At 38.8% G+C, this 144,179-nt stretch overlaps 5 protein-coding genes across 6 annotated transcripts; 2 read left to right on the top strand and 3 right to left on the bottom strand.

Moving 5' to 3' along the window:
* The first annotated feature begins 871 nt into the window (after positions 1-871).
* On the top strand, positions 872-16,311 carry arg1 (arginase 1). Its single transcript, XM_061926697.2, has 8 exons — positions 872-1,020; positions 1,106-1,178; positions 9,670-9,844; positions 11,810-11,969; positions 12,039-12,133; positions 15,604-15,708; positions 15,777-15,913; positions 15,975-16,311. Exons 1-8 carry the CDS (start codon positions 904-906, stop codon positions 16,142-16,144), a joined length of 1,032 nt encoding a protein of 343 aa, XP_061782681.1. The 5' UTR covers positions 872-903; the 3' UTR covers positions 16,145-16,311.
* Positions 16,312-23,031: 6,720 nt separating this feature from the next.
* LOC133574474 (prolyl 4-hydroxylase subunit alpha-1-like) lies at positions 23,032-60,655 on the bottom strand. 2 transcript variants are annotated; one of them, XM_061926631.2, is made up of 14 exons: positions 60,364-60,655; positions 60,195-60,291; positions 49,072-49,223; positions 44,903-45,040; positions 44,582-44,827; positions 43,062-43,231; positions 41,843-42,019; positions 39,308-39,378; positions 34,662-34,761; positions 28,505-28,558; positions 28,361-28,426; positions 28,213-28,281; positions 23,375-23,471; positions 23,032-23,307 (listed from the first exon to the last, which is right to left on the bottom strand). In XM_061926631.2, exons 1-14 carry the CDS (start codon positions 60,446-60,448, stop codon positions 23,249-23,251), a joined length of 1,581 nt encoding a protein of 526 aa, XP_061782615.1. In that variant the 5' UTR covers positions 60,449-60,655; the 3' UTR covers positions 23,032-23,248. The 2 variants fall into 2 exon arrangements, with proteins under 2 accessions (XP_061782615.1, XP_061782616.1); XM_061926632.2 differs by lacking the exon at positions 28,505-28,558.
* Positions 60,656-71,355: 10,700 nt separating this feature from the next.
* Positions 71,356-94,706, bottom strand: cox11 (cytochrome c oxidase assembly homolog 11 (yeast)). Its single transcript, XM_061926968.1, has 5 exons — positions 94,500-94,706; positions 83,132-83,463; positions 77,255-77,410; positions 77,063-77,188; positions 71,356-71,584 (listed from the first exon to the last, which is right to left on the bottom strand). The coding sequence occupies exons 2-5, from the start codon at positions 83,432-83,434 to the stop codon at positions 71,393-71,395; spliced, it is 777 nt and encodes a 258-aa protein (XP_061782952.1). The 5' UTR covers positions 83,435-83,463; positions 94,500-94,706; the 3' UTR covers positions 71,356-71,392.
* Positions 94,707-97,594: 2,888 nt separating this feature from the next.
* LOC133574708 (chromobox protein homolog 2-like) lies at positions 97,595-115,217 on the top strand. The gene is made up of 5 exons (XM_061926934.1): positions 97,595-97,807; positions 97,908-97,951; positions 101,818-101,883; positions 101,958-102,027; positions 113,556-115,217. The coding sequence occupies exons 1-5, from the start codon at positions 97,742-97,744 to the stop codon at positions 114,855-114,857; spliced, it is 1,548 nt and encodes a 515-aa protein (XP_061782918.1). The 5' UTR covers positions 97,595-97,741; the 3' UTR covers positions 114,858-115,217.
* Positions 115,218-133,223: 18,006 nt separating this feature from the next.
* On the bottom strand, positions 133,224-134,543 carry nog3 (noggin 3). Its single transcript, XM_061926680.2, has one exon. It carries the CDS (start codon positions 134,541-134,543, stop codon positions 133,908-133,910), a length of 636 nt encoding a protein of 211 aa, XP_061782664.1. The 3' UTR covers positions 133,224-133,907.
* Positions 134,544-144,179: the final 9,636 nt, after the last annotated feature.

Genomic DNA, 144,179 nt, shown 5'->3' with positions numbered 1-144,179 from the left:
ACATGTTTGTACTTGTAGTAATTCATTGGCTATTATCATAGATCGTCTATAGCCACATGTTTGTACTTGTAGTAATTCATTGACATTTGTCATAGATCGTCTATAGTCACATGTTTGTACTTGTAGTAATTCATTGGCATTTATCATAGATCGTCTATAGTCACATGTTTGTACTTGTAGTAATTCATTGGCTATTATCATAGATCGTCTATAGTCACACGTTTGTACTTGTAGTAATTCATTGACATTTATCATAGATCGTCTATAGTCACACGTTTGTACTTGTAGTAATTCATTGACATTTATCATAGATCGTCTATAGTCACATGTTTGTACTTGTAGTAATTCATTGACATTCATCATAGATCGTCTATAGTCACATTTGTACTTGTAGTAATTCATTGACATTCATCATAGATCGTCTATAGTCACATGTTTGTACTTGTAGTAATTCATTGACTTTTATCATAGATCGTCTATAGTCACATGTTTGTACTTGTAGTAATTCATTGACATTCATCATAGATCGTCTATAGTCACATTTGTACTTGTAGTAATTCATTGACATTTATCATAGATCGTCTATAGTAACAGTCACATGTTTTTGCTTACTCTAATTCCTTCACACATACACGCTGCAAAGATCGTCTATAGTCTACTCAAGTGTTTTCTTGACATGCATCATAGATCGTCTATAGTTACATGTACATTCATCAAAGATCGTGGATGAAATGTGTTTAAATGCGCGCTTTCTCCTTAAAAAATAAATAAATGCAAGTCTCTGTTTTCTCAATGATTAACGCTGCGTGACGTCACTGCTCGGGCGGTGACGTCACATGTCTTTAAAGCCCTGGCGGGTCGCGGCGGTGAGGACACTATACTGCAGGTCGCGCGCTCGTCAGCATGCAGCGCGCGCGGACGACAACGCTGCGGCAGCTCGTGCGCCTTCATCATCATCATCATCATCATGGGGACGCGCGCTCGGCGGGAATCATCGGCGCGCCTTTCTCCAAGGGACAGGTGAGGACACGCATGCGCAGCGATATTTGGCGCCAGCTGCTTGGCTTCTGTTGATGTGTGCGTGTGCGTGTGCGTGTGCGTGCAGCCGCGGGCCGGCGTGGACAGAGGACCGGATGTGATCCGCGCCGCGGGACTGGTGCGCAGGCTGCAGGCGCAAGGTGACGTCACCGCCGCGACGCACTTCATTAGGTACACCGTGTAATGAGACGTATAGTGTCCACTTCATTAGGTACACCGTGTAATGAGACGTGTAGTGTCCACTTCATTAGGTACACCGTGTAATGAGACGTGTAGTGTCCACTTCATTAGGTACACCGTGTAATGACACGTATAGTGTCCACTTCATTAGGTACACCGTGTAATGAGACGTGTAGTGTCCACTTCATTAGGTACACCGTGTAATGAGACGTATAGTGTCCACTTCATTAGGTACACCGTGTAATGAGACGTATAGTGGCCACTTCATTAGGTACACCGTGTAATGAGACGTATGGTGTCCACTTCATTAGGTACACCGTGTAATGAGACGTGTAGTGTCCACTTCATTAGGTACACCGTGTAATGAGACGTGTAGTGTCCACTTCATTAGGTACACCGTGTAATGAGACGTGTAGTGTCCACTTCATTAGGTACACCGTGTAATGAGACGTGTAGTGTCCACTTCATTAGGTACACCGTGTAATGACACGTATAGTGTCCACTTCATTAGGTACACCGTGTAATGAGACGTGTAGTGTCCACTTCATTAGGTACACCGTGTAATGAGACGTATAGTGTCCACTTCATTAGGTACACCGTGTAATGAGACGTATAGTGGCCACTTCATTAGGTACACCGTGTAATGAGACGTATGGTGTCCACTTCATTAGGTACACCGTGTAATGAGACGTATAGTGTCCACTTCATTAGGTACACCGTGTAATGAGACGTGTAGTGGCCACTTCATTAGGTACACCGTGTAATGAGACGTGTAGTGTCCACTTCATTAGGTACACCGTGTAATGACACGTATAGTGTCCACTTCATTAGGTACACCGTGTAATGAGACGTGTAGTGTCCACTTCATTAGGTACACCGTGTAATGAGACGTATAGTGTCCACTTCATTAGGTACACCGTGTAATGAGACGTGTAGTGTCCACTTCATTAGGTACACCGTGTAATGAGACGTATAGTGTCCACTTCATTAGGTACACCGTGTAATGACACGTATAGTGTCCACTTCATTAGGTACACCGTGTAATGAGACGTGTAGTGTCCACTTCATTAGGTACACCGTGTAATGAGACGTGTAGTGTCCACTTCATTAGGTACACCGTGTAATGAGACGTATAGTGGCCACTTCATTAGGTACACCGTGTAATGAGACGTATGGTGTCCACTTCATTAGGTACACCGTGTAATGAGACGTATAGTGTCCACTTCATTAGGTACACCGTGTAATGAGACGTGTAGTGGCCACTTCATTAGGTACACCGTGTAATGAGACGTATAGTGGCCACTTCATTAGGTACACCGTGTAATGAGACGTATGGTGTCCACTTCATTAGGTACACCGTGTAATGAGACGTGTAGTGTCCACTTCATTAGGTACACCGTGTAATGAGACGTGTAGTGGCCACTTCATTAGGTACACCGTGTAATGAGACGTATAGTGGCCACTTCATTAGGTACACCGTGTAATGAGACGTATAGTGTCCACTTCATTAGGTACACCGTGTAATGAGACGTGTAGTGTCCACTTCATTAGGTACACCGTGTAATGAGACGTGTAGTGTCCACTTCATTAGGTACACCGTGTAATGAGACGTATAGTGTCCACTTCATTAGGTACACCGTGTAATGAGACGTATAGTGTCCACTTCATTAGGTACACCGTGTAATGAGACGTATAGTGTCCACTTCATTAGGTACACCGTGTAATGAGACGTATAGTGTCCACTTCATTAGGTACACCGTGTAATGAGACGTGTAGTGTCCACTTCATTAGGTACACCGTGTAATGAGACGTGTAGTGTCCACTTCATTAGGTACACCGTGTAATGAGACGTATGGTGTCCACTTCATTAGGTACACCGTGTAATGAGACGTGTAGTGTCCACTTCATTAGGTACACCGTGTAATGACACGTATAGTGTCCACTTCATTAGGTACACCGTGTAATGAGACGTATAGTGGCCACTTCATTAGGTACACCGTGTAATGAGACGTATGGTGTCCACTTCATTAGGTACACCGTGTAATGAGACGTATAGTGTCCACTTCATTAGGTACACCGTGTAATGAGACGTATAGTGTCCACTTCATTAGGTACACCGTGTAATGACACGTATAGTGTCCACTTCATTAGGTACACCGTGTAATGAGACGTATAGTGGCCACTTCATTAGGTACACCGTGTAATGAGACGTATAGTGTCCACTTCATTAGGTACACCGTGTAATGACACGTATAGTGTCCACTTCATTAGGTACACCGTGTAATGAGACGTATAGTGGCCACTTCATTAGGTACACCGTGTAATGAGACGTATAGTGGCCACTTCATTAGGTACACCGTGTAATGAGACGTATAGTGTCCACTTCATTAGGTACACCGTGTAATGAGACGTATAGTGTCCACTTCATTAGGTACACCGTGTAATGAGACGTATAGTGGCCACTTCATTAGGTACACCGTGTAATGAGACGTATAGTGGCCACTTCATTAGGTACACCGTGTAATGAGACGTATAGTGTCCACTTCATTAGGTACACCGTGTAATGAGACGTATAGTGTCCACTTCATTAGGTACACCGTGTAATGAGACGTATAGTGGCCACTTCATTAGGTACACCGTGTAATGAGACGTATAGTGTCCACTTCATTAGGTACACCGTGTAATGAGACGTATAGTGTCCACTTCATTAGGTACACCGTGTAATGAGACGTATAGTGGCCACTTCATTAGGTACACCGTGTAATGAGACGTATAGTGTCCACTTCATTAGGTACACCGTGTAATGAGACGTATAGTGTCCACTTCATTAGGTACACCGTGTAATGAGACGTATAGTGGCCACTTCATTAGGTACACCGTGTAATGAGACGTATGGTGTCCACTTCATTAGGTACACCGTGTAATGAGACGTGTAGTGTCCACTTCATTAGGTACACCGTGTAATGAGACGTGTAGTGTCCACTTCATTAGGTACACCGTGTAATGAGACGTGTAGTGTCCACTTCATTAGGTACACCGTGTAATGAGACGTGTAGTGTCCACTTCATTAGGTACACCGTGTAATGACACGTATAGTGTCCACTTCATTAGGTACACCGTGTAATGAGACGTGTAGTGTCCACTTCATTAGGTACACCGTGTAATGAGACGTATAGTGTCCACTTCATTAGGTACACCGTGTAATGAGACGTATAGTGGCCACTTCATTAGGTACACCGTGTAATGAGACGTATGGTGTCCACTTCATTAGGTACACCGTGTAATGAGACGTATAGTGTCCACTTCATTAGGTACACCGTGTAATGAGACGTGTAGTGGCCACTTCATTAGGTACACCGTGTAATGAGACGTGTAGTGTCCACTTCATTAGGTACACCGTGTAATGACACGTATAGTGTCCACTTCATTAGGTACACCGTGTAATGAGACGTGTAGTGTCCACTTCATTAGGTACACCGTGTAATGAGACGTGTAGTGTCCACTTCATTAGGTACACCGTGTAATGAGACGTATAGTGTCCACTTCATTAGGTACACCGTGTAATGACACGTATAGTGTCCACTTCATTAGGTACACCGTGTAATGAGACGTGTAGTGTCCACTTCATTAGGTACACCGTGTAATGAGACGTGTAGTGTCCACTTCATTAGGTACACCGTGTAATGAGACGTATAGTGGCCACTTCATTAGGTACACCGTGTAATGAGACGTATGGTGTCCACTTCATTAGGTACACCGTGTAATGAGACGTATAGTGTCCACTTCATTAGGTACACCGTGTAATGAGACGTGTAGTGGCCACTTCATTAGGTACACCGTGTAATGAGACGTATAGTGGCCACTTCATTAGGTACACCGTGTAATGAGACGTATGGTGTCCACTTCATTAGGTACACCGTGTAATGAGACGTGTAGTGTCCACTTCATTAGGTACACCGTGTAATGAGACGTGTAGTGGCCACTTCATTAGGTACACCGTGTAATGAGACGTATAGTGGCCACTTCATTAGGTACACCGTGTAATGAGACGTATAGTGTCCACTTCATTAGGTACACCGTGTAATGAGACGTGTAGTGTCCACTTCATTAGGTACACCGTGTAATGAGACGTGTAGTGTCCACTTCATTAGGTACACCGTGTAATGAGACGTATAGTGTCCACTTCATTAGGTACACCGTGTAATGAGACGTGTAGTGTCCACTTCATTAGGTACACCGTGTAATGACACGTATAGTGTCCACTTCATTAGGTACACCGTGTAATGAGACGTATAGTGGCCACTTCATTAGGTACACCGTGTAATGAGACGTATGGTGTCCACTTCATTAGGTACACCGTGTAATGAGACGTATAGTGTCCACTTCATTAGGTACACCGTGTAATGAGACGTATAGTGTCCACTTCATTAGGTACACCGTGTAATGACACGTATAGTGTCCACTTCATTAGGTACACCGTGTAATGAGACGTATAGTGGCCACTTCATTAGGTACACCGTGTAATGAGACGTATAGTGTCCACTTCATTAGGTACACCGTGTAATGACACGTATAGTGTCCACTTCATTAGGTACACCGTGTAATGAGACGTATAGTGTCCACTTCATTAGGTACACCGTGTAATGAGACGTATAGTGTCCACTTCATTAGGTACACCGTGTAATGAGACGTATAGTGTCCACTTCATTAGGTACACCGTGTAATGAGACGTATAGTGTCCACTTCATTAGGTACACCGTGTAATGAGACGTATAGTGGCCACTTCATTAGGTACACCGTGTAATGAGACGTATAGTGGCCACTTCATTAGGTACACCGTGTAATGAGACGTATAGTGTCCACTTCATTAGGTACACCGTGTAATGAGACGTATAGTGTCCACTTCATTAGGTACACCGTGTAATGAGACGTATAGTGGCCACTTCATTAGGTACACCGTGTAATGAGACGTATGGTGTCCACTTCATTAGGTACACCGTGTAATGAGACGTATAGTGTCCACTTCATTAGGTACACCGTGTAATGAGACGTATAGTGGCCACTTCATTAGGTACACCGTGTAATGAGACGTATAGTGGCCACTTCATTAGGTACACCGTGTAATGAGACGTATAGTGTCCACTTCATTAGGTACACCGTGTAATGAGACGTATAGTGTCCACTTCATTAGGTACACCGTGTAATGAGACGTGTAGTGTCCACTTCATTAGGTACAAGTGGACACTACATTACACGGTGTACCTAATGAAGTGGACACTACATTACACGGTGTACCTAATGAGGTGGACATTATATTTCTATAAATCTAGCATTTTGACTTGTATAGATTCTTCATTCATCACTCCAAACAACGTTTGTAAGTTTTACAATATAACTAAAACAATCCTTACTTCGGGTGCACAGACAAATCAATTCACATTGAGTTTTATGTTACCTGATTTTAAAGATTAAACATTTTCGAAAAAATGTTTTTTTTTTCTCATAAGAATCAATTTGAAGAACATTTTTGGCTCTCTCTATGCAACTAGAGGAACTTGTAACCTGTTTTGAAAAAGTTGTATTATAATTATTATACCATATAATAATATAAAAGTTGTATTATAATTATTATTATACCATATAATAATATAAAAGTTGTATTATAATTATTATTATACAATATAATAATATAAAAGTTGTATTATAATTAATATTATACCATATAATAATATAAAAGTTGTATTATAATTATTATTATACCATATAATATAAAAGTTGTATTATAATTATTATTATACCATATAATAATATAAAAGTTGTATTATAATTATTATTCCATATAATAATATAAAAGTTGTATTATAATTATTATACCATATAATAATATAAAAGTTGAATTATAATTATTATTATACCATGTAATAATATAAAAGTTGTATTATAATTATTATTATACCATATAATATAAAAGTTGTATTATAATTATTATTATACCATATCATAATATAAAAGTTGTATTATAATTATTATTATACCATGTAATAATATAAAAGTTGTATTATAATTATTATTATACCATGTAATAATATAAAAGTTGTATTATAATTATTATACCATATAATATAAAAGTTGTATTATAATTATTATTATACCATATAATAATATAAAAGTTGTATTATAATTATTATTATACCATATCATAATATAAAAGTTGTATTATAATTATTATACCATATAATAATATAAAAGTTGTATTATAATTATTATTATACCATATCATAATATAAAAGTTGTATTATAATTATTATTATACCATGTAATAATATAAAAGTTGTATTATAATTATTATTATACCATATAATAATATAAAAGTTGTATTATAATTATTATTATACCATATAATATAAAAGTTGTACTATAATTATTATTATACCATATCATAATATAAAAGTTGTATTATAATTATTATTATACCATGTAATAATATAAAAGTTGTATTATAATTATTATTATACAATATAATAATATAAAAGTTGTATTATAATTATTATTATACCATATAATAATATAAAAGTTGTATTATAATTATTATTAGACCATATAATAATATAAAAGTTGTATTATAATTATTATTATACAATATAATATAAAAGTTGTATTATAATTATTATTAGACCATATAATAATATAAAAGTTGTATTATAATTATTATTATACAATATAATATAAAAGTTGTATTATAATTATTATTATACCATATAATAATATAAAAGTTGTATTATAATTATTATTAGACCATATAATAATATAAAAGTTGTATTATAATTATTATTATACCATATAATAATATAAAAGTTGTATTATAATTATTATTAGACTATATAATACATTGTGAGAATTGGTTTGAATCAAGAATCAATTCAGCATGAAATCGTCACTCCAGGAACCAGATTGAATGGTTAGCTACACAAAGATTCACCCTAGGCACACAATGATTAACACACACACACACACACACACACACACACGTATGTGAACAAGGTCATTGACCCTGCGCAACTGAAAAGTCCCAAAAAGTGTTTGTCCTGGTGTATTTAGTGACCCAGCAAGTGAGAGTCCAGCACACAGAGCAGCAGGCTGATGATTGCACACAAATAATAACACGTCTGTTGGAAATACACTGGGAACTTATTTTAATATATTTAAACAGTCCTGCACTGTGTTTACCTGTGTGTGATATCATGTGCGATACAAGCGGTCCTGTAGCTTGTTTACTTGTGTGTGATACAGGCAGTCCTGCAGAATGTTTACTTGTGTGTGATATCATGTGCGATACAGGCAGTCCTGCATTGTGTTTACTTGTGTGTGATATCATGTGTGATACAGGCAGTCCTGCAGAGTGTTCATTTGTGTGATATCATGTGCGATACAGGCAGTCATGCAGAGTGTTCACTGTGTGTGATACAGGCAGTCCTGCAGAGTGTTTACTTGTGTGTGATATCATGTGTGATACAAGCAGTCCTGCAGAGTGTTTACTTGTGTGTGTGATATCATGTGCGATACAAGAAGTCCTGCAGAGTGTTCACTTGAGTGTGATACAAGCAGTCCTGCAGTGTTCACTTGTGTGATATCATGTGTGATACAGGCAGTCCTGCATTGTTTACTTGTGTGTGATATCATGTGCGATACAAGCAGTCCTGTGTAGAGTGTTTACTTGTGTGTGATATCATGTGTGATACAGGCAGTCCTGCAGTGTGTTTACTTGTGAGTGATATCATGTGCGATACAAGCGGTCCTGTAGCTTGTTTACTTGTGTGTGTGATATCATGTGCGATACAAGCGGTCCTGTAGCTTGTTTACTTGTGTGTGATACAGGCAGTCCTGCAGTGTTTAATTGTGTGTGATATCATGTGTGATAGAGGCAGTCCTGCAGTGTTCACTTGTGTGATATCATGTGCGATACAGGCAGTCCTGCAGAGTGTTCACTTGTGTGTGATATTATGTGCGATACAAGAAGCCCTGCAGAGTGTTCACTTGTGTGTGATATCATGTGTGATACAGGCAGTCCTGCAGAATGTTCACTTGTGTGATATCATGTGTGATACAGGCAGTCCTGCAGTGTTCACTTGTGTGTGATATCATGTGTGATACAGGCAGTCCTGCATTGTGTTTACTTGTGTGTGATATCATGTGTGATACAGGCAGTCCTGCAGAATGTTCACTTGTGTGATATCATGTGTGATACAGGCAGTCCTGCAGTGTTCACTTGTGTGTGATATCATGTGTGATACAGGCAGTCCTGCATTGTGTTTACTTGTGTGTGATATCATGTGTGATACAAGCAGTCCTGCATTGTGTTTACTTGTGTGTGATATCATGTGCGATACAAGCAGTCCTGCAGAGTGTTTGTGTGTGATATCATGTGCTTAAGAGTGATACTTGTGTCCGCAGGCTGCGTGGTGAAGGATTATGGCAACGTGGACTTTGAGGAGGTGGTGTTGGATGAGATGGTGGGTCGTGTGAGAAGCGTGAGAGCTGTGGGCAGCGCCAACCAGAGGCTGTCGGAGGCGGTGCAGGCGGTGAAGAGAGACGGGCACACGTCTGTGATGCTGGGGGGGGACCACAGGTGAGGGAACAAGTAAGGTAGGGCTACTAAAGGGGCGGAGCTAGAGCCAGTGCCGTGTGGTGATTGGTGCACAGCAAACAATGATCCACTTCATGGTTCGTCTTGATTACCATGACAATGTATGGACATGGAGTTGGGTCTTGTCGCCATGGCGACGTCCAGTCAAGTTGACTGACCTGCACCTGTCAATCATCCTCTTACACATAAAAGGGGGCGGGGCTCTTGCAAACACTATATAGGCTTTCATGTCAAGTCGGTAAAAGTTTGACAAGTGAAACAGAATAAATGTGTCAGGAAATACGACTTTGTCACTTTTGATGCAATACCAATGATGGAGCTGATACCAATATTGATCAGATACAATATCAGTAATGATCATACATAGTTATTTTGTAGTAGTATGGAATGTTAGACAAACACAACAAAGGTAGTTATGAAAAACACTAAATTATTTATTATTAACTATCTGGAATGGACTTATGCTGTCTTAAAGTTGAAGTGGAGTGGTATTTTTATTTTTGGGCCACAGTAATTGCATCATGCTGCGGACACGTTTGTTACTGGATGCTTTCTTATACTACTTTGTACGTGTAAGTAATATGCAACTATAATTATTTGATACTTGTTTATATCACACGTTGCAATATTGTTCATGTCTAGCTTGTGTGCTATTGTGTGCTTAGCTGTTGTGTAGCAGCTTATAACTTAGCATGTTTACATTTTGTAAAAGACTTTAGCAAACTAGATGAAATTGTGTTTGTTGGAGGACATTTAGATGTCTATTATTATTTTCATTTAGATGAAAGTAAAATTAACTTTGATGTTAACTGTCTGTCCAGCTTTGCACAAGTAAACACTCTGCAGGACTGCCTGTATCGCACATGATATCACACACACAAGTAAACACTCTGCAGGACTGCCTGTATCGCACATGATATCACACACACAAGTAAACACTCTGCAGGACTGCTTGTATCGCACATGATATCACACACACAAGTAAACATGCCGCAGGACTGCTTGTATCGCACATGATATCACACACAAGTAAACACTCAGCAGGACTGCCTGTATCACACATGATATCCCACACAAGTAAACCCTCTGCAGGACTGCTTGTATCGCACATGATATCACACAAAAGTTAACACACTACAGGACTGCTTGTATTGCACATGATATCACACACGAATATACTCTCTGTAGGACTGCTTGTATCGCACATGATATCACACACAAGTAAACACGCTGCAGAATTGCTAGTATTGCACATATCACACACAAGTAAACATGCTGCAGGACTGCTTGTATCGCACATGATGTCACACGCAAGTAAGCACAATGCAGGACTGCTTGTATCGCACATGATATCACACACACACAAGTAAACATGCTGCAGGACTGCTTTTATCGCACACTAGTAAACACAATGCAGGACTGCTTGTATCGCACATGATATCACACACAAGTAAACATGCTGCAGGACTGCTTGTATCGCACATGATGTCACACGCAAGTAAACACAATGCAGGACTGCTTGTATCGCACATGATATCACACACAAGTAAACATGCTGCAGGATTGCTTGTATCGCACATGATCTCGCACACCAGTAAATAAGCTACAGGACTGTTTGTATCGCACATGATATCACACACAAGTAAACTGCTTAAATCACACATGACATGACACCCAAGTAAACATGCTGCAGGACTGCTTGTATCGCACATGATATCACACATTTTCCATGCAAGGTCATATCATCCAATGCTTGGTGTTTCCTTCAAATATGAAAGCAGAACTCCCAAGATGCTTATGAAGTCTTTCTAAGTGTCTCATGTACTTGTGGCGTTCCAAACTGATGCTGCACTCAAACTTATACCAATATTTGGACTAGAACCTGAGGGGCGGAGCTACTGCTAAAAGCCGTGGCCAATCAAAGTTACTAAAAAAGTTGTTTTCCAGCCTGGCCATGGGCTCCATCCACGGTCACGCGGCGGCGGTCGGCGAGCTGAGCGTGGTTTGGGTGGACGCCCACGCGGACATCAACACGCCGCTGACCACGCCCACTGGCAACATGCACGGACAGCCCGTGGCCCACCTGCTGCACGAGCTGCGCTCAAAGGTCAGAGGGGGGAGAAGACCCAGGTCCTTTGTGGACTATTGATTGTCTTGTTGGAATGTTGGCCAGCAGATTCCTGCCCTGCCAAACTTCTCCTGGCTGAAGTCGTGCGTGCACGCCAGAGACCTGGTCTACATCGGCCTGAGAGACCTGGACCCTGAGGAGCAGTGAGTGCTCCTCCTCCGAGACTTCTTCATAGCCGCTCAAATATCACACTCAAAACACCATTTCACTAATTCATATTAAACACTGAATAGGGCTGGGCGATAGAACGATATCAATATATATCACAATAGACACGTAATTGATATCAATAAAAAACGCGTCCGATAAAAAGTATGGAAGCAAAAGTTGGTTGCATGAACAGAGACCGAGCAACGCAGGGAGTGATCACGTGACACGCCAACAGCCAATTAGGTGACAGCATCGACTATCCTTTTGGTTGATTCCTTGCATGGAGCGAGAAGAGAAAGTCAAAATGGAGAAATTGTGTATAAAAGAGGAAAAGTCCATTTTTGGATGTTTTCAAAAAGGGACCGTAGTCAGACCCAAGATACCACACCACCTGAGCTCACCCTTTAGAGCACAGCTATAACTTACTGCCACTAAACCTGCAGAAAATAGCTCTCAGGTTTCTACATGTTTACATTTGCACTATTTTCTTACACTTTATGAAGCATTTCTTACATATTCATGCGTCATTTTAAGAGATTTTACTATTTTGCTTACATTGAGTGTTTTCCATGCTTGTGTTCACATTGCTCCTGTGATGAGGTGGCGACTTGTCCAGGGAGATTTTAATATTTTGGATAAGGGGTGTCCAAACTTTTTGTGAAGTATTATCATTAATAATTAGTGTCAAAATTGCATTGTTTTCACATTGCATGACATCTTTTTGCTCTTTTTTCTTACATTTTTACAAGTTTTTTAACAATAGTCTGTGATGAGGTGGCGACTTGTCCAGGGTGTACCCCGCCTTCCGCCCAAATGCAGCTGAGATAGGCTCCAGCATCCATCCATCCATTTTCTACCGCTTGTCCCTTTTGGGGTCGCGGGGGGTGCTGGAGCCTATCTCAGCTGCATTCGGGCGGAAGGCGGGGTACACCCTGGACAAGTCGCCTCCTTATCACAGGAGAAATGTGAACACAAGCATGGAAAACACTCAATGTAAACAAAATAGTAAAATCTCTTCAAATGAAGCATGAATATGTAAGAAATGCTTCATAAAGTGTAAGAAAATAGTGCAAATGTAAACATGTGGAAACCTGAGAACTATTTTCTGCAGGTATAGTGGCAGTAAGTTATAGCTGTGCTCTAAAGGGTGAGCTCAGGTGGTGTGGTATCAGCGGTCTTGCCTCGCATCAATGTACAGACCACATGGGTCTGACTACGGTCCCTTTTGAAAACATCACAGACTATTGTTAAAAAACCCGTAAAAATGTAAGAAAAAAAGAGCAAAAAGATGTCATGCAATGTGAAAACAATGCAATTTTGACACTAATTATTAATGATAATACTTTACAAAAAGTTTGGACACCCCTGATCCAAAATATTAAAAGCTCTCGAAATAAAAATATAAACTAAGTAGTCACTTAAAAAATGAAATAAACAAAACACTATTAACTGATGAATTTGAAAAATGACAACATCTACAATAAGAAACACTGTTAAAAGTATAACTGAACACTAATATTTTAGGTAAAGCAACATTTTTAAAGCCACCGGAGGTTGTGCAATTACACAATCGTAATATTATTAGGGCCCGCATGGCCCATTGCATAAGGGAGTCCTTATGCAATGGGACATAAGGACCTATTGAATTTGTAAGGTTTTATTATTATTCTTTCTTATTCCGCAGCTTTGCGCGGTACTTTGACCCCCTTAACATGCTTCAAAACTCACCAAATTTGACGCACACATAAATAAACTCGAACAAAATTCTTTGGTAAAAAAACCAAACCCCAAAACTCAAAATTGCGCTCTAGGGCCCCCTACAAAGTAAACTTTTTCTAACTCCCAGTACGAATGTCGTAGAGACATGAAACAAAAACCTCTATGTACGTCTCACTTAGACTTAAATTTTATTAATTTATTTCCTCGGCCAAAAATCTACAGGAAGTTTGCTATTCCCCCTTCAACACTAAATTTTAGTAAAATCAGTCACTTTTGCCTTTTTGAGCTTTAATTTGACCCCCTTAACACGCTTCAAAACTCACCAAACTGAACGCACACATCAGGACTGGCAAATATTGCGATCTACAAAAAAAAAACCTAACCCCAAATCTCAAAATTGAGCTCTAGAGCAATTTTTGAAAAAAACCCGAGAAAAAACTGCTCCTCGGAAGAAAAAAATGACAAAACTGCCTGTAACTCCCACTGGGAAGGTCGGAGAGACATGAAACTAAAACCTTTCCGTAGGTCTCACTTAGACCTACATTTCATAAATTGACAACCCCCAGCAAAAAATCTACAGGAAGTTTGCTATTCCCCCTTCAACACTAAATTTTAGTAAAATCAGTCACTTTTGCCTTTTTGAGCTTTAATTTGACCCCCTTAACATGCTTCAAAACTCACCAAACTGAACGCACACATCAGGACTGGCAAACATTGCGATCTACAAAAAAAAACCTAACCCCAAATCTCAAAGTTGAGCTCTAGAGCAATTTTTGAATAAAACCGAGAAAAAACTGCTCCTCGGAAGAAAAAAATGACAAAACTGCCTGTAACTCCCACTGGGAAGGTCGGAGAGACATGAAACTAAAACCTTTCCGTAGGTCTCACTTAGACCTACATTTCATAAATTGACAACCCCCAGCAAAAATCTACAGGAAGTTTGCTATTCCCCCTTCAACACATTTTTGTAAAAACCGGTCACCTTCCTTCAAAAACTATCTCCTCTGAGCGCGTTTGTCGTTTCGGCTTCAAACTAACACAGGAGAGAGATTGAACCCTTCTGATTAAAACTACAGAAGCGCGTTTTTATAACTGCTCAGGTTTTGATTTTATGAGCCTTCAAAGAACCGCTGCGCTGATGCTGCTGCGCTGCTGTTTTTTTAAGATGGCTGCTTAAAAGCAGGAAGCACCAGCGTGCCCACACAATGCAGACAAGGTAGGTACACTAGACAAAAGTATTGGGACACTTGGGACTAAAACTTGACAAAAGTATTTGGACACTTAGGACTAGCACCTGCCAAATACGCGGGCCCGACCAACGCTGCTTGCAGCTTTAATTACTATTGTTATTATCATTACCATTATTATTTTCCTACAGGAAAAGGCCCACATCCATTATTATTATTATATTGCTAGGGGAAAATATAAGAAAAAAGATGTGAAAAAGATGCAATTTTGACACTAATAATTAATAATAAAAATGATAATATTTTATATATTTTTCTCCTCCTAAAAATATCAATTGTCGATATCACCCGATATAAAACAGAGTTTTCAGTTGTATCGCCCAGACCTATTGTAACCTCATGTAGTTCACATTAGAAATCACATACTTATAGCAACTTTAAAAACGACATATATATTTTTATTTGACTATTTATGTGTATTATTTCTATTTACATTAAAAAACCTGAATTGAACCAAAATCCTAGTCATGGTTAAGTAGTTCTGAACTGGTCTGCAGCTACATCCTGAAGATGCTGGGAGTCAAGGTGTTCTCCATGACCCAAGTGGACCGACTGGGCGTGGCCAGAGTGATGGAGGAGACATGTGACTTCCTGTCTGACAGGTAAGCAGCATCATGACCCGCCGTACACGGCAGGTTTTTCAAGCCTTCCCGCACAAACGATGGATCAGGGTGAAGAAACCGATCCACCTGAGCTACGACGTCGACGCCATCGACCCGTCGGTTACCCCGGCGACCGGCACCCCCGTGGTGGGCGGGCTCACGTACAGGGAGGGAATCTACATCGCTGAACACCTGAGCCAGACAGGTAGGACCCGCGCAAGACCCGACACGTGATCCAAAACTCGAGCAAGTTGTATGCCGCTCAGGTCTGCTGTCGGGCGTGGACATGGTGGAGGTGAATCCTCTGAGGGGACGCACAGACCAGGAGGTCCAGTCCACAACCGGGACCGCGGTGGACCTTCTACTGGCTTGTTTCGGCCGTCTGCGAGAAGGGAACCACCCTCCGGACTACCACTTACCCACGCCACCCAGCTAAAGAACCCCAGCAGCTTCTCCTTCTTCCTCCAAACTAACTTCTGTCTCCACTTGACAGACATAAGCTCACCAAAGAACATTTATTTGATTCACAGCTTCTTCGTGGCTGAGTTGCTGCTGTTCCCAAACTCTTCCATTTTCTTATAATAAAGTCCACAGTTGACTTTGGATTATTTATGAAATTGTTGCACAGGTGGCATCCTATGACAAGTTTCACACTGGAAATCACTGAGAGCGGCCCATCCATCCATCCATCTTCTTCCGCTTATCCGAGGTCGGGTCGCGAGGGCAGCAGCTTAAGCAGGGAAGCCCAGACTTCCCTCTCCCCAGCCACTTCGTCCAGCTCCTCCCGGGGGATCCCGAGGCGTTCCCAGGCCAGCCGGGAGAGATAGTGTTCCCAACGTGTCCTGGGTCTTCCCCGTGGCCTCCTACCGGTCGGACGTGCCCTAACACCTCCCTATGGAGGTGTTCGGGTGGCATCCTGACCAGATGCCCGAACCACATCATCTGGCTCCTCTCCATGTGGAGGAGCAGCGGCTTTATTTTGAGCTCCCCCCGAATGACAGAGCTTTCACCCTCTCTCTAAGGGAGAGCCCCGCCACTCGGCGGAGGAAACTCATTTGGGCCGCTTGTACCCGTGATCTTGTCCTTTCGGTCATGACCCAAAGCTCATGACCATAGGTGAGAATGGGAACGTAGATCGACCGGTAAATCGAGAGCTTTGCCTTCCGGCTCAGCTCCTTCTTCACCACAACGGATCGATACAGCGTCCGCATTACTGAAGACGCCGCACCAATCCGCCTGTCGATCTCACGATCCACTCTTCCCCCACTCGTGAACAAGACTCCGAGGTATTTGAACTCCTCCACTTGGGGCAAGATCTCCTCCCCAACCCGGAGATGGCACTCCACCCTTTTCCGGGAGAGAACCATGGACTCGGACTTGGAGGTGCTGATTCCCATCCCAGTCGCTTCACACTCGGCTGCGAACCGATCCAGTGAGAGCTGAAGATCTTGGCCGGAGGAAGCCATCAGGACCACATCATCTGCAAATAGCAGAGACCTAATCCTGCAGCCACCAAACCAGATCCCCTCAACGCCCTGACTGCGCCTAGAAATTCTGTCCATAAAGGTTATGAACAGAATCGGTGACAAAGGGCAGCCTTGGCGGAGTCCAACCCTCACTGGAAACGTGTCCGACTTACTGCCGGCAATGCGGACCAAGCTCTGACACTGATCATACAGGGAGCGAACTGCCACAATAAGACAGTCCGTTACCCCATACTCTCTGAGCACTCCCCACAGGACTTCCCGGGGTACACGGTCGAATGCCTTCTCCAAGTCCACAAAGCACATATAGACTGGTTGGGCAAACTCCCATGCACCCTCAAGGACCCTGCCGAGAGTATAGAGCTGGTCCACAGTTCCACGACCAGGACGAAAACCACACTGTTCCTCCTGAATCCGAGGTTCGACTATCCGGCGTAGCCTCCTCTCCAGTACACCTGAATAGACCTTACCGGGAAGGCTGAGGAGTGTGATCCCACGATAGTTGGAACACACCCTCCGGTTCCCCTTCTTAAAGAGAGGAACCACCACCCCGGTCTGCCAATCCAGAGGTACCACCCCCGATGTCCACGCGATGTTGCAGAGTCTTGTCAACCAAGACAGCCCCACAACATCCAGAGCCTTAAGGAACTCCGGGCGGATCTCATCCACCCCCGGGGCTTTGCCACCGAGGAGCTTTTTAACTACCTCGGCAACCTCAGCCCCAGAAATAGGAGAGCCCACCACAGATTCCCCAGGCCCTGCTTCCTCATAGGAAGACGTGCTGGTAGGATTGAGGAGGTCTTCGAAGTATTCTCTCCACCGATCCACAACATCCGCAGTCGAGGTCAGCAGAGAGCGGCCCATTCTCTCACAAATGTTTGTAGAAACAGTCTCCATGCTTAAGTGCTGGATTTTATACACCTGTGGCCGGGCCAAGTGATTAGGACACCTGACTCATCATTTGGATGGGTGGCCAAACACTTTTGGCAATATAGTGTACATTATATTACTATAATTTGTAATGTAAAAAAATGAACCTCATTTTCAAGGCTTTTATTTTGCCGTGGCCAGGTGCCACAATCCATTACCTTTAGTGCAGGGGGGTTTTATCCGGCTCGCGGGATGAGTTTGCGAAGTATCAAAATTAACCTGAAATTTTTGAAAGAAAGAAACTGCAGTTCTAAATGTGTCCACTGGATGTCGCAATAGCAATTATTTGTATCGTTGTAGATGATGCTACATACAGTTGTGTTCATAAGTTTACAAACCCTGGGAGAATTTATGATTTCTTGGCCATTCTTTAGAGAATATGAATGATAACAGAAAAACCTTTCTTCCACTCATGCTTAATGGTTGTGTGAAGCTATTTATTGGCAACTGTGTTTACTCTTTTTAAATCAAAATGACAAAAGAAAGTACCCAAATGACCCTGATCAAAAGTTTACATACCCCAGTGACTTTGATCTGATAACATGCACTGTTGGAATAATTGTTTGTAAGTTATCACAAAAGAAACGTATTATGAATGCTGTCTTTCGAGGCCTAACAAGAGGAAGAAGGCTCGTGAAACGCCACTGTGATTTCAACACGGACAGATGGCAGGATCTGCTCAACTTCCAGAGGAACTCTCTTTGAAGTGTTAAACGAACTCTCTTTGAAATATTTCACAAACTCTCTTCCAACTATTTGGTAACCGAGGTCAACGCTATTTACGACCCGCTGCCCTCTTGAAGTTGCTGTGGTCAGGAGACGGGAGCCAGCTCCAGCTCGTGGTGTCCAAGACGAGACTTAAAACCAGGGGAGACAGGGCCTTCTCTGTGGTCGGCCCTAAGCTCTGGAACACTCTGCCCCTCCATGTTCGAAATGCTCCCACAGTGGAGTGTTTTAAGTCTCGTCTTAAGACCCACTTTTATTCTCTGGCTTTTAACACTACGTGAGTTGTGTGGTCCTCTGTTGTCCTCTGTGTTTTTAAAATTTTGCTTTTGCTTTCTATTTACTGTTTTAATTGGTTTTACCCTTTGAAATTGTTTTTAATCACATTTATTTTATATTGTTTTTAATTGTGTTTAATATTGTTGTGCAGCACTTTGGAAACATTTTGTTGTTTAAATGTGCTATATAAATAAAGTGGAGTGGAGAGTGGAGTGGGTTATCCATTGTCCTCCAACACCTGCCCCAGCTGGATCCAGGAAGAGCCCAAGCCCGAGAAATCCTCTTCTTGGTCTTCAAAGCGACCGAAAACAATGACTGTTTTACATACTTCCCATTCCTGCTGTGACATGTGTTGGTGCGTGAACATTGAACATCTGAATAAATGAGACGAAAACCTTCTTCGTCCGAGCGTGGTGCAGGACTGTACAGAGAGTGCAGTGGCCATGTCTCTCCTCAATATTGAGTCCAAATTGAATTCTGTCTCTGTTTGATTCCTTGCCTTTTGTCTTGTTTAATAGATGTCCTCAGTGTTTGAACGTGACATGCACAAAAGTTGACACAAACAGGTTTGAATGGCTAATCAAGGTTCCAATCCTCACCTGTGACATGTTTGTTTGTAATGAATGTGCGTGTATAAAAGGTCAGTGAGTTTCTGGGCTTCTGACAGACCGTTGCATCTTTCATCCAGTGCTGCACACATGTTTCTGGATTCTCAGTCATGGGGAAGGCAGAATAATTGTCAAAGGATCTGCGAGAAAAGGTAATTGAACTGCATAAAACAAGAAAGGGGTATAAAAAGAAAGGGGTATAAAAAGATATCCAAGGAATTGAGAATGGCAATCAGCAGTGTTCAAACGCTGATTAAGAAGTGGGAAATGAGGGATTCGGGTAGACCAGCAAAGATTTCAGCCACAACTGCCAGGAAAATTGTTCGTGATGCAAAGAAAAATCCACAAATAACTTCAGCTGAAATACAGGACTCTCTGAAAAATTGTGGTGTGGCTGTTTCAAGATGCACAATAAGGAGGCACTTGAAAGAAAAATGGGCTGCATGGTGGAGTCGCCAGAAGAAAGCCATTTCCGCGCAAATGTCACAAAGTATCCCGCTTATATTACGCCAAACAGCACAGAGACAAGCCTCAAAACTTCTGGAACAAAGTAATTTGGAGTGATGAGACCAAAATTGAACTTTTTGGCCACTCGACCATGCAGCCCATTTTTCTTCAAGTGCCTCCTTATTGTGCATCTTGAAACAGCCACACCACAATTTTTCAGAGAGTCCTGTATTTCAGCTGAAGTTATTTGTGGATTTTTCTTTGCATCTCGAACAATTTTCCTGACTGTTGTGGCTGAAATCTTTGCTGGTCTACCTGAATCCCTCATTTTCCACTTTTTAATCAGCGTTTGAACACTGCTGATTGGCATTCTCAATTCCTTGGATATCTTTTTATACCCCTTTCCTATTTTATGCAGTTCAATTACCTTTTCTCGCAGATCCTTTGACAATTCTTTTGCCTTCCTCATGACTGAGAATCCAGAAACATGTGTGCAGCACTGAATGAAAGATGCAATGGTCTGTCAGAAGCCCAGAAACTCACTGACCTTTTATACACACACATTAATTACAAACAAACAGGTCACAGGTGCGGATTGGAACATTGATTAGCCATTCAAACCTGTTTGTGTCAACTTTTGTGCATGTTATCAGATCAAAGTCACTGGGGTATGTCAACTTTTGATCAGGGTCATTTGGGTACTTTCTTTTGTCATTTTGAGTAAACAGTTGTTTGCCAATAAATAGCTTCACACAACCATGAAGCATGAGTGGAAGAAAGGTTTTTCTGTTATCATTCATATTCTCTGAAGAATGGCCAAGAAATCATAAATTCTCCCAGGGTATGTAAACTTATGGGCACAACTGTATGGAGGAAAATGATCAAACTACATCAATAACATACTTTAATTAGATGTTTATATAATTTTTTTATCTTGATAGATTGAAAATTAACACCAATGACTGATGAACATTAAATACAATTAATTAATTTAAATGTATTCAGAAAATATAAATAATGACAGAGGTGTCTTTATTTTAAGGCTGAAACGACGCGTCGACATAGTCGACGTCATCGGTTACGTAAATACGTCGACGTCATTTTTGTGTGTGGACGCGTCGCATATTTACGTCACACTACCGTCATGGCGGAGCGCAAAGCAGACGATGCGAGGGGGAAAAAGCACGCCAAAAGTCGTCAAAAGTGTGGGAGTATTTCAATAAACGGCCTAATAATTTTGTTGTATGCACACTGTGTCGAGCGGAAATGGCCTATCATAGCAGCACAACGGCTATGAACAAAAATTTGAAAAGAAAACACCCGACAGCGTTCTTGCCATCACCATCAACTAGTCAATCGTCAGGGTGAGTATACGTTGTCATCATTACACAAAAACTTGAATGTGTCATTTGTATCTGCGTTGTAAATTCATAAACTAAAGCACCGTTTCGCTCTGAGAGGCGCGTTTGGCGTGCCTGTTCAGTGTTTACAAAGACGCGCTCCTCTTTAACGCTGTGGAGAGGCGGGGCCGGGAGCGACGCCGCAATCGTGATCGCGCACCTGGGCACGATCATCCAATCTCCTCTCGCTGAAGAAAAGGGGAGCAGCAGAGAGACTGGAAGGAGCCAGAGTGAAGCTGACGTGGAGCGAGAGAGGAGGAGAGACAGAGACAGAGGACGACGACGAGCGAGCGAGCAAGCGAGGAAGAGGAGCTGAAAAGCGAGGAAAGAAAGAGAAAAGAGTTGGAAGAGAAAAGAGTTGGAAGAGAAAAGACTTTGTGTAAAATTAAAAGATTGTAAACCCGTCAAAGCCGTCTGGCGTTCAGTCTGTCGGTCCTGAAAGAACCCCACGGCACAAGACGTGTCACAAACGCTAACGTTAATTAGTTGTGCAAATACCTTTTACAACATTAACAGTTACATATACTATATACAAACCAACAATTAACTTTCACTTTAATCATACTATCATTGTTGTGTTATTAAGAAAAATAAGCAATACTTGTACTTTTGTTGAAATGTTTACACTGTACACTTTTTTGTATTGGATGTTTAGCTTTATTTTTGCACATTTTAGCAAATAAGCAATACTTTTACTTTTGTTGAAATGTTTACACTGTTACAGAATATTTCTGTTTTGCACTTTTTTGTATTGGATATTTATCATTATTTTTGCACATTTTAAAGCAAAATAAGCAATACTTTTACTTTTGAAATGCTTATACTATTGCAGAATATTAAGATTTGCACTGGATGTTTACTTTTATATTTGCACATTAAAAAGCAAATAAGCTACTTTAAATTTTGTTAAATGTTAAAAGTTTTAAATGTTTACATTGTTACAGAATATTTTGTCATGTTGTTGTCAATGTTGACTGAGTGGCCATACTTTTTTTTTTTTTTTGTAAATAAAAGCCATGCCTTTTGAAAAAACTGGCCTACATTTATTTTTTCATCTTTATTTTAAATTAAAAAAAAAATCGGTAAAAGGAAAAATAATCTATAGATTAATCGAAAAAAAATAATCTATAGATTAACAGATTAATCGAAAAAATAATCTATAGATTAATCGATAGAAAAATAATTGTTAGCTGCAGCCTTACTTTATTTTTAAGTTATCGTTCCAGAATTTTACCAGTCCAGCCCACTTGGGAGTAGATTTTACTCTTGTGGCCCCCGACCTAAAATGAGTTTGACAGCCCTGCTTTAGGGGAAACCCTGGTACTTACTTACTGGTACCTGTGTGACCAACAACACATTTCTGCCAATACTGTAATCTATTGCCACACTAGCATGTGGACATGTTCTCACACCCTGGGTGCACGTGCAATCATGGAGGGAGAAAAGGGTTGGAGCTGATCCACAAGAACAAAAAGGCGGATGTCATGATTTGATGTTTCATTCAACAGGAAATGTTGTGATAATCGATTAGTCAGCAGTGACAAAAACAAGCAGCGAGTCTCCAAGAACCGGACCCGCAATAGACGGTCGCCATGGTAACACACCGATACAGGGGCGTACAAACAATCTGGTAGCAGAGTCCTGTTGGTAAACATGCTTACTGGGACCGTCAAAGGGGACAGGGCCGCCTGAACTCCTGTCCTCGTTCATGCAACCACAGGTTGGCCACTGGACAAAGACGACGGCAACAAATAAGAATGATTTTAAAAGAGGACGTGCAGACATCGACGCTCACCCCACTTGCTTCCCACGAGGACGGGACAGGCGGCGTGTTTGGTCCGATAGTCTCCGTCTCCGCTGGGGTGAAGATTGTACCAGAAGACGGCCGTGCCCTGCGGACAAGGCAACACGGGAAACCAATAGACAATTCATTAGGTACACCTGCACGAGTGCATGACGTAACACTACGGAGGTGTTTCTAATATGTTTACACCACAGCAACTTACAGTGTTCAGTACATTCATTGGTTCCAAGCCTGATAAAATAAATAATAATTCCCGCTAATGTTTATAAATCAAATATTTTTACAGCTGAAACAAAAGAAATGTTTATGACATTCTCAATATGAAAGCTTTAGATATCAGAGGTGTGGACTCGAGTCACATGACTTGGACTCGAGTCAGACTCGAGTCATGAATTTGATGACTTTAGACTCGACTTGACAAAATGTAAAAAGACTTGCAACTCGACTTAGACTTTAACATCAATGACTTGTGACTTCACTTGGACTTGAGCCTTTTGAATTGACATGACTTGACATGACTTGCTACTTTCCCCAAAACCCAAAGATGAAAAAGTTATTCGGGAGCGCTCCGTATTTTTCATTGTGTACTTGTCTATCAGCGTTGCGTGTGTCAGCTGGTGTGCTCTCAGTACAACAGCCAATCATATTAGATCTACTTTGTTTTCATCACACAGCATTCATCCAATCAAATTGCAGGACAACCAACGAAGAAGACATGTCCAAACCACACGCCAGTGAACAAAAAATGATACCTAAAATAATTTTGTTTGGGTATAAAAATTACGAGGTGGTCAACACAAAACGGTTTGCAGTATGCAACACATGCGGTTCCAAAATTACTGATGGAGAGGCAACAACTTCCAACTTCGTCCGGCATTTGAAGTTGCACAAAGAAGGGTAAGTTTTGAATGTAAGATAACGTTTATTGGCTAAGTAACGTGACTTTTATTTGCTGTGTAGTTAAATCAGTGAGGCTGTAAACTCACTGCTAACGTTATAACGTTATTGCAAACACGGGAATCTGTTGCAGTTCACTACCTTATTCATACTTTTTGTTCAGTGATTTTTTTTAAGCAGGGTTACGTTAGTCAATATATCACACGTAACGTTAGACGGCGGTCAGCAGCACCGCGTATTTTAACCACCTAAAAAAAGACAAAAATAGTAAAATAAAGGTCAGTTAAAATGTATACTATATTATGAATATGTGTACCGTTTTAGCTAGCTTTCTGACATACTGTTGGTTGTTTACCTCAGTGGTCCCCAACCACCGGGGCGCGGCCCGGTACTGGTCCGTGGATCGATTGGTATCGGGCCGCACAAGAAATATTTATTTTTATTTTTTTTATTAAATCAACATAAAAAACACAAGATACACTTACAAGTAGTGCACCAACCCCAAAAAACTCTCTCCCCCCTTTTGTTCTGGGCATTGAACATGAAGACTCTTCCTTCACTGTTCCGAGTGGCCATGAGAGTCTTGGCAGTGCCTGCCTCCAGTGCTCCAGTGGAGCGAGTTTTCAGCCATGGTGGCATCATACTACGCCCCCATCGTGCACAAATGACTGACAGACTCTTGGCTAATTTGGTCTTTTGCAAATGCAATGCAGCATAGGGCCCTGACATATAAAAAGTACAACTTTTTTGTTATGTTCACGTATATGTCATGTTTTTTCAATGTTAACACTTTTGTACAAATAAGTACATTTGCACTTTATTTTTCAATGTGTTTGTTCTGTAAAGGAATGAGTTAATGTTTAAAATGACTGGTTAATAGTGCTATTATAAAGTGCAATGTCAGCACAATTTTCTTTCCTGCAATTTAAAATGCACTTGTTTTAATAAATAAATACAGCGTTTGAAAAGCATACACAATCTGTGTTAATATATTAGTCTGTGGTTAAAAGGACTTGAAAGGACTCGAAACTCAAAATGCAGGACTTAGGACTTGACTTGAGACTTTCCAGTCTTGACTTTGGACTTGACTCGGGGCTTGCCTGTCTTGACTCGGGACTTGACTCGGACTTGAGGGCAAAGACTTGAGACCTACTTGTGACTTGCAAAACAATGACTTGGTCCCACCTCTGTTAGATATAAAACAACTCAATGATCACATGTTTCTGATATAGCAATGTTGTCTATAGCTGAGCCAATCAGCGGCCAGGATACTGAACAGCACACTCTTGATAGGTTTGGTCTTATCTAGTGGCTAGTACAACTGTAGGATTAATATTGTTTTTACTTCAGTTAGACATCTTTATACTTAAAGATGCTTAAAATAGACCAAGCTTAAATAAAATCTACTAAAGAGCTACAACAGAGTGAAGATGGAAATTTTAAAACGCGATGTGGTGAGGGACGATTTGGGATGAGGCTTGTGCAAAATACCAAATGTGGAATTTTATTGAAATTAATTTGAAGATTTTGAATTGGCTCTGCCCTACAGAAGTTATAATACATCAAGTGAAATGATTTGTTTATAAATAAAGCTTTTAAAAAAAGGAAAAGCATTTGCTGGAATAAGGTATAAGCCAGGGGTCGGCAACCCAAAATGTTGAAAGAGACATATTGGACCAAAAATACAAAAACAAATCTGTCTGGAGCCGCAAAAACTTAAAAGCCATATTACATACAGATAGTGTGTCATGAGATATAAATTGAATTAAGAGGACTTAAAGGAAACTAAATGAGCTCAAATATAGCTACAAATGAGGCATAAAGATGCAATATGTACATATAGCTAGCCTAAATAGCATGTTAGCATCGATTAGCTTGCAGTCATGCAGTGACCAAATATGTCTGATTAGCACTCCACACAAGTCACTAACATCAACAAAACTCACCTTTCATGCACAACGTTAAAAAAAGTTTGGTGGACAAAATGAGACAGAAAAAGAAGTGGCATAAAACACGTCCTAGAAAGTCGGACAAAGTTATACATGTAAACAAACTACGGTGAGTTCAAGGACCGCCAAAATTAGTAGGACAAAGCGGCGCTAGCCAAATACTCGAATCAGTGAAGCATGTTTAATATAAACAGTGTGCTTTGTTACAATTAGGGAGGTTTGTGTCATGTTTGTCCTCATATTAAAACAAAAAATATATTTTTTTCCCCTCATCTTTTGCCATTTTTCATACATTTTTAAAAAAGCTCCAGAGAGCCAATAGGGCGGCGCTAAACGGCTCTAGAGCCGCGGGTTTGCTGACCCCTGGTATAAGCAAATAAATGTAATGATTGTTAATGCAACTACTGCAGATAGTTAAAAGCATACAATTGTCTGTATAAACCAGGCCTGAGCAATTATTTTGACTCCGGGGCCAAATTTAGACAATAAAATTTGTCTGGGGGCTGGTATTATTTTTAGGAACACTAATACAAAACCTCATAATAATGTCTGACTGAATGCTAAAAACATTATGACAGACTGCCTTAAAAACGGAATGGAATTTCACTTTTTTTTTTACCGAATGAGACACCCAGAATGTACATGAAAATAAAGAATGTGAGATTTACAATATTAACTATGAACGATAAAACACTAAATATTGACAACATTTGAACGTCATCTTTGTTCCTGTCGCTCGGGAGTCGCTCCCAGCGAGGCGATGTCCGTGTATTCTGTGCGTGTTAGCTAGCGGTCGCACCTGCTCATACCCAAACAAAGATTGTGGATGACTGACAAGACGCTTCACTCTGGTGCGGAGAAACTCTTGTAACCACTTTGAAAGCCGGAGACAAAGAAAAGAAACGGAAACGCAGACCTTTTTATAAATGTTATCTAGTTTATTTGCATGTATCGTTCAATTAATTAACTTATTGACTAATCGGCTCAGGCCTACTGTTAGAATAATTGTATCTAAGTTATCACAAAACTTTGTGTTACATTGAGTTCCCGGCAAGAGGACAAAAGCTGTCTTTAATCCTACCGATCAAAAGTCTTGTAAAACTTCACTGTGTAGGATGGGAAGCAACATGAAGGTGTTCTGTTTCTTTCATGTATTGTAATCAACAGAAAGATATTGTCTGACCCAAGAACTAAAAAGCGGAGAGGAAGCAGGGCCTGACTCCCCTCCAGGTACCGCTTGTTTGAACTGTTTTACGACCTTTTCTTTGAACTGTTGTAATCAAAGGCGATGGCTGTTTACGACCCACGTCCCTTAGAAACAGCTGTTGCCATGTAATCAGGGAAAGTCCAAAGAAAAGAGGTGGCGTACAATCTTTCGCCAGAGCGTGCTGGAGACTGGAGCCAAATTTAATTCTGTCTGTTTAATTCCTTGCTTCTTGTCTCGTTTAATAGATGTCATCAGGGTTTGAACCTGACACCCACAATGATGTATTTTAATGCCTCTGGATATCGAATGTAATGCTTGTTAATGCCATTTAAGGCCCTAATTTTGGCAAAATCCCTTTAATGACTGAATGCTTCACGTGGAAACTCTTAATATAATGTGTACATGAGGCAAATTTGATGTAAAAATAAAAAGTCACATCATACAAAGCAGTGCTTCTCAAACCTTTTTCAACAAGCACCACTTCAGAAAACACTTGGCTCTCCAAGTACCACCCTAATGACCAACATTAAAATACAGTAGCGTAATGGGCCTAAATATATAATAAATATTCTTGGCCGCTGTAACATTACACACAGTTTGAACAGTAACACTGTTTGAATATTTGATTCTTAACGCATGATTTAGTAATACATCAAAATCAACAAGTGGAATTTCACAGACTTCATTCGAATTTGGGAGAGCTTTTCAGTTCAATTTTGAATCCTGCACAAGCCTGGTACCTAATGAAGTGACCGGTGTGTGTTATCGGCACAGACCTTTTTGGGCCAAACCGCGGCTCCTGCATCAGTGAAGACGGTGGCGCCCCCTGCCTGCACGTCGCTCATCTGCAGCAGGGAGGGTGAAGATGTTACAGGCAGGGTTTTTTATTTTATTTTTAAATGACGTCAAGTGTCAATCACTGACGTAAAGCAGCCAGGTGGCGATTCTGTTTCCTGTCCCCAGCTCTGCAAAGGAGTCGGATTCATCTTCCTGTGGCACCACGAGGAGGTCATAGGTTACGACAAACAGGAAGCAGTACAAGTGCATGAAGCCCCGGCTTATATCTACCCGGTTAAAATCATAATGTGCTTCGTACTGTCCTCCCACACCGTAGTTTGCCACCTGCAAAGACAGATGAGTAGGAGGTCATCACATACCTGCCAACTTTTGAAATCAGAAAAACCTAGTAGCCAGGGTCCAAGGGCCGCAGGCCCCGGTAGGTCCAGGACAAAGTCCTGGTGGGGGGTTCAGGGCTTCGCCCCCCGACGCAAAATGATTATTAGCATTCAGACAGGTTAAAATGTTGCTAAAACCATCACTTTTCTATCAGTCACAGTGACTTTTCAAAACAAAAATATTACAGCAAAAATCATATGGGTTGATTGACATGTTTATTCTGTAAGCTAACTTCAATAGTTTGAAATTATTTTGACAGTTAATGCCAGTTATCCTGTCAACCTTTCACAAGACTTCAATTTGTTAATTGAAAGTATAAACACTTTTTACAGTAAACAAATGGTAAAACAGTACTAAACAATTCCATTAAAAAAAAAATTGGTGTCATTATTAACTTTCTGTCCAAGCTTGTATAATCTACTGCCTTGTTCAATTGTAAAAAATATTCTGTGCCTAAAATTCACATTTCTATCACAATTATCATACTGTAAACATGGTAAGCTAACTTCATTAAAATTAATAGTCCTGTCAATAGCATGGAATTACAATTCAAATGTAGTTTTTTTGTAAGCCTTTCAAAAGAATTCAAAATATGAAAAATTAATGAAAATTAATTTAAGCCATCAGACACTTGAAAAGTGGCACATCACATCTCTAATGTAATCATTTGAACTTTTCAACAGAAATAGCACTGCAAAAATATTAAGGACATACTTCTGTATTTTGGTAGTTATGCTGTCAACATTTAACAAGATTTCTTCAACTTGGACTTGAAAGCATAAATAGTATAAACACTTTTAACAGTATAACAGTACTAAACAATTCCAATAGATAACATTGGTGTCATTACCTTTTTGTGGCTAAAATCCAAATGTATTCTATCAGATTGATCATACTGCAAAAATGATATGGTAACTTTATGATAAGTTTACTTGAAGTGGCATAAAACACTGAAAGTGATTGTTCCTATAACCCCTTTGTTTCAAATGTTTGTTCCACTTGTGGCAGTCGGGCACCAGCATACCGTCTTTGACAACTTGAAGTTGCATAAAACACTGAAAGTGATTGTTCCTATAACCCCTTTGTTTTAAATGTTTTATGCCACTTCAAGTTGTCAAAGACGTGCTGTGAAATACAGCCGACAGGATTGCGCACCAAACACGAAGCAAGGCCAAAGCGCATGCATGGTGCAGGAGAACAAAGGACTTCTTTCATTTAAGGTTTGTGATAAACCATCAAACTCATTCGTTAAAAGGACTCTATAGTAATATAAAGCGAGTTTTTCTGGACATTATCATGCAAGAAAAGTTTATTTTTGGGACCGCGATCACCGCGTAATGATTTTTAAAGGTTGCATTACAAACATTTAACTGTCCCATGTGATCAGCCAGTGCAATTGGAAGTCCATGCTCAATTATTGCCTCCGTAAATAAAACTTCGGCATTTATCACATCCAAAGAATCTGTTTGGGCGACGAAAAACGTTGAAAGTTTTCCACTTGTATCGCTAGCAACGGCATTAGACTTGTGTTTTTTTGTCCCAACGTGGTCTTTTACATCGCTAATTCCTCCGTGTCCGATCGAAAAATCTTGTCTGCACAAGGTGCAATTCGCGTAGTTTTCACCCTTTTTTTTTTTTAATTAATGAAAAACCGTATTTTTTATCACTGCAACCGTAACCCGGAATAGGTTGATGAAAACCGTACGAATTACGGGAAAACCGGAGTAGTTGGCAGGTATGTCATCATCATGACATGACTCAAGTATCCAGGTCATGACCAGTAAGCAGCAGCAGCAGAAAAGGGACAAAATACTAAGTAGGGGGTAAATACTTGTGGTATTTTACGTTATACACTGGCAGCTCGGTCGCCAGAATTTTAATATAAAAATAAAAGTGGTTCAGTTTTTCCACGCACTGTAATAAACATACATTTTACAGTAAAAAACAAACAAAGAGTGATACCATTTTCCATTTACACCCTAAAAATGACGCCAGTATATTTTACGGTAAAAAACTGGCAGCTCAGTCGCCAGAATTTTACCATAAAAATATGAGTGGTACTGTTTCTCACTTTGCAGAAATTGGGTGTAAAAAACATTGTAGATTCACATCCAAATCATCTTTTTTTTTTTTCAAATTTCTGAGAATTGATTTTTTTTTTTTTTAATAAAAAAAAAAAAAAGCCTTTTCAGGCTCAACAGTTGGGAGCCAGAGGAGAACATTTTGGACCCGAGGTTATTGGCGGCGTTCAACAAGCGGTGAGTTTTCTTCTTTCAACAAATACATTCTCCATCTGTGCTTGAATGTTTCTTTTTATTTGTGTCGCGTTAGGGAACAAGAGCGGGAACTTTTATTCCAGAAGAAAGGGAAGAGGCCGAGAGGACGTCCACGCAAGACCCCGGTAGTTTCTCTCCACCTTCCTTTTAAGAGTTTGTCTGATTATTGATCATTGGTGAAATCATTGCTAGTTCTACTCCCAACCACAGGGGGCGCTACAAAACAGTGGAAGCTGTTTTGGTTCCAAAACGGGGTTCGTAAATCAAAACGTTTGTAAAGTGAAGCAAATTTCTCCGTAAGAAACAAAGTACCGTATTTTCCGCACTATTAGCCGCACCTAAAAACCACAAATTTACTAAAAAGCTGACAGTGCGGCTTTTAACCCGGTGCGCTTTATATATGGATTAATATTAAGATTCATTTTCATAAAGTTTCGGTCTCGCAACTACGGTAAACAGCCGCCATCTTTTTTCCCCGTAGAAGAGGAAGTGCTTCTTCTTCTACGCAAGCAACCGCCAAGGTAAGCACCCGCCCCCATAGAACAGGAAGCGCTTCTTCTTCTACTGTAAGCAACCACCCGCCCGCGTAGAAGAAGAAAAAGCGCGCGGATATTACCGTACGTTTCATTTCCTTTGTGTGTTTACATCTGTAAAGACCACAAAATGGCTCCTACTAAGCGACAGGGATCCGGTTCATGAAAAGACGCAATCTCTCCATCCGCACACGGATTACTATTTCACAGCAACTGCCTAAAGACTTTCAAGAAAAGCTCGCTACTTTCCGTGCATATTGTAAAAACAAGATAGCTGAAAAAAAGATCCGGCCAGAGAACATTATCAACATGGACGAGGTTCCACTGACTTTTGATATTCCTGTGAACCGCACTGTGGATACAACGGGAGCACGTACGGTGAATATTCGCACCACAGGGAATGAGAAGTCATCCTTCACTGTGGTTCTAGCTTGCCATGCTAATGGCCAGAAACTTCCACCCATGGTGATATTCAAAAGGAAGACCTTGCCAAAAGAGACCTTTCCAGCCGGCGTCATCATAAAAGCTAACTCGAAGGGATGGATGAAGAAAAGATGAGCGAGTGGTTAAGGTAAGTTTAAGTTTACGCGAAGAGGCCGGGTGGCTTTTTTCACGCAGCTCCGTCCATGTTGATATACGACTCCATGCGCGCCCACATCACGCTGGTTTTAATATATTATTAAAGTTTGACTGACCTATCTGACTGTTTTTTTGACATTCCTTTAGCGCAGTTAGATGCGGCTTACAACACGGGGCGGCTTATAGGTGGACAAAGTTTTGAAATATGCCGTTCATTGAAGGCGCGGCTTATAACCCAGGGCGGCTTATGGTGCGGAAAATACGGTAAATATGAATAATTGGTTCCAGTCCCTATTTTAGTGAAGGTTTGTACACTTTCAACACAATATAAAGTGATATCGAGTAGGGGTGCACAAAAAAAATCGATTCACATCAGAATCGCGATTCTAAATCGATTCATAATTTTCAAAAATTGATTTCTAAACTATTAACATTTTTTTTTAATGAGAAACAATTTTTTAGGCCGACTCTATGCAACCAAAACAAGCTTTTCTAACCAGTTAAAAAACAAGTTGTAATTGTTCTAACAAACTAGATGAGGAATTGTGTGTGAATGCTCCAATGCTGACAGAATGTAGGTTGAATGTTGAACAGTTTGAATTTCCAGGAAAACTGGAATTTGGTTTGGAACTTGGGAAAGTGTTAGTTAGAATGTCCAGCATGAGTGGAATGTGTTGATGTTGGAATGCTTTGAATAGGTTGAAAAATGTGGGAATTGTGGAAGTTTGAAAATTCATTATGAATGGGGAAAATTGAAAAAAAACTATGTGTTATGGGAAATTTGGGAATTGTTTTTTTTAAATGGTTGCAGTAGAGCACACAATTCCTGAACAGGCTGAATCTTTTGAAGTAGTAACGGTATAAATGGGATGAAAAATGTGGAAGGTAGAACGCGCCAAAATCTGGAGAATGAATAATAATAACAAATAGATGAAATTTGGTGTAAAAAAAACACGTGTGAATGTTTTGGAGCATTCACTCAATAATACTTATATATATATATATATATATGTATGTATGTGTGGGGAAAAAAATCACAAGACTACTTCATCTCGGGGCAGTATAGCTCGGTTGGTAGAGTGGCCGTGCCATCAACCTGAGGGTTGCAGGTTCGATCCCCGCTTCCGCCATCCTAGTCACTGCCGTTGTGTCCTTGGGCAAGACACTTTACCCACCTGCTCCCAGTGCCACCCACACTGGTTTAAATGTAACTTAGATATTGGGTTTTCACTATGTAAAGTGCTTTGAGTCACTAGAGAAAAGCGCTATATAAATATAATTCACTTCACTTCACATCTCTACAGGCCTGTTTCATGAGGGGTTCCCTCAATCATCAGGAGATTTAATCTCCTGATGATTGAGGGAACCCCTCATGAAACAGGCCTGTAGAGATGAAGTAGTCTTGTGATTTTTTCCCCACACATACATATATTGCGCTCTACTACGGTATCGAGCACTATTTTTTGGATAACCTTATTAAGACATATATATATATATATATATATATATATATATATATATATATATATATATATATATATAATTTTTTTGTACTTTTTTAAGAATCATTTATTAGATTAAAACAATGAACAACTATTTTTGATATTATTGAAACATTGATACTGCTGCTTTTATTGATTTTTGTTTTTCCTTTTTTTAGTATTGCATTTAAAGGGGAACTGCACTTTTTTTGGGGGGGGGGGGGATTTTGCCTATTGTTCACAATCAATATGAAAGACAAGAAGACAAAAGTTTTTAGTTTTTTTTGCTTTCCAATATAAAAATGGGCTCATTCTAGGTGGCGAGCAATGCAGCTAATGGGAGCAATCAATTCTACCTCTAAAACCCATTTTTATTCACTGGCTTTTAACCCAGCATGAGACTTTAAACTGTTTTTAGCTTTTAACTTTTTGAACTGTTTTTAACTTTTAAGCTGTTTTTATCTAACAAACTGTTCTTAGGGTAATTTATATTTGCTTTTTAAATGTGTATTTTTATTTCTGTTTTAAATGTTATTTTTTAGTCTGTCCTTTGCCTCCATTTCTTTGTGGTGTACAGCCCTTTGTTTTTCAACTGTGCTTGTCTTAAAAGGGCTTTATAAATAAAGTTGGTATGGTATGGTATGGTAAATCACTTTAAAAATGCATTTAAAAACCACCAACAATACTTCATTGGGTTTTGGGTTATGTTGGGTAAGCTGTATAATAACCAAACTGTGGCAACATTGTTATTGTAAGAGTGAACACTGATGAACTATTTTCTAACAGAATGGCAACTTGTCCAGGGTGTACTATGCCTTCCACCCGAATGCAGCTGAGATAGCCTACAGCACCCCCCGCGACCCCAAAAGGGACAAGCGGTACAAAATGGATGGATGAACTATTTTCTACACAGCTCGCCAGACAGTTTATGTACTGACACACACACACACACACATGACATCTATATAAAGGACATTTGTTCATCTGGTCGGAGATGTTTCCTGTTGATTTCATCCCAAGAATCTGAATGGAATGCTGAGGTGCCCAGAGATTCCCACCTCTAGATTTTACAGTTAAAAAAAAAGTAATTACCATACCATCTACAGATGAGTGTTTAACAGAGTGTACCTGGTACACTCCTCCAGGTCAAGCCATGAGAAGGTGATGGGGTCAAATGTACCTGCAGCTGCTCTGCTGTGGACACGTCCAAGCCGGTGATGTCCCCGATCCTCTGGACCATCATGTTCACCACAGGGTGCTCGTGCTGTCCCAGCCACGCGCTGAATAAGAGGAGGACGACGTCATGTGTTGAACTAGGACAGGTTGATGGAGACCAGAAGACGGAAAGAGGTCAATGTGACACGTCCATTAAAGAGTGGAGACACCTTTGTGACAAGTGGCTGTCGGAAAGATATGACAAGTGGAAGCAGGACAATGAAAAAGTTGTTGAAAGTTCTCTATTGAAGACCTAAGTCTGGTTTATGCTTCTGCTGCATTTCCAAGTTCTGCATCGCGGTTAAAAAGGTCAATACTGCCAACTTTGATACTTAGTGTTCTGGACCTAAAACCATTGTCTACAGGCCAAATCCCCCCCAAATTAGACACAGTAGTCATTTTAGTCAGACTTTGAATTCCAGTGACAGAAGACTGGAAACTAGAGATGCGTGGTTTGCGGACACAACCGCGGAGTCCGCGGATTATCCGCGGATCGGGCGGTTGAAATTAAAAAAAAATTAGATTTTATCCGCGGGTCGGGTCGGGCGGTTGAAATAAAAAAAAATTAGATTTTAAATAGATTCAGGCGGGTGGCAGTTAAACCAATTGGGAAATATATATACATAGTTAAATGTTGTTACCCACATACGAAAAACGAGCAGGCACCTGCAGCATATGCCACAACAGAAGAAGAAAAAAAAAAAGAGATGGACACTTTTACGGAGCGGAGAAGGGACGCCTCGCCGGGGTCCGGGACCGAGGCCCCTTGCCCCGAAAGGGCCCCACCGGGAGCCGTAGCTGAGGCGATCCGCGAGAAGGGCCCGACGCACGTCCAGGGTCACCACCGCACCGACACCCCGCCTCGTCCGCCTTCGCCCGGCCGGCGTCACGCGCAGCAGGTAAGCAACTTACCTGCCCGCCACCCCCGTGGCCGGGGGCTCGTAACAGGGGTCACTCCGCGCGCTCCGCCCGCGCAGCTTACCTGCCCGCCACCCCTGTTGCCGGGGGCGCGTAACAGGGGTCACTCCGCGCGCAGTGCGCTCACGAAAGGGGTGGGGCTCACCCTGGTTGATATAGACAGCAGGACGGTGGCCATGGAAGTCGGAACCCGCTAAGGAGTGTGTAACAACCCACCTGCCGAATCAACTAGCCCTGAAAATGGATGGCGCTGGAGCGTCGGGCCCATACCCGGCCGTCGCCGGCAGCGAGACGCGCTTGGAGGTGCGCTCAGCGCGGCTCCCATATGATTGCGCACTGGTGTGCGTCTGGGCCGTGACAGCGTGGCACGCGAATGTCTGTGCTGCATTGGATCAGTCTCCTTTCTTTAACAGGCAAAAGCTTTATAACCTCACTAATGCCTTGCATCGTCTATATTAGATATATAACAACGGGCGGGTGCGGGCGGGTGCGGTTCTGATTAAATGTTAAAACGGGTGAATGGCGGATGGTTGACGACTTTCTGATGCGGTTGCGGATGAAATAATTGCCTATCCGCGCATCTCTACTGGAAACCATTTCTGTGTCCTCTCATATTGCAGAAGAGTTTTGGTTGCACCTTCAACTGAATCAGAACCTGTGGAAAAAGATATTCGGTACATTACGTGTTGTTAGAGGTGGGCGATATGGCTGGAAACGATATCATGATATCTATAGTTTCTTAATGTTGACGCTCCTCTACTTTCTCCTGCTCCCGCTTGCTGCGGCAACAACAAACAAAACTCCAGACGCTCCTCTTCGTTTTGTATCGTTTACTTCAACTTAATCCTTCAAAAACGTAAAACAATAACGATCTGGGAACAAATGAACGGCAAAATAAAGCGGGTTTGTTACAGTAAGAAAGAGTTAGAAAAAGTAAGAGTAAGGTCAAAAAACTGCAGTGTTTCCCACACATTCATTTATTTGTGGCGGCCCGCCACGAAAGAATTACGTCCGCCACAAATGGATTTTTCGGCTTTTGACTCGCTCGACCGCTCATAAAAGCAATGGGACTGTCTGTGAATCTTGCTTGTAGTTACAACTCCGGTGCAGTAGGTGGCGGTAGCCTACTATGCATTGTAACTCCGCCAATAGCACTTAATTCACCTGGTGGGCCAGAAGAAGAAGAAGAAGAAGAAGAAGAAGAAGAAGAGGGACGGACGGACGGACGGGATCAAAATACGAGGGTAATATAGGTTATAGGTAGATAGGTTATAGCTGCATCGCTCGCGGCTCGTCATATATTTAATCCGCGATTTCACCGAGCGTTTCACTGACGGTGAGCAGCCTGACGCTGCTTCATTAACACCGCCACTGTTTGACTCGTGGGCCGGGGCAGACGCACGTAGTAACAGTCACGTGTTGCCATACCGACGAGCTAACGTGTCCAGGTTATAACCCTGTTGTCAATAAACACACATGGACTGAAGCTAAATTGTCCACTGCAGCATGTGAATGCAATGAAAAGAATAAAATCTGAGCCAACCAGCTGTTAAAATGTTGTCCAGGTTAATGTTTTGGCCATTAAAGGCCCTTCATTTCAAGATTTCAACTGTGATCGGGCTTTAAACAGGTGGCTGACTTGTTCAGATGGGTGTAACTGCTACTGGTCAAATAATGTGAAATAGCATTTCATTTTACATGTATGCAATGCCATTTAAATGTAATTATAGATAATAATAATAATAAATACTGTGTAGTGTTGTAAATAGTCAACGGGAAGAATTTTAGTAAGATATAGCCATGAGCACTACACAGCCAGAAAAAAACCTAGGCAGGACAAGTAAAAATATTGGAGCAAGTAGATTTGAGAAGTCGGGCAAGTAGAAAAAAACCTTAACGTTGAACCCTGCATGTGTTGAGCTGCTGCCGCTTAAGGTTAGACGGCACTGTACATAGAGCGCTTCTGCTCGTTAGTAATAAATTCTAATGTTGGATGTTCACTCCTTCACACAGATGAGTATAGAAAAATATTTTCAACGGCCGAAAAGGGCTCGACTTGGAGAGGAGGTAGGCCTACAGTCCGGACCACAGGTGCGACCTGTTCAGCAGCAGCAGGAGGAGGAGGTTGACTGACTGTGGCAGGACACCTCTGTCTCTGTTTCACTTCATGTTGCTGGTAAATAATATGGTTGTAGTAGTAGGCTAAAGTTAAATTATTTAGTATTCACTAATTAATGGGGCAGAGCTTTAAGAGACATTATAGCTTTTATATTTTATAAGATATATTTTTTGTAAGAACCACAATTAATAAATATATTTCAGTGAATCACTAATTGTTCAAATCTGTATATAAATATGTACATTAAATGTTGTAATTATATTCCAACTCCACGTTCTTCTTGGTCATCGCCGCTGCCACCGCCACCCGACCACACCACCACAAATAGATGCCTGTCCTGTGGGAAACACTGAACTGTGTGGCTCGATTCCACCCTACCTGACTGCCATTACCCACAATACATTGTGTCCAAACCATATTACCACACAGATCCTTCCGCCATATACACAATTAAACAGTTACGTAATCTTCTCTGCATTAAAGCAGTATAAAATAGTACGTCATCAAATTATTCAGACAAATGTAATAATTTCAAATAAAGTGTACCTTATAATTATTCTAAGCATGCAATATATACATTTTCGTATTATTTAAATAAAGTAAATAGTCCCCTTTTGGCTGAATTAACATAAAGCACCTTCCATAAAATGTAAATTAACTTAATCATTTAGGCTCCTACACTATCGTTAAATCGATATCGATAATTAAGGATATTCTTTATGACCTGTGTAAAATGAGGAGCAGGAAAAAATATACTAAACATTTTTATTTCAGATGTAACCTTCCTCTGATTGTAATGCCCTCAGCTAACAAGGCAGAAAGGAAATGTCAACACAAGCATGGAAAACACTCAATGTCAACAAAATAGTAAAATCATATTGAAGACTTAACAATAAGCTCTTAAAAGGTGCAAAAATCATGAATATGTAAGAAATGCTTCACAAAGTGTAAGAAAATAGTGCAAAGTATGAAAATTGAAACAGAGAAACCTGAGAAGAACTATTTTCTGCAGGTTTAGTGGCAGGAAGTTACAGCTGTGCTCTAAAGGGTGAGCGTGGCTAAGGCGGTGTGGTGTTAGCGGTCCTGCCTTGCATCATTTACAGACCACATGGGTCTGACTACGGTCCCACTGATCATGTCAAAGTGACTTTTCCTCTTTTATCCACAATTTCCTCATTTTGACTTTCTCTTCTCACTCCATGCAAAGAATCAACCGCCAGACAAGCAAACGTGATAGTTGATACTGTCACCTGACCACCATGACATAAGGTGTTTATTTTGGTAATTCTAATTAAATATAGTTATTAGTTATCATGAATGAAAAGAGTACAGTAATTTGACCATGAGTATGTGCTTATACTGCCATCTAGTGTCTACACTAATGAACAAGAGAGTTAGAGGGGGAGGAGCAAGTTTGCTTAGCAGACACAAGCATAAACCAGGCTTTATCTACCAGAAACATTTATCAATAAACATTATTTTTGACATATCTTCATTAATAAAGGGGTGTTGAATTTCTTGTTATGTGCTTCACATGCAACAAAGTGCTCCTTTGTCCAGCTGGGGGGTCTTACTTCTCTGAGATTCTGTACCCGGCCTCGTAAGAATGACCGGCCTGACTGTCCACCACTTTGGAACGTGTTAGCTAGTTCAGCCATCGCGTTTGTGGAGGAGGGAGGAAGGAGAAAAAGGCATGTCAGCAAATTAAGATGAGGACTCACTTTTTTTTAATGTGTCAACTAAATTAAGAACATGATTGTGAAAATGAAAGCCAACTTCTACTTGACTCATTTAACCTACAGTCAGTGACACCTAGATCTGACCTTCACCTACAATCAGTGACACCTAGATCTGACCTTCACCTACAGTCAGTGACACCTAGATCTGACTTTCACCTACAGTCAGTGACACATAGATCTAACCTTCACCTACAGTCAGTAACACCTAGATCTAACCTTCACCTACAGTCAGTGACACCTAGATCTGACCTTCACCTACAGTCAGTGACACCTAGATCTAACCTTCACCTACAGTCAGTGACACCTAGATCTGACCTTCACCTACAGTCAGTGACACCTAGATCTAACCTTCACCTACAGTCAGTGACACCTAGATCTGACCTTCACCTACAGTCAGTGACACCTAGATCTGACCTTCACCTACAGTCAGTGACACCGAGATCTGACCTTCACCTGCTATCACTGACACCTAGATCTGACCTTCACCTACAGTCAGTGACACCTAGATCTGACCTTCACCTGCCATCACTGACACCTAGATCTGATGTCCACCTGCCATCAGTGACGTCCCAGGGCAGGGGTCGGCAACCCGCGGCTCCGGAGCCGCATGCGGCTCTTTGATCACTCTGATGCGGCTCAGCTGCATACTTGCCGAGCCCCCCGATTTTCCCAGGAGACTTCCGGATTTCAGTGACTCTGATTTTCACCCTTACAATAATAATAAGGGAGTGCCGCTATGGTACAGCATTTAGCTCCCTCTACAATTTGTATTAACAGCACGCCAGCCCAGCATTTTGTTATATGCATCTTCTGCTTGCATACGTAAGTGACAACAAGGCATACTTGGTCACCAACCACACAGGTTACACTGACGGTAACGGTATAAAAAAAACTTTAACACTCTTACTAATAATGCGCCACACTTTGAACCAAAACCAAACAAGAATGACAAACACATTTCGGGAGAACATCTGCACCTTAACACAACATAAACACAACAGAACAAATACCCAGAATCCCATGCAGCCCTGACTCAGTGTGCAGAATTGAGATCGAATTAAAAAAGTAAAAAGTAAATAATGGGGGTATAAATGGAAACAAAATGGAAAAATATTGCAATAAGAATAAAAATAAAAAGCAACAATGAGAATACAAATATAACAGTAAAATAAGATTATAACAAGAGAGGAGTTGTACAGTCTAATGGCGTGTGGGACAGAGGAGTTTTTGAGTCTATTAGTCCTGCACTTGGGATGAAGCAGTCTAGCACTGAACAGGCTCCTCTGGCTACTGATAACGCTATGCAGAGGGTGACTGGCATCATCCAGGATGCTCACTAGTTTTTCCAGTCCTCTTCCGATCGTAGAACCGGCCCGCCTGATCACTTTCTCCAGTCTGGAGCTGTCCTTCTTAGATATACTGCCCCCCCCCCCCAGCACACTACCATGTAGTACAGAACACTGGCAACCACAGACTGGTAGTACATCCACAAGAGTTTTTTTTACAAATGTTGAAGGAGCGCAGCCTCCTCAGGAAGTACAGCCTGCTCTGTCCTTTCCTGTACAAGTGGTCCGTGTTAACAGTCCAGTTCAGCTCATTGTCCACCCACACCCAAAGGTACTTGAATGAGAGTTATTATTCATCAGTTTGGAGTTCACAAATGCAGCAGGAAGACTTTATTATTTGCCTTGTATATTACCTGCTTCACTCTCTTCTCATTCGTATTTTGTTCAGGAGTCTGTATGAAGCAGACATTCTGTTTCCTTAGCTACCTTCTTAAATAAATCTCCATTTTTCTACCATCGATGCACTTCAAAATGTTCTGTTCTTTTCATTTGTGAAGCAAATGAACATTATCCCCTTCATTACAATTGTTGCTATGCTTATATTGAATGGGATCTGCTTCCGGGTTATAATCCGCACGTTGAGACTGGCTTCCCTCCGGCGGCAAACACCCACTCGAGAGATCTGGTTTCCAAATCGCATAATCCAGGTGTGTTGGGTCGTGAGAGGCTTATTTAGAGCCAAACTATTTGATAAATGGGACTAATTTAGTGCATGGACACGTACCGACCGACAGGAGTGAAATGTGCCAGCTCTAGTTGACTGCACAGTAGTTATTTGTTTTCTAGGAATTGCTGTATTTTTAATGCTTTGAACTTTAGCATGAAAGAATATTGACACCTACCTACCACATCTTTGTAATACCAAAACCTACTGGTAATAGTACCTCCTATTGCAATACTACCACATCTTTGTAATACTGCCACCTACAGGACCACAGACGAAAACCCTTCAATGAAAGACTGTTCTTCTAAGGAAGCTCCTTGCGTCTTCAGTTCTTTTACAATAAGAGCCGACTAGACTCACCCTGGGTTTCGCCAGCTCTTTAAACTTGCTCATCTCCTCGTCTGTCGCGATGTCGTGATATCGGACGACGCGGGGACGATCCCACTCGTCTTCCTCTTTCACAGGCCCAATCACGTACCTCGGATGGCGACGGCTGTCATGGTAACGGCAGAAGAGGCGACTCTGCCTGCGTGAGGTCTGTTAGAAAGACGAGCGGGGAGTCAGGCGTGGATGCATTATGTACGCCAACAGTTAGAACGCAACAAGTACCAAGTTATATGACTCTCAGGCGGAGGCATGCAAAATGAGCTAAAAAAAAACAAGCTAACATGGGCCAAGAACAAAGTTATATGAATTTTAAGTGTACAGCGGCAAAATCGGCTAAAAAAGTTAGCATGCTAACAGTTAGCATATGTCACATACCAAGTTATATGATTCTGAGGTGTACGGCGACAAAATCGGCTAAAAAAGTTAACATGCTAACAGTTAGCATATGTCACATACCAAGTTATATGATTCTGAGGTGTAAGGCGACAAAATCGGCTAAAAGAGTTAGCATGCTAACAGTTAGCATATGTCACATACCAAGTTATATGATTCTGAGGTGTACGGCGACAAAATCGGGTAAAAAGTTAGCATGCTAGCAGTTAACATATGTCACATAAAGTTATATGATTCTGAGGTGTACGGCGACAAAATCGGCTAAAAAAGTTAGCATGCTAGCAGTTAACATATGTCACATACAAAGTTATATGATTCTGAGGTGTACGGCGACAAAATCGGCTAAAAAAGTTAGCATGCTAAGAGTTAGCATATGTCACATACCAAGTTATATGATTCTGAGGTGTACAGCAGCAAAATTGGGTAAAAAGTTAGCATGCTAGCAGCTAACATATGTCACATACAAAGTTATATGATTCTGAGGTGTACGGCGACAAAATCGGCTAAAAAAGTTAGCATGCTAACAGTTAGCATATGTCACATACCAAGTTATATGATTCTGAGGTGTACGGCGACAAAATCGGCTAAAAAAAGTTAGCATGCTAGCAGCTAACATATGTCACATACAAAGTTATATGATTCAAATGTACAGTATGAACAAGTGTCTAATGTACAGTATGAACATGAGTCTAATGTACAGTATGAACAAGAGTCTAATGTACAGTATGAACAAGAGTCTAATGTACAGTTTGAACAACTGTCTAATGTACAGTTTGAACATGTGTCTGTAAATCTTTACCATCTCAGTGCTCTTTCCACGACACAGCTTCTCATACGTCTTGTCGTGGTCCAGGTGTGGCTCAGCTCCGCCCATCCTGAGCGTCTCCTCAGTCTCCTCGCCCTTCTTCATCTTGTCCAGGTGATACTCAAAGTAGTGAAGGTTCATCTCAGCTTGCTTTATGCTGGGGTCTTAACAACACAAAAGCAAATCATCGCAGTTTCTGAAGATTGTGCTGCAGAAAATCTATACTTGTGGTTCTCAAACGTCTGTCACCAAAACACTTGGCTCTCCAAGTGTCACCATGACAAACATTTAAAATACAGTAGCATAGTAGGCCCAAGTCTTCAGTAAAAATACGGCACAGGTTTTAATTAACATATATATATTCATATTTTTGCTCACTGTAATATTACAGTTTGAACAGTAACAGTTAGAAAATAAAAAATAAAACAGGGCTCTTAATTCTTTGGCGTACCACTAGATGGAGCCCGCGTACCAGTTTGAGAATCACTGCTCTAGACCAGTGGTCCCCAACCACCGGGCCGCGGACCGGTACACATTGGTACCGGGCCTCACAAGAATTTAAAAAAAAAAAAAAAATATATATATATATATATATTTTTTTTAAATTAAATCAACATAAAAAACACAATACATACATTATATATCAATATAGATCAATACAGTCTGCAGTAGAGATGCGCGGATAGGCAATTATTTCATCCGCAACCGCATCAGAAAGTCGTCAACCATCCGCCATCCACCGGATGTAACATTTGATCAGAACCGCATCCGCCCGCACCCGCCCGTTGTTATATATCTAATATAGACGATGCAAGGCATTAGTGAGGTTATAAAGCTTTTGCCTGTTAAAGAAAGGAGACTGATCCAATGCAGCACAGACATTCGCGTGCCACGCTGTCACGGCCCAGACGCACACCAGTGCGCAATCATATGGGAGCCGCGCTGAGCGCACCTCCAAGCGCGTCTCGCTGCCGGGTATGAGCCCGAGGCTCCAGCGCCATCCATTTTCAGGGCTAGTTGATTCGGCAGGTGGGTTGTTACACACTCCTTAGCGGGTTCCGACTTACATGGCCACCGTCCGTTTTTTTTCTTCTGTTGTGGCATATGCTGCAGGTGCCTGCTCGTTTTTCGTATGTGGGTAACAACATTTAACTATGTATATATATTTCCGAATTGGTTTAACTGCCACCCGCCTGAATCTATTTAAAATCTATTTTTTATTTTTTTCAACCGCCCGACCCGACCCACGGATAAAATCTAATTTTTTTAAATTTCATCCGCCCGATCCGCGGATAATCCACGGACTCCACGGTTGTGCCCGCAAACCGCGCATCTCTAGTCTGCAGGGATACAGTCCGTAAGCACACATGATTGTATTTCTTTATGAAAATAAATAAATAAAATTTAATTTGTCAATTTGTCCATGGGACAAATTTTCAAGCGTTGACCGGTCCGCAGCTACAAAAAGGTTGGGGACCACTGCTCTAGACTACTCGGTTCTGTGCAAGACTCACCGAGCTTCAGCAGCCGCTTGGTGTACTCCATAGCGCTCTCCAGCTCCCCCTGCTGGTAGAGGGCGTAGCTAAGGTAGTCCAGGACGGTGACGGCGTCCACGGCGCCGGGCGGTTCTCCCTGGTCCAGCTGCCTCAGAGCCTGGGACATCCACAGCTCCGTGTGGTAAAAGTCGTTCTCCTGGTACGCCACCATGGCGAGGTCGTAGCAGTCGTCCGCCGTCAGGGGGCTGCGGAGGGAGGAGCTTCCTGCGTCGGGGGCGGGAGTTATGAGTTCCAGGCTCCGGTTCTAACTTGCACCTGGGCCTGACCCAGCCCCGTCACCTGGCAGCTCTCCTTTAGCGAGGGTGTTGGTGTCCAGCTCGTACGTGTCCTGCAGCCTCAGCAGGGCTTCGGCAACACCGGTCTGGTCCACTTCGTTGGGGAAGTGCTGCCTCCCGACGGTCAGGTCGGAGATGAAACCTGAAACCACCGAAGAAGAAACAAGGTCACAATCACACAGCAAATATGTTTTCCAGACTCATACATGACAACCTTCCTGCTTTGCCCAGGCAAAATCCCATATTTTGTCCTTTACCGACATCTTTTTGTTCTCTATTTGTCCATTCCATGAAGAAAAAAATCCTTACCAGCACTGCCAGCGACTGCAGCCTGTAAAAAGTCAGGCCTTGAAAATAAAAGCGCGTTGGTTGAACACAACACTGCACAGGTGACAGTTGTGACAGGCCGCTCACGTCATGTGATCCAATCAAGCCAACAGAGATGAAGGACATGGGGATAACGCAGGGACAGGCATCTAGCGTACACATTTTTTGGCCTGTACTGTATATAAAACTGTCACGTTCAAACACAGGACATCTATTAAACAAGACAAAAGGCAAGGAATCAAACAGAGACAGAATTCAATTTGGACTCAATTGAGGAGAGACATGCGTCAACCTGTAACCTCTTACAGTGTCTTAGCACGCTCTGAGGAAGAAGGTTTTCGTCTCCTCTTTTAATTCAGATGTTCCATGTTCACGCACCAACATATGTCACAGCAGGAATGGTAAGTGTGTAAAAGAGTCATTGTTTTCGGTCGCTTTGAAGTCCAAGAAGAGGATTTCTCGGGCTTGGGCTCTTCCTGGATCCAGCTGGGGCAGGTGTTGGAGGACAATGGATAACCCCTCCCGTCTCCTGACCACAGGGACTTCAAGAGGGCAGCGGGTCGTAAATAGCATTGACTTCAGTTACCAAATAGTTGGAAGAGAGTTTGTGAAATACTTCAAAGAGAGTTCGTTTAACACTTCAAAGAGAGTTCCTCTGGGAGTTGAGCAGATCCTGCCATCTGTCCGTGTTGAAATCACAGTGGCGTTTCACGAGCCTTCTTCCTCTTGTTAGGCCTCGAAAGACAGCATTCATAATACCACGTTTCTTTTGTGATAACTTACAAACAATTATTCCAACAAAAACAATGGAGGTTTTTTTTTTGTTTTTTTTAAAGGGGAACATTATCACCAGACCTATGTAAGCGTCAATATATACCTTGATGTTGCAGAAAAAAGACCATATATTTTTTTTAACCGATTTCCGAACTCTAAATGGGTGAATTTTGGCGAAATAAACGCCTTTCTATTATTCGCTCTCGGAGCGATGACGTCACAAAGTGCCGTCGCATCGGGAAGCAATCCGCCATTTTCTCAAACAGTGAGTCAAATCAGCTCTGTTATTTTCCGTTTTTTCGACTGTTTTCCGTACCTTGGAGACATCATGCCTCGTCGGTGTGTTGTCGGAGGGTGTAACAACACGAACAGGGACGGATTCAAGTCGCACCAGTGGCCCAAAGATGCCAAAGTGGCAAGAAATTGGACGTTTGTTCCGCACACTTTACAGACGAAAGCTATGCTACGACAGAGATGGCAAGAATGTGTGGATATCCTGCGACACTCAAAGCAGATGCATTTCCAACCATAAAGTCAAAGAAATCTGCCGCCAGACCCCCATTGAATCTGCCGGAGTGTGTGAGCAATTCAGGGACAAAGGACCTCGCTAGCACGGCAAGCAATGGCGGCAGTTTGTTCCCGCAGACGAGCGAGCTAAACCCCCTGGATGTCTTGGCTCACACCGTCCCGAAGATGATCAAGAGAAGAATATCGACCCTAGCTTCCCTGGCCTGCTGACATGAGGGTATGTCTACAGAATATATTAATTGATGAAAACTGGGCTGTCTGCACTCTCAAAGTGCATGTTGTTGCCAAATGTATTTCATATGCTGTAAACCTAGTTCATAGTTGTTAGTTTGCCAAACAAACACATACCAATCGTTGGTTAGAAGGCGATCGCCGAATTCGTCCTCGCTTTCTCCCGTGTCGCTGGCTGTCGTGTCGTTTTCGTCGGTTTCGCTTGCATACGGTTCAAACTGATATGGCTCAATAGCTTCAGTTTCTTCTTCGATTTCGTTTTCGCTACCTGCCTCCACACTACAACCATCCGTTTCAATACATGCGTAATCTGTTGAATCGCTTAAACCGCTGAAATACGAGTCGGAATCCGAGCTAATGTCGCTATAGCTTGCTGTTCTTTCCGCCATGTTTGTTTGTATCGGCCTCACTATGTGACGTCACAGGAAAAAAGGACGGGTGGTTAAAATCAGGCACTTTGAAGCTTTTTTTTAGGGATATTGCGTGATGGGTAAAATTTTGAAAAAAACTTCGAAAAATATAATAAGCCACTGGGAACTGATTTTTAATGGTTTTAACAATTCTGAAATTGTGATAATGTTCCCCTTTAAGAGCACTTTATAAGCAGAATAGAGCGACTGCCATTGGCTCCATTTCTTCCTGACTTTTGCTAGCGTTTATTTACGAGTTAGAATGCATTGAAAAAAAGAAAAACATATATATTCTTGTCTTACAAAATGCCAAAAAAGTGCAGTTCCCCTTTACAGAAATGTCCTTATTTTCCCAGGAATCTTTTGAAATGTACATATTGACAGCTATGATGGCGCTAGGCCAGGGGTCCTCAAGTACAAATCTTGAAGGTCCACAAATGTTTTTTTGAAACAGGCTGGGTCCGTTTATTATCGGTCAAGCTTATATAATAGCAGGAGGTAGGTAGTTTAACATTTTCTTAAAATTAACAAAAATAAAATAAATATCCAATAAAATACATGAAATATTTTCTTTGAAACAAAAATAAATAAGAACTTTGAAAAAATTTGTCCTCTGCATTTGACCCATCCCCTTGATCACCCCCTGGGAGGTGAGGGGAGCAGTGGGCAGCAGCGGCGCCGCACCCGGGAATAATTGTTGGTGATTTAACCCCCAATTCCAACCCTTGATGCTGAGTGCCAAGCAGGGAAGAATGCTGGTATGAGCTTTTAAACATAACCTGTTAACTGCTGCCAATCAAATGGTGAATAAGATACTCTTTAGGGTTCATATGTTTGTAAATCTGACTGTGATGAAGTCAGTGCCTCACCAGCCATCAACCTCACCGCACGTCACTGCTCTGTTGCTATTTGTTGTTGTGTCATAGATTTAACAAAAATCTTGCTTGATGTTTCATATGGCTTTTTAAGCCTCGTGATTTCTTTTTTTCTTAGCTCTGAATCATGAGGAAATGTCTCTTCGAATTCGCGGTGCTCTTTCAGATAGTGACGTTTCAGATTTTCACTTTTCACCAGAGCAACAGTAGTGTTGCATAGTAGACACATTGGTCTGGTACTTGCAGTAGGTAGGATGAAAACATATTGCTCTGTCCATTCTTCCTTGAAACGTCGGTTTTCCCTGTCCACCTTTCTTTTACCAGCCTGAGCCAACTTGGAGCATGCCATTGTGATTTGATTCACATTCAGTGACTGACAAGTGAACAGTTAGCGAAGTAGCGATACGAGACAACTGTGTGCCTGCAGCGAAAGGTTCCATGCACTGTGCACATGACCCAGGTGGTAACAGCCTATCAGCGCGTCGTTGTGATAGAGATGACAACCCATACCCCGGAATCAGCCAATCAGAGTGGCGTTCTCTCGCTCTCACTCCGTCTCTCTCTCTTTCTCTCTCTGAGAGAGAGAGAGAGAGAGAGAGAGAGAGAGAGACGGAGTGAGTGAGACACGAGAAGTGTAAACGAAACGTGGAGATATTTGACTAAAAACAACAAAGAACATTGACTTGCGCTAGCGATAACTCACAGATAAATACAATTATTATATTTTTTTATAATAATTATAATTATAATATATTTTTACTATAATTCGTGCTGGGTCCGGACGGACACGTCGCTGGGTCCGGACATGGACCGCGGTCCGCCTGTTGAGGATCACTGCGCTAGGCTATTTTGGGTAAGCCATTTTCTATGTGACCCCACTGTAATTATTAAATGGCTGTCTTCAAGGTTACGATTGGCTGAAATGGTCTTACAGTTTGACGTCACAATCAATTTTTCATATGCGCTATTTGGGATGTATTTGATATTTCTTGCAAAGATACAAATAGCTGTTTGAAACAGCGACTCGCCGTCAGACACGTTGGTGAGCACCAGAGTCTCCACCTCGGCCCATTCGCTACGGAGCCTCTTCATCAGCTTAAAGGCGTTCACGGGATGTCCCAGGAAGCCTTCGGGGTCTTGCAGGGCCAGGCCAGAGAGGTCGTCCAGGTACTCGGCCCACCTAAGTAAGTAAGTACATTTTATTCATAAAGCGCTTTTCACAGATAAAATCACAAAGCGCTGTACAAAACATAGGAGAAGTAAAACAACAATTCATCATAACAAGTGGATTAAAAATGATAGTTAAAAGGTGCATTAACACTCTTAGCTTTACTAAAAAGAGAGGTTTTCAAATGTTTCTTAAAAGTGTCAATACAGTCAAGATCAAGGAGGGACTGGTGCAAGTTATTCCAGAGTCTGGGAGCTACAGCCTGGAATGCCAGGTCTCCACGGGTTTTAAAACGAGTTTTGGGGATCTTTAGAAGACCCTGGCCCTATAGGGATCTACTGAGGGGTCTCACCATGCAACGCACGGAAAGTTAGGACTAAAATCTTAAACTCAATGCGGAATTTAACTGGAAGCCAATGAAGACTGGATCAAATGGGGGTGATATGGTCTGGTCCGGGTGCACCGGTCTAAAGTCTGGCAGCTGCATTTTGTAACGTTAGAATAATTATGTGTAAGTTATCACACAACTCTTATACTTAAAGGCCGTTGCTATAGTTGTTATCAATTGTGCTGAAGTTGTACTTTTCTATCTGTGCAAAGACACAACTTGTGGTCTTGCTATGCGAGTTTTCTCTTGTCCGCAGTTTGGTTCCAGACCCTGCCCGCTGTCAGCCAAGGACGGACATCGAGTACCTTGGCAGCGGACAGGACAGAGACAGGGCGAAATCACGAGTGTCAGCACATTTCCATTCTGAATAATCATGTATTGTGTCTACTGGGGCTTCTTGCAGCCACAGTGATGTTAACTAGGGACCTCCCAAATAAATAGAGGAGCACGTGGGACTGTACCTTAGAGCGTAGGGGGAAACTGTAACTGAGTGTAAAGCCCAATACGTCTCTCCCCATGAGTAAAATTCAACTCTGTCTCTGCTTGATTCCTTCTTCTTGTCTTGTGTAATAAGATAGTTCTGTGTTTGAACCTGACAACCGTCTGAAGTCTCTTTAGTGTTGACTTGTTGAAAAGAGTGAATTGCAAAAGTCAATGTGAGACGAAATGAACGCGTGAATGATCATTTCCAGATCCAATTTTGACAACAAATTTCTCACTTTAGAAATATTTCTGAGATGATAAAAACAGTTTTTGGTCAGTTGACGACAGTGACCCTCCAAAGACATTGACTGATCAAACACAAGCCCAAGGTTTCTGAGGCTATGTCTACACTAGGGATGTCCTGATCCGATATTTGGATCGGATCGGCCGCCGATATTTGCCAAAAAATGCGTATCGGCAAGGCATGGGAAAATGCCGATCCAGATCCAGTAAAAAAAAAACTCCGCTCTGTGTTTTCCAACGCACCGATTTAAATAATACATTCCACTTTTCTGCTGCTCCCTAATTTCCGTTTCGCATTTTCCAGCACACCTTCAACACATCCACAGGTCTGTGGATTATCACGCAGTTGCTTTTAGCTGCTGGCATTACACGACAGGCTCTTCTCACTCTTTCCTGTGTCTCCCTCTCACAGACAGCAAGCGCACCTTCTTACACACGTCACGTCATACGTCACATACGTATACGTCCTCTCCCAGCAGAGACGTAGCAGCATGGCTAACGTTAGCTGTGATGCTAGCGCAGCCGTGTGACCAACGTTCTCTCTAAGGTGCAATTGCGCACTGCTCAAACGTCCTCTGCGCATAGCAATTATATGCCACGCACAAAATCAAATAAAAAAATAAGCGCATAACAATTTTCGACACACGGACACGACAGAGAAAACAGTTTTCGTCATCATTGTTCAAATATTGTAACGTCTGTCGAGACGCTTATCTCCATTCGGTGCCACACGTCCACACCATCAAAATGCAGAGGCAAACATTTCCAGATCAACACCGTATGAAAAAAATTGTGATTTTTTTTTTTTAGTTGTGATTTCCTTCTCTGCATGAAAGTTCAAAAGTAGCATATATTAATGGAGTAAGAAAAAGAATGTTTTAATGTAGACATGCAAGCCTTGAAAGAACATTTTGAAAATCAAGACTACATTTCCTGCAAATGGGTGCATTTCTACCCTATATTTTAACTTTAGATTTATTCTCATATCAAACTCTTTTGGCTGTCTTTTTGACACTTACATCCGGCGCCCCCCTCCACACCCTGGATTATAAATAATGTAAATAATTCAATGTGATTATCTTGTGTGATGACTGTATTATGATGATAGTATATATCTGATAGTGTATATCTGCATCATGAATCAATTTAAGTGGACCCCGACTTAAACAAGTTGAAAAACTTATTGGGGTGTTACCATTTAGTGGTCAATTGTACGGAATATGTACTTCACTGTGCAACCTACTAATAAAAGTCTCAATCAATCAATCAAAACACATAGAATCATCATACTGCTGTGATTATATGCATCAAGTGTTCATTCAAGGCTGAGGCAAAATATCCACATGTATATTGTGTATCGCAATATGGCCTTAAAATATGGCAATATTAAAAAAAGGCCATATCGCCCAGCCCTAGTTCAATGATGCCATTTCTGTTTGTCATGTATAATTTTGTCTATTTTGTGTTTATCCTTGAATAAACAGGTCAGTTTCTTGTTACCAACCATTGTGTATTATTCAAACTCCCCTAATTCAGCTGGCTAGTTGTTATCAAGAGTACTAAAACCCTTTTCAACATGATTCTGACAACTAAGTAGGCTAAATAACTTTAAACTTTAATACATGCTCGGATAGGCCAATATCGGTATCGGATCGGAAGTGCAAAAACAATATCGGTATCGGATCAGAAGTGCAAAAACCTGGATCGGGACATCCCTAGTCTACACTAAGCCGGATAACCCCTTAAAAGGAATAAATATTTAGCCTAAGCCCCGTTTCAGCCACACTAAAATATAATTTAAGGTCCCCCTCCTCGGACAATTGTTTACACGCGCAAGTGCGCCGTGTATTTCTTGAATCTCCGGCTCTTAGCTTTGTATGGACTCATTGAGACTTTCTTGTCTCTCCTTCTCACAGAGACATAAAACAAGCGCACCTTCTTACATACGTCACAAACATACGTGCAACGTCATACGCCCTTGCGGAGCAGAGAGGTAGATACATGGATAACATTAGCTGTGGTGCTAGCGGAGTGGTAATACGAGAGAAAGAAGGTGCGAATCTGGTAACAAATGAAGGAATTAAGGCTGAAACGACGCGTCGACATCATCGGTTACGTAAATACGTCGACGCCGTTTTTGTGCGTCGGCGCGTCGCATATTTACGTCACACTACTTTACTGTCATGGCGGAGCGCAAAGCAGACGATGCGAGCGAGGGGAAAAAAGCACGCCAAAAGTCGTCAAAAGTGTGGGAGTATTTCAATAAACGGCCTAATAATGTTGTTGTATGCACACTGTGTCGAGCGGAAATGGCCTATCATAGCAGCACAACGGCTATGAACGAACATTTGAAAAGAAAACCCCCGACAGCGTTCTTGCCATCACCATCAACAAGTCAATCGTCCGCGTGCGTATACGTTGTCATTATTACACAAAAACATGAATGTGTCATTTGTATCTGCGTTGTAAATTCATAAACTAAAGCACCGTTTCGCTCTGAGAGGCGCGTTTGGCGTGCCTGTTCAGTGTTTACAAAGACGCGCTCCTCTTTAACGCTGTGGAGAGGCGGCGGCGGCGAGCGAGCGGCGAGGCGGGGCGCGCCGGGAGCGACGCCGCAATCGTGCCCAGGTGCGCGATCCGCGCAGTTGGAAGAGAAAAGACTTTGTGTAAAATTAAAAGATTGTAAACCTGGCAAAGCCGTCTGGCGTTCAGTCTGTCGGTCCTGAAAGAACCCCACGGCACAAGACGTGTCACAAACGCTAACGTTAATTAGTTGTGCAAATACCTTTTACAACATTAACAGTTACATATACTATGTACAAACCAACAATTAACTTTCACTTTAATCATACTATCATTGTTGTGTTATTAAGCAAAATAAGCAATACTTTTACTTTTGTTGAAATGTTTACACTGTACACTTTTTTGTATTGGATGTTTAGCTTTATTTTTGCACATTTTAGCAAATAAGCAATACTTTTACTTTTGTTGAAATGTTCACACTTGTTACAGAATATTTCCGTTTTGCACTTTTTTGTATTGGATGTTTATCTTTATTTTTGCACATTTTAAAGCAAAATAAGCAATACTTTTACTTTTTAAATGCTTATACTATTCCAGAATATTAAGATTTGCACTGGATGTTTACTTTTATATTTGCACATTAAAAAGCAAATAAGCTACTTTTAATTTTGTTAAATGTTAAAAGTTTTAAATGTTTACATTGTTACAGAATATTGTGTCATGTTGTTGTCAATGTTGACTGAGTGGCCATACTTTTTTTTTTGTAAATAAAAGCCATGCCTTTTGAAAAAACTGGCCTACATTTATTTTTTCCTCTTCATTTTAAATATAAAAAAAAATCGGTAAAAGGAAAAATAATCTATAGATTAATCGAAAAAATAATCTATAGATTAACCGATTAATCGAAAAAAATAATCTATAGATTAATCGATAGAAAAATAATCGTTAGCTGCAGCCCTAGAAGGAATAATTAATTCCCGAGAAAAACAGCACGGGGTCCATCGTCTGGCGGTGGTTTGGCTTTAAGCGGGAATATGTCAAACAAGTGTGGGGCAAAGGCGTTGTTACAAAAAGTAGCACCTACTGCTAATTTGTAGCATCATTTGAAAAGTCACCCGCGAGAGAATGAAGAGTGCTTGAAACTCCGATGAGCTTATGTAACGAAATTTCGTTCTTATCTGAACTGTAAAGTTCAAATTTGAATGATAATAAAAAGGAAGTCTAAGTCTATGTCAACATCTCCGTTCGGTGCCACACCCACAAAATGCAAAGCAACCATTTCCACATCAGCACCGTATGAAAAAAATAGTCAACAACAAAAGAGATAACGTCCGCAGTAGGGATGTCCCGATCCAGGTTTTTGCACTTCCGATCCGATACCGATATTGTTTTTGCACTTCCGATCCGATACTGATACTGACCGATACTGGCCTATCCGAGCATGTATTAAAGTTATTTAGCCTACTTAGTTGTCAGAATCATGTTGAAAAGGGTTTTAGTACTCTTGATAACAACTAGCCAGCTGAATTAGGGGAGTTTGAATAATACACAATGGTTGGTAACAAGAAACTGACCTGTTTATTCAAGGATAAACACAAAATAGACCAAATTATACATGACAAACAGAAATGGCATCATTGAACTAGGGCTGGGCGATATGGCCTTTTTTTAATATTGCGATATTTTAAGGCCATATCGCGATACACGATATATATCTCGATATTTTGCCTTAGCCTTGAATGAACACTTGATGCATATAATCACAGCAGTATGATGATTCTATGTGTCTACATTAAAACATTCTTCTTCATACTGCATTAATATATGCTACTTTTAAACTTTCATGCAGAGAAGGAAATCACAACTAAAAAAAAATCACTATTTTTTTCATACAGTGTTGATCTGGAAATGTTTGCCTCGGCATTTTGATGGTGTGGACGTGTGGCACCGAATGGAGATAAGCGTCTCGACAGACGTCACAATATTTGAACAATGATGACGAAAACTGTTGTCTCTGTCGTGTCTGTGTGTCGAAAATTGTTATGCGCTTATTTTTTTTATTTGATTTTGTGCGTGGCATAGATTTGCCGTGCGCAGAGGACGCTTGAGAAGGCGCGCACCTTAGCGGGTGCGCTAGCATCACAGCTAACGTTAGCCATGCTGCTACCTCTCTGCTCGGGGAGGACGTATACGTATGCATATCTGCCAACTTTTGAAATCAGAAAAACCTAGTAGCCAGGGTCCAGGGGCCGCAGGTCCCGGTAGGTCCAGGACAAAGTCCTGGTGGGGGGTTCAGCTTCGCCCCCCTGACGCAAAATGATTATTAGCATTCAGACAGGTTAAAATGTTGCTAAAACCATCACTTTTCTATCAGTCACAGTGACTTTTCAAAACAAAAATATTACAGCAAAAATCATATGGGTTGATTGACATGTTTATTCTGTAAGCTAACTTCAATAGTTTGAAATTATTTTGACAGTTAATGCCAGTTATCCTGTCAACCTTTCACAAGACTTCAATTTGTTCATTGAAAGTATAAACAGTATAAACACTTTTTACAGTAAACAAATGGTAAAACAGTACGGCGTGGCGCAGTGGAAGAATGGCCGTGCGCGACCCGAGGGTCCCTGGTTCAATCCCCACCTAGTACCAACCTCGTCATGTCCGTTGTGTCCTGAGCAAGACACTTCACCCTTGCTCCTGATGGGTGCTGGTTAGCGCCTTGCATGGCAGCTCCCTCCATCAGTGTGTGAATGTGTGTGTGAATAGGTGAATGTGGAAGTAGTGTCAAAGCGCTTTGAGTACCTTGAAGGTAGAAAAGCGCTATACAAGTACAACCCATTTATCATTTATTTATTACTAAACAATTCCATTAAAAAAAAAATTGGTGTCATTAACTTTCTGTCCAAGCTTGTATAATCTACTGCCTTGTTCAATTGTAAAAAATATTCTGTGCCTAAAATTCACATTTCTATCACAATTATCATACTGTAAACATGGTAAGCTAACTTCATTAAAAATAATAGTCCTGTCAATAGCATGGAATTACAATTCAAATGTAGTTTTTTTGTAAGCCTTTCAAAAGAATTCAAAATATGAAAAATGAATGAAAATTAATTTAAGCCATCAGACACTTGAAAAGTGGCACATCACATCTCTAATGTAATCATTTTAACTTTTCAACAGAAATAGCACTGCAAAAATATTAAGGACATACTTCTGTATTTTGGTAGTTATGCTGTCAACATTTAACAAGATTTCTTCAACTTGGACTTGAAAGCATAAATAGTATAAACACTTTTAACAGTATAACAGTACTAAACAATTCCAATAGATAACATTGGTGTCATTACCTTTTTGTGGCTAAAATCCAAATTTAGCAACGGCATTAGACTTGTGTTTTTTTGTCCCAACGTGGTCTTTTACATCGCTAATTCCTCCGTGTCCGATCGAAAAATCTTGTCTGCACAAGGTGCAATTCGCGTAGTTTTCACCCTTTTTGGAACGGATAATTATTCCCGGATAGGCTTTTGAATATTCTTCACGGAATGACTGCGGTTTTCTTTTCGGTTTAAGACTCGTTTGCGATTTTTCTCCGGCTGATTTCATGATCGTTCGCTCGTTTGGAAACAATGGCAACTGGTGCCTCGTGCTTGGCAGCGGTGCTATAAATAGTCTCGCGCATGGCATTCGGAATGGCTCGACAGGAAGTTACGGGAAGCAGTGTCGATTGTCATTGTTGTTACGCGATTTCGTGAATAAAACTTAAAAAAAAAAAAAAATTTTAATTAATGAAAAACCGTATTTTTTATCACTGTAACCCGTAATAGGTTGATGAAAACCGTACTAATTACGGGAAAACTGGAGTAGTTATGCAGGTATGCGTATGTGACGTATGACGTGACAGTATGTGACGTATGTCGTGACAGTATGTGGCGTGTGTAAGAAGCCGCGCTCGCTGTCTGTGAGAGGGAGACACAGGAAAGAGTCAGAAAAGCCTGTCGTGTAATGCCAGCAGCTAAAAGTAACTGCGTGAGAATTCACAGACTTGTGGATGTGTTGAAGGTGTGCTGGAAAATGCGGAACGGAAGTCAAATAAAGTGCACTTTATTTGTTTTAAACTATTGTAGTGGCGTTCTGTACAAAAAGTGCACTTTTAGTGTTGTTTTTATATACCATCTTATTGACATCATGCACAAAAGTGCACTTTATTTGTTTTAAAATGTCTCTGACAATCTTGCACTTTCTGTTTTGAAATGACATGAATGTTTGTGCCACTGCTTAATAAATACACTTTTAGTTGTGATTTCCTTCTCTGCATGAAAGTTTAAAAGTAGCATATATTAATGAAGAAGAATGCTTTAATGTAGACACATAGAATCATCATACTGCTGTGATTATATGCATCAAGTGTTCATTCAAGGCTAAGGCAAAATATCCACATATATATGGTGTATCGCAGGGGTGCTCATTACGTCGATCGCGAGCTACCGGTCGATCTCGGAGGGTGTGTCAGTCGATCACCAGCCAGGCATTAAAAAAATAGTCCTAAAAATCAGCGATCATAAATCTTCACTATGACGTCACTTTCGTCACTTGATTGACATTCACGGCACCCGAGGGTCTTCTGAGATGACGCTGGCTGCTGCCGGATCATTAAAATTACCGACTGGAAGGCGAGAAACACTTTATTTCAACAGACTCTGGCGCCGTACCTGTCGTCAAAACTCCAAAGACCGACTGCACAGTTGCGCTAACAAAATAAGAGTCTCAGAAAGCTGGCGTGCACAAGCTAGCAAGCTACGGAGTTTGCCGACAATGTATTTCTTGTAAAGTGTATACAAAGGAGTACGGAAGCTGGACAAATAAGATGCCAAAAACCAACCACTTTCATGTGGTATTGGACAGAAAGGAGGACTTTTTTCTCCTCCATTCGAAAATGCGGACGTTTTTAGCACCACTGTCTGATTCCAATCAATGCAAGTCATCAGAATCAGGTAATACACCAACTTATATTCTTGTCTTCATGAAAGAAAGGAATCTATATGTGTTTGTATTATCTTTAAACACCTTTAACTTGTTAACAATATTAACTATATGTGTTAAACATGCTTGCATTATCTTTAAACACCTTTAACTTATTAACAATATTAACTATGTGTTAAACATGCTTGTATTATCATTAAACACCTTTAACTTGTTAACAATATTAACTATATGTGTTAAACATGCTTGTATTATCATTAAACACCTTTAACTTGTTAACAATATTAACTATATGTGTTAAACATGCTTGTATTATCTTTAAACACCTTTAACTTGTTAACAATATTAACTATATGTGTTAAACATGCTTGTATTATCATTAAACACCTTTAACTTGTTAACAATATTAACTATATGTGTTAAACATGCCTGCATTATCTTTAAACACCTTTAACTTATTAACAATATTAACTATATGTGTTAAACATGCTTGTATTATCATTAAACACCTTTAACTTGTTAACAATATTAACTATATGTGTTAAACATGCTTGTATTATCTTTAAACACCTTTAACTTGTTAACAATATTAACTATATGTGTTAAACATGCTTGTATTATCATTAAACACCTTTAACTTGTTAACAATATTAACTATATGTGTTAAACATGCCTGCATTATCTTTAAACACCTTTAACTTATTAACAATATTAACTATATGTGTTAAACATGCTTGTATTATCATTAAACACCTTTAACTTGTTAACAATATTAACTATATGTGTTAAACATGCTTGTATTATCTTTAAACACCTTTAACTTATTAATAATATTAACTATATGTATTAAACATGCTTGGAGAAGGCATTCGACCGTGTACCCCGGGAAGTCCTGTGGGGAGTGCTCAGAGAGTATGGGGTATCGGACTGTCTGATTGTGGCGGTCCGCTCCCTGTATAATCAGTGTCAGAGCTTGGTCCGCATTGCCGGTAGTAAGTCGGACACGTTTCCAGTGAGGGTTGGACTCCGCCAAGGCTGCCCTTTGTCACCGATTCTGTTCATAACTTTTATGGACAGAATTTCTAGGCGCAGTCAAGGCGTTGAGGGGATCTGGTTTGGTGGCTGCAGGATTAGGTCTCTGCTTTTTGCAGATGATGTGGTCCTGATGGCTTCATCTGGCCAGGATCTTCAGCTCTCACTGGATCGGTTCGCAGCTGAGTGTGAAGCAACTGGGATGAGAATCAGCACCTCCAAGTCCGAGTCCATGGTTCTCTCCCGGAAAAGGGTGGAGTGCCATCTCCGGGTTGGGGAGGAGATCTTGCCCCAAGTGGAGGAGTTCAAGTACCTCGGAGTCTTGTTCACGAGTGAGGGAAGAGTGGATCGTGAGATCGACAGGCGGATCGGTGCGGCGTCTTCAGTAATGCGGACGCTGTATCGGTCCGTTGTGGTGAAGAAGGAGCTGAGCCGGAAGGCAAAGCTCTCAATTTACCGGTCGATCTATGTTCCCATCCTCACCTATGGTCATGAGCTTTGGGTTATGACCGAAAGGACAAGATCACGGGTACAAGCGGCCCAAATGAGTTTCCTCCGCCGGGTGGCGGGGCTCTCCCTTAGAGATAGGGTGAGAAGCTCTGCCATCCGGGAGGAGCTCAAAGTAAAGCCGCTGCTCCTCCACATCGAGAGGAGCCAGATGAGGTGGTTCGGGCATCTGGTCAGGATGCCACCCGAACGCCTCCCTAGGGAGGTGTTTAGGGCACGTCCGACCGGTAGGAGGCCGCAGGGAAGACCCAGGACACGTTGGGAAGACTATGTCTCCCGGCTGGCCTGGGAACGCCTCGGGGTCCCCCGGGCGGAGCTGGATGAAGTGGCTGGGGAGAGGGAAGTCTGGGCTTAGGCTGCTGCCCCCGCGACCCGACCTCGGATAAGCGGAAGAAGATGGATGGATGGATGGATATATATATATATATATATATATATATAAATTCTAGCTGTCAATATACTCCTCCCCTCTTAACCCCCCCCCCCCCCCCAACCCCCCACACCTCCCGAAATTGGAGGTCTCAAGGTTGGCAAGTATGGTTTAAAAGTAGCATATATTAATGAAGAAGAAAGTTTTAATGTAGACACATAGAATCATCACACTGCTGTGATTATATGCACCAAGTGTTCATTCAAGGCTAAGGCAAAATATCCACATATATATGGTGTATCGTGACATGGACTAAACATATCCACATATTAATTAAAGGCCATATCGCCCAGCCCTAACTCCCAAGAACTCAGATAAAAAGAGAAACTCTGACTCTGAAGTCCACACAAACACACACTTGAATGTAAAATGATTAAAAAGGTGTCCATACTTTTTAATCTGCTCCAATTTGTTCTCCTCGGCGTGGATGTAATCCTTCAGCGAGGCCAACAAGTGCTGTTCTGTGTACAGAAGGTCCGTCATGTGACCTGCAAGAAAACACACTTATTAAATAAAGTCATTATACACTTCAATCAACTCTGTGTCTATCTTTGTTTCACCAACAGACGTGAAGAAGGCGTGGAGGGCCGAGCAGGAGGCCATGAACACCAACAACAACAACAGCCGGGCCGCCATCTTGCACATGCTAAGATGCTAATGCTAAGAAGTCAATCCACTCCACACTGCTGCGACTTCACGATAATATCGCTCGGACATTTAATGTCTAAGCTGAGACATCCACAACGTTGGTAACATTTGACTCCATGTCGGTGAACAAAATAAAATGAAGTTAATATGTGTGTTAATTGTGTACTTCTTTCACAGCGACACGCCTAAGCCACGCCCCCTTCCCGCCTTCTTCTTTCTTTTATTGGCGGTTGGCCAGCGAGGTTGCCAGGTGTAAAATAACAAATTATCATACCAGAGAAAAATATTATATATATAGACCATTTTGCAACAGTAAACAACAGTGTACAGCAGACCTGGGAAAATTAAGGCCAGACATTCCCAAATATTGTTGTGTGTGTGTGGTGTTCGGGTCTGTGGGACCCGTTTTCATTTTTTATTAAAAGAAAAATTATACAATTATTAATTTTTCAAACTGAGACTCACTGACTTTGGCTCATTTTCTGTGAAGAACATATATCAGAATACATATTTAATGACAAAACACCATACACCCCAGCTACACATTTCTATTACATATAAGACATACTTGCCAACCCTCCCGGATTTTCCGGGAGACTCCCGAAATTCAGCGCCTCTCCCGAAAACCTCCCGGGACAAATTTTCTCCCGAAAATCTCCCGAAATTCAGGCGGACCTGAGTGACGTGTTGACAACCTGTTCACACGTCCGCTTTCTAGGGTGACCATTTCCATGACACCAAAAAGGAGGACATTATGCGGCATATCAATAAATTACTATGGTGTACATAGGACTCTGGTATACTCTTTTTTATAGTACAATTTTGAGTGGTTTAAAGATGATGTTTGTGTGGCTGAATAGGAAAAAATATTAAAGTCAAGTGTTTGTTAACAGTATTTGTATTTATTCAATACATTGTGGTGTTCAAAAAGTGACCACTGAGATGAATCTTTTCAAGTGCAGAGTGCCACAAAGCATAACATGTGTGGACTTAAATGTAGTTAACATATATAATAAAAAGAAAAATGCCACAAAAAATGTTCCACATCAACATCAAGGCTGCTTGCTGCATATCTGGTTGCGTTATGCAGAATATGGGCCAAACAGTTTGCAGGGAGCACATCTTTTTGGCTCAGTTTCAGCTTCTGATACACACTGTTATGTTTGCCACAATTGACACTGGCATTGTCTGCTGCATATGCAGACATGTTTTTCACCTCTAAGCCAGACATCTCAAGTTTTGCCAGCAGCTGGTTTGTTATGGCTTCTGACGTTTCGTTGCTGTCACTATAAAAATCCAACAGGACATGTTGGATGCCTTCATCAAAGTGAAAATACCTTACCACGATGGGAAAACACTTGTTTGTTCCTTTATTTGAGGCGTCGGTTGCCACGGAAAAGGGTAGGTTGTTTTCTTTTATGTAGTCGGTATGTTCCTGTACCGAATAGTGAGCGATGACGTTCTCGCACAATGCCTTGGCTTTTGTTCGGCCACAGGCCATCCCTTTAGCTGTGGGATAGTCACTGAAAATCTCCCGGTCCATTTTCATGCCGCAGTCTAAACTTCTGTAGGACTGGTGATGCTTTACAGCAGTGGTTCTCAACCTTTTTTCAGTGATGTACCCCCTGTGAACATTTTTTTAATTCAAGTGCCCCCTAATCACAGCAAAGCATTTTTGGTTGAAAAAAAGAGATAAAGAAGTAAAATACAGCACTATGTCATCAGTTTCTGATTTATTAAATTGTATAACAGTGCAAAATATTGCTCATTTGTAGTGGTCTTTCTTAAACTATTTGGAAAAAAATATGTAAAATAACTAAAAACTTGTTGAAAAATAAACAAGTGATTCAATTATAAATAAATATTTCTACACATAGAAGTAATCAACTTAAAGTGCCCTCTTTGGGGATTGTAATAGAGATCCACCTGGATTCAGGAACTTAATTCTAAACATTTCTTCACAAAAAAAAGAAATCTTTAACATCAATATTTATGGAACATGTCCACAAAAAATGTAGCTGTCAACACTGAATATTGCATTGTTGCATTTCTTTTCACACTTCTTTTTGACAGACATTTTAGTGAAGGTCAAACCATCATGGCATGGGGGAAACTCTGGATTTATGGTAATGAATGGAATAGCCTACTTAATTTGATGTTCAGTTTATGAACTTACATTACATTACATACCCCCAGGGTACCATTTGAGAAGCACTGCTTTACAGCATGGTACACCTTGCACAGCTCCGCAGCAGTTATCTTGTCATCCAGGGGCGACGAAACTTCATGAAAAAATGTCCTCATTGAAGAGGTACCTGCCGCACGTTTATTACTTTTATGTTTATCCGTACCCGCATGCCGTTCAATTGCAGCTTTCCCCTGACTACTTACGTCGACATCACATCGACAAAGTGTGCAGAAGCCATGGAATGAGTCTCGACTGCTTTTCGTTATAAATTCGTGCTCTTTTATCCATCATGCGTTTTGGCATGATGCTAACTTTCTGTCAATGTTATGCCACATGGACCCTTGTTTACTTTTTTAACCAATGATAAGCAGATTTGTATCCGACACCGCTCTTAGCCAATCATTTGATACGTTACTGCGTTGGGGGCATTTTTTACGGTCTTTGATTGGCTATCGCGCTGCAGCCCAGCAAAGATGAAAAAACTCCGCTCTTCAAGCCTAGTGCCTCAAAAAGGAGGACAAATACGTGTCCGGCTTGAAGCTGCGCCGGACGCCGGACAGGGCATTACAAATCCGGACTGTCCGGCCTAAATCCGGACACCTGGTCACCCTACCGCTTTCCCACAATTTAAACAGCTAATGATCGAGGGTGAGTTGTTGGTTTCTTATGTGGGTTTATTGTACGGCAGTTTCATTAACGTCCTCCCAGCGCGGTAACAACACACAACAACAGCATTTCGTCTACGTAAAGCAGTTGGTCTGCCGTAAACAGCAATGTTGTGACACTTTTAAACAGGACAATACTGCCATCTACTGTACATGCGTATGTGACCCACCCATAATGTGTCACATTTTTGTGTTGATTTATTTATTTTATTTTGTGGTTTGAATTCGTTTTTGGAGCTGTCATTCCACATTTATCAGTATTCACATTGGTCAGTAGGGGGCAGTAGGGCGTTTCTTCCCAATTGAATGCTATCACCTGCAGACCGGAAGTGTCTTGTCATTCTGATGAGCGCGACCAGTCTGTGAACAATTGAAACGTCCTGTGTGCTTTTTCCTCCTGTATAACAGGTTAGTTTTGGTGAATCAACTCACTGAATAATATCCATGTGATCTTTATAAGTTTAAGTACACATTCTGATGGTGGAGCCTAACTCTAAAGTGTTTGTGAGTTGTAGTTTGTATTTGTGAATGAATCCAGTGCACAGCTGCAGTAATCAATACAAAATGGCGACTTGAGTACGCAATGTTTATATAGGAACTTCTGATCCTAATTCAGACTCCCAAATTAGAGCTCCCGTTTTCTAATTGATTTTCTAATGTATATTTGTATAATGTGTGTGTTCTGAAATAGTGACAGAGAATAGAACAAGGATGGACAATTCAAACCTTAACTCAACAATGAGTAGATGAGTGTTATGAGTGTGTTTATGTGTAAATAAATGAACACTGAAATTCAAGTATTTCTTTTATTTATTTATATATATATATATATAAATAAATAATAATTTATTATATATATATGTAATAAAATATATATATATATATATAGCTAGAATTCACTGAAAGTCAAATATTTTTTATATATATATCTTAACCACGCCCCCAACCACGCCCCCCACACATACATATATTGCGCTCTACTACGGTATCGAGCACTATTTTTTGGATAACCTTATTAAGACATATTTTCAGGATATATATATATATATATATATATATATATATATATATATATATATATATGTATATATATATATATCCTGAAAATATGCAAACAAAACTGTGTTTAGATAATTGATACTTCAAACTTGCATAAATAAATATTAAGGAATATAACATAACTTGGCTTCTGAGAGCTTCAAAATGTAATGAATAAAATGCTAAAGTTGTTGATAAACAAGCAATTATTTTAATAATTAGATATGGTAATTTTGAATTAATTATTATGATCATTTAAAATTAATTATTTCAAACATGTTTATTTTAATGTATAATTCTATGGCTGGATGTAATAAGGAGTCAGAAAAAATACAAGTAAAAATACAATTAATTTTGATGTTTTTAGCAAAATATAGTTAAAATGTATTTAGTTTTTTTTTTTTTTAAATTAACAAATATATTTATTTGTAGGTAAGATAAACATAATAATACAATTTATCTCTAGTCAGGATGATTTAGTTCTTGTCACCCTGTTGTCCTCCCGTCATGAAAAAAGGCTGTCCTCACTCAGGTCCGCATGGAGCTGGAGGCCACGCCCCCTCCAGCTCCGGCTGAAAACCGGGAGATTTTCGGGAGAATATTTGTCCCGGGAGGTTTTCGGGAGAGGCGCTGAATTTCGGGAGTCTCCCGGAAAATTCGGGATGGTTGGCGAGTATGGGCTAATAGAAGTGTGGAAATTGATGTTCCGTGTACCACGCACACACTTAGCTCGGTTGGTAGAGTGGCTGTGCCAGCAATTTGAGGGTTCCAGGTTCGATCCCCGCTTCCGCCATCCTAGTCACTGCCGTTGTATCCTTGGGCAAGACACTTTACCCACCTGCTCCCAGTGCCACCCACACTGCTTTAAATGTAACTTAGATATTGGCTTTCACTATGTAAAGCGCTTTGAGTCACTAGAGAAAAAGCGCTATATAAATATAATTCACTTCACTTCACTTACACACACACACACACACACACACCCACACACACACACACACACACACACACACACACACACACACACACACACACACACACAGCAGGCCTAGACAGGAGGACAAAGTGTAGGTACACAGAACATCAGAGGGTCAAATGTGCGAGAAAATGAGAGCAGACAGTGTTGACAAACAATGTTGCAACCTTGTGTGGGAACTGCAGATACTTAACTTAGATATTGGGTTTCACTATGTAAAGCGCTTTGAGTCACTAGAGAAAAAGCGCTATATAAATAGAATTCACTTCACACACACACACACACACACACACACACACACACACACACACACACACACACACACACACACACACACACACACACACACACACACACACACACACACACACACACACACACACAGCAGGCCTAGACAGGAGGACAGAGTGTAGGTACACAGAACATCAGAGGGTCAAATGTGCGAGAAAATGAGAGCAGACAGTGTTGACAAACAATGTTGCAACCTTGTGTGGGAACTGCAGATACTTACCGTAACTTAGATATTGGGTTTCACTATGTAAAGCGCTTTGAGTCACTAGAGAAAAAGCGCTATATAAATATAATTCACTTCACTTCACTTCACTTCACACACACACACACACACACACACACACACACACACACACACACACACACACACACACACACACACACACACACACACACACACACACACACACACACACACACACATACAGCAGGTCGAGACAGGAGGAGGACAGAGTGTAGGTGCACAGAACATCAGAGGGTCAAATGTGCGAGAAAATGAGAGCAGACAGTGTTGACAAACAATGTTGCAACCTTGTGTGGGAACTGCAGGTGCAGAAACACAAAAGAATCCCTGTGGGATGCAGAAACTGGCAGAGAAATTTGTGTTTGTGGGTCTGATGGACCCGTTGCATTTTGTGGCTTTTAATGCCTCACAATTGCCTGAGAAGCTGGAAAGAAAAAAAAAAAGAAGAAAAAAAAAATCCTCACATTTAAACACCTTTATGTTGAAATACTGAACAGACGTTTATTGGGATAAGGTAAACATCTGTTCAGTATTTGAACATAAAAGTGTTTGATTGTGAGGCATTAAAAGCCACAAAATGCAAGGGGTCCATCAGACCCACAAACGCTGGCTGAGTAACAACAATATGAACATCACACAAGGGTTAAGATGGAAAGTTGTAGCTGCCATTATGATGTACAGTGATGCTTTCTAATGATCGTAAGTGTTATGATCCGCTGCCCGGATCATATTTTTTGTTTACGTTTTCAAGAGACTTGTGTTTTTGGTTAGTTTTGGACTCCTTGAGTACCTGTTTTGTACACCTGAGTTTGTTGCCATGGCTGCTTATTATTTTCACCTGCCGCGTTTGTTTCCACGGCGACGACGACGCTTCCTGTTTCCACGGCGACGACGCTTCCTGTTTCCACGGCGACGACGCTTCCTGTTTCCACGGCGACGACGACGCTTCCTCCTGTTTCCACGGCGACGACGACGCTTCCTCCTGTTTCCACGGGGACGACGACACTTCCTCCTGTTTCCACGGCGACGACGACGCTTCCTCCTGCTTCCACGGCGACGACGACGCTTCCTCCTGCTTCCACGGCGAGGTCTGCTCTCTCCTCGTCGTCTCAGCGACCTCGGGTGTTCTGGCGGCGCAAGCGGCGCTCTCGGACGTTAGAGTATGGACGCCAGTGGCGCAAACAGCAGCGACACCCGAGACGTAGTCGCAGAACTCTCCGGCTGCTGAACTTCTGGCGCCACTCACGCCCACCTTCTCGGCAGCCACAAATGTGGCCTTTCCGTGGTCGCCCGCCTCGCCTCCGGCAGCGGCGTTCCATTCGCCGCCGCCACCTGACTCGTCCCCGGTGGATTCGGGGACATGTGACCTGGCGACCCTCCGCCAAATCCTCCCTCCACCCTCCCTTGACTCTTGAACTTTGTTATAGTTGGGGGGGTTTTAGTTTTTCTAGGGGACATCTGGAATCTGTCCCTTAAGGGGGGGGTACTGTTATGATCCGCTGCCCGGATCATATTTTTTGTTTACGTTTTCAAGAGACTTGTGTTTTTGGTTAGTTTTGGACTCCTTGAGTACCTGTTTTGTACACCTGAGTTTGTTGCCATGGCTGCTTATTATTTTCACCTGCCGCGTTTGTTTCCACGGCGACGACGCTTCCTGTTTCCACGGCGGCGGCGACGCTTCCTGTTTCCACGGCGACGACGCTGCCTGTTTCCACGGCGGCGACGCTTCCTGTTTCCACGGCGGCGACGCTTCCTGTTTCCACGGCGACGACGACGCTTCCTCCTGTTTCCACGGCGACGACGACGCTTCCTCCTGTTTCCACGGCGACGACGACGCTTCCTCCTGCTTCCACGGCGACGACGACGCTTCCTCCTGCTTCCACGGCGAGGTCTGCTCTCTCCTCGTCGTCTCAGCGACCTCGGGTGTTCTGGCGGCGCAAGCGGCGCTCTCGGAGGTTAGAGTATGGACGCCAGTGGCGCAAACAGCAGCGACACCCGAGTAGTAGTCGCAGAACTCTCCGGCTGCTGAACTTCTGGGGCCACTCACGCCCACCTTCTCGGCAGCCACAAATGTGGCCTTTCCGTGGTCGCCCGCCTCGCCTCCGGCAGCGGCGTTCCATTCGCCGCCGCCACCTGACTCGTCCCCGGTGGATTCGGGGACATGTGACCTGGCGACCCTCCGCCAAATCCTCCCTCCACCCTCCCTTGACTCTTGAACTTTGTTATAGTTGGGGGGGTTTTAGTTTTTCTAGGGGACATCTGGAATCTGTCCCTTAAGGGGGGGGTACTGTTATGATCCGCTGCCCGGATCATATTTTTCGTTTACGTTTTCAAGAGACTTGTGTTTTTGGTTAGTTTTGGACTCCTTGAGTACCTGTTTTGTACACCTGAGTTTGTTGCCATGGCTGCTTATTATTTTCACCTGCCGCGTTTGTTCCCGACACGCACCTGTTTGTCATCACTGACATTATTATTTAAGTCTGTCCTCCCTGTCATTCGTTCTGGCTTCGTAGTTTGTTTTCATGCAACAGTTGACGACTTTTGTTCTGGATCTGTACCTGTTAGCTTCCACGCTAAACTCCTTTTTTACCTTCTAGCTCCCATGCTAGCTCTTTTAGTTTTTGCCTTATGTGCTATGAGCACCCTTTTCTTTGTTCCAGTATAAGTTATTTATTAAATAAATACTTTCTTACCTGCACGCTGTGTCTGACGCCGTCTGCATTCCTGAGAGAACGAACCCCGCATCACAATGCGCCCCGGTCGTCACAGTAAGTCTTCAACTATACAAAGTATTTCAATGGTTGCAATCTGCGCTTTTGCATGATACACTCGTTACTATGGTAATATAATAAGTTACTATGGTCGTCTAATTAGTTACTATGGTCATCTAATTAGTTGCAATGCGGGTGTCAGGGACAGACACGAAAGGAGATTTTTACAACAAAGTTCTAAAGCTTAGTGATTTATTAGAGTTATCAGATTGTAGGCGGGATTTTCTCTTTTACCCTTCGCGTTCATATTTCGCTGTTTGTTTCATTTTTGTTGCGTCTCGCTTAATTGTAAAATACGTAGATGGGGGGGTGACGTTCATACGTTGTCAATATTCAGTGTTTTATCCTTCATAGTTAATATTGTAAATCCCACATTCTTGTACATTCTGGGTGTCTCGTTCAGTACAAAAAGGGTAAATGCCGTTTTTTTTTTAAGGTGGTCTGTCATAACGTTTTTAGCATTCAGACATTATTTTGAGGTTTTGCATTGGTGTTCCTAAAAATCAGATATACTGGCCCCCCAGACACATTTTTTCTCTAAATTTGGCCCCGAGTCAAAAATAATTGCCCAGGCCTGGAGTACAGTTGTCATGTCTGTGTAATCATGTTTTGTTTTAAGTCATGTTTTGTTTAGTTATAGGACTCTTTAGTTTCTGTCTTTTCACTCCCTTGTCTTGTTTCCATGATTACCCCATTAGTTTCACCTGTTCCACGTTTGGACTCATTGTGCACTCTTGATTGTCACCATAGCAACTGTTTCACGTCTTGAGTCACGCACCTGTTTTCGTTAATCATGTCTGTAGTATTTAAGTTCAGTGTTTTTCAGTTTGTCTTGCTGACGACCTACTGTCATGACTTGGTCTTGGATGTTTGCTTTTCCGGGATGCAACGGAAAGTTGGCACGGGCGAGACGGGAATGAAGGTACCGTATTTTCCGCACTATTAGCCGCACCTAAAAACCACAAATTTACTCAAAAGCTGACAGTGCGGCTTTTAACCCGGTGCGCTTTATATATGGATTAATATTATGATTCATTTTCATAAAGTTTCGATCTCGCAACTACGGTAAACAGCCGCCATCTTTTTTCCCGGTAGAACAGGAAACGCTTCTTCTTCTACGCAAGCAACCGCCAAGGTAAGCACCCGCCCCCATAGAACAGGAAGCGCTTCTTCTTCTACTGTAAGCAACCACCCGCCCGCGTAGAAGAAGAAAAAGCGCGCGGATATTACCGTACGTTTCATTTCCTTTGTGTGTTTACATCTGTAAAGACCACAAAATGGCTCCTACTAAGTGTCAGGGATCCGGTTCATGAAAAGACGCAATCTCTCCATCCGCACACGGATTACTATTTCACAGCAACTGATATTCCTGTGAACCGCACTGTGGATACAACGGGAGCACGTACGGTGAATATTCGCACCACAGGGAATGAGAAGTCATCCTTCACTGTGGTTCTAGCTTGCCATGCTAATGGCCAGAAACTTCCACCCATGGTGATATTCAAAAGGAAGACCTTGCCAAAAGAGACCTTTCCAGCCGGCGTCATCATAAAAGCTAACTCGAAGGGATGGATGAAGAAAAGATGAGCGAGTGGTTAAGGTAAGTTTAAGTTTACGCGAAGAGGCCGGGTGGCTTTTTTCACGCAGCTCTGTCCATGTTGATATACGTATGTTTGTGATTGCACATTTGCGTACATTTTGGGAGGGAACAGAGTTGTTAGAACGCTGGTTTTTAATATATTATTAAAGTTTGACTGACCTATCTGACTGTTTTTTTGACATTCCTTTAGCGCAGTTAGATGCGGCTTACAACACGGGGCGGCTTATAGGTGGACAAAGTTTTGAAATATGCCGTTCATTGAAGGCGCGGCTTTTAACCCAGGGCGCCTTATGGTGCGGAAAATACGGTACATGATTTATTTGTTATTATCAAAAAAAAAAAGAATAAACGAAAAGCGCGCACAGTGGCGGAGAATAAACTATGAAACCAAAAGACTATAGCAGAAAAGTACAAACGAAAAACACGCACAATGGCGGAGAACAAACTATGAAACCAAAAAGACTATAAACATGGAACAAAAACTTACTTGGCTTGGACAAAAATAGTTGCATGAAGAATGGACATGGAAAGAATGGACAGAGCATAAATGTGGTGAGGTCGTCAGCAAGACAAACTGAAAAACACTGAACTTAAATACTACAGACATGATTAACGAAAACAGGTGCGTGACGTGACAGGTGAAAACTAATGGGTTGCTATGGTGACAATCAAGAGTGCACAATGAGTCCAAACGTGGAACAGGTGAAACTAATGGGGTAATCATGGAAACAAGACAAGGGAGTGAAAAGACAGAAACTAAAGAGTCCTATAACTAAACAAAACATGACTTAAAACAAAACATGATTACACAGACATGACAACAGTATAGTTTATACTGCAGTTTCCTGGCAACTCTTAGTAGCAGCATTTTGATTGGTTTATCGTACTTCTCTCAGCGGGATGCAAGATTCAATGAAGGTTTCCACCCTCAAAAAAAATCCTTCTAAAGGTGAGAAACACTATCAAATTCAAAAAGTACTAATTGATCATAATTTAATGAGGAAAGCATTCCACTGAGCTGGGATTGTTGCCACTGACACACAACAATGGAGTCATTAGCATCAAAGTGTCCTTCTTCCATAATTGACGACATATTATTTAGTTGGTAGCTCCTGTACTTCAACTTCTAACTTCAAGAAATAGTCCTGCAGGAAGTAGTGATGTTGTGTCAGTTGTAGCTGTTGTACCCGGGCAGAGGCAGCGTCTGACCCTGCTTGGCCTCAAAGAAAGTGTAGGACAGCGTGATGGTGTCCACCCGCGCCATCTTGGGGTCCATGTCAAACTCCGGGTCGATGTAGAAGAAGACGGGCATGTCCACCTCCTCGTGAGGGTTCAGACGCTGCTCTTCGAAGCAGAAACACTGAGAAGACACATGAGAAGACACAGTTGAAGACACAAGAGAAGACACAGTTGAAGACAGTTGAAGACACAAGAGAAGACACAAGAGAAGACACAAGAGAAGACACAAGAGAAGACACGTGAGAAGACACATGAGAAGACACAAGAGAAGACACAGTTGAAGACACAAGAGAAGACAGTTGAAGACACAAGAGAAGACACAGTTGAAGACACAAGAGAAGACAGTTGAAGACACAAGAGAAGACACAGTTGAAGACACAAGAGAAGACAGTTGAAGACACAAGAGAAGACACAGTTGAAGACAGTTGAAGACACATGAGAAGACACAAGAGAAGACACAGTTGAAGACACAAGAGAAGACACAAGAGAAGACACAGTTTAAGACACAAGAGAAGACATGTGAGAAGACATGTGAGAAGACACAAGAAAAGACACAGTTGAAGACACAAGAGAAGACACAAGAGAAGACAAGTGAGAAGACACGTGAGAAGACACGTGAGAAGACACGTGAGAAGACACAAGAGAAGACACAAGAGAAGACACAGTTGAAGACACAAGAGAAGACACAAGAGAAGACACAGTTGAAGACACAAGAGAAGACACAAGAGAAGACAAGTGAGAAGACACGTGAGAAGACACAAGAGAAGACACAAGAGAAGACACGTGAGAAGACACAGTTGAAGACACGTGAGAAGACACAGTTGAAGACACAAGAGAAGACACAAGAGAAGACACAAGTGAAGACACAGTTGAAGACACAAGAGAAGACACAAGAGAAGACACAAGTGAAGACACAGTTGGAGACACAAGAGAAGACACAAGTGAAGACACAGTTGAAGACACAAGAGAAGACACAGTTGGAGACACAAGTGAAGACACAGTTGGAGACACAAGAGAAGACACAGTTGGAGACACAAGAGAAGACACAAGAGAAGACACAAGTGAAGACACAAGTGAAGACACAGTTGAAGACACAAGAGAAGACACAAGTGAAGACACAAGTGAAGACACAAGAGAAGACACAAGAGAAGACACAAGTGAAGACACAGTTGGAGACACAAGAGAAGACACAAGAGAAGACACAAGTGAAGACACAGTTGAAGACACAAGTGAAGAAACAAGTGAAGACACAAGTGAAGACACAGTTGAAGACACGTGAGAAGACACAGTTGAAGACACAGTTGAAGACACGTGAGACGGCTGCGTGCACAACAGCACTGACAGAAGGTTCTAGGGCTCCTGTGTCAAACTCCAGGCCTGTGGGCCAGATCTGGTCCGTCACCTCATTAATGTGGTCTACTACATCATTAATGTGGTCTACTACATCATTAATGTGGTCTACTACATCATTAATGTGGTCTACTACATCATTAATGTGGTCTACTACATCATTAATGTGGTCTACTACATCATTAATGTGGTCTACTACATCATTAATGTGGTCTACTACATCATTAATGTGGTCTACTACATCATTAATGTGGTCTACTACATCATTAATGTGGTCTACTACATCATTAATGTGGTCTACTACATCATTAATGTGGTCTGCCACATCATTAATGTGGTCTACTACATCATTAATGTGGTCTACTACATCATTAATGTGGTCTACTACATCATTAATGTGGTCTACTACATCATTAATGTGGTCTACTACATCATTAATGTGGTCTACTACATCATTAATGTGGTCTACTACATCATTAATGTGGTCTACTACATCATTAATGTGGTCTACTACATCATTAATGTGGTCTACTACATCATTAATGTGGTCTACTACATCATTAATGTGGTCTACTACATCATTAATGTGGTCTACTACATCATTAATGTGGTCTACTACATCATTAATGTGGTCTACTACATCATTAATGTGGTCTACTACATCATTAATGTGGTCTACTACATCATTAAATGTGGTCTACTACATCATTAATGTGGTCTACTACATCATTAATGTGGTCTACTACATCATTAATGTGGTCTACTACATCATTAATGTGGTCTACTACATCATTAATGTGGTCTACTACATCATTAATGTGGTCTACTACATCATTAATGTGGTCTACTACATCATTAATGTGGTCTACTACATCATTAATGTGGTCTGCCACAACATTTAACATGGTGCGCCACGTCATTAATGTGGTCTACTACCTCATTTAATGTGGTCCACCACCTCAATTAATGTGGTCCAATACCTCATTTGATGTGGTCCGTCATGTCATTTAATGTGGTCCGTCACATCATTTAATGTGGTCCGTCACATCATTTAATGTGGTCCGTCACGTCATTTAATGTGGTCCGTCACGTCATTTAATGTGGTCCGTCACATCATTTAATGTGGTCCGTCACGTCATTTAATGTGGTCCGTCATGTCATTTAATGTGGTCCGTCATGTCATTTAATGTGGTCCGTCACATCATTTAATGTGGTCCGTCACATCATTTAATGTGGTCCGTCACGTCATTTAAGGTGGCCCGCTATGTAATTCAATGTGGTCCGTCACGTCATTTAATGTGGTCCGTCACATCATTTAATGCGGTCCTTCACATCATTTAATGTGGTCCGTCACATCATTTAATGTGGCCCGCTATGTAATTCAATGTGGTCCGTCACATCATTTAATGTGGTCCGTCACGTCATTTAATGTGGTCCGTCATGTCATTTAATGTGGTCCGTCATGTCATTTAATGTGGTCCGTCACATCATTTAATGTGGTCCGTCACATCATTTAATGTGGTCCGTCACGTCATTTAAGGTGGCCCGCTATGTAATTCAATGTGGTCCGTCACGTCATTTAATGTGGTCCGTCACATCATTTAATGCGGTCCTTCACATCATTTAATGTGGTCCGTCACGTCATTTAATGTGGTCCGTCACATCATTTAACGCGGTCCTTCACATCATTTAATGTGGTCCGTCACATCATTCAACGTGGTCCGTCACGTCATTTAATGTGGTTCGTCACGTCATTTAATGTGGTCCGTCACGTCATTTAATGTGGTCAGTCACGTCATTTAATGTGGTCCGTCACATCATTTAATGTGGTCCGTCACGTCATTTAATGTGGTCCGTCACGTCATTTAATGTGGTCCGTCACGTCATTTAATGTGGTCCGTCACATCATTTAATGCGGTCCTTCACATCATTTAATGCGGTCCGTCACGTCATTTAATGTGGTCCGTCACGTCATTTAATGCGGTCCTTCACGTCATTTAATGTGGTCCGTCACATCATTTAACGTGGTCCGTCACGTCATTTAATGTGGTCCGTCACGTCATTTAATGTGGTCCGTCACGTCATTTAATGTGGTCCGTCACGTCATTTAATGTGGTCCGTCACGTCATTTAAGGTGGTCCGTCACATCATTTAATGTGGTCCGTCACGTCATTTAATGTGGTCCGTCACGTCATTTAATGTGGTCCGTCACGTCATTTAATGTGGTCCGTCACATCATTCAATGTGGTCCGCAACATCATTCAATGTGGTCCGCAACATCATTTAATGTGGTCCTTCACATCATTTAATGTGGTCCTTCACATCATTTAAGGTGGTCCGTCATATCATTCAATGTGGTCCTTCACATCATTTAATGTGGTCCTTCACATAATTTAAGTGGTCCGTCGCATCATTCAACGTGGTCCGTCACGTCATTTAATGTGGTCCGTCACATCATTTAATGTGGTCCGTCACGTCATTTAATGTGGTCCTTCACATCATTTAATGTGGTCCTTCACGTCATTTAATGTGGTCCGTCACATTATTTAATGTGGTCGGTCACGTCATTTAACGTGGTCTGTCACATCATTTAATGTGGCCCGCAATGTCATTTAATGTGGTCCGCCACATCATTTAATGCAGTCCGCTACATCATTTAACGTGGTCCGCCACCTCAATTAATGTGGTCCAAAACCTCATTTGATGTGGTCTGTCACGTCATTTAATGTGGTCTGTCACATCATTTAATGTGGCCCGCCATATCATTTAATGTGGTCGGTCACGTCATTTAACGTGGCCCGCCATATCATTTAACGTGGCCCGCCATGTCATTTAATGTGGTCGGTCACGTCATTTAACGTGGTCTGTCGCATCATTTAACGTGGTCTGTCGCATCATTTAATGTGGACCGCCACATCATTTAATGCAGTCCGCTACATCATTTAACGTGGTCTGCCACCTCAATTAATGTGGTCCAAAACCTCATTTGATGTGGTCTGTCACGTCATTTAATGTGGTCTGTCACATCATTTAATGTGGCCCGCCATGTCATTTAACGTGGTCGATCACGTCATTTAACGTGGTCTGTCACATCATTTAATGTGGCCCGCCATATCATTTAATGTGGCCCGCCATGTCATTTAACGTGGTCGGTCACGTCATTTAACGTGGTCTGTCGCATCATTTAACGTGGTCTGTCGCATCATTTAATGTGGTCCGCCACATCATTTAATGCGGTCCTCTACATCATTTAATGTGGTCCGCCACCTCAATTAATGTGGTCCAAAACCTCATTTGATGTGGTCTGTCACATCATTTAACGTGGCCCGCCATGTCATTTAATGTGGTCGGTCACGTCATTTAACGTGGTCTGTCACATCATTTAATGTGGCCCGCCATATCATTTAATGTGGCCCGCCATGTCATTTAACGTGGTCGGTCACGTCATTTAACGTGGTCTGTCACATCATTTAATGTGGCCCGCAATGTCATTTAATATGGCCCGCCACATCATTTAATGTGGTCCGCCACCTCAATTAATATGGTCCAAAACCTCATTTGACGTGGTCTGTCACCTCATTAATGTGGTCCTTCACATCATTTAATGTGGTCCGTCACCTCATTTAACGTGGCCCGCCATGTCATTTAATGTGGTCGGTCACGTCATTTAACGTGGTCTGTCACATCATTTAATGTGGCCCGCCATGTCATTTAATGATGGTCGGTCACGTCATTTAACGTGGTCTGTCACGTCATTTAACGTGGTCTGTCACATCATTTAATGTGGTCTGTCACATCATTTAATGTGGTCCGTCACCTCATTTAATGTGGCCCGCCATGTCATTTAATGTGGTCGGTCACGTCATTTAACGTGGTCGGTCACGTCATTTAACGTGGTCTGTCACATCATTTAACGTGGCCCGCAATGTCATTTAATGTGGTCCGCCACATCATTTAACGCGGTCTGCTACATCATTTAATGTGGTCCGTCACCTCAATTAATGTGGTCCAAAACCTCATTTGACGTGGTCTGTCACGTCATTTAATGTGGTCCAATTACATTATTTCATGTGGCCTGCCATGTCATTCAATGCAATCCGTCACGTCATTTAACGTGGTCTGTGACGTCATGAAAGTAGCCATCTACGTCATTCAAGGTGGTCTGCCACAGCAATTAATGTGGCCCTCAGAGGTCAGCCATAATAGTGATGTGGCCATCAAAAACAGGAGTTTTCCAGCCCTGTCCTACCTGGATCTTGTTGAAGTACTGTCCTGCATCAAAGGGCACCACGTTGTAGGTGGAGATGCCAATGATGGGTTTGTCCGTGGGGTTCTTAGCTCGGTAGAAGGCCAGGGCCGTCTCACCCGGGACCACCTGTGTGACAGACGCTCAGGTCAAAGGTGAAATGCTGCCATCACCAAGAGGTGGCGTGGCTCCTACTAAGATCTCCGCCTGCTGCGGCCGGAAGTTCCACTGGATGCTGGCGTGCGTGTCGGCGTTGAAGTGCACTTTGATGACGCGCTCCTTCACCGGCTCCATCGTCTCCACCAGGTCCGTGTTGTGGCCCGCCACCGCCACGCCGCCCAGTCCTGTCGCCTGGTGACAACACGTCCAGAATGGCAAACATTAAGTGATGGAAATGATCAGTCCCTCCGGGAATTAGTCATGCTGCGATCGCACAAATTCAACCAATGCCCAAAAGTTTTTTTTACTTGCAAATCGTTTTTTTACTTGCAAAATTAGTTGTTGTTTTTTATTTGAAACTCGTTTTTTAATTGAAGTAGATAGTTTTTTTTAAATTTGAAAATCATTTTTTTAATAGCAAAATTATTTTTTTTACTAACAAATTGTTTTTTTAGTTTTAGAATTTTTTTTACTTGCAACTTTTCTTTTGTGTAAATCGTTTTTTAATTGAAGAAAAACAATTTTTACTTGTGAATTGTTTTTTTAACCTGAAGAAAAGTTTTTTTTTTTTACTGCAAATAATTTTTAATTAAAGACAATTGTTTCTTTTACTTGCAAATCGTGTATTTGACAATTTTTTTTTTTTTTTTACTTGAGAATCGTTTTTTTCTTACCAATTTTTTAGTTTTACTTGCAAATCCTTTTTTTCATTGAAGGAAATATTTTTTTACTTACAAACTGTTTTTTAACTGAAGAAAATTGTTTTTTACTTTCACGTTTTTTTTAAATTGCAAACATTTTGTTTTTTACAATATTTTTTTAATTGAAAAAACTTTTTTACTTTCAAATCGTTTTTTACTTGAAAAATTAGTTGTTTTTTTACTTGAAACGCTTCTTTTAATTACAGAAAATAGTTTTTTTTAAACTTGCAAATCATTTTTTTAATAGCTACATTTTTTTTTACTTACAAATAGTTTTTTTTAGAATCTTTTTTTTGTAAATCGTTTTTTAATTGAAGAAAAACATTTTTTACTTGTGAATTGTTTTTTTAACCTGAAGAAAAGTTTTTTTTTACTGCAAATAATTTTTAATTAAAGAAAATTGTTTCTTTTACTTGCAAATCGTGTATTTGACAATTTTTTTATTTTTTTTTTACTTGAGAATCGTTTCTTTCTTACTAATTTTTTAGTTTTACTTGCAAATCCTTTTTTTTTCATTGAAGGAAATATTTTTTTACTTACAAACTGTTTTTTCACTTGCAGAAAATTGTTTTACTGCAAATCGTTTTTTAACTGAAGAAAATTTTACTTTCACGTTTTTTTTTAATTGCAAACATTTTTTTTTTACAATATTTTTTTAATTGAAAAACTTTTTTTTTTACTTTCAAATCGTTTTTTACTTGAAAAATTAGTTTTTTTTTTTACTTGAAACTCTTTTTTTAATTACAGAAAATAGTTTTTTTTTAAACTTGCAAATCATTTTTTTAATAGCTACATTTTTTTTTACTTACAAATAGTTTTTTTTAGAATCTTGTTTTTGTAAATCGTTTTTTAATTGAAGTAGATAGTTTTTTTAAAATTTGAAAATCATTTTTTTAATAGCAAAATTTTTTTTTTTTACTAACAAATTGTTTTTTTAGTTTTAGAATTTTTTTTACTTGCAACTTTTCTTTTTTGTAAATCGTTTTTTAACTGAAGAAAATTGTTTTTTACTTTCACATTTTTTTTAATTGCAAACATTTTTTTTTACAATATTTTTTTAATTGAAAAAACTTTTTTTTTACTTTCAAATCGTTTTTTACTTGAAAAATTAGTTGTTTTTTACTTGAAACTCTTTTTTTAATTACAGAAAATTGTTTTTTTTAAACTTGCAAATCATTTTTTTAATAGCTACATTTTTTTTTTACTTACAAATAGTTTTTTTTAGAATCTTTTTTTTGTAAATCGTTTTTTAATTGAAGAAATTTTTTTTTTATTTGTGAATTGTTTTTTTAACCTGAAGAAAAGTTTTTTTTTTTACTGCAAATAATTTTTAATTAAAGAAAATTGTTTCTTTTACTTGCAAATCGTGTATTTGACAATTTTTTTTACTTGAGAATCGTTTTTTTCTTACCAATTTTTTAGTTTTACTTGCAAATCCTTTTTTTTTCATTGAAGGAAATATTTTTTTACTTACAAACTGTTTTTTCACTTGCAGAAAATTGTTTTACTGCAAATCGTTTTTTAACTGAAGAAAATTGTTTATTTACTTTCACGTTTTTTTACAATATTTTTTTAATTGAAAAAACTTTTTTTACTTTCAAATCGTTTTTTACTTGAAAAATTAGTTGTTTTTTTACTTGAAACTCTTTTTTTAATTACAGAAAATAGTTTTTTTTAAACTTGCAAATCATTTTTTTAATAGCTACATTTTTTTTACTTACAAATAGTTTTTTTTAGAATCTTTTTTTTGTAAATCGTTTTTTAATTGAAGAAAAACAATTTTTACTTGTGAATTGTTTTTTTAACCTGAAGAAAAGTTTTTTTTTTTACTGCAAATAATTTTTAATTAAAGAAAATTGTTTCTTTTACTTGCAAATCGTGTATTTGACAATTTTTTTTTTTTTTACTTGAGAATCGTTTTTTTCTTACCAATTTTTTAGTTTTACTTGCAAATCCTTTTTTTTTCATTGAAGGAAATATTTTTTTTACTTACAAACTGTTTTTTCACTTGCAGAAAATTGTTTTACTGCAAATCGTTTTTTAACTGAAGAAAATTGGTTTTTACTTTCACGTTTTTTTTTAATTGCAAACATTTTTTTTTTTACAATATTTTTTTAATTGAAAAAACTTTTTTTACTTTCAAATCGTTTTTTACTTGAAAAATTAGTTGTTTTTTTACTTGAAACTCTTTTTTTAATTACAGAAAATAGTTTTTTTTAAACTTGCAAATCATTTTTTTAATAGCTACATTTTTTTTTACTTACAAATAGTTTTTTTAGAATCTTTTTTTTGTAAATCGTTTTTTAATTGAAGAAAACATTTTTTTACTTGTGAATTGTTTTTTTAACCTGAAGAAAAGTTTTTTTTTTTACTGCAAATAATTTTTAATTAAAGAAAATTGTTTCTTTTACTTGCAAATCGTGTATTTGACAATTTTTTTTTTTTTTACTTGAGAATCGTTTTTTTCTTACCAATTTTTTAGTTTTACTTGCAAATCCTTTTTTTTTTCATTGAAGGAAATATTTTTTTACTTACAAACTGTTTTTTCACTTGCAGAAAATTGTTTTACTGCAAATCGTTTTTTAACTGAAGAAAATTGTTTTTTACTTTCACATTTTTTTTAATTGCAAACATTTTTTTTTGTACAATATTTTTTTAATTGAAAAAACTTTTTTTTTTACTTTCAAATCGTTTTTTACTTGAAAAATTAGTTGTTTTTTACTCGAAACTCTTTTTTTAATTTCAGAAAATAGTTTTTTTTAAACTTGCAAATCATTTTTTTAATAGCTACATTTTTTTTTACTTACAAATAGTTTTTTTTAGAATCTTTTTTTTGTAAATCGTTTTTTAATTGAAGAAAAACGTTTTTTACTTGTGAATTGTTTTTTTAACTTGCAGAATTTTTTTTTTTTTTTACTTCAAATCATTTTTAATTAGTGATGCTGCGATCGCACAAACTCAGGCAAATTCAAGCAATGCCCAAAAGTAGCGTGCAGTCTCACAACTATGTCCAAAGCCCGCACATTTTCACTAAATACTCAATCAAAACTTTTGTTAGTTTCTTGTGTCGACGAAGCAGGAACAACAACAAAGGCAGCATTTACATGGTAGAGATGTTGAAGTGTGATGATAATCTCTCATCGTCTCTCATTTACCAACAAAATGAGCGCTGTCAACAGTTCAAAAATGCTCTTAGTAAATGTGTTGGACCATAAATGAATGTTTAAGATTATGGAGTGAAATTACTGCCAAAACTCCACAAGCACACAAAATGGTTTTTACTCAGGCTCAAAGATTTGCAAGTAAGAAAAACTATTTTCTGCGATTAAAAAGCAATTTGCTAGTAAAAAAAATATGTTCTTCAATTAAAAAACGATTTGCAGTAAAACAATTTTCTGTAAGTGAAAAAACAATTTGTAAGTAAAAAAAAAACATTTTCTTCAATGAAAAAAAAGGATTTGCAAGTAAAACTAAAAAATTGGTAAGAAAAAAACGATTCTCAAGTAAAAAAAATAAAATAAAAAAATTCGGCAAATAAACGATTTGCAAGTAAAATAAATCATTTTCTTTAATTAAAAATGATTTGAAGTAAAAAAAAAAATTCTGCAAGTTAAAAAAACGTTTTTCTTCAATTAAAAAACGATTTACAAAAAAAAGATTCTAAAAAAACTACTTGTAAGTAAAAAAAATTTTTAGCTATTAAAAAAATGATTTGCAAGTTAAAAAAAACTATTTTCTGTAATTAAAAAAAGAGTTTCAAGTAAAAAAACAACTAATTTTTCAAGTAAAAAAACGATTTGAAAGTAAAAAAAACTTTTTCAATTAAAAAAATATTGTAAAAAAAATAAATGTTTGCAATTAAAAAAAACAGTGAAAGTAAAAACCAATTTTCTTCAGTTAAAAAACGATTTGCAGTAAAACTATTTTCTGCAAGTGAAAAAACAGTTTGTAAGTAAAAAAATATTTCCTTCAATGAAAAAAAAAGGATTTGCAAGTAAAACTAAAAAATTGGTAAGAAAAAAACGATTCTCAAGTAAAAAATAAAATAGAATTGTCAAATACACGATTTGCAAGTAAAAGAAACAATTTTCTTTAATTAAAAATTATTTGCAGTAAAAAAAAAACTTTTCTTCAGGTTAAAAAAACAATTCAAGTAAAAAAAATTTTTCTTCAATTAAAAAACGATTTACAAAAAAGAAAAGTTGCAAGTAAAAAAAATTCTAAAACTAAAAAAACAATTTGTTAGTAAAAAAAATAATTTTGCTCTTAAAAAAATGATTTTCAAGTTTAAAAAAAACTATTTACTTCAATTAAAAAACGAGTTTCAAATAAAAAACAACTAATTTTGCAAGTAAAAAAAACTTTTTTCAATTAAAAAAATATTGTAAAAAAAAACAAATTTTGCAATTAAAAAAAACGATGAAAGTAAAAAACTATTTTCTTCAGTTAAAAAAATGATGAGCAAAAAAAGTAAAATTGCAAGTATAAAAAAAAATGCAATTAAATAAAAATATTCACAACAACTTTTTTATTCGATTAAAAAGAAATGTGTAAGTTAAAAAAACTAATTTTGCAATAAAAAAATATATGAAAGTAAAAAAAACAAATGCAAGTAATGTCTTCAATTAAATCGATTCACAAGTCTGCTAATAATAATGGATTAGAATTATATAGCGCTTTTCTAGACACAAAGTGCTTCACAGAGAAGTGAGAAAGCATCATCAAATCACTCCACATTCACACGATGATGGTGGTAAGCTACATTTGTAGCCACAACTGCCCTGGGGTAGACTGACAGAAGTGTGGTTGCTTCCCCATGGAGGAAGCTGAAATCAAACCTGGAACCCTCAAGTTGCTGGCACGGCCGTTCTACCATCTGAACCACGCCGTCCCAAACCAATTTTCTTCAATTTATACTGTACTTGTTTTTTTTACCTGCAAAAATAGTTTTTTTTACTTGCAAATATTTTTGGGACGAAAATTGTTTTTCTTTTACAATTGTTGTTTAAATCCTTTACTTTTTCAGGGTAAGTTTACACAAACACTGAAAAAACAGATCAATTCGTAAAATGACAAGTTGATTCAATGTTATTGAATTGTTTTTTTTGAATAAGCTTTTTCTTTTGCCGCAACTTGAGGCCTTTTGGGCTGAAGCTATTCCAATCCTGCAAGGACTGACTTGTTATTTCTCATCACCAATCCCAGCGCTCACCTGGCAGTAGAGCCTGTAGAGCGGCACTGCGGCGTACGCCAGGCCAACCATGCCCACGCCGGCGGCGGCCACGTACGTGAGCACCGTCTTGTTCCCGGTCTTCCACTGCTCCTCCTGGCTCGGCCTCTTACGGCTCTTCACTCCACGGCTGTGAGTGTTTAGGCGCGCCGGGAGCTTCCGCCACAGGAAGTGGAGCGGCCTTCTGGCGTTGCGGTGAAGGGTCCTCAGGCATGTCGGTGGTGGGAGTGCGGAAGAAGCCACGCGCCGACAAAGGGACTGTCGCAGGGCCAGAGGAAGCCACATGGCGGCCAAGGACTCAGCTGGAGGACAACCTGTCAGTCAGACAACTCTGAGGATTGTATGATCCTTTAAAAGCACACTAAGGCTGAAACGACGCGTCGACGTAGTCGACGTCATCGGTTACGTAAATACGTCGACGCCGTTTTTGTGCGTCGGGGCGTCGCATATTTACGTCACACTACTGTCATGGCGGAGCGCAAAGCAGACGATGCGAGCGAGGGGAAAAAAGCACGCCAAAAGTCGTCAAAAGTGTGGGAGTATTTCAATAAACGGCCTAATAATGTTGTATGCACACTGTGTCGAGCGGAAATGGCCTATCATAGCAGCACAACAGCTATGAACGAATATTTGAAAAGAAAACCCCCGACAGCGTTCTTGCCATCACCATCAACAAGTCAATCGTCCGCGTGCGTATACGTTGTCATCATTACACAAAAACATGAATGTGTCATTTGTATCTGCGTTGTAAATTCATAAACTAAAGCACCGTTTGCTCTGAGAGGCGCGTTTGGCGTGCCTGTTCAGTGTTTACAAAGACGCGCTCTTTAACGCTGTGGAGAGGCGGCGGCGGCGAGCGAGCGGAGCGGCGGGGCGCGCCGGGAGCGACGCCGCAAGAGACAGGGGACGACGAGCGAGCGAGGAAGAGGAGCTGAAAAGCGAGGAAAGAAAGAGAAAAGAGTTGGAAGAGAAAAGACTTTGTGTAAAATTAAAAGATTGTAAACCTGGCAAAGCCGTCTGGCGTTCAGTCTGTCGGTCCTGAAAGAACCCCACGGCACAAGACGTGTCACAAACGCTAACGTTAATTAGTTGTGCAAATACCTTTTACAACATTAACAGTTACATATACTATGTACAAACCAACTATTAACTTTCACTTTAATCATACTATCATTGTTGTGTTATTAAGCAAAATAAGCAATACTTTTACTTTTGTTGAAATGTTTACACTGTACACTTTTTTGTATTGGATGTTTAGCTTTATTTTTGCACATTTGAGCAAATAAGCAATACTTTTACTTTTGTTGAAATGTTTACACTTGTTACAGAATATTTCCGTTTTGCACTTTTTTGTATTGGATGTTTATCTTTATTTTTGCACATTTTAAAGCAAAATAAGCAATACTTTTACTTTTTAAATGCTTATACTATTCCAGAATATTAAGATTTGCACTGGATGTTTACTTTTATATTTGCACATTAAAAAGCAAATAAGCTACTTTTAATTTTGTTAAATGTTAAAAGTTTTAAATGTTTACATTGTTACAGAATATTTTGTCATGTTGTTGTCAATGTTGACTGAGTGGCCATACTTTTTTTTTTGTAAATAAAAGCCATGCCTTTTGAAAAAACTTTTTTTTTCCCCTCTTCATTTTAAATAAAAAAAAAAATCAGTAAAAGGAAAAATAATCTATAGATTAATCGAAAAATAATCTATAGATTAACCGATTAATCGAAAAATAATCTATAGATTAATCGATAGAAAAATAATCGTTAGCTGCAGCCCTAAAGCACACATTTATTTAGTTTTTCTTAATTATTTATTTTTATTGTATTTTTTAAAGTAATAAAAAAATGCACACAATTAGGGCTGCAGCTACCAAATATTTTTAGGAATTATGGATTAGTTTGTTCAATTAATCGAGTATACCTCAATGCGTATTAGGGAAAAATAGTTCTTCTTGCCATAACCTTCATTCTTTTTTTCTAATAAACATTGCACTTCAACGTTGTGTGCATCAATAAAACTATGCGCTGTTCGCTTCCACACAGACCACAGCACACACCGTTTTTGTGCGTCGACACGTCGCATATTTACGTCACACTACCGTCATGGCGGAGCGCAAAGCAGACGATGCGAGCGGTGCGAGCGAGGGGAAAAAAGCACGCCAAAAGTCGTCAAAAGTGTGGGAGTATTTCAATAAACGGCCTAATAATGTTGTAGCGGCGAACAGCTGTCTCGTCAGCTGACGCGCGAGCTCGCAACCGTGGCTGCTGAGCAACCAGCCAAACCCCACTTAATACAATTATAGAAGAAAAAAGAAGCTGTTTCTTCGTTGGAAAAACTGTTGCAAACTAAAGGAAAATAAAAGGAAAAAGTAACTACGGTCTGGTCTTTTGAGTGAAATCCAGAAGCCACATTCAGCATTGGTACATCCCTTCAAGTGTGGGATAAGCACAGCGAAAAAAGCAAAACCCTTGACAGTTGTTGTATGCACACTGTGTCGAGCGGAAATGGCCTATCATAGCAGCACAACGGCTATGAAGGAACATTTGAAAAGAAAACACCCGACAGCGTTCTTGCCATCACCATCAACTAGTCAATCGTCCGCGTGAGTATACGTTGTCATCATTACACAAAAACATGAATGTGTCATTTGTATCTGCGTTGTAAATTCATAAACTAAAGCACCGTTTCGCTCTGAGAGGCGCGTTTGGCGTGCCTGTTCAGTGTTTACAAAGACGCTAACGTTAATTAGTTGTGCAAAAAAATCAAATAAGCTACTTTTAATTTTGTTAAATGTTAAAAGTTTTAAATGTTTATATTGTTACAGAATATTTTGTCATGTTGTTGTCAATGTTGACTGAGTGGCCATACTTTTTTTTTGTAAATAAGTCATGCCTTTTGAAAAAACTGGCCTAAATTTATTTTTTCATCTTCATTTTAAATAAAAAAAATAATCGGTAAAAGGAAAAATAATCTATAGATTAATCGAAAAAAATAATCTATAGATTAACCGATTAATCGAAAAAAAAAAGAAAAAAAATCTTTAGATTAATCGATAGAAAAATAATCGTTAGCTGCAGCCTTACATATTTGAAGTTCCGGGCACTCCATGGTGTCTGGATTTGATCAATGTTTATTAGTTAGTCTCATTAAACGATCAATCAAAGCAACAGAATATAAATCAAAGCTTTTTTTTTTTTACTTAAATTAATCGATTAATCTGCTATGAAGATAATGTATCATGTTAATAAACAGTCAAAATAAACTATGGTTATTAACACATTATAGAAGAGGTCTTCAACACGGGGCTCAAGACCCCCAGGGTCCAGCAGAGGTACCCCAGGGGAGTCATGAGATTTTTGGTAAATATTTTTTTTTCTATATTCCCCATGGAATTCTATCCATAAATGCAGTTTTAACGTTAAAATATTAATAATTAATCATATTAACATTAGCGCTGTTAAGTGATTACATTTTTAAATCAGGTAATCACATTTTTGAAATTTGGATTAATCATCATTAATCACATCTCGCTTGCAAAATGTTTAATAACTTAAAAAAAGACACACTTTTAGACACAAATGTAATTTTATTGCATGAGGATTTATAAAAATCTTTTAATTTATTGCAATACATTTATAAGCTCAAAACTTTGTAACAGTTTTAGCTAAAGTAAAGTCTTGCCAGGATGTATCTTCAAGTGTAATTTATGGCAAAGGAGCATGATTAGTCGACGTATATTCATGAATAATGCGATATTTTTTGTGATTAATCACATGACTTAACTTATTGTTAACAAGCCTAATTAACGTATTCATGTTAGCCTTTAAAATAGATAAGCGCGCTATAACGACATACCTTTAGGTCCAGTTTAGTTTAAGACACAATCAACTTCATATTTAAGTTCCAAACGTTGATGACCTACATTAGAGCTTATCACTCTGTTTTACCTGCAAGTGTCCACAAAAATTGGTAAGTAAAAAAATTATTCGCAAGTAAAAACAAAAAATGTTTTCTGTCTAATAAAAATTTTCAAGGTAAAAGTTCATTTTTCAAGACAAAAAATGATTTTCAAGACAAAAAATGATTTTCAAGGTAAAAGTTGATTTTCAAGACAAAAAATGATTTTCAAGGTAAAAGTTGATTTTCAAGACAAAAGTTGATTTTCAAGGTAAAAGTTGATTTTCAAGACAAAATATTATTTTGAAGGTAAAAGTTGATTTTCAAGACAAAAAAATTATTTTCAAGGTAAAAGTTGATTTTCAAGGTAAAAGTTGATTTTCAAGACAAAAGTTGATTTTCAAGGTAAAAGTTGATTTTCAAGACAAAATGATTTTCAAGGTAAAAAAAATATTTTTAAGGTAAAAGTTCATTTTCAAGAAAAAAATTATTTTGAAGGTAAAAGTTGATTTTCAAGAAAAAAATTATTTTGAAGGTAAAAGTTGATTTTCAAGACAAAAAATGATTTTCAAGGTAAAAGTTGATTTTCAAGACAAAAAATGATTTTCAAGGTAAAAGTTGATTTTCAAGACAAAAGTTGATTTTCAAAGTAAAAGTTGATTTTCAAGACAAAAAATGATTTTGAAGGTAAAAGTTGATTTTCAAGACAAAAAATGATTTTCAAGGTAAAAGTTGATTTTCAAGGTAAAAGTTGATTTTCAAGGTAAAAGTTGATTTTCAAGACAAAAAATGATTTTCAAGGTAAAAAAATTATTTTTAAGGTAAAAGTTCATTTTCAAGACAAAAAATTATTTTGAAGGTAAAAGTTGATTTTCAAGACAAAAAATGATTTTCAAGGTAAAAGTTGATTTTCAAAACAAAAAATGATTTACAAGGAAAAAAATGGTTTTCAAGGTAAAAGTTGATTTTCAAGACAAAAAATGATTTTTAAGGTAAAAGTTGATTTTCAAGACAAAAAAATATTTTGAAGGTAAAAGTTGATTTTCAAGACAAAAAATGATTTTCAAGGTAAAAGTTGATTTTCAAGACAAAAAATGATTTTCAAGGTAAAAGTTGATTTTCAAAACAAAAAATGATTTACAAGGAAAAAAATGGTTTTCAAGGTAAAAGTTGATTTTCAAGACAAAAAATGATTTTCAAGGTAAACGTTGATTTTCAAGACAAAAGATGATTTTCAAGGTAAAAGTTGATTTTCAAGACAAAAAATTATTTTCAAGAAAATTTTTTATTTTCAAGGTAAAAGTTGATTTTGAAGACAAAAAATTATTTTCAAGGTAAAAGTTGATTTTCAAGACAAAAAATTATTTTCCAGGAAAAAATTATTTTGAAGGTAAAAGTTGATTTTCAAAACAAAAAAAATATTTCTAGGTAAGAAACATTTTTTTGCAATTAAAAAAACAACTAATCAAAGGAGCATGATTAGTCGACGTATATTCATGCGATATTTTTTGTGATTAATCACATGACTTATTGTAGACAAGCCTAATTAACGTATTGACGTTAGCCTTTAAAACAGATATAACGAGATACTTTTAGGTGCAGTTTAGTTTAAGACACAATCAACTTCATATTTAAGTAGCGAGCCCCTGTTCCAAACGTTGATGACCTACATTAGAGCTTATCACTCTGTTTTACCTGCAAGTGTCCACAAAAATTGGTAAGTAAAAAAATTATTCGCAAGTAAAAACAAAAAATGTTTTCTGTCTAATAAAAATTTTCAAGGTAAAAGTTCATTTTTCAAGACAAAAAATGATTTTCAAGACAAAAAATGATTTTCAAGGTAAAAGTTGATTTTCAAGACAAAAAATGATTTTCAAGGTAAAAGTTGATTTTCAAGACAAAAGTTGATTTTCAAGGTAAAAGTTGATTTTCAAGACAAAATATTATTTTGAAGGTAAAAGTTGATTTTCAAGACAAAAAAATTATTTTCAAGGTAAAAGTTGATTTTCAAGGTAAAAGTTGATTTTCAAGACAAAAGTTGATTTTCAAGGTAAAAGTTGATTTTCAAGACAAAAAATGATTTTCAAGGTAAAAAAAATATTTTTAAGGTAAAAGTTCATTTTCAAGAAAAAAATTATTTTGAAGGTAAAAGTTGATTTTCAAGAAAAAAATTATTTTGAAGGTAAAAGTTGATTTTCAAGACAAAAAATGATTTTCAAGGTAAAAGTTGATTTTCAAGACAAAAAATGATTTTCAAGGTAAAAGTTGATTTTCAAGACAAAAGTTGATTTTCAAAGTAAAAGTTGATTTTCAAGACAAAAAATGATTTTGAAGGTAAAAGTTGATTTTCAAGACAAAAAATGATTTTCAAGGTAAAAGTTGATTTTCAAGGTAAAAGTTGATTTTCAAGGTAAAAGTTGATTTTCAAGACAAAAAATGATTTTCAAGGTAAAAAAATTATTTTTAAGGTAAAAGTTCATTTTCAAGACAAAAAATTATTTTGAAGGTAAAAGTTGATTTTCAAGACAAAAAATGATTTTCAAGGTAAAAGTTGATTTTCAAAACAAAAAATGATTTACAAGGAAAAAAATGGTTTTCAAGGTAAAAGTTGATTTTCAAGACAAAAAATGATTTTTAAGGTAAAAGTTGATTTTCAAGACAAAAAAATATTTTGAAGGTAAAAGTTGATTTTCAAGACAAAAAATGATTTTCAAGGTAAAAGTTGATTTTCAAGACAAAAAATGATTTTCAAGGTAAAAGTTGATTTTCAAAACAAAAAATGATTTACAAGGAAAAAAATGGTTTTCAAGGTAAAAGTTGATTTTCAAGACAAAAAATGATTTTCAAGGTAAACGTTGATTTTCAAGACAAAAGATGATTTTCAAGGTAAAAGTTGATTTTCAAGACAAAAAATTATTTTCAAGAAAATTTTTTATTTTCAAGGTAAAAGTTGATTTTGAAGACAAAAAATTATTTTCAAGGTAAAAGTTGATTTTCAAGACAAAAAATTATTTTCCAGGAAAAAATTATTTTGAAGGTAAAAGTTGATTTTCAAAACAAAAAAAATATTTCTAGGTAAGAAACATTTTTTTGCAATTAAAAAAACAACTAATCAAAGGAGCATGATTAGTCGACGTATATTCATGCGATATTTTTTGTGATTAATCACATGACTTATTGTAGACAAGCCTAATTAACGTATTGACGTTAGCCTTTAAAATAGATATAACGAGATACTTTTAGGTGCAGTTTAGTTTAAGACACAATCAACTTCATATTTAAGTAGCGAGCCCCTGTTCCAAACGTTGATGACCTACATTAGAGCTTATCACTCGGTTTTACCTGCAAGTGTCCACAAAAATTGGTAAGTAAAAAAATTATTCGCAAGTAAAAACAAAAAATGTTTTCTGTCTAATAAAAATTTTCAAGGTAAAAGTTCATTTTTCAAGACAAAAAATGATTTTCAAGACAAAAAATGATTTTCAAGGTAAAAGTTGATTTTCAAGACAAAAAATGATTTTCAAGGTAAAAGTTGATTTTCAAGACAAAAGTTGATTTTCAAGGTAAAAGTTGATTTTCAAGACAAAATATTATTTTGAAGGTAAAAGTTGATTTTCAAGACAAAAAAATTATTTTCAAGGTAAAAGTTGATTTTCAAGGTAAAAGTTGATTTTCAAGACAAAAGTTGATTTTCAAGGTAAAAGTTCATTTTCAAGACAAAAAATGATTTTCAAGGTAAAAAAAATATTTTTAAAGGTAAAAGTTCATTTTCAAGAAAAAAATTATTTTGAAGGTAAAAGTTGATTTTCAAGAAAAAAATTATTTTGAAGGTAAAAGTTGATTTTCAAGACAAAAAATGATTTTCAAGGTAAAAGTTGATTTTCAAGACAAAAAATGATTTTCAAGGTAAAAGTTGATTTTCAAGACAAAAGTTGATTTTCAAAGTAAAAGTTGATTTTCAAGACAAAAAATGATTTTGAAGGTAAAAGTTGATTTTCAAGACAAAAAATGATTTTCAAGGTAAAAGTTGATTTTCAAGGTAAAAGTTGATTTTCAAAACAAAAAATGATTTACAAGGAAAAAAATGGTTTTCAAGGTAAAAGTTGATTTTCAAGACAAAAAATGATTTTTAAGGTAAAAGTTGATTTTCAAGACAAAAAAATATTTTGAAGGTAAAAGTTGATTTTCAAGACAAAAAATGATTTTCAAGGTAAAAGTTGATTTTCAAAACAAAAAATGATTTACAAGGAAAAAAATGGTTTTCAAGGTAAAAGTTGATTTTCAAGACAAAAAATGATTTTCAAGGTAAACGTTGATTTTCAAGACAAAAGATGATTTTGAAGGTAAAAGTTGATTTTCAAGACAAAAAATTATTTTCAAGAAAAAATTTTATTTTCAAGGTAAAAGTTGATTTTGAAGACAAAAAATTATTTTGAAGGTAAAAGTTGATTTTCAAGACAAAAAATGATTTTCCAGGAAAAAATTATTTTGAAGGTAAAAGTTGATTTTCAATTAAAAAAAATATTTCTAGGTAAGAAACTTTTTTTTGCAATTAAAAAAACAACTAATCAAAGGAGCATGATTAGTCGACGTATATTCATGCGATATTTTTTGTGATTAATCACATGACTTATTGTAGACAAGCCTAATTAACGTATTGACGTTAGCCTTTAAAATAGATATAACGAGATACTTTTAGGTGCAGTTTAGTTTAAAACACAATCAACTTCATATTTAAGTAGCGAGCCCCTGTTCCAAACGTTGATGACCTACATTAGAGCTTATCACTCGGTTTTACCTGCAAGTGTCCACAGTCCAACTCCTCTAGAAATTACTGGCAAAACTCCACTAGCACACAAAACATTTTTTACTCAGGCCCAAAGATTCGCAAGTAAGAACAACTATTTTCTGCGATTAAAAAACGACTTGCTAGTAAAAAAATATTTTCTTCAATTAAAAAAAAATTATTTGCAGTAAAGCAATTTTCTGCAAGTGAAAAAAAAATGTGTAAGTAAAAAAATATTTTCTTCAATGAAAAAAGAATTTGCAAGTAAAAATAAAAAATTGGTAAGTAAAAAAATTATTCGCAAGTAAAAACAAAAAATGTTTTCTGTCTAATAAAAAGCTATTTGCAATTAAAAGAAACAATTTTCTTGAATTCAAAAATATTTGCAGTTAAATAAAAACGTTTCTGCGAGTGAAAAAAACGATTTGCAAGCAAAAAAATGCTTTTCTTCAATTGAAAACGATTTGCAAAAAAAGAAAAATTGCAAGTAAAAACTATTCTAAAATATAAAAAACTATTTGTAAGTACAAAAACAAATTTTGCAAGTAAAAAAATGATTTGCAAGTAAAAAAAAGCTACTTTTTTTTCAATAAAAAAATATTTGTAAGTAAGAAAAAAAAATTGCAATTAAAAAAATAATCAAAGGAGCATGATTAGTCGACGTGTATTCATGATTAATGCAATATTTGTTGTGATTAATCGCATGACTTATTGTTGACAAGCCTAATTAACGTATTCATGTTCACAATTTTCAAGACAAATAATGATTTTCAAGGTAAAAGTTCATTTTCAAGACAAAAAATGATTTTCAAGACAAAAAATGATTTTCAAGGTAAAAGTTGATTTTCAAGACAAAAGTTGATTTTCAAGGTAAAAGTTGATTTTCAAGACAAAAAATGATTTTCAAGGTAAAAGTTGATTTTCAAGACAAAAAATGATTTTCAAGGTAAAAGTTGATTTTCAAGACAAAAAATGATTTTCAAGGTAAAAGTTGATTTTCAAGGTAAAAGTTGATTTTCAAGACAAAAAATGATTTTCAAGGTAAAAAATTATTTTTAAGGTAAAAGTTGATTTTCAAGACAAAAAATTATTTTCAAGGTAAAAGTTGATTTTCAAGACAAAAAAATTATTTTCAAGGCAAAAGTTGATTTTCAAGACAAAAAATGATTTTGAAGGTAAAAGTTGATTTTCAAGACAAAAAATGATTTTCAAGGCAAAAGTTGATTTTCAAGACAAAAAATGATTTTGAAGGTAAAAGTTGATTTTCAAGACAAAAAATGATTTTCAAGGTAAAAAGTTGATTTTCAAGACAAAAAATGATTTTCAAGGTAAAAAGTTGATTTTCAAGGTAAAAGTTGATTTTCAAGACAAAAGTTGATTTTCAAGGTAAAAGTTGATTTTCAAGACAAAAAATGATTTTCAAGGTAAAAAATTATTTTTAAGGTAAAAGTTCATTTTCAAGATAAAAAATTATTTTTAAGGTAAAAGTTCATTTTCAAGACAAAAAATTATTTTGAAGGTAAAAGTTGATTTTCAAGACAAAAAATTATTTTCAAGGTAAAAGTTGATTTTCAAGACAAAAAATGATTTTCAAGGTAAAAGTTGATTTTCAAGGTAAAAGTTGATTTTCAAGACAAACGTTGATTTTCAAGGTAAAAGTTGATTTTCAAGACAAAAAAATATTTTGAAGGTAAAAGTTGATTTTCAAGACAAAAAATGATTTTCAAGGTAAAAGTTGATTTTCAAGACAAAAAATTATTTTCAAGGTAAAAGTTGATTTTCAAGGTAAAAGTTGATTTTCAAGACAAAAAATGATTTTCAAGGTAAAAGTTGATTTTCAAGACAAAAAATGATTTTCAAGGTAAAAGTTGATTTTCAAGATAAAAAATTATTTTCAAGGTAAAAGTTGATTTTCAAGACAAAAAATGATTTTCAAGGTAAAAGTTGATTTTCAAGGTAAAAGTTGATTTTCAAGACAAAAAATTATTTTCAAGGTAAAAGTTGATTTTCAAGACAAAAAATTATTTTCAAGGTAAAAGTTGATTTTCAAGGTAAAAGTTGATTTTCAAGACAAAAGTTGATTTTCAAGGTAAAAGTTGATTTTCAAGACAAAAAATGATTTTCAAGGTAAAAAAAAATATTTTTAAGGTAAAAGTTCATTTTCAAGACAAAAAATTATTTTGAAGGTAAAAGTTGATTTTCAAGACAAAAAATTATTTTCAAGGTAAAAGTTGATTTTCAAAACAAAAAATGATTTACAAGGAAAAAAATGGTTTTCAAGGTAAAAGTTGATTTTGAAGACAAAAAATTATTTTGAAGGTAAAAGTTGATTTTCAAGACAAAAAATGATTTTCCAGGAAAAAATTATTTTGAAGGTAAAAGTTGATTTTCAATAAAAAAATATTTCTAGGTAAGAAACATTTTTTTGCAATTAAAAAAACAACTAATCAAAGGAGCATGATTAGTCGACGTATATTCATGATTAATGCGATATTTGTTGTGATTAATCACATGACTTATTGTAGACAAACCTAATTAACGTATTGACGTTAGCCTTTAAAATAGATATAACTAGATACCTTTAGGTGCAGTTTAGTTTAAAACACAATCAACTTCACATTTAAGTCGCGACATTAGAAGGTTATCACTCGTTTTACCTGCAAGTGTCCACAGTCCAGCTCGTCTAGTCAGAAGAAACTAAAGTAGAAGGAACAACTTGATCAATAAGCTTAATTTACTTGATAAAAACATACTTTGTCGTTTATCTCCAAGATAAAAGCTGCTGTCATTTATCAGAAGAGGAAGGCAAACAAGCGGACATGTTTAGGGTAAACATGTAACCCCGGTGTGTTACACGCAATGTCTTCCCCTGCTACTTAGCACACTTCGAAGGTTCCGCTGGGGCGCCAAGCTTACCAAGCGTTTAGCTGTTTTATGACTACCTAGTCTATAGTCAAAATACATAAATTACATTGTTTAGATTACATATGTACAATTATATGTATATTTTTTACAAATGTAAATGACTTGCATCATTGTGTAACCGATCTGTGTGAATGAAAGTAACAACTCTTTTTTTTTTTTAATACAGCTGGATGAGCATGTATTGTGATTAGTCAGCGTATGTTTTGGTCATTTCATTTTCGTTTTAAAAAACCCCCGACAGGTTTATTTGAATTTTATTAAAAACAACATTGAAATTAAAAAAATAAAGTGTTTTCATTTTCTATAAAACGGTTTGATTTTTTTATTTTACATGTCATTCAACACAAATGTAAATCCCCACTATAGTAATCACAAACGGGAAAAAACTGACCTGTTATATTTTGACACAGGAACATGTTATTTTCAAAGTAAAAGCGTGGGATGCTACGGCACCAGTGTGCCAGGCTAAAATGTATTCGGAGCCCGATGTTGAAATTATTTTAGTCATGGATGGCATAACGATGACTAACATCTACAAAACGTTTTACGCACATACGAAAGTGGAGGCAAAACGTATTTGATCATGCACAATACAGTACTCTTTTTCTTGCACGCCAATCCGCAGTCCTGTCTTTAAATCACTACTTCCGGTGTTGGAATATTATATATAGTATAGCCATTTTGGTCTGTTTTTCTGTTTCTGTTGATATGCAAGAAGAGATTTTTGTAGATATTGTGTTTCCATGTCTAAAATATGTTATATGTAGGACTACAAAGACATTTTAGCAGTAGAGTCACACTCACAGGTACCGTCGTAATTATACACACTTTTACTTTGAAAAATCTTCCGGCGTCTGCAAATGAGAAAAAAAAACATCCGTTTTGTTTTTCAGTTTCCGTTCGCTGCTGATTTTATTTTTTGTCTTATGAGATATACAATTAAAACGTTTTTTTATGTGTAGTCGTTGCTCTTTGACAACAAAAAAGAAGAACGCTTTGTTTTTATATTTTTTGCATTTTTTGCGTTTTTTGTTTTTCAATTTCCATTCATAAAAATAAGATTTAATGAGTAAAATATGCACTGCTCATTGGTCCGTGTACCTTCCGTTCATTCTATTTCCAATTCTGAAACGCAAATCAAAAAAACAAAATGATGGCCGTTTTTCGATTTTTATTATATATGGCAGATTTGAAAACAAGCAAAAAGGGGTTGATTTTCATTAAAATATTGCCATAAAATTGGATTTTGTGATGTCTTCCTGTTATGGACTTTTATTTTTCCAGATAAACACAAAAATCTAATTTATGTTTATCCAAAATGCAAAAATGCGTGTGTAATGACAAATTGAACCGGAAGCAGTATTAGCTTGTTTTTAGCATAATGCTAACATCTTTGTTCAGCAGGAGTCCTATTGTCGTTTCAAAGAAGTCTCATTTGTTGTTCAACTTTTGTTTCAGAAATAAAAATAGAAAAAAATGTCCCGAAATGTGTTTTTTGATTTGATTTGATATATTTTTATTTCAAATATGCAAAGAAACAAGAGCAAGCCTGAATTTTTTTATCATTTTTTTCATTTATTTATTTATTTCAGGCAATGACATAAACAAATAAAAAAAATAAAATAAAAAAAGTACAAAGTTGACAACACATACTATAAATTAGTATAGTGCAAAAGGTAATGTATAGTATGTAATGCATGATTGTCCAGTTTTAGCCTTAACAGCCAGTATAACAAAATAAAAACAATGGAGAATAAAAAACGAAAAAAAAAAAAAAAAAAAAAATGAGCAATGGACTTTCTGTTGTTGTTTTTTTTTTACATATTTGAAAACGAGTGAGAAGAAAAAAAAACAAGAGCAAGCCTGATCCAATACAGAGCTATAGCCTTCATTTTTTTATCTTTTTTTTTCATTTCTGTCTTTCTTTCAGGCAATGACATAAACAAATAAAAAAAAAAGTACAAAGTTGACAAGACATACTATAAATTAATATAGTGCAAAAGGTAATGTATAATATGTAATGCATGATTGTCCAGTTTTAGCCTTAACAGCCATTATAACAAAATAAAAACAATGGAGAATAAAAAAACGAAAAAAATTAAACAAAATGAGCAATGGACTTTCTGTTGTTGTTTTTTTTTTACATATTTGAAAACGAGTGAGAAGAAAAAAAAACAAGAGCAAGCCTGATCCAATACAGAGCTATAGCCTTATTTTTTTTAATCTTTTTTTCCCATTTATTTATTTCTTTCAGGCAATGACATAAACAAATTAAAAAAAAAAGTACAAAGTTGACAACACATAATATGAATTAATATAGTGCAAAAGGTAATGTATAGTATGTAATGCATGATTGTCCAGTTTTAGCCTTAACAGCCATTATAACAAAATAAAAACAATGGAGAATAAAAAACGAAAAAAAATAAACAAAATGAGCAATGGACTTTCTGTTGTTGTTTTTTTTTACATATTTGAAAACGAGTGAGAAGAAGTTTACACTTGATTTGCATTTAAGAATTGGAAATAGAATAAACGGAAGGTACACAGACCTGCTTCCGGTTCAATTTGTCATCGTACAGATAAACACGCATTTTTTGCATTTTGGATGAACATTAATTGTATTTTTGTGTTTATCTGGAAAAATAAAAACCCATAAAGGAAAACAGCACAAACATTATTTTAATGACATTTTTTGTTGGTTTTAAAATCTGCCATTTATAGTAAAAATTTAAAAAACGGCCCTTAGTTTTTTGATTTGTGTTTGAGACCTGGAAATAAAATGAACGGACCGTTTTTGTTTTTCAATTTCCATTCATAAAAATAAGATTCAATGAGTAAAACATGCACTGGTCATTATGGTAGAGGTTGTAGTAATCAAAAGTGACTAAAAATGATCGCTGATCGTGTTTAGGTGTTGAGTGAAAGCCCCTACGGGGTCCGCGTCGGGACAAAAAGGCGCGTGGTGCTGCGAGCAATGGAGGGGGTCACAGTGGGCCAGGTATTTGATGCCGAATGCATCCTCAACAAACGGCCGAGAAAGGTGAGAAAATCCCCGCGGGGGGCGCTCCGTGCCAACCCTGGCCGCCCTTTAACTCTCCCCCCCCGCTTTGACTCTGACCGCTTGTGCGCTATTTCCCCAGGGGAAGTTGGAGTATCTCATCAAGTGGAGCGGGTGGTCGTCCAAGTAAGTCGCTAGCCTTCCTCGGTTAGCCGCCGAGGCTAAACTGAGACGCGCACGCACGCACACACACATCAGCGCGGGCGCGCGCACGCTCTCATCAAGCTAGCAGGCGCGGCGTGTGCAAACAATAACAATAACCTTGCAAACAACAACAATAACATGAGCTTTCCTGACGATCAGTGTTCTACCTTGGCCTCACTTTGGCTCACAAAGCAGACACAAAAAGCTCGTCGTTTGCTCTCTTAGCTGTTTTCATAGCTGCTAATGATGCTAATGTCATTTTAATAACACTTCCTTTCTTTAATCTCTTCCTACTAAATGAGGACCAAGGACGTTTTAATGTCTTCCTTTTACGTGATTGTTGTTTAGCTGGTGCAGTAAATACAACACTGAATATATTCTATGTCTACTTTTTTTTTCTTGCTGACTTGCAAGTATTTACATATTTACATATTTGGTTTGTGTGTAAGGTCTATTCAGGTTAGGGTTAATATCTCGATATTTTTAGGCCATATCGCGATACACCATATACAGGTAAAAGCCAGTAAATTTGAATATTTTGAAAAACTTGATTTATTTCAGTAATTGCATTCAAAAGGTGTAACTTGTACATTATATTTATTCATTGCACACAGACTGATGCATTCAAATGTTTATTTCATTTGATTTTGATGATTTGAAGTGGCAACAAATGAAAATCCAAAATTCCGTGTGTCACAAAATGAGAATATAGTGTAAGGGTTAAATTTTGAAGACACCTGGTGCCACAAACTAATCAGCTGATTAACTCAAAACACCTGCAAAGGGCTTTAAATGGTCTCTCAGTCCAGTTCTGAAGCCTACACAAACATGGGGAAGACTTCAGATTTGACAGCTGTCCAAAAGGCAACCATCGACACATTGCACAAGGAGGGAAAGACACAAAAGGTTATTGCTGAAGAGGCTGGCTGTTCCCAGAGCTCTGTGTCCAAACACATTAATGGAGAGGCAAAGGGAAGGAAAAACTGTGGTCAGAAAAAGTGTACAAGCGATAGGGATCACCGCGCCCTGGTCAAGATTGTGAAAAAAAACCCATTCAAAAATGTGGGGGAGATTCAGAAGGAGTGGACAGCTGCTGGAGTCAGTGCTTCAAGATCCACCACCAAGAGACGCTTGAAAGACATGGGTTTCAACTGCCGCATACCTCGTGTCAAGCCACTGTTGACCAAGAAACAGCGCGAAAAGCGTCTCACCTGGGCTAAGGAAAAAAAGAGCTGGACTGCTGCTGAGTGGTCCAAAGTCATGTTTTCTGACGAAAGCAAATTTTGCATTTCCTTTGGAAATCGAGGTCCCAGAGTCTGGAGGAAGACAGGAGAGGCACAGGATCCACGTTGCCTGAAGTCTAGTGTAAAGTTTCCACCATCAGTGATGGTTTGGGGTGCCATGTCATCTGCTGGTGTCGGTCCACTCTGTTTCCTGAGATCCAGGGTCAACGCAGCCGTCTACCAGCAAGTTTTAGAGCACTTCATGCTTCCTGCTGCTGACCTGCTCTATGGAGATGGAGATTTCAAGTTCCAACAGGACTTGGCGCCTGCACACAGCGCAAAATCTACCCGTGCCTGGTTTACGGACCATGGTATTTCTGTTCTAAATTGGCCCGCCAACTCCCCTGACCTTAGCCCCATAGAAAATCTGTGGGGTATTGTGAAAAGGAAGATGCAGAATGCCAGACCCAAAAACGCAGAAGAGTTGAAGGCCACTATCAGAGCAACCTGGGCTCTCATAACACCTGAGCAGTGCCAGAAACTCATGGACTCCATGCCACGCCGCATTAACGCAGTAATTGAGGCAAAAGGAGCTCCAACCAAGTATTGAGTATTGTACATGCTCATATTTTTCATTTTCATACTTTTCAGTTGGCCAACATTTCTAAAAATCCCTTTTTTGTATTAGCCTTAAGTAATATTCTAATTTTGTGACACACGGAATTTTGGATTTTCATTTGTTGCCACTTCAAATCATCAAAATTAAATGAAATAAACATTTGAATGCATCAGTCTGTGTGCAATGAATAAATATAATGTACAAGTTACACCTTTTGAATGCAATTACTGAAATAAATCAAGTTTTTCAAAATATTCTAATTTACTGGCTTTTACCTGTATACGTCCTCTCCCAGCAGAGAGGTAGCAGCATGGCTAACGTTAGCTGTGATGCTAGCGCAGCCGCTAAGGTGCGCGCCTGCTCAAGCGTCCTCTGCGCACGGCAAATCTATGCCATGCACAAAATCAAATAAAAAAACAAGCGCATAACAATTTCCGACACACGGACACGACGGAGAAAACAGTTTTCGTCATCATTGTTCAAATATTGTGACGTCCGTCGAGACGCTTATCTCCATTCCGTGCCACACGTCCACACCATCAAAATGCCGAGGCAAACATTTCCACATCAACACCGTATGTAAAAAATTTGTGATTTTTTTTAGTTGTGATTTCCTTCTCTGCATGAAAGTTTAAAAGTAGCATATATTAATGCAGTATGAAGAAAAATGTTTTAATGTAGACATGCAAGCCTTGAAAGAACATTTTGAAAATCAAGACTACATTTCCTGCAAATGGGTGCATTTCTACCCTATATTTTAACTTTAGATTTATTCTCATATCAAACTCTTTTGGCTGTCTTTTTGACACTTACATCCGGCGCCCCCCTCCACACCCTGGATTATAAATAATGTAAATAATTCAAAGTGATTATCTTGTGTGATGACTGTATTATGATGATAGTATATATCTGATAGTATATATCTGTATCATGAATCAATTTAAGTGGACCCCGACTTAAACAAGTGGAAAAACTTATTGGGGTGTTACCATTTAGTGGTCAATTGTACGGAATATGTACTTCACTGTGCAACCTACTAATAAAAGTCTCAATCAATCAATCAAAACACATAGAATCATCATACTGCTGTGATTATATGCATCAAGTGTTCATTCAAGGCTAAGGCAAAATATCGAGATATATATCGTGTATCGCAATATGGCCTTAAAATATGGCAATATTAAAAAAAGGCCATATCGCCCAGCCCTAGTTCAATGATGCCATTTCTGTTTGTCATGTATTATAATTTTGTCTTATTTTGTGTTTATCCTTGAATAAACAGGTCAGTTTCTTGTTACCAACCATTGTGTATTATTCAAACTCCCCTAATTCAGCTGGCTAGTTGTTATCAAGAGTACTAAAACCCTTTTCAACATGATTCTGACAACTAAGTAGGCTAAATAACTTTAAACTTTAATACATGCTCGGATAGGCCAGTATCGGTCAGTATCGGTATCGGATCGGAAGTGCAAAAACAATATCGGTATCGGATCGGAAGTGCAAAAACCTGGATCGGGACATCCCTAGTCCAGATGGCTTCATGTGGCCAGGATCTTCAGCTCTCACTGGATCGGTTCGCATTGGGTGAACATTTTTTAAAGGGAAAAAATTGCCATAAAAAATGATGTCAATGGATTCATCTGAAGTTGATCAATAGATATTTTTGCATATAAAGTAAAAAAACAAACATATCCTACTTTTTAACTCTTTAATGACCGAGACCCTTTTGGGTCCTCGGGACCTTTTAAGGTTGACCAAAATTCCCTAATGGTCACAATAAGTATTGTATTGGTGTTGGAAATGAAAAATATCAACATGCTTTGGTTTTTCAGGGTGAAAAGTTTAGACCCCTCTGTCTTAAATCTCATTAATATTCACCTTTTAAATAAACATAAAAGTGTTAGTGGACATGGTACTTTTTGCACGGCAGCTGCCAATCAATCAGTTTGTCGTGGTCCTCGTCATTAGCGCGCCAGCACTGACGAAGTCTTCTGATGCCTTTTCAGGCACAACAGTTGGGAGCCAGAGGAGAACATTTTGGACCCGAGGTTATTGGCGGCGTTCAACAAGCGGTGAGTTTTCTTCTTTCAATAAATACATTCTCCATCTGTGCTTGAACGTTTCTTTTTTATTTGTGTCGCGTTAGGGAACAAGAGCGGGAACTTTTGTTCCAGAAGAAAGGGAAGAGGCCGAGAGGACGTCCACGCAAGACCCCGGTAGTTTCTCTCCACCTTCCTTTTAAGAGTTTGTCTGATTATTGAGCATTGGTGAAATCATTGCTAGTTCTACTCCCAACCACATGGGGGCGCTACAAAACAGTGGAAGCTGTTTTGGTTCCAAAACGGGGTTCGTAAATCAAAACGTTTGTAAAGCGAAGCAAATTTCTATGTAAGAAACAAAGTAAATATGAACAGAGGTGGGTAGAGTAGCCAGAAATTGTACTCAAGTAAGAGTACTGTTACTTTAGAGATTTATTACTCAAGTAAAAGTAAGGAGTAGTCACCCAAATATTTACTTGAGTAAAAGTAAAAAGTATGTTGTGAAAAAACTACTCAAGTACTGAGTAACTGATGAGTAACATATACACACATATATATATATATATATATATATATATATATATATATATATATATATATATATATATATATATATATATATATATATATATGTGTCGCGCCTCGCCAAGGAGCAGCGAGAATACCAAGAAGCGCATATGCCAAATTTTCAAAGAGAACGGCCTACGGATCACGATTGAAGCCAACAAGCAAACCGTCAACTTCCTTGACGTCACTTTCAACCTGAGAAATAACAGCTACCAACCATTCACGAAACCCAACACAACACTCCAATACGTGCACCATGACAGCAACCACCCACCCACCACCACGAAAAGAATACCTACCGGAATTAATAAAAGGCTATCGATGCTGTCATCTAGCAAAGCTGAATTTGACCAAGCAACCCCCCCGTACCAAAAAGCCCTTGATGAAAGCGGATACAATTTCACCCTCACCTATGAACCCACGCCAGGAAACCAGCCAAAAAAGAACAGAAAACGAAACGACATCATCTGGTACAACCCCCCATACAGCAAAAACGTCTCAACTAACATTGGACACAAATTCCTCAATCTGATTGACAAACACTTTCCCAAAGACAACACCCTAAGAAAAGTATTCAACAAGAACAACATTAAATTGAGCTACAGCTGTATGAACAATATACGACAAATCATCTCAAACCACAACAAAAAAATTTCAAATGAGCCGTCGGCCCCCGGACAGAGCGACTCCAAAACCAACAAAGGCTGTAACTGTCGAAAGAAACCTGATTGCCCTCTCAACGGGGGGTGCTTACAAACATCAGTTGTCTACCAATCTAAGGTAATACGCAAGGACATTAACACATCCGACACATATGTAGGATTAACCGAGGGAGAATTCAAAACCAGATGGAACAATCACAAGGCTTCTTTCAGGAACCAAAACCTGCGGAATACCACAGAACTCAGCAAACACATTTGGGACCTCAAAGACAATAATGTTGAATATTTAATAACATGGCAAATTCTTGCATCCAGCACACCTTACAATAGCGGTAATAAAAGATGCAACCTATGCTTGAAAGAGAAACTGTTTATTATTTACCGTCCAGACCTGTCATCCCTCAACAAGCGCAGCGAAATTGTAACAGCATGCCGCCACAGACGGAAACACCTCCTAGGTAACACATGAGCCAATCACCACGCCCCTACGCCAGCCTGTACCCACCCACTCTGTGCCCTATATAAACCATGGTATGTGAATGCTCCCATTAAAATCTCCTGATGATTGAGGGTACCCCCCCTCATGAAACAGGCCTGTAGAGATGAAGTAGTCTTGTGATTTTTTTTTTCCCACACATACATATATATATATATATATATATATATATATATATATATATATATATATATATATATATACATATATACATATATATATATATATATATACACACACACATATATATATATATATATATATGTATGTGTGGGGGAAAAAAAATCACAAGACTATTTCATCTCTATATATATATATATATATACACATATATATATATATATACATTGATATATACAGTATATAATTTATATTTATTTATTTTGCCGTTTTTGTTTACATGTTAAAGGTGTTTTAATGAATATACATGCATGTTTAACACATATAGATTCCTTTCTTTCATGAAAACAAGAATATAAGTTGGTGTATTACCTGATTCTGATGACTTGCATTGATTGTAATCAGACAGTAGTGATGATAACGTCCACGTTTTCAAATGGAGGAGAAAAAAAGTTATTCCTTTCTGTCTAATACAGGGGTCGGCAACCCAAAATGTTGAAAGAGCCATATTGGACCAAAAATACAAAAACAAATCTGTCTGGAGCCGCAAAAAATTAAAGGCCATATTACATACAGATAGTGTGTCATGAGATATGAATTGAATTAATATGACTTAAAGGAAACTAAATGAGCTCAAATATAGCTACAATTGAGGCATAATGATGCAATATGTACATATAGCTAGCCTAAATAGCATGTTAGCATCGATTAGCTCGCAGTCATGCAGTGACCAAATATGTCTGATTAGCACTCCACACAAGTCAATAACATCAACAAAACTCACCTTTGTGGATTCATGCACAACGTTAAAAGTTTGGTGGACAAAATGAGACAGAAAAAGAAGTGGCATAAAACACATCCTAGAAAGTTATACATGTAAACAAACTAAGGTGAGTTCAAGGACCGCCAAAATTAGTAGGACAAAACGGCGCTCGCCAAATACTCTAATCAGTGAAGCATGTTTAATATAAACAGTGTGCTTTATAACAATTAGGGAGGTTTGTGTCATGTTTGTCCTCCTACAGAAACCATATTAAAACAAAAAATTTTTTTTTTTTCCCCTCAACTTTTTCCATTTTTCATACATTTTTGAAAAAGCTCCAGAGAGCCACTAGGGCGGCGCTAAAGAGCCGCATGCGGCTCTAGAGACGCGGGTTGCCGACCCCTGGTCTAATACCACATGAAAGTGGTTGGTTTTTGGCTTCTTATTTGTCCAGCTTCCATATTCGTTTTTATACACTTTACAAGAAATACATTGGCGGCAAACTCCGTCGCTTGCTAGCTTGTTTGCGCTGGCTTTCGGAGACTCTTGTTTTGAAAGAGCAGGCGCGATGGAGCGGCACTTTTATTGTGAAGACAGGAACTGTGCAGTCAGTCTTTAGGCTTTTGACGGGATGTAAGGTTGAAATAAAAAAGGGTCTTTTTTTCCTTCACACTTTTGATTGATCGATTGGAACTTTTATTAGTAGATTGCACAGTACAGTACATATTCCGTACAATTGACCACTAAATGGTAACACCCCAATAAGTTTTTCAACTTGTTTAAGTCAGGTCATGTGACCGCCTGGCTCTGTTTGATTGGTCCAACGTCACCAGTGACTGCATCTGTTTGGTGGAACGAAGTGAAACGTCACCAGTAAGGCAGGCACTTTGAAGGTCTGTCTGACAGACCAAAACAAACAAAGCGTGCATTAACAGATCGATAAAAATTAGTAGCGAGTAGCGAGCTGAATGTAGATAAAAGTAGCGGAGTAAAAGTAGCGTTTCTTCTCTATAAATATACTCAAGTAAAAGTAAAAGTATGTTGCATTAAAACTACTCTTAGAAGTACAATTTATCCCAAAAGTTACTCAAGTACCGTATTTTCCGCACCATAAGCCGCCCTGGGTTATAAGCCGCGCCTTCAATGAACGGCATATTTCAAAACTTTGTCCACCTATAAGCCGCCCCGTGTTGTAAGCCGCATCTAACTGCGCTAAAGGAATGTCAAAAAAACAGTCAAATAGGTCAGTCAAACTTTAATAATATATTAAAACCAGCGTGATGTGGGCGCGCATGGAGTCGTATATCAACATGGACGGAGCTGTGTGAAAAAAGCCACCCGGCCTCTTCGCGTAAACTTAAACTTACCTTAACCACTCGCTCATCTTTTCTTCATCCATCCCTTCGAGTTAGCTTTTATGATGACGCCGGCTGGAAAGGTCTCTTTTGGCAAGGTCTTCCTTTTGAATATCACCATGGGTGGAAGTTTCTGGCCATTAGCATGGCAAGCTAGAACCACAGTGAAGGATGACTTCTCATTCCCTGTGGTGCGAATATTCACCGTACGTGCTCCCGTTGTATCCACAGTGCGGTTCACAGGAATATCAGTTGCTGTGAAATAGTAATCCGTGTGCGGATGGAGAGATTGCGTCTTTTCATGAACCGGATCCCTGTCGTTTAGTAGGAGCCATTTTGTGGTCTTTACAGATGTAAACACACAAAGGAAATGAAACGTACCGTACGGTAATATCCGCGCGCTTTTTCTTCTTCTACGCGGGCGGGTGGTTGCTTACAGTAGAAGAAGAAGCGCTTCCTGTTCTATGGGGGCGGGTGCTTACCTTGGCGGTTGCTTGCGTAGAAGAAGAAGCGCTTCCTGTTCTACCGGGAAAAAAGATGGCGGCTGTTTTACCGTAGTTACGAGACCGAAACTTTATGAAAATGAATCTTAATATTAATCCATATATAAAGCGCACCGGGTTATAAGGCGCACTGTCAGCTTTTGAGAAAATTTGTGGTTTTTAGGTGCGCCTTATAGTGCGGAAAATACGGTAGATGTAACGGAGTAAATGTAGCGCGTTACTACCCACCTCTGAATATGAATAATTGGTTCCAGTCCCTATTTTAGTGAAGGTTTGTACACTTTCAACACAATATAGTGATATCGAGTAGGGGTGCACAAAAAAATCGATTCACATCAGAATCGCGATTCTAAATCGATTCATAATTTTCAAAAATTGATTTCTAAACTATTAAAAAAATGTTTTAATGAGAAACAATTGTTAAAAAGACCTTTTTTAGGCCGACTCTATGCAACCAAAACAAGCTTTTCTAACCAGTTAAAAAAAAAAGTTGTAATTGTTCTAACAAACTAGATGAGGAATTGTGTGTGAATGCTCCAATGCTGACAGAATGTAGTTTGAATGTTGAACAGTTTGAATTTCCAGGAAAACTGGAATTTGGTTTGGAACTTGGGAAAGTGTTAGTTTGAATGTCCAAGATGAGTCGGAATGTGTTGATGTTGGAATGCTTTGAATAGACTGAAAAATGTGGGAATTGTGGAAGTTTGAAAATTCATTATGAATGGGGAGAATTGGAAAAAAAACTAGGTGTTATGGGAAATTTGGGAATTGTTTTTTTAAATGGTTGCAGTAGAGCACACAATTCCTGAACAGGCTGAATCTTTTGAAGTAGTAACGGTATGAATCGGATGAAAAATGTGGAAGGTAGAACGCGCCAAAATCTGGAAAATGAATAATATTAATAAATAGATGAAATTTGGTGTAAAAAAAACACATAATACTTTGTGGAAGTCGGTTTGAATCGAGAATCGATTCTCAATCGAATCGTCACCCAAGGAATCGTATCAAATCATAAGGTGCCCAAAGAGACACACTCTTACCAGTGACGTGCGGTGAGGTTGATGGCTGGTGAGGCACTGACTTCATCACAGTCAGATTTACAAACATATGAACCCTAAAGAGTATCTTATTCACCATTTGATTGGCAGCAGTTAACGGGTTATGTTTAAAAGCTCATACCAGCATTCTTCCCTGCTTGGCACTCAGCATCAAGGCTTGGAATTGGGGGTTAAATCACCAAAAATGATTCCCGGGCGCGGCGCCGCTGCTGCCCACTGCTCCCCTCACCTCCCAGGGGGTGATCAAGGGGATGGGTCAAATGCAGAGGACACAAAAAAGCACATTTAATAAAAAAAAACGTTTTTATGGTCTTACCTTTACTTATAAATGAAGTCCATGCGCCGCTGTTGTGCCGGATTAATGCAGCCCCTGACGGGAGTGTTATATCAACTAAAGCCCTCACTTCAACTTTCCACGTGCAAGATTGAATCTATTTAAAAAAGTGTAACCGAGGGTTTATAAATGTGGCCTATACTGTATGAAACTACAAAATAACAAACACGGAGGACCACTTTATTTACCTTCTTTCAAAAACTTCCGCTCCACTCCAACGTGTCGTCACTTCCGCTCTTAGCGCCTTCAAAATAAGAGCTCAAGGCATATACTGTATAACAGCGCATAACAGGAACTTAACATCACAAAGAGGAAAGCCCATGAAAATAGGTTACAAAAGTTATTTAATAAGAAGTCAAAAAGTGCAAAAACAATAATGTTCGTGTTGGAGGAGTTGTGAATGAAAAAACCTAATGTTGTGGCCCTGCAGTCATTCACAACTCCTCCAACACCAACATTATTGTTTTTATGAAATAACTTTTTTAAAATAGATTCAATCTTGCACGTGGAAAGTTTAAGTGTGGGCTTTAGTTGATATAACACTCCCGTCAGGGGCTGCTTTCTACGGCGGGGGTGCAGGAGGCGGGATTACTGCAGCCGTTTTATGATCGCTCAGCACTAGAAATACGTTACACACATACAGTTGTTGACGAAATACACTGTACATTATATACCTCAGCTAACTAAACTATGGAAATGTATAATATAATTCATATAGCAATACGGTCTCACTGCACAGCAGGCCAGCAGTTAGCCGAGTCATTGCGCAATCCATGTTGAGGCACTGAGTGACGTGCCTCAACTGGCTGCTGTTCACCGCACCGTCTCTTCTCAGTATTTGAACGGCAAATGTGAACATTCAGCGATTTTAAATAAAAATAATCTAAGACTGGTGAAGTTAAATGGAAAATAACTTTATAGTATAATCACTGGATACATATAACAATTTAATATATATTTTTTCTTTTTACATTTTTTTTCTTTCCATGATGGCAGGTGAGGCCCCGCCTCACCTGCCTCCAGTGACTGCATGTCACTGACTCTTACTATACAGAACTGTTTATCAAACAAAGATAACGAATGATGCATCAACTTTATATTTAATCTTGTACAAGCCAAAACAACAACGACAAGCTGAACTGTCCTGTGCATGCTTCTTTGGTGCCCTCACAAATGTACAGAAATCACAAAAACTCTTAACTTTAAGAACCATATTGCTACAATAATAAACATTTAAGAAGTAAACTCCACTTACGTTAACGTCAGGCACTGACTAGAAAGGAGCAAACGGGGGTGGGGGGGAATGGTAAGGATTGGGGGTGGTGTATGTGGAAGAGGCGCCACTGAATGAGAGTAGCGCTCCTCCGCTGTGAAATAGGTCTGCTTTGGCATATTTTCCCAGATCAGTCTGGTCTCATCACAATGAAAACGTAAGTGGTCCGAAGTTAAATCTTCCGCACTTTTTTGACCTCCTTCTTTCCACGCTGCTCACGTCCAGTTAGCGAAATGGAGGAAAAAGCCAGAAAAGAAATGTGCTAAAAAGTGACGGGGATAGGCTCCGCCTCCTCAACCTGCTTTTTGTCCCTCAGGCGTGACACAAAATGGCCGAATGAAGCGTTTGCACATGTTTAGCTTCTCAGGTGGACGTTGACTGTGTCGTGCTAACAGTCCATTGTCGTCTTCGTGCTAACAGTCCATTGTCGTCTTCGTGCTAACAGTTCATTGTCGTCTTCGTGCTAACAGTCCATTATCATCTTTGTGCTAACAGTCCATTGTCGTCTTCGTGCTAACAGTCCATTGTCATCTTGGTGCTAACAGTCCATTGTCATCTTCGTGCTAACAGTCCATTGTCATCTTCGTGCTAACAGTCCATTGTCATCTTCGTGCTAACAGTCCATTGTCATCTTCGTGCTAACAGTCCATTGTCATCTTCGTGCTAACAGTCCATTCTCGTCTTCGTGCTAACAGTCCATTGTCATCTTCGTGCTAACAGTCCATTGTCATCTTGGTGCTAACAGTCCATTGTCTTCTTCGTGCTAACAGTCCATTGTCATCTTGGTGCTAACAGTCCATTGTCATCTTGGTGCTAACAGTCCATTGTCATCTTGGTGCTAACAGTCCATTGTCGTCTTCGTGCTAACAGTCCATTGTCATCTTCGTGCTAACAGTCCATTGTCTTCTTCGTGCTAACAGTCCATTGTCATCTTCGTGCTAACAGTCCATTGTCTTCTTCGTGCTAACAGTCCATTGTCATCTTGGTGCTAACAGTCCATTGTCATCTTCGTGCTAACAGTCCCTTGTCGTCTTTGTGCTAACAGTCCATTGTCATCTTGGTGCTAACAGTCCATTGTCATCTTGGTGCTAACAGTCCATTGTCATCTTGGTGCTAACAGTCCATTGTCATCTTCGTGCTAACAGTCCATTGTCATCTTTGTGCTAACAGTCCATTGTCATCTTCGTGCTAACAGTCCATTGTCATCTTCGTGCTAACAGTCCATTGTCATCTTGGTGCTAACAGTCCATTGTCATCTTGGTGCTAACAGTCCATTGTCTTCTTCGTGCTAACAGTCCATTGTCATCTTCGTGCTAACAGTCCATTGTCATCTTCGTGCTAACAGTCCATTGTCATCTTCGTGCTAACAGTCCATTGTCATCTTCGTGCTAACAGTCCATTGTCATCTTCGTGCTAACAGTCCATTGTCGTCTTCGTGCTAACAGTCATTGTCATCTTCGTGCTAACAGTCCATTGTCGTCTTCGTGCTAACAGTCCATTGTCATCTTCGTGCTAACAGTTCATTGTCGTCTTCGTGCTAACAGTCCATTATCATCTTTGTGCTAACAGTCCATTGTCGTCTTCGTGCTAACAGTCCATTGTCATCTTGGTGCTAACAGTCCATTGTCATCTTCGTGCTAACAGTCCATTGTCATCTTCGTGCTAACAGTCCATTGTCATCTTCGTGCTAACAGTCCATTGTCATCTTCGTGCTAACAGTCCATTCTCGTCTTCGTGCTAACAGTCCATTGTCATCTTCGTGCTAACAGTCCATTGTCATCTTGGTGCTAACAGTCCATTGTCTTCTTCGTGCTAACAGTCCATTGTCATCTTGGTGCTAACAGTCCATTGTCATCTTGGTGCTAACAGTCCATTGTCATCTTGGTGCTAACAGTCCATTGTCGTCTTCGTGCTAACAGTCCATTGTCATCTTCGTGCTAACAGTCCATTGTCTTCTTCGTGCTAACAGTCCATTGTCATCTTCGTGCTAACAGTCCATTGTCTTCTTCGTGCTAACAGTCCATTGTCATCTTGGTGCTAACAGTCCATTGTCATCTTCGTGCTAACAGTCCCTTGTCGTCTTTGTGCTAACAGTCCATTGTCATCTTGGTGCTAACAGTCCATTGTCATCTTGGTGCTAACAGTCCATTGTCATCTTGGTGCTAACAGTCCATTGTCATCTTCGTGCTAACAGTCCATTGTCATCTTTGTGCTAACAGTCCATTGTCATCTTCGTGCTAACAGTCCATTGTCATCTTCGTGCTAACAGTCCATTGTCATCTTGGTGCTAACAGTCCATTGTCATCTTGGTGCTAACAGTCCATTGTCTTCTTCGTGCTAACAGTCCATTGTCATCTTCGTGCTAACAGTCCATTGTCATCTTCGTGCTAACAGTCCATTGTCATCTTCGTGCTAACAGTCCATTGTCATCTTCGTGCTAACAGTCCATTGTCATCTTCGTGCTAACAGTCCATTGTCATCTTCGTGCTAACAGTCCATTGTCGTCTTCGTGCTAACAGTCATTGTCGTCTTCGTGCTAACAGTCCATTGTCGTCTTCGTGCTAACAGTCCATTGTCGTCTTCGTGCTAACAGTCCATTGTCATCTTGGTGCTAACAGTCCATTGTCATCTTGGTGCTAACAGTCCATTGTCATCTTGGTGCTAACAGTCCATTGTCATCTTGGTGCTAACAGTCCATTGTCATCTTGGTGCTAACAGTCCATTGTCATCTTCGTGCTAACAGTCCATTGTCATCTTTGTGCTAACAGTCCATTGTCATCTTCGTGCTAACAGTCCATTGTCATCTTCGTGCTAACAGTCCATTGTCATCTTCGTGCTAACAGTCCATTGTCATCTTGGTGCTAACAGTCCATTGTCTTCTTCGTGCTAACAGTCCATTGTCATCTTCGTGCTAACAGTCCATTGTCATCTTCGTGCTAACAGTCCATTGTCATCTTCGTGCTAACAGTCCATTGTCATCTTCGTGCTAACAGTCCATTGTCATCTTCGTGCTAACAGTCCATTGTCATCTTCGTGCTAACAGTCCATTGTCGTCTTCGTGCTAACAGTCATTGTCGTCTTCGTGCTAACAGTCCATTGTCGTCTTCGTGCTAACAGTCCATTGTCGTCTTCGTGCTAACAGTCCATTGTCATCTTGGTGCTAACAGTCCATTGTCATCTTGGTGCTAACAGTCCATTGTCGTCTTCGTGCTAACAGTCCATTGTCGTCTTCGTGCTAACAGTCCATTGTCGTCTTCGTGCTAACAGTCCATTGTCATCTTCGTGCTAACAGTCCATTGTCATCTTCGTGCTAACAGTCCATTGTCATCTTGGTGCTAACAGTCCATTGTCATCTTGGTGCTAACAGTCCATTGTCGTCTCCGTGCTAACAGTCCATTGTTGTCTTCGTGCTAACAGTCCATTGTCGTCTTCGTGCTAACAGTCCATTGTCATCTTTGTGCTAACAGTCCATTGTCTTCTTCGTGCTAACAGTCCATTGTCGTCTTCGTGCTAACAGTCCATTCAATCAATCATCAATCAATGTTTATTTATATAGCCCTAAATCACAAGTGTCTCAAAGGGCTGCACAAGCCACAACGACATCCTCGGTACAAAGCCCACATAAGGGCAAGGAAAAACTCACCCCAGTGGGACGTCGATGTGAATGACTATGAGAAACCTTGGAGAGGACCGCATATGTGGGTAACCCGCCCCTCTAGGGGAGACCGAAAGCAATGGATGTCGAGTGGGTCTGACATAATATTGTGAGAGTCCAGTCCATAGTGGATCTAACATAATAGTAAGAGTCCAGTCCATAGTGGGGCCAGCAGGACACCATCCCGAGCGGAGACGGGTCAGCAGCGCAGAGATGTTCCCAGCCGATGCACAGGCGAGCGGTCCACCCCGGGTCCCGACTCTGGACAGCTAGCACTTCATCCATGGCCACCGGACCTGTGAACCATGAGGTCAGGATCAAGGTTAGGTCTTTTGAGCAGAGGATGAATAACCGCTTTCTTGAATGCTAGGGGAACAGTGCCAGAGGAAAGTGATAAGTTTATAATATTTAGCACTGATGGACCTAATAATACAAAAAGCTCCTTGATAAGTTTCCCAGGAAGTGGGTCAAGTAAACATGTTGTTTGTTTTATCCCACTTACACGCCGTAATAGTTCCTCTAATGTTATTTCATCAAAAAGAGAGAGACTATTTTGTATTGCAGTATCCGTCGTAGATACAGTTGTATCTGTGTTAATAGAACCCAGTTGTAGCTGGGATGCGTTGTCTTTAATCTCCTTTCTAATGAGTTCAATTTTCTTATTAAAGAAATTCATAAAGTCATCTGCCGAGTGGGTGGAGCTATTGGGAGGAGTCCCTTGTTGGGTTAGCGATGCTACTGTACTAAACAAAAATTTAGGGTCGTTTTTGTTGAGGCGGACGAGATTTGAGTAATATTTAGCTTTAGCTAAGGTAAGCATGCGTTTATACGATATTAAACTATCACTCCATGCTTGATGTCATCTTCGTGCTAACAGTCCATTGTCATCTTGGTGCTAACAGTCCATTGTCATCTTCAGCTGCCCACGCCGCCCGCCGCCAAAGAAAGCCGCTCGTCGTCGTCTTCTTACTCGGGCCTGTCGTCGTCGTCCGAGGATGAGGAGGAGGAGGAGGAGGAGGAGGAAGATGAGGAGGATGAGGAGCGCGAGCACAAGAAGGTGAAGACCAGCCCGCGGGTCCACCCGGTCCCGCAGAAGAGGCCTCAGATCCTGCTGGCCAAGCCGGATCCGCCACACAAGAAGCGCGGGAGGAAACCTCTTCACCCGGACCTCAGGGCGCTGAGACAGGCCAAGAGCAGACTGCTGGCTCCGCCCCCTAGCCGCCACCAGCTGCTCCGCCTTTCCCGGGACGAGTGTCAGGCGGGGGTGAAGAAGCCGCTGCAGCCGGCCAGCTTCACGTACACGGGACTGAGCAGGACCGGCAGGGACGAGGCTGCCGCCGCCGCCGCCGCCGCCGCCGCCGCCCACAGCGCCGCCTTCTCCCAGGCGTCCAAAGGCGGCTCTCAGGGCTCCGCTTGGAACCTCCCCCTGCCCGCCGCCTCGCCGTCCCCCTCCCACAGCAAATCCGGCATCTCGCCACAAAGCAAGACTGAGCTGAGGCGCTCCGTTTCTGAGTCGGGCGGCGGGCGAGGGGACGGCTTCAAGGCGACTCCGCCCCCTCTGAAACTGTCCGGGAGCTTCGGGGGAAGTCCGGCGGCCGCCCAGCGCTCGCCGCTCAGCCCGAGGAGGCAGGAGCGTCACGGCGGTCACACGGCGCCGGGCCAGCACAAGTCGTCTCTTTCCAAGGCGTCGGCGACGCATCGAGCGTCCGGCCAGGCGCTCAGCCTCCGCGCGCTCAACCTGCAGAGCGTCACGAAGACGCCACCCGGTGGCCACCAAGGGAACAGCGGCGTGGCCGTGCGCTCCAGCTCGCGTAGCGGCAGCCTGGTGGTGATCAATGACTCTCGAGTATCAGCGGGGGCGCAGCGTCACGTCCTGCCCGCGGGCGGCGGCGGCGGCGAGAAGGTCAGGAAGGACGTGTCGCTGGCGCCCGGCAGGCAGGAGGAGCGCAAAGCCGCCCGCAGCCTGAACGAGCTCAGCACGGGCGACTCGGACGAGAGCAGCAGCAGCGGCGACTCGGAACCGGACGCCGCCTCGTATCCCAGCAACAGCCGGCCCAGCCTCGGCGACGCCGCCACCGCCTCGGACACGGAAACGGACTGGCGGCCGGCGCGCAGCCTCCTGGAGCACGTCTTCGTCACCGACGTCACCGCCAACTTCATCACGGTGACCGTGAAGGAGTCGCCCACCAGCGTCGGCTTCTTCAATCCGCGGAACCCCTGAAGGCGACGGCCGCCACGACAGCCCCGAACTCTTTCAAACGCCAAATTTTCATCTCGGACGGCGTCGAGTTGGAAACGGGAAGTCACGGGCCGTCGCCGCGTGGCTCCGCCCCCTCCCCCCCCCAGTGCCTCAGCTCCTCGTCACACCTCACAGCAGACGAGCGAGCTCGCCGTGGACGCTCCTCCCATCTTTTTGTCCTCCAGACCAAAACTCAAATGTGACTTTTGATTTGATGTCATTTGTAGTTTTTGTGTTGGACCAAAGGTGCTGCCTGGACTCTTCTTATTTAATACACACGCTTAATTTATACTGTACATATCTTTCTATTCATGTCCTTTTAATAAATCATAACCGCAGGAAGATGCTTCACTTAGCTTTTATGCTTCTTTAAGGACCTGCTGCTCACCAAAGGTGGGCGGCTTACCTCGACGTCACCAGCTGGCGGCGCTGTTTCGCTGTTGGCGGGAAGCAGGACGGCTCATTTTTCTAACGTCTGCGGCTCCTTCTAAAAATATTACAGAAACAAACATAAAGAAGTGAAATAAAAGAGCAAACGAGTAAAATGTCAGGAGAAAAAGTTTCAATGTTCACTAAAAACACAAAGACTGTTTTTTTTCTTTTAAACTGTCATTGCTCAAAAAATAATAATGAATCAAAATCAATGTTTTGAATTATTGATCTATTGAGGACTCCATTTACTTCACATCAAATATTACACTTTGAAATATATATTTTTTTGGGGTGTGTGCGCATGTTTTGTGTGTTTACCATAATAAAAACCCTAAATGTTCTATGACAAAAAACACAAAACAAACAAAAAATGTTAAAAACGTATAACCGACAGATCTGAAGTTTTTCGAGAGATTTCAGTGTGAAAGTTAAAAATAAGTTATACTTTTTTCTTTTTTTTTTTAACTTTCACACTGAAATCTCTCGAAAAACTTCAGATCTGTCGGTTATACGTTTTTAACATTTTTTGTTTGTTTTGTCGTTTTTGACAGAAACTGATTTTTTTTTTAATAGTAAACACACCAAAATGATTCATTATTATTTTTTGAGCAATGACAGTTTAAAATAATCCCACTAAAATTATTAGAGACTCCAAAAAAGTGTTAAAAATAAGTTATACTTTTTTCTTTTTTTTTTTAACTTTCACACTGAAATCACTTGAACTTCAGATCTGTCGATTATAAGTTTTTAAAATTTTTTGTCTGATTTGTCCTTTTTGACATAGAAAACTGATTTTTTTTTAATGGTAAACACACCAAAATGATTCATTATTTTTTGAGCAATGACAGTTTAAAATAATTCCACTAAAATTATTAAAGACTCCAAAAAAGTGTTAAAAATAAGTTATACTTTTTTCTTTTTTTTTAAACACTTTTTTGGAGTCTTTAAACTGTCATTGCTCAAAAAACAATGAATCATTTTGTGTTTACCATTAAAAAAAATCAGTTTTCTATGTCAAAAACGACAAAATAGACAAAAAATGTTAAAAACTTATAATCGACAGATCTGAAGTTCAAGTGATTTCAGTGTGAAAGTTAAAAAAAAAAAGAAAAAAGTATAACTTATTTTTAACACTTTTTTGGAGTATTTAATAATTTTAGTGGAATTATTTTAAACTGTCATTGCTCAAAAAATAATAGTGAATCATTTTGGTGTGTTTACCATGAAAAAAAAACAGCTAAGTTTTCTATGTCAAAAACGACAAAACAGACAAAAAATGTTAAAAACTTACAATCGACAGATCTGAAGTTCAAGTGATTTCAGTGTGAAAGTAAAAAAATTTTTTTTTAAAAAGTACAACTTATTTTTAACACTTTTATGAGTGGGACCCTTTTGGAGTCTCTAATAATTTTAGTGGGATTATTTTTAAACTGTCATTGCTCAAAAAAAAAACAATGAATCAAAATCAATGTTTTGAATTATTGATCTATTGAGGACTCCATTTACTTCACATCAAATATTACACTTTGAAATCTATATATTTTTTGGGGTGTGTGCATGTTTTGTGTGTTTACCATAATAAAAACCCTAAGTTTTCTATGACAAAAAACACAAAACAAACAAAAAATGTTAAAAACGTATAATCGACAGATCTGAAGTTTTTCGAGAGATTTCAGTGTGAAAGTAAAAAAAAAAAAAAAGTACAACTTATTTTTAACACTTTTATGAGTGGGACCCTTTTGGAGTCTCCAATCATTTTAGAGGGATTATTTTAAACTGTCATTGCTCAAAAAATAATAATGAATCAAAATCAATGTTTTGAATTATTGATCTATTGAGGACTCCATTTACTTCACATCAAATATTACACTTTGAAATCTATATTTTTTGGGGTGTGTGTTTACCATAATAAAAACCCTAAGTTTTCTATGACAAAAAACAAAAAACAAACAAAAAATGTTAAAAACGTATAACAGACGGATCTGAAGTTTTTCGAGAGATTTCAGTGTGAAAGTAAAAAAAAAAAGAAAAAAAAGTATAACTTATTTTTAACACTTTTTTGGAGTCTCTAATAATTTTAGTGGGATTATTTTAAACTGTCATTGCTCAAAAAATAATAATGAATCAAAATCAATGTTTTGAATTATTGATCTATTGAGGACTCCATTTACTTCACATCAAATATTACACTTTGAAATCTATATATTTTTTGGGGTGTGTGCATGTTTTGTGTGTTTACCATAATAAAAACCCTAAGTTTTCTATGACAAAAAACACAAAACAAACAAAAAATGTTAAAAACGTATAATCGACAGATCTGAAGTTTTTCGAGAGATTTCAGTGTGAAAGTTAAAAAAAAAAAAAAAAGTATAACTTATTTTTAACACTTTTTTGGAGTATTTAATAATTTTAGTGGAATTATTTTAAACTGTCATTGCTCAAAAAATAATGAATCATTTTGGTGTGTTTACCATAAAAAAAAACCTAAGTTTTCTATGTCAAAAACGACAAAACAGACAAAAAATGTTAAAAACTTATAATCGACAGATCTGAAGTTCAAGTGATTTCAGTGTGAAAGTAAAAAAAAAAAAAAAGTACAACTTATTTTTAACACTTTTATGAGTGGGACCCTTTTGGAGTCTCCAATAATTTTAGAGGGATTATTTTAAACTGTCATTGCTCAAAAAATAATAATGAATCAAAATCAATGTTTTGAATTATTGATCTATTGAGGACTCCATTTACTTCACATCAAATATTACACTTTGAAATATATATTTTTTTGGGGTGTGTGTTTACCATAATAAAAACCCTAAGTTTTCTATGACAAAAAACACAAAACAAACAAAAAATGTTAAAAACGTATAACCGACAGATCTGAAGTTTTTCGAGAGATTTTAGTGTGAAAGTTAAAAAAAAAAAAAAAAAAAAGTATAACTTATTTTCAACACTTTTTTGGAGTCTCTAATAATTTTAGTGGGATTATTTTAAACTGTCATTGCTCAAAAAATAATAATGAATCAAAATCAATGTTTTGAATTATTGATCTATTGAAGACTCCATTTACTTCACATCAAATATTACACTTTGAAGTCTATATATTTTTTGGGGTGTGTGCATATTTTGTGTGTTTACCATAATAAAAACCCTAAGTTTTCTATGACAAAAAACACAAAACAAACAAAAAAATGTTAAAAACGTATAACCGACAGATCTGAAGTTTTTCGAGAGATTTCAGTGTGAAAGTTAAAAAAAACAAAAAAACAACTTATTTTTAACACTTTTTTGGAGTCTCTAATAATTTTAGTGGGATTATTTTAAACTGTCATTGCTCAAAAAATAATAATGAATCAAAATCAATGTTTTGAATTATTGATCTATTGAGGACTCCATTTACTTCACATCAAATATTACACTTTGAAATCTATATTTTTTGGGTGTGTGTGCATGTTTTGTGTGTTTACCATAATAAAAACCCTTAAGTTTTCTATGACAAAAAACACAAAACAAACAAAAAATGTTTAAAACGTATAATCGACAGATCTGAAGTTTTTCGAGAGATTTCAGTGTGAAAGTTAAAAAAAAAAGAAAAAAAGTATAACTTATTTTTAACACTTTTTTGGAGTCTCTAATAATTTTAGTGGGATTATTTTTAAACTGTCATTGCTCAAAAAATAATAATGAATCAAAATCAATGTTTTGAGTTATTGATCTATTGAGGACTCCATTTACTTCACATCAAATATTACACTTTGAAGTCTATATATTTTTTGGGGTGTGTGCATATTTTGTGTGTTTACCATAATAAAAACCCTAAGTTTTCTATGACAAAAAACATAAAACAAACAAAAAAATGTTAAAAACGTATAACCGACAGATCTGAAGTTTTTCGAGAGATTTCAGTGTGAAAGTTAAAAAAAAAAAAAAAAAAAAAGTATAATTTATTTTTAACACTTTTTTGGAGTCTCTAATAATTTTAGTGGGATTATTTTAAACTGTCATTGCTCAAAAAATAATAATGAATCAAAATCAATGTTTTGAATTATTGATCTATTGAGGACTCCATTTACTTCACATCAAATATTACACTTTGAAATATATATTTTTTTGGGGTGTGTGTTTACCATAATAAAAACCCTAAATTTTCTATGACAAAAAACACAAAACAAACAAAAAATGTTAAAAACGTATAACCGACAGATCTGAAGTTTTTCGAGAGATTTCAGTGTGAAAGTTAAAAAAAAAAAAAAAAAGTATAACTTATTTTTAACACTTTTTTGGAGTCTCTAATAATTTTAGTGGGATTATTTTTAAACTGTCATTGCTCAAAAAATAATAATGAATCAAAATCAATGTTTTGAATTATTGATCTATTGAAGACTCCATTTACTTCACATCAAATATTACACTTTGAAATATATATTTTTTTTGGGGTGTGTGCATGTTTTGTGTGTTTACCATAATAAAAACCCTAAGTTTTCTATGACAAAAAACACAAAACAAACAAAAAATGTTAAAAACGTATAACCGACAGATCTGAAGTTTTTCGAGAGATTTCAGTGTGAAAGTTAAAAAAAAAAAAAAAAAAGTATAACTTATTTTTAACACTTTTTTTGGAGTCTCTAATAATTTTAGTGGGATTATTTTAAACTGTCATTGCTCAAAAAAAAATAATGAATCATTTTGGTGTGTTTACCATTAAAAAAAACTAAGTTTTCTATGTCAAAAACGACAAAACAGACAAAAAATGTTAAAAACTTATAATCGACAGATCTGAAGTTCAAGTGATTTCAGTGTGAAAGTAAAAAAAAAAAAAAGTACAACTTATTTTTAACACTTTTTGGAGTCTCCAATAATTTTAGTGGGATTATTTTTAAACTGTCATTGCTCAAAAAATAATAATGAATCAAAATCAATGTTTTGAATTATTGATCTATTGAGGACTCCATTTACTTCACATCAAATATTACACTTTGAAATATATATATTTTTTGGTGTGTGTGCATGTTTTGTGTGTTTACCATAATAAAAACCCTAAGTTTTCTATGACAAAAAACACAAAACAAACAAAAAATGTTAAAAACGTATAACCGACAGATCTGAAGTTTTTCGAGAGATTTCAGTGTGAAAGTTAAAAAAACAAAAAAGTATAACTTATTTTTAACACTTTTTTGGAGTCTCTAATAATTTTAGTGGGATTATTTTTAAACTGTCATTGCTCAAAAAAAAATAATGAATCAAAATCAATGTTTTGAATTATTGATCTATTGAAGACTCCATTTACTTCACATCAAATATTACACTTTGAAATCTATATTTTTTGGGGGTGTGTACATATTTTGTGTGTTTACCATAATAAAAACCCTAAGTTTTCTATGACAAAAAACACAAAACAAACAAAAAATGTTAAAAACGTATAACCGACAGATCTGAAGTTGTTCGAGAGATTTCAGTGTGAAAGTAAAAAAAAAAAAAAAAAAAGTATAACTTATTTTTAACACTTTTTTGGAGTCTCTAATAATTTTAGTGGGATTATTTTAAACTGTCATTGCTCAAAAAATAATAATGAATCAAAATCAATGTTTTGAATTATTGATCTATTGAGGACTCCATTTACTTCACATCAATATATTACACTTTGAAATATATATTTATTATTTGGGGTGTTTGCATGTTTTGTGTGTTTACCATAATAAAAACCCTAAGTTTTCTATGACAAAAAACACAAAACAAACAAAAAATGTTAAAAACGTATAACCGACAGATCTGAAGTTGTTCGAGAGATTTCAGTGTGAACGTTAAAAAAAATTTTAAAAAATGTATAACTTATTTTTAACACTTTTTTGGAGTCTTTAATAATTTTAGTGGGATTATTTTAAACTGTCATTGCTCAAAAAATAATAATGAATCATTTTGGTGTGTTTACCATGAAAAAAAACTAAGTTTTCTATGTCAAAAACGACAAAACAGACAAAAAATGTTAAAAACTTATAATCGACAGATCTGAAGTTCAAGTGATTTCAGTGTGAAAGTAAAAAAAAAAAAAAAAAGTACAACTTATTTTTAACACTTTTATGAGTGGGACCCTTTTGGAGTCTCCAATCATTTTAGTGGGATTATTTTTAAACTGTCATTGCTCAAAAAATATTAATGAATCAAAATCAATGTTTGAATTATTGATATATTGAGGACTCCATTTACTTCACATCAAATATTACACTTTGAAATCTATATTTTTTGGGTGTGTGTGCATGTTTTGTGTGTTTACCATAATAAAAACCCTAAGTTTTCTATGACAAAAAACACAAAACAAACAAAAAATGTTAAAAACGTATAACCGACAGATCTGAAGTTTTTCGAGAGATTTCAGTGTGAAAGTTAAAAAAGAAAAGAAAAAAGTATAACTTATTTTTAACACTTTTTTGGAGTCTCTAATAATTTTAGTGGGATTATTTTAAACTGTCATTGCTCAAAAAATAATAATGAATCAAAATCAATGTTTTGAATTATTGATCTATTGAGGACTCCATTTACTTCACATCAAATATTACACTTTGAAATCTATATTTTTTGGGGGGGTGTGCATGTTTTGTGTGTTTACCATAATAAAAACCCTAAGTTTTCTATGACAAAAAACACAAAACAAACAAAAAATGTTAAAAACGTATAACCGACAGATCTGAAGTTTTTCGAGAGATTTCAGTGAAAGTTAAAAAAAAAAAAAAAAAAGTATAACTTATTTTTAACACTTTTTTGGAGTCTCTAATAATTTTAGTGGGATTATTTTTAAACTGTCATTGCTCAAAAAATAATAATGAATCAAAATCAATGTTTTGAATTATTGATCTATTGAAGACTCCATTTACTTCACATCAAATATTACACTTTGAAATCTATATTTTTTTGGGGGTGTGTGCATGTTTTGTGTGTTTACCATAATAAAAACCCTAAGTTTTCTATGACAAAAAACACAAAACAAACAAAAAATGTTAAAAACGTATAACCGACAGATCTGAAGTTTTTCGAGAGATTTCAGTGTGAAAGTTAAAAAAAAAAAAAGTATAACTTATTTTTAACACTTTTTTGGAGTCTCTAATAATTTTAGTGGGATTATTTTTAAACTGTCATTGCTCAAAAAATAATAATGAATCAAAATCAATGTTTTGAATTATTGATCTATTGAGGACTCCATTTACTTCACATCAAATATTACACTTTGAAATCTATATTTTTTGGGGGTGTGTGCATATTTTGTGGGTTTACCATAATAAAAACCCTTAAGTTTTCTATGACAAAAAACACAAAACAAACAAAAAATGTTAAAAACGTATAACCGACAGATCTGAAGTTTTTCGAGAGATTTCAGTGTGAAAGTAAAAAAAAAGAAAAAAAAAAGTATAACTTATTTTTAACACTTTTTTGGAGTCTCTAATAATTTTAGTGGGATTATTTTAAACTGTCATTGCTCAAAAAATAATAATGAATCAAAATCAATGTTTTGAATTATTGATCTATTGAAGACTCCATTTACTTCACATCAAATATTACACTTTGAAATATATATATTTTTTGGGGTGTGTGCATGTTTTGTGTGTTTACCATAATAAAAACCCTAAGTTTTCTATGACAAAAAACACAAAACAAACAAAAAATGTTAAAAACGTATAACAGACAGATCTGAAGTTTCTCGAGAGATTTCAGTGTGAAAGTAAAAAAAAAAAAAAAAAGTATAACTTATTTTTAACACTTTTTTGGAGTCTCTAATAATTTTAGTGGGATTATTTTAAACTGTCATTGCTCAAAAAATAATAATGAATCAAAATCAATGTTTTGAATTATTGATCTATTGAGGACTCCATTTACTTCACATCAAATATTACACTTTGAAATCTATATTTTTTGGGGGTGTGTGCATGTTTTGTGTGTTTACCATAATAAAAACCCTTAAGTTTTCTATGACAAAAAACACAAAACAAACAAAAAATGTTAAAAACGTATAACCGACAGATCTGAAGTTGTTCGAGAGATTTCAGTGTGAAAGTAAAAAAAAAAAAAAAAAAGTATAACTTATTTTTAAGACTTTTTTGGAGTCTCTAATAATTTTAGTGGGATTATTTTAAACTGTCATTGCTCAAAAAATAATAATGAATCAAAATCAATGTTTTGAATTATTGATCTATTGAGGACTCCATTTACTTCACATCAAATATTACACTTTGAAATCTATATTTTTTGGGTGTGTGTGCATGTTTTGTGTGTTTACCATAATAAAAACCCTAAGTTTTCTATGACAAAAAACACAAAACAAACAAAAAATGTTAAAAACGTATAACCGACAGATCTGAAGTTTTTCGAGAGATTTCAGTGTGAAAGTTAAAAAAAAAAAAAAAAAGTATAACTTATTTTTAACACTTTTTTGGAGTCTTTCATAATTTTAGTGGAATTATTTTAAACTGTCATTGCTCAAAAAATAATGAATCATTTTGGTGTGTTTACCATTAAAAAAAAATCAGTTTTCTATGTCAAAAACGACAAAACAGACAAAAAATGTTAAAAACGTATAATCGACAGATCCGAAGTTCAAGTGATTTCAGTGTGAAAGTAAAAAAAAAAAAAAAAAGTACAACTTATTTTTAACACTTTTATGAGTGGGACCCTTTTGGAGTCTCCAATCATTTTAGTGGGATTATTTTTAAACTGTCATTGCTCAAAAAATAATAATGAATCAAAATCAATGTTATGAATTATTGGCACGTTTAAGACTCCAATGACTTCACATCAAATATTACACTTGGAAATATATTGTGGGGAAAATATTTGGTGTTTTCCATACAAAGAAGATATTTTATGTGTTTGGCATAAAAACGTTTGTTTTATGATTAAAAAGGCCAAAAATAAATCAATACAATTATAATCAATAACTAGATCTGAAGTTGATCTAGTAGAGACTTAAGTGTCAAAAGTTTTTTTTTTTTAACACTTTTATGAGTGGGACTCTTGGATCCGTAAGAATTTGAGCGGGATAAAAAAATATATAAATATATATAACTTATCTTTTAACACTTTTATGATTTGGACCCCTTTTGGTTCCCCCAAGACTTTTAGTGGGATTTTTTTTTACCTACTCAAAAAATAATAATGAATCAAAATCAATGTATTTATGAATTATTGACATATTCAAGGTTCCAATTACTTCACATCAAATATTAAACTTTGAACTATTTTTGATGAAAAAAATCACATATTGTTTTCTATATGACAAAAAGGGCATAAGACAAACAAAATCAATAAAAACTTATAATCAAAGGTTAGATTTGAAGTGGATTTAAGCGTTAAAAGTAAAAATAAAAATGTATTTTTAACACTTATGATTGGGACCCTGTTAGATCCTCAACAATTTTGCTGGGATTTTTATAGATTTTTTTTAATGTCATTGCTGAAAAATAATAAATTATTGTTATTAATTATTGATCTATTTAAGGCTCCAATTACTTAACATTAAATATTACACTTTTTTGTGGGGAAAATGTTGCATATTTTGTGTTTTTGCCATTAAAAAAAACAGGATTTTATTTAACAAAAAGGATATAAAACATAATAAAAACTTGTTGTTTTTTTTTGACCGGTAATTCTGAATTACTAATATATAATATAATATAATATGATTAATATATATATATATATATATATATATATATATATATATATATATATATATATATATATATATGTGGTGATTGGCTCATGTGTTACCTAGGAGGTGTTTCCGTCTGTGGCGGCATGCTGTTACAATTTCGCTGCGCTTGTTGAGGGATGACAGGTCTGGATGGTAAATAATAAACAGTTTCTCTTTCAAGCATAGGTTGCATCTTTTATTACCACTATTGTAAGGTGTGCTGGATGCAAGAATTTGCCATGTTATTGAATATTCAACATTATTGTCTTTGAGGTCCCAAATGTGTTTGCTGAGTTCTGTGGTATTCCGCAGGTTTTGGTTCCTGAAAGAAGCCTTGTGATTGTTCCATCTGGTTTTGAACTCACATATGTGTCGGATGTGTTAATGTCCTTGCGTGTTACCTTAGATTGGTAGACAACTGATGTTTGTAAGCACCCCCCGTTGAGAGGGCAATCAGGTTTCTTTCGACAGTTGCAGCCTTTGTTGGTTTTGGGGTCGCTCTGTCCGGGGGCCGACGGCTCATTTGCAATTGTTTTGTTGTGGTTTGAGATGATTTGTCGTATATTGTTCATGCAGCTGTAGCTCAATTTAATGTTGTTCTTGTTGAATACTTTTCTTAGGGTGTTGTCTTTGGGAAAGTGTTTGTCAATCAGATTGAGGAATTTGTGTCCAATGTTCGTTGAGACGTTTTTGCTGTATGGGGGGTTGTACCAGATGATGTCGTTTCGTTTTCTGTTCTTTTTTGGCTGGTTTCCTGGCGTGGGTTCATAGGTGAGGGTGAAATTGTATCCGCTTTCATCAAGGGCTTTTTGGTACGGGGGGGTTGCTCGGTCAAATTCAGCTTTGCTAGATGACAGCATCGATAGCCTTTTATTGATTCCGGTAGGTATTCTTTTCGTGGTGGTGGGTGGGTGGTTGCTGTCATGGTGCACGTATTGGAGTGTTGTGTTGGGTTTCGTGAATGGTTGGTAGCTGTTATTTCTCAGGTTGAAAGTGACGTCAAGGTAGTTGACGGTTTGCTTGTTGGCTTCAATCGTGATCCGTAGGCCGTTCTCTTTGAAAATTTGGGATATGCGCTTCTTGGTATTCTCGCTGCTCTACTACGGTATCGAGCACTATTTTTTGGATAACCTTATTAAGACATATATATATATATATATATATATATATATATATATATATATATATATATATATATTTTTTTTTTTTTTTTAATTTATTTATATATGTATATATACAGTGGTGGTCAAAAGTGTACATACACTTGTAAAGAACATCCTGTCATGGCTGTCTTCAGTTTCCAATCATTTCTTATGTTTTTGTGATGTAGTGATTGGAGCACATACTTGTTGGTCACAAAAAACATTCATGAAGTTTGCTTCTTTTATGAATTTATTATGGCTCTACTGAAAATGTGAGGGTCAAAAGTATACATACAGCAATGTTAATATTTGCTTACATGTCCCTTGGCAAGTTTACCTGCAATAAGGCGCTTTTGGTAGCCATCCACAAGCTTCTGCTTGACCACTTGACCACTAAATTGCTGCAGTTCAGCTTAAATGTGTTGCTTTTCTGACATGGACTTGTTTCTTCAGCATTGTCCACACCTTTAAGTCAGCACTTTGGGAAGGCCATTCTAAAACCTTCATTCTAGCCTGATATAGCCATTCCTTTACCACTTTTGAGGTGTGTTTGGGGGTCATTGTCCTGTTGGAACACCCAACTGCGCCCAAGACCCAACCTCCGGGTGTGATGATTTTAGCTTGTCCTGAACAATTTGGAGCTAATCCTCCTTTTTCATTGTCCCATTTAAAGCAGCAGTTCCATTGGCAGCAAAACAGGCACAGAGCATAATACTACCACCACCATGCTTGACGGTAGGGATGGTGTTCCTGGGATTAAAGGCCTCACCTTTTCTCCTCCAAACATATTGCTGGGTATTGTGGCCAAACAGCTCCATTTTTGTTTCATCTGACCACAGAAGTTCAAACCCCGGCCGAGTCATACCACAGACTATAAAAATGGGAGCCGTTACCTCCCTGCTTGGCACTCAGCATCAAAGGTTGGAATTGGGGGTTAAATCACCAAAAATGATTCCCGGGCGCAGCCACCGCTGCTGCTCACTGCTCCCCTCACCTCCCAGGGGGTGATCAAGGGTGATGGGTCAAATGCAGAGAATAATTTCGCCACACTTAGTGTGTGTGTGACAATCATTGCTACTTTAACTTTCCTCCAGGAGGTCTTATCTTTGTCAATGTAATGTCAGATGAAACAAACATTTTAAATATATATATATATATATATTAGAGATGCGCGGATAGGCAATTATTTCATCCGCAACCGCATCAGAAAGTCGTCAACCATCCGCCATCCACCCGATGTAACATTTGATCAGAACCGCACCCGCCCGTTGTTATATATCTAATATAGACGATGCAAGGCATTAGTGAGGTTATAAAGCTTTTGCCTGTTAAAGAAAGGAGACTGATCCAATGCAGCATAGACATTCGCGTGCCACGCTGTCCCGACCCAGACGCACACCAGTGCGCAATCATATGGGAGCCGCGCTGAGCGCACCTCCAAGCGCATCTCGCTGCCGGCGACGGCCGGGTATGTGCCCGACGCTCCAGCGCCATCCATTTTCAGGGCTAGTTGATTCGGCAGGTGGGTTGTTACACACTCCTTAGCGGGTTCCAACTTCCATGGCCACCGTCCTGCTGTCTATATCAACCAGGGTGAGCCCCACCCCTTTCTTGAGCGCACTGCGCGCGGAGTGACCCCTGTTACGCGCCCCCGGCAACAGGGGTGGCGGGCAGGTAAGCTGCGCGGGCGGAGCGCGCGGAGTGACCCCTGTTACGAGCCCCCGGCCACGGGGGTGGCGGGCAGGTAAGCTTCTTACCTGCTGCGCGTGACGCCGGCCGCGGCGAAGGCGGACGAGGCGGGGTGTCGGTGCGGTGGGCGCGGTGGTGACCCTGGACGTGCGTCGGGCCCTTCTCGTGGATCGCCTCAGCTACGGCTCCCGGTGGGGCCCTCTCGGGGGAAGGGGCCTCGGTCCCGGACCCCGGCGAGGCGTCCCTTCTCCGCTCCGTAAAAGTGTCCATCTCTTTTTTTTTTTTTCTTCTGTTGTGGCATATGCTGCAGGTGCCTGCTCGTTTTTCGTATGTGGGTAACAACATTTAACTATGTATATATATTTACCAATTGGTTTAACTGCCACCCGCCTGAATCTATTTAAAATCTTTTTTTTTTTTTTTTCAACCGCCCGACCCGACCCGACCCGCGGATAAAATCTAATTTTTTTTAATTTCATCCGCCCGATCCGCGGATAATCCGCGGACTCCACGGTTGTGCCCGCAAACCGCGCATCTCTAATATATATATATGCATATATGTGTGTGTGTGTGTGTGTGTGTGTGTGTGTGTGTGTGTGTGTGTGTCTGTTTAGACACTCATGGTCTAAACAGACACACCCCCTCACCAAGTGTGTGTGATGTATGGTCTGATGAAGACCTGCAGAACTTGTGGAATTTTCCTAAAATAAGTTTGGAGCAAACAGGCGACGACGAGGCGCCTTCACAGCATGCTGGAATGCATAAACACTGCGGACCAGTGTGTGTACACACACACACACACACACACACACACACACACACACACACACACACACACACACACACACACACACACACACACACACACACACACACACACACACACACACACACACACACACACACACATTGCTGCCCTACATTCATTCAGACCCTCCATCCCCTAAACAAATGACTTGTCAGCATCCAAACGGCAGACTGGTTGTGACGTCACAAGCACGCAGGTAAACATTCCACCACGTGACTGTGATGGAACGTGAGTGAGTGTACTCACGTTCAGGACTCACTTTATGGCAAATTAATTTTCTTTTCATATTTAGAAATTACTTTTAAGAACTAACAACAAATAAACCAGATCGGGGTTATTTGAATTTTATTTTGAAATACAAAAACAGTAATGGAAAACAAACAATTTTTTTTCGTGTGAAAGATTATTAACTAGAAATAATCAACGGTTAGATTTGTATTTCATATAATGAAATCAAGCAATCAGCAGCAATGAAAAAAAATGACCAAAAACAGAAAACTTTTTTTATAATCCGACACGAAACCGGAAGTAATTTACAAAACAAACAGTGGACTGACCTGTAGGAAAAAAAACCGTAATGTAGTGTTTTCTTCAAAATGGTGTAACCTATTTTTATGGGCTTTCCTCTTGGTGATGTTAAATTCCTGTTATGCGCTGTCATACAGTGTATGCCTTGAGCTCTTATTTTGAAGGCAATAAGAGCGGAAGTGAGGTCACGTTGTTGGAGTGGAGCGAAGGTTTTGAAAAGAAGGTAAATAAAGGGTCCTCGTGTAAACTGGAGATTCCGTGTTTATTATTTTGTAGTTTCATACCGTATAGGCGACATATATAAACACTCGGTTACAATGGTCAATATGTTTTTATAAATACACGCACTATAATATTCGTCAACAAGAAACAGATTGCGGTCTGGTTTTTAAATTGGCACTTCCGCTTCCGGTGTCGGAATAGGAAAAAAAAAACCTGTTTTTTTTCCTTTTCTGCGGACTTGAATTATTTTTGTTATGAAATATCACAAGAACATGAAACCGTTTTTTTAGATGTACTTTTTGCTCTTTGACACCGAAAGAGAACAACGCTTTATTTGCATTTCAAAATAAAAGTCAGATAAAACAATCGGGTCTAAAAAAACAAACAAAAAAAAAACGAAAATATCAGTGAACAAAACTGTTGGATTGAAAATAAAACTGGAACAGAAACAAAGATGACATATTTTGGAACGACGATAGAAGTACAGTACACTTAAAAATGGTCAATGTGTTTTAATAAATACACGCACTATAATATTCGACAATAAGAAACAGATCGCGGTCTCTGTTTTTAAATTGGCACTTCCGGTTCCGGTGTCGGAATATGAAAAAAAAAAAGATCTGTTTTTATTCCTTTTCTGCGGACTTGAATGATTTTTGTTATGAAACATCACAAGAACATGAAACCGTTTTTTAGATGTACTTTTTGCTCTTTGACGCCGAAAGAGAAGAACGATTTATTTGCATTTCAAAATAAAAGTCAGATAAAACAATCGGGTCTAAAAAAAACAAAAAAAAACCCCGAAAATATCAGTGAACCAAACTGTTGGATTGAAAATAAAACTGGAACAGAAACAAAGATGACATATTTTGGAACGATGATAGAAGTACAGTACACTTAAAAATGGTCAATGTGTTTTAATAAATACACGCACTATAATATTCGACAATAAGAAACAGATCGCGGTCTGGTTTTTAAATTGGCACTTCCGGTTCCGGTGTCGGAATAGGATTAAAAAAAAGATCTGTTTTTATTCCTTTTCTGCCGACTTGAATGATTTTTGTTATGAAACATCACAAGAGCATGAAACCGTTTTTTTAGATGTACTTTTTTTTGCTCTTTGACACCGAAAGAGAAGAACGCTTTATTTGCATTTCAAAATAAAAGTCAGATAAAACAATCGGGTCTAAAAAAAACGAAAATATCAGTGAACAAAACTGTTGGATTGAAAATAAAACTGGAACAGAAACAAAAATGACATATTTTGGAACGATGATAGAAATACAGTACACTTAAAAATGGTCAATGTGTTTTAATAAATACACGCACTATAATATTCGTCAACAAGAAACAGATCGTGGTCTGGTTTTTAAAGTGGCACTTCCGCTTCCGGTGTCGGAATAGGGAAAAAAAAAAGGATCTGTTTTTATTCCTTTTCTGCGGACTTGAATGATTTTTGTTATGAAATATCACAAGAACATGAAACCGTTTTTAGATGTACTTTTTTTCTCTTTGACACCGAAAGAGAAGAACGATTTATTTGCATTTCAAAATAAAAGTCAGATAAAACAATCGGGTCTAAAAAACAAAACAAAAAAAAACGAAAATATCAGTGAACAAAACTGTTGGATTGAAAATAAAACTGGAACAGAAACACAGATGACATATTTTGGAACGATGATAGAAGTACAGTACACTTAAAAATGGTCAATGTGTTTTAATAAATACACGCAGCATACAGCACTATAATATTCGTCAATAAGAAACAGATCGCGGTCTGGTTTTTAAATTGGCACTTCCGGTTCCGGTGTTGGAATAGGAAAAAAAAAAAGATCTGTTTTTATTCCTTTTCTGCGGACTTGAATGATTTTTGTTATGAAATATCACAAGAACATGAAACCGTTTTTTTTAGATGTACTTTTTTTTGCTCTTTGACACCGAAAGAGAAGAACGATTTATTTGCATTTCAAAATAAAAGTCAGATATAAAACAATCGGGTCTAAAAAAAACAACAACAAAAACATTCATGAAACGAAAATATCAGTGAACAAAACTGTTGGATTGAAAATAAAACTGGAACAGAAACAAAGATGACATATTTTGGAACGATGATAGAAGTACAGTACACTTAAAAATAGTCAATGTGTTTTAATAAATACACGCACTATAATATTCGACAATAAGAAACAGATCGCGGTCTGGTTTTTAAATTGGCACTTCCGGTTCCGGTGTCGGAATAGGAAAAAAAAAAAGATCTGTTTTTATTCCTTTTCTGCGGACTTGAATGATTTTTGTTATGAAACATCACAAGAACATGAAACCGTTTTTTTTAGATGTACTTTTTGCTCTTTGACACTGAAAGAGAAGAACGATTTATTTGCATTTCAAAATAAAAGTCAGATAAAACAATCGTGGTCTAAAAAAAAAACAAAAAAACGAAAATATCAGTGAACAAAACTGTTGGATTGAAAATAAAACTGGAACAGAAACAAAGATGACATATTTTGGAACGATGATAGAAGTACAGTACACACTGACGCATGCGCATAAAACACACACAGCAGATTGATGAGTCTTCTTGTCATGCTGCCCCCTGGTGGTCAAATGCATTACACCTTAAATTAATATTATTTATGTATAAAATATATGTTATTAATATTCCAAAAATAACCTGATGGCGCCAGTTGTTGTCTTTGGACGTCATCACGTGATCTTGGCGGCAGTCAGGCTGACCAGTGGGCGTCTTGTCTCCTCACACGCAGGTGACAAACCTCCAGTGTGTGTGTGTGTGTGTGTGTGTGTGTGCTTGTTGTCACATGACCTCACTATGACGACATCACGTTCGTGTGTAAATGGTAAACACACACACACACACACACACACACACACACACACACACACACACACACACACACACACACTCACACACACACACACACACACACACACACACACACACACACACACACACACACACACACACACACACACACACTGATGGCGGGAGCTGCCATGCAAGGCACTAACCAGCAGCCATCAGGAGCAAGGGTGAAGTGTCTTGCTCAAGGACACAACGGACGTGACTAGAATGGTAGAAGGTGGGGATTGAACCAGGAACCCTCAGATTGCTGGCACGGCCACTCTCCCAACTTGTAGAAACTCTTTTGTTTACATGACGTCACTCGACCAATCGGAGGAGCTTTAACTTTTCACTATTTGAGTATGTACTAGTCACCACCAGAGGGCGCCACTCCCTTTCACACGGAAAAGTGTTGGCTGCCGGTCTGCTCTTGTCTGTCCAGCAGGGGGCGACACTTAAAAGTGTTCAAAAAGACAAGAAACACGACCTCAAAAGGGACAAGCGGTAGGAAATGGATGGATGTTTTTCAACCTCCAATTAAAGACCGAAAAGGCCAATAATAAGTCAATATTTTAATCGAGCTAATTAAGTCTTTTGACCCCCGACCTCCACAGACACGTGACGACAGTCAGGCACAATGTCAACAAATGATTGACAGCGGAACATTCCACTATCGGCATACTTGCCAACCTTGAGACCTCCGATTTCGGGAGGTGGAGGGTGGGGGGTAGGGGATGGGGGCGTGGTCGGGGGTGGGGCGGGGGCGTGGTTAAGATATATATATATATATATATATATAAGAAATACTTGACTTTCAGTGAATTCTAGCTATATATATATATATATATATATATATATATATATATATATATATATATATATATATATATATATATATATATATATATATATAAAAATAAAATAAATACTTGAATTTCAGTGTTCATTTACAAACTACAACTCACAAACACTTTAGAGTTAGGCTCCACCATCAGAATGTGTACTTAAACTTATAAAGATCACATGGATATTATTCAGTGAGTTGATTCACCAAAACTAACCTGTTATACAGGAGGAAAAAAGCACACAGGACGTTTCAATTGTTCACAGACTGGTCGCGCTCATCAGAATGACAAGACACTTCCGGTCTGCAGGCGATAGCATTCAATCGGGAAGAAACGCCCTACTGTGCCCCCTACTGACCAATGTGAATACTGATAAATGTGTAATGACAGCTCCCAAAACGAATTCAAACCACAAAATAAACTAAATAAATCAACACAAAAATGTGACACATTATGGGTGGGTCACATATGCATGTACAGTAGATGGCAGTATTGTCCTGTTTAAAAGTGTCACAACATTGCTGTTTACGGCAGACGAACTGCTTTACGGTAGACACTGTTGTTGTGTGTTGTCAACACGTCACTCAGGTCCGCCTGAATTTCGGGAGTTTTTCGGGAGAAAATTTGTCCCGGGAGGTTTTCGGGAGAGGCGCTGAATTTCGGGAGTCTCCCGGAAAATCTGGGAGGGTTGGCAAGTATGACTATCGGTCAGTTTTTACACTGAAAGGCTGCGCTTTTATTTTGGCAAACTCTGTCCGGAAGTGCCTCATCGAAAAGACTTTTGTGTCACTTTGACGAAAGTCTCGAGCCGTCCCCGCGAGCGCGCGTTTTCAGTTGGCGCATGCGCACTTGCACTCGGAGACGACGGGGTATCGGACCGGGATCCACGCGCACCTGAGCACCGCCTTCCGGTGCAGGCAGCGCCACCTGAGCAGGGTGAGGTGCGAGGAGCGCGCCGGCCTGCAGTGCATGCCCTCCGGCATCGAACAGGAGCGCTCTCTGGAGCAGCCGCCCGCCTTGACGTAGCGCGGCCAGAAGCGGCCGCCCAGGTCGCTCCAGGCGCGCGTCACCGGGCAGCGGGCGAGCGTCCACAGCCACACCTGCAGCCGCCGCCGCAGCTTCTTGCTCGGCTTCCGCCTCTTGCCGCGCGGCGCCTCGAACTCCATGGCCCGGATCTCCTCGGGCATGATGCGCGCGTCCGCCTCCGCGTCCGCGTCCGCGTCGTCGTCGTCGCCGCCCGGCTCGTGCACGGACATGACGCGCGCGTCAAAGTGGGCGCCCAGCGCGCCCCGCAGCGCCGTCTCGTTCAGGTCTTTCTCCGTGGGGTCCAGCAGCGGGTCCGGGTCCTCCTGGAGCTCCACGACCGGGAGACTGTCACCGGGCACCGGGCGCAGCAGCAGGAAGTGCTGGCACGTGCAGCCCGTGGACAGCACGAGCGTCAGGAGCAGCCACGCGAGCTCCGCCATGTCCCTTTTTGACTTTGGTCCTCCCGGCTCACGTCACGGGACTCAGTCCGCGTCCGTGGACGTCCTCGGCTGCTGGAGCGCGCCTGTCGCGCCTCATCTTCTTCTTCTTCTCCGCCGCACACCCAAATAGGACTGACTGGGCGGTGACGTCACGTGGGTGGACCAGCCTCCACGCGTCATAGTATTGATGTGCGTGCGTTTAGGTATTTTTTTATGGAACCAATCCAAAAATGACATCCATTTTCTACCGCTTGTCCCTTTCGGGGTTGCGGGGGGGTGAAGTGAAGTGAATTATATTTATATAGCGCTTTTCTCTACTCAGTACTCAGGTGTAATACACTTTCCCACCACTTGTGGCAGTGATGACAACATCAAACAAACAGAAGAAGACTGGCGCTAAAGTCAGAGAGAACTTTCTGAAGCGCCAAAATTATGACCAAAGTGGTGAATTTTTTAATTTTATTTTTTAATTTACATTTTAATTTCATAGATTAAAAAAACAAAAAAAAAAACATTCTTTTTTAATTACAATGTTACTAATAATAATATAATTGTTTTATTTGTACAATATTCAAGGGGCAAATTAAAAAAAGAAGCGTCAGGTCAAAGTGATAAAGTGTGGCGCTAATATAGTGCTTTAAAGCATACTACGTACAGTATGTGCCTACATTCCATAGAACATACTACGTACAGTACGTACAGTATGTGCATAGAACAGGGGTGTGCAAAGTGCAGCCCAGGGGCCGTTTGTGCCCCACAGCTCAAATCCTGCTAAACAAGATCAAAAAAGTGGATTTAGAGAGCAAACATGAAATGTAAGAAGAAAAAGTTGTAATCTTGACTCTAACACAAATGTTTTTGTCCTTAAAACTGTCATTACTCAAAAAATAATAATGAATCAAAATCAATATTGTTATGAATTATTGACATATTTAAGGCTACAATTACTTCACATCAAATATTACACTTTAAAAAATATTTTTGGGGAAAATATTGCATATTTGGTGTTTTTTGCCATAAATTTTTTTTTTTCTTTGACAAAAAGGGCATAAAAAGAACAAAGAAAAGAAACCATAAAATAAATAAATCAAGAGATAAATCTGAAGTTGATTTGGAGATATAAGCGTTAAAAGTGGGAAAAAAATGAAAAAATGTATGATTTTTTTTTTATAGCACTTTTGAGTTTGGCCCTTTTGGATACCACAACATTTTCGAAAATTTTAATTTTTTAAATAAAATAAACACATTTGATGTGAAGTAATTGGTCAATAATTCATAAAAAACATTGATTATTATTATTTTTCTAAAATGACATTAAAAAAAAGAAAAGATAAAATGATCCAAAAGTGTCCCACTCATAAAAGTGTCAAATATTATTAATACGTATGAAATATTAATAAAGGATGTCGTCATGGCTTGTGCAGCCCTTTGAGACATTTGTGATTAAGGGCTATATAAATAAACGTTGATTGATTGATTGATAATATTGTTTTTAATTTCAACAATTAAATCTGTAAATCAACTTCAGATCTAAACGTCGATTACATTTTCATTATTTTTGATGCTTTTTTTTGGGTTTGATTTATGCACTTTTTGTCAAAAAAAAAAAACAACCTTAGTTTTTCATACGACAAAAAACAACAAAACATGCAATGTTTTACTCCAAAAATATTTCTTAGAGTGATATTTGAATATTTCAATAAATCATAACAACATTGATTTTGATTCATTATTATATTTGGAGCCATGACAGTTGGCAACTTTGTGTTACTATTCTCCTATTTCACCTCTTTGCTCTTTTACTACATTTTATGTACAAGTATCGTACATATCGAATACTTTATGTACAAGTATCGTTCATATCTAATACTTTATGTACAAGTATCTTTCAAATCTAATACTTTATGTACAAGTATCGTTCAAATCTAATACTTTATGTACAAGTATCGTTCAAATCTAATACTTTATGTACAAGTATCGTTCAAATCTAATACTTTATGTACAAGTATCTTTCAAATCTAATACTTTATGTACAAGTATCTTTCAAATCTAATACTTTCCGACATGACGTCACTAAGTTTCCACGGCGACAACATCCAAAGGAATCACGCGGCGATTATTTAGGAGAAAAGAAGTCTGTGAGAGCATCTTGATCCACTTCCTGTGATCACATCTTCACTTTTATTCCACAGTGCAAACATGAGGAGGACAACACGCCTTCCACACTTAAATAAGACCAGCTGAGGAGCAGGCCTGACAGGAGGGAGGAGGAGAAGGAGGAGGAGGAGGAGGAGGCCTGACAGGAGGGAGAAGGAGAAGGAGAAGGAGGAGGAGGAAGAGGAGGAGAGCAGGCCTGAGAAGAATACCACAGAAGAAGAAGATCCTGAGCACACATGCCACTTAAAGACACACTGCACAGCACACCATGCCCTACATTATATAGTACATCATCATCATACTATCATAGTGCATCATACTATCATAGTGCATCATACTATTCATCATAGTACATCATCATCATACTATCATAGTACATCATACTATCATAGTACATCATACTATCATAGTGCATCATACTATTCATCATAGTACATCATCATCATACTTTCATAGTACATCATACTATTCATCATAGTACATCATCATCATACTATCATAGTACATCATACTATCATAGTGCATCATACTATCATAGTACATCATACTATCATAGTGCATCATACTATCATAGTGAATCATACTATTCATCATAGTACATCATCATACTATCATAGTGCATCATACTATCATAGTACATCATACTCATCATAGTACATCATACTATCATAGTGCATCATACTATTCATCATAGTACATCATCATCATACTATCATAGTACATCATCATACTATCATAGTACATCATACTATTCATCATAGTACATCATCATCATACTATCATAGTACATCATACTATCATAGTGCATCATACTATCATAGTACATCATACTCATCATAGTACATCATACTTATCATAGTACATCATACTTATCATAGTACTTCATACTATCATAGTACATCATACTATCATAGTGCATCATACTATCATAGTACATCATACTCATCATAGTACATCATACTATCATAGTGCATCATACTATCATAGTACATCATACTATCATAGTACATCATGCTATCATAGTACATCATACTCATCATAGTACATCATACTATCATAGTGCATCATACTATCATAGTACATCATACTATCATAGTGCATCATACTATCATAGTACATCATACTATCATAGTGCATCATACTATCATAGTACATCATGCTATCATAGTGCATCATACTATCATAGTACATCATACTCATCATAGTACATCATACTATCATAGTGCATCATGCTATCATAGTACATCATACTATCATAGTACATCATACTATCATAGTGCATCATACTATCATAGTACATCATACTATCATAGTACATCATACTATCATAGTACATCATAGTGCATCATACTATCATAGTGCATCATACTATCATAGTACATCATACTCATCATAGTACATCATACTATCACTGTAAATAGTACTGATGTGAGCGAGTACAAATATACTTGCATGCTTTGATGGGAGGAGTCATGTGACCGTACATTGACTTCAAGTAGAGGAGAAGCAGATCATCATAACTTTACTAAGAGTCGACATCAAACACCTGTACTTTTTTGTTTTTGGTGGTCAATGTGCAAAGATTGTGTTCCTGTTGCATTGACCATCATGTGTAACAGGTGATACATGTGTAACATCATGTGTAACAGGTGATACATGTGTAACATCATGTGTAACAGGTGATACATGTGTAACATCATGTGTAACACCATGTGTAACATTATGTGTAACATCATGTGTAACATCATGTGTAACACCATGTGTAACATTATGTGTAACATCATGTGTAACATCATGTGTAACACCATGTGTAACATTATGTGTAACATCATGTGTAACATGTGTAACATCATGTGTGACATCATGTGTAACATGTGTAACATTATGTGTAACATCATGTGTAACATCATGTGTAACATGTGTAACATCATGTGTAACATCATGTGTAACATGTGTAACATGTGTAACATCATGTGTAACATCATTTGTAACATGTGTAACATCATGTGTAACATCATGTGTAACATTATGTGTAACATGTGTAACATCATGTGTAACATGTGTAACATTATGTGTAACATCATGTGTAACATCATGTGTAACATCATGTGTAACATGTGTAACATCATGTGTAACATCATGTGTAACATCATGTGTAACATGTGTAACATCATGTGTAGCATCACATGTAACATCACGTGTAACAATATGTGTAACATCATGTGTAACATCACATGTAACATCATTTGTAACATCACGTGTAACATCATGTGTAACATCACGTGTAACATCATGTGTAACATCATGTGTAACATCACGTGTAACATTATGTGTAACATGTGTAAAATCATGTGTAACATCATGTGTAACATCATGTGTAACATCACGTGTAACATTATGTGTAACATGTGTAACATCATGTGTAACATGTGTAACATCATGTGTAACATCATGTGTAACATCATGTGTAACATCATGTGTAACATCATGTGTAACATCACGTGTAACATGTGTAACATCATGTGTAACATCACATGTAACATGTGTAACATCATGTATAACATCACATGTAACATTATGTGTAACATGTGTAACATCATGTGTAACATGTGTAACATCATGTGTAACATCATGTGTAACATGTGTAACATCATGTGTAACATCATGTGTAACATCATGTGTAACATTATGTGTAACATCATGTGTAACATTATGTGTAACAGTCCACGCCAGGAAGTCTGAGGCTTGGCAAAGTTGAACCAGCAACTTTATTCTACAATCTACAAAGTCCTGACAGCCGCCATGGCTCACTTTGGACCACCATGGCCCACTTTGGACCACCATGGCCCACTTTGGACCACCATGGCTCACTTTGGACCACCATGGCCCACTTTGGACCACCATGGCTCACTTTGGACCACCATGGCCCACTTTGGACCACCATGGCTCACTTTGGACCACCATGGCCCACTTTGGACCACCATGGCTCACTTTGGACAACCATGGCTCACAATGGCATACTAAGGGCCCCGATGGCTCACTCGGGGCCATACTAAGGGCCACTCAGTCGGGGCCAAAGTGACCTTCTCATAACGATGAAACTTGTGATTGCTCAGCAGCTTTTGGCCGTGCTTCCCAAAAGAAGAGAAACTGGAAAATGTTTACCTCAAAGTCACATGGTCCGGCTGGGGGCGGGGCCTAAAAAGGAAGTCCTGCCGAGTGCAATGTCAAATATTAAAAGGGGCGGGGCCTATAACGTGCTGCTGAGTATCTCGCACACTTGGGCGTTGGTTTGGTCGTCCGAGTCTACGTCCTGACCGGCCGCTCCTACTGGCTCCTCCCCTCCAGGCTCCGCCCCCACCACCTGCGCATCCTCGCAGGGCTCCACAAAGATCCTGCGGACGTGGGGCCTTTGGTCACGGAGGCGGGCCTTACGGCTCTCCAGCACGCAGGTGGTGCGGCTCACATAGTTTACGCCCTGCGTGGGGGGCGGGTCCTCAGGCAGGGGCAGGTCGGGGTCCCGCTGCTTGGTGTAGACGCCCTCGGACAAGGACCCCGTGTGACACTCGGCGCTCTGGCCCCTGAGCCAGCGCTGCGGCCCGCTGAAATACTGGCCCCGGTGGCTCCTGGAGAGCAGCTTGCGCTTGGACGGAGGGTTGGAGAGGGCCCTCGGGGGCGGGGCGCTCTCATGGTGGTCCTTAGAGAGAGAGAGGCCCTGCAGAGTCCGGGCGGTGTCGCATAAGGCCGGGGACAGTGGGAGGTCACCGGGGAACCTGGGGGACAGGGGGGTGGAGGGTGAGGTGGGCAGCGCTCTGGGCAGGGAGGGGGAGCGAGGCAGACCGGAAGCAAAAGAAGAGTCTTTGGTCTGAGATGGGGAGTGGGCCAGGAGCGGGGCCTCCTTCATTGCCGGGGTAAAGGGGAGGTCCTTCGGCGGGGGGGTGCTGTACCTGGAGAGATTCATCTGTTAGCAGCAAAGCAACCTAGAGTGGTCTGGACTACCATATTTTATGGACTAAAGAGCGCACCGGCATATAAGCCACACCCACTACATTCCCCCGCCATATATTAGTCGCACCGGACTATAAGTCGCATATATATACGTTGTGAAATTTAAACATTGAAAATAAGCAAATTAAAGGGGAACATTATCACCAGACCTATGTAAGCGTCAATATATACCTTGATGTTGCAGAAAAAAGACCATATATTTATTTAACCGATTTACGAACTCTAAATGGGTGAATTTTGGCGAATTAAACGCCTTTCTATTATTTGCTCTCGTTGTGACGTCACAACGAGAGCCATTTTCTCACTTTCGTCGGTGTGTTGTCGGAGGGTGTAACAACACCAACAGGGACGGATTCAAGTTGCACCAGTGGCCCAAAGATGCCAAAGTGGCAAGAAATTGGACGAAATCTGTTCAAAATACGAGGCTGTGGGGAAAGCCGACGAAATGGTCAGTCGTTTGTTCCGCACACTTTACCGACGAAAGCTATGCTTCGACAGAGATGGCAAGAATGTGTGGATATCCTGCGACACTCAAAGCAGATGCATTTCCGACGATAAAGTCAAAGAAATCTGCCGCCAGACCCCCATTGAATCTGCCGGAGTGTGTGAGCAATTCAGGGACAAAGGACCTCGGTAGCACGGCAAGCAATGGCGGCAGTTTGTTCCCGCAGACGAGCGAGCTAAACCCCCTGGATGTCTTGGCTCACACCGTCAAAAGAAGGATATCGACCCTAGCTTCCCTGGCCTGCTGACATCAACTCCAAAACTGGACAGATCAGCTTTCAGGAAAAGAGCGCGGATGAGGGTATGTCTACAGAATATATTAATTGATGAAAACTTTATTCATTACTCGCGGTTTTACGTAAATTATTATACATAAACTGTGTTTACCAATAATTTAGCTTAAAAACATTTATTTTTTTCAATCATTCGAGTACATTCGGGTAGTCTTGTGTAATGCAGTATTTTGTGTCTATTTAGGTATGGTTAACCTGAGTGCTGAAATCGTGGAAAAATACATGTTCTTAGCGCGCCTGAAATGGGCTGTCTGCACTCTCAAAGTGCATGTTGTTGCCAAATGTATTTCATATGCTGTAAACCTAGTTCATAGTTGTTAGTAATTATCTTATCAGACAGTGTTAAGCCGCTGAAATCCGAGTCTGAATCCGAGCTAATGTCGCTATAGCTTGCTGTTCTATGCGCCATGTTTGTTTGTGTTGGCATCACTATGTGACATCACAGGAAAATGGACGGGTGTATATAACGATGGTTAAAATCAGGCACTTTGAAGCTTTTTTTTAGGGATATTGCGTGATGGGTAAAATTTCGGAAAAAAAATTCGAAAAATAAAATAAGCCACTGGGAACTGATTTTTAATGGTTTTAACCATTCTGAAATTGTGATAATGTTCCCCTTTAAGGACAGCGGAGTCCACGTAAAAAAACGAAAATTCTAAAACAGAAGAGGCCACAGAAGGACGGCGGAGTCCAGAAAAACTGAAACTTCCGTAAAATTCAACATTGAAAATAAGCCAAATGAAGGACGGCGGAGTCCAGAAAAACTGAAACTTCCGTAAAAGGAGTGTGAAAGGCAGGGCCGGCCCGTGGCATAGGCCGTATAGGCAAATGCTAAGGGCGCCGTCCATCAGGGGGCGCCACGCCAGTGCCACAAATGTTGGAGGAAAAAAAAAAAAAAAAAAAGTTGGTACTATTATTTCTAAATACAAAAAATAATCCCACGTAAATTAAAATGCAAAGTTAAGCCTATTTAATAGAAATATTATTTGTTACAACATTATGCCCCCCCCCCCCCCCCCTCCGCGCACGGTGCGCCCCCTCCCTTCCCGTATCATGACTCTTTTTGGACGTCACCACATCCAAAAATCAACACAAGATGTCAAAACGGCCAAAACTGTCAGGTGCCCAAGGAAGAAAAAAGAGAAAAGAAGAAGAGTAGAAACGAGAAAAGACAGAGGTAGCAGGTAGTTAACGTTAGCCTACATGAAATTATTTGTCTGTTACAGAATGTGATAGTAACCTGGCTTTTTAGCATTAAGCTAATGTTACATGATTCGGCAATTGCTAATCAATAAATAGCTAGTTCTGTTTTAAAGTCGGGTTAATATTGTGGAGGGGGCTAAATTGTTATGGAAAATAATAATGTAACGTTGGGTAATTACAGTACTCCCACCTTACATTCCTCAGGGACATTTGTATTAGATCTTTTAAGCAGGTGTTTTTTGTTTACATTGTTATTGCCTTCTGGTTAGCTAATGTTTGCCCTGCAGGTAATAGTCACTTTTCCACCCCTTTATATATTAGGCATAGTTGTAAGTAAAAAAAGGTCAAAGACAAAGCTATTCGGTTTCTTGTGAGTATATACACTTCACTGCCGATGTGGGGGGGGCGCCACCTAAAATCTTGCCTAGGGCGCCAGATTGGTTAGGGCCGGGCCTGGTGAAAGGTGTGAACGTGAGAGTGTGTGGGAGTGATCGCCATTAGGCTATCACTCCATACTAAAGTTGTGAGAAGTAATAGTGGGTTATTGTGGATTCCCTAGGCAAGACATCTCCACTGGGGGAGGAAAAACCTCCAGTAGAAGCGACGTGTACCACAATAATAAATCAAACCACTATCTTACAACAAAGACAAAAGTAATCCTTATAAGTTCGGCTCTGTAGGGGACGATGGATTACTCCAAATTCTCAAAATGGGAAAAGGGACAAGTAAACCAGAGGTTAGTCCTAAAGACGAGTTAAAGGAAAGCAGTAGAAAAAACAAATCCAGACTTACTGAAATTTCTCGATGACCCACTACATTTTCCGGGGAGTTCCGCCCCATATATTAGTCGCACCAGACTATTAGTCGCAGATATATATGTTGTGAAATGAGTTATTTACACAGAAATATTTTGTAAATGTTTATTTAAATACCTGAATTGTTTCCAAACGGTGTCTGTAACACGGCAGTAAAACGGGCGATCAAACAAAACAGAAGTCATGGTCATGGAGCCACTAGCTGCGCAAGCTCGCTCTCCAATCGGCTAAACGGACTCAATAACTCCATGGTGACGTTTCGGTGAATTTACTGAGCAATTTGTGAAACTGAAACAATACAAAATTTAGCATATTAGCTAATGCTAACGACGCTAGCTTGATTACATTACGACAGCACGTACAAACATGCATGAAAACACTCCTACAGACATCACACATGGGACACTTTAGTAAGTCAGAATTTTTTTTTGTTATATTGTAAAACTTACAAACGTTGCTTGGAGTGATGAATGTAGGAACGCTATGGACGGCACTTCTACTTCCGTTTGAAAGCACTAAATGTTTGCAGACTCTTTACCTTTTCAGCATATTCTCTTGTTTTCTTTAGAAAACTATTTGCAATATGGCTGTCAGAGAAGAACAATCCATAAATTAGCTGCGCCGTATTGTAAGCCACAGGGTTCAAAGCGTAGGAA

This window comes from Nerophis lumbriciformis, linkage group LG32, assembly GCF_033978685.3.
Source record: "Nerophis lumbriciformis linkage group LG32, RoL_Nlum_v2.1, whole genome shotgun sequence".
NCBI lineage: Eukaryota > Metazoa > Chordata > Actinopteri > Syngnathiformes > Syngnathidae > Nerophis > Nerophis lumbriciformis.
Note: the sequence above shows the minus strand (reverse complement) of the source record. Positions and strands in the feature narration are given on the sequence as shown.

What these genes read in the sequence shown, in the direction of transcription:
- arg1 (XM_061926697.2), top strand. Translation starts at nt 904, where the DNA reads ATGCAGCGCGCGCGGACGACAACGCTGCGGCAGCTCGTGCGCCTTCAT. An exon ending in ATGCTGGGGGGGGACCACAG is followed by an intron (nt 9,845 to 11,809) that starts GTGAGGGAACAA and finishes GTTGTTTTCCAG; the next exon opens with CCTGGCCATGGGCTCCATCC. An exon ending in GACCTGGACCCTGAGGAGCA is followed by an intron (nt 12,134 to 15,603) that starts GTGAGTGCTCCT and finishes ACTGGTCTGCAG; the next exon opens with CTACATCCTGAAGATGCTGG.
- LOC133574474 (XM_061926631.2), bottom strand. Translation starts at nt 60,448, where the DNA reads ATGTGCAAGATGGCGGCCCGGCTGTTGTTGTTGTTGGTGTTCATGGCC. An exon ending in GCTCACCAACGTGTCTGACG is followed by an intron (nt 45,041 to 49,071) that starts GCGAGTCGCTGT and finishes CGGTGGTTTCAG; the next exon opens with GTTTCATCTCCGACCTGACC. An exon ending in GTGGAAAGAGCACTGAGATG is followed by an intron (nt 42,020 to 43,061) that starts GTAAAGATTTAC and finishes TCTTTCTAACAG; the next exon opens with ACCTCACGCAGGCAGAGTCG.
- cox11 (XM_061926968.1), bottom strand. Translation starts at nt 83,434, where the DNA reads ATGTGGCTTCCTCTGGCCCTGCGACAGTCCCTTTGTCGGCGCGTGGCT. An exon ending in TCTACAGGCTCTACTGCCAG is followed by an intron (nt 77,411 to 83,131) that starts GTGAGCGCTGGG and finishes TGTTGTCACCAG; the next exon opens with GCGACAGGACTGGGCGGCGT. An exon ending in CGCAGCAGGCGGAGATCTTA is followed by an intron (nt 77,189 to 77,254) that starts GTAGGAGCCACG and finishes TCTGTCACACAG; the next exon opens with GTGGTCCCGGGTGAGACGGC.
- LOC133574708 (XM_061926934.1), top strand. Translation starts at nt 97,742, where the DNA reads ATGGAGGGGGTCACAGTGGGCCAGGTATTTGATGCCGAATGCATCCTC. An exon ending in TCAACAAACGGCCGAGAAAG is followed by an intron (nt 97,808 to 97,907) that starts GTGAGAAAATCC and finishes CTATTTCCCCAG; the next exon opens with GGGAAGTTGGAGTATCTCAT. An exon ending in GACGTCCACGCAAGACCCCG is followed by an intron (nt 102,028 to 113,555) that starts GTAGTTTCTCTC and finishes TGTCATCTTCAG; the next exon opens with CTGCCCACGCCGCCCGCCGC.
- nog3 (XM_061926680.2), bottom strand. Translation starts at nt 134,543, where the DNA reads ATGGCGGAGCTCGCGTGGCTGCTCCTGACGCTCGTGCTGTCCACGGGC.